This window comes from Girardinichthys multiradiatus, chromosome 13, assembly GCF_021462225.1.
Source record: "Girardinichthys multiradiatus isolate DD_20200921_A chromosome 13, DD_fGirMul_XY1, whole genome shotgun sequence".
Taxonomy (NCBI): Eukaryota; Metazoa; Chordata; class Actinopteri; order Cyprinodontiformes; family Goodeidae; genus Girardinichthys; species Girardinichthys multiradiatus.
Window position 1 is genome coordinate 35,127,208 of NC_061806.1, and position 134,758 is coordinate 35,261,965.

The window sequence follows — 134,758 nt, forward strand, 5'->3', positions numbered from 1 at the left end:
CAACCTCCTGCTGGGTAACATGTTAGGGTTGCTGTCTCTCATTGGAGAAGAATTTGCCTCTTTTTGCTTTATATTTCTTTTTTTTTTTTTATGACGTTGCTTTAAAGACTTGTTCAAATATTTTATGAAGTTCACCTAGATGATGCTGTGTTATTGTTTTTGGAGTAGCGTATGAGGAGGGAGATACGGAGGAGGTGCGGGAGGAGGCTCAGGAGAGTTGGAAGACAGAATGAACAAAGCTGTGTTGAATCGGTTTGACTGCAGAGATAAGACAAGTCGGTTTCCAGCGGCTCTCTGCTGTCCTGCCAGTTGCTTAGTAACTGGTGCTTTTGGCTGAAGTCTACAGACAAAATATCTGAATTAAAAAGGACCTAAAGAAACAAATGACCAACACAAACACATTTCTCCCAAAGCTACAGTGTATTCCGTTGGTTTTCCACAGAAAAGGATGTCAGCTGCAACCTCAAGTCTCACTGCTTTACTGGCATCAACAGGTGAGTCTGTGGAAGAGTCTCGATGTGTGAAACCCTAGAATGAAGCCCAAGCTATAAAATAAGATGCACATAATTTACATCCCCCTCGACATTTAATGACACCTCTGGTAAAGATGTGCACAGAAGACAGAAATAAAATTATAAAGACTTTTTTACGCCACATGATGCAACTTTTTTCCAACAGAGAGCTTTGTAGATTTTTTTAACTCCATTGTTCTTCTGCTCACTGTGTCTGGTGAAAGGAGGAACACACAGTGCCATCCATGATAATTGACAGCTTTAGTAAGGTTGTGTAAAAACATTTTTCTTCTTCTTGGTCATCCGACAGCCTTCTTTTGAAAATGTTTTAATTATTGACTGTATGAACAAGTTTAGACAAATGGCAATTGTCTTGCAGCCATATTATGGTATATTAAGATCAACAAGTCTGCCTCACTTGAATGGCAGGTTCTCTTGTCTTTAGTATTTTGCAGAATTTATGGATTACTAATTAAAATATAACTTCAAAAGCTAAAGTGAAGTAATTTACATTTAAAAAAATACTCAATTACATTTATCTTATCAGAACTGTTTGGGGTTTCAGTGGCAGATTTGGTTAAGAACAATCATTTCATAATTAGTTTTTTCCCACTAAATAAATATGTTCAAATTAGATAATAGATTTTTCATATTTTTCAGTGTGAAACTATGCTTTTGTAAAAACATATTAAACAATTTAAAAGCTTTCTACACATTTAAAGCAGCATTGGCAAATGGGCAATTTATTTTTTTATGTAATAGAGCTATTTTGTTTGCTATTTAATATTTAGATGTGCTTTAGGTTTTGGGTTTGGAATTTCTTGAAAATGTGGACTAACTTTAAGAAAAGCTGATCTTCTGCTGTGAATCAAACGAGAACCTCAAACTTTATTCTAGCCATTTATATTTAAACAAGTATGGAAAATTATCTTTGGAACTGACATAACCAAGACTGCATATGAATGGATAAACAACAGAGAGCATCAAATAGAAAAGATAGTTGATTAAGTATAAGCAAGTTTCATGTTCAGTTTTAAAGCTTGCAGGCTTGATCCAATGAACTGAAAATGAAGTAAATCAATATTGCATTTGTTCTCACCACAGTTTAGGTCTGGGAACGTTGTTATGTATAAAATTACAATCCCCATTGAGAATTTAGCAGTATAGATATCTCCAGAAATAACATGTACAATGGCGACTGTGGCTCAGTAGGATGAGTAGTCGTCTTGCAAAAAATAAAACAAAACCACATGGGCTAAGTCAAATCAAAACTGCATCATGTGACACCTAAAAAGCAAAAATCAGTTCCAGGACTTATTTGCTAGGTTAGTAAATCCATTGTTTGTGCTGAAAGAATCAAAAAAAGGATGAAATCTCCAAAAAACAAAACAAGACTGTATCTTTTAATCATTAGTGAACATCAAAATATTTATAAAAAGTGTCATTTCAAGAGGTAATTGTTAAGGCACTATGCTTTCTATACTGCAAATGTTTTATCGCCATGAAACCCCTGAAGTTGTCTTGCAGCGAACCTTCAGAGATTTCTGCTCTCTGTTCAATGTGTTGCCCTCTGATTGCTTTAACTATGTCAGTTATATGTATGTAAATAGCTCCAGTTTACAAACAAATATAAAATCTCAAGGTAGCTTACATGACTAAAAGGTCCAACTCATATCTAGTTAGGTAGAATCCAATTATTTTTAAAACCAGTTGAAATGACATCAGTTTATTTCAATCCAATCACATTGCATACAGAACCAATATTTTATTCAGTCTGATTCAACCCCAGTCATAACACAATACACATAAATTCAGTTGATCACTTAGTGCAAGGTGGTCTAAGGACGCTCAACCAGTTGCATCAAGTGGCTGCAGTTCCTCTCTGAGCAAGCATGAGAGAAATCACTACTTTTTAACAGGTAGAAACCCAGCACAACCAAAACAGGCTCAGTATAAGATGCCATCTGTTGCATCAAATGGAAATTGAGTAGCCATAATCTAGAAAAAAACAGAAGCATTTGGGGTTAGGTACTTTCTATGGGAGAGAAATACAAAGAGAGTACACAAAGTTAATTGGTGCAACAACTCAACCTGTGGCTCTGTCCTCAAAAAGACAAAGCTAAAAGCAGAAGCAGTATACCAGGTGTACTTTCCAAGGGTTAGAAGAAAACAAGGCTACATGGAGTCAAGGGCAGCAACTGATCAGTTAGTGCTCCATCTAGAAAGAAACACAGGTAAACATAGATGCACTTTGTCACAGGTGCTTTCCGTAGTAAAGAAAACAAAAAGTGAGAAATGTGTAGCAATAGCTCTGTTGATGGGTCTGTCCAGGAAAGAGATACAGCTAAACACAGAGGAATTAAACCAGGGGTACTTTCAGTAAGAAAAAGAGAAAGTGTACACAGTCAGTGGCAGCAATAGATCCATCAGTGACTGTGGCTTCATCCAGGAGAGACACAGCTAAACACAAAACCACTGTCCCAGGGGTGCTTTCTATAAGAAAGAAAAACAAATATAATACACATTCACAGCTTCATCAGTGGCTACATCTAAAAAGGAAACAGCCAAACACAGCGGTACTGGGCTAGGGGTACTTCCCACAAAACAAAAGAATAAAGGTAGCAAAAATTGTAAATGATCTCAATATCTCTGTCAGTGGCTCCATCTAGGAAAGAAACAGCTACAAAAAGGGGTAATCTCAATAGGAAAGAAAAACAAAGAGAGTACACATATTCAATGAAAGCAATAGCTCCATTAGTGGCTACATCTAGGAAGGAGTCACAGCTAAACACTGGGGCACTGGACTAGGGGTACTCCCCATAGACGAGAAGGATAAAGGGAGCAAAGATAGTAAATGGCAACAATATTTCTCTCAGTGTCTCCATCTAGGAAAGAGACACAGGAAAGCACAAAAGCACATGGGCCAGAGGTACATTCGAAAGAGAACAAAAACACAAAAATTAAACAGAATAATTCTTTGCAAAGAAATGACACATCTAAACATAGAGGCACTGGGCCAAGGTAACTGCCTAAGAAAAGACTACAACCATTGTCTCCGCCATTAACCTAAACTGCATTGATGCCAGAAATAGAAAGGAGATTGTGAAATTAGATTTTGAATTGCCCTTTAATTAGGAATGCACCATCAGTATCACAGACCAGTCTTTCCTTCAGTCTTATGTGGCTTTAAAGTATATTAGAATTCTAAAACACATTTGGAGGTACAGCAGAGCTGCAGTGATGTGTATCTGTTTCTCTCTTGCAGCGGGGCCCCCCTCAGGCGACCAGCACACCTTCTGCTGTAATGGGCCTCCTCATGGTTGGAGGTCTCCTGTCAAATCTCAGAAATAAAAGCCCCCCAGAGACGAGCAAAGGTTTGAAGTCGGAATAAAGAATCAGAAGGAAAAGGGAAACCTGCTATTCTCTGGGCTTTTTTCTTGCAAGGAGGTTTGAACTCTGGGAGGAGGCGCGGCTGATTTTCTGAATGGATGAAGACATCAGAGGGCAAAGCTAAACACAATGAACACATTTCTGTTTTATTTTCCAAAGAACTCAGTTCAACAATAATTTTGAATCTCTGCAGGACAGCTCAAAGCTCTAAAGAGGGGTCCTAAGTCTCAGATTGAAACCCACTCTTAGCTTTTCCTCCTAGCACATTGTGAGAAAGCCTGGAGCGATATTGCTCCCTCCTCCTCCACCTCCTCCACCTCCTCCTCAGCAGGACTAGATCTTGTCTATGCTTGGTTAATCTTTAGGTTTCTGAAGATCTCCAGAGGGGTCCCTTGCTGCAAAGAAGGTGACCGAACTTTTGTCTGAAGGGAAAAAAAAAACACTGCCATAAAGTTTAAATAATGATTTTCATATTTTAATTTCCTCTCAGAGGGAGAAGGAGACTATTTTCCACTCCTTATCAGAGCCTCTGCTGATTGAAATCAGTATGATTAGGTGGAACCGAGGATATGAAATCTTATCAACTGGAATTATGACTGGATTTTATTTTTTTATATTATTATTATTATTATTTAGATCTGGAGCTCCTTCCATCAATCCCAGACGGGGACCTCCAACAGATCAGAGATGGAACCTAAAACTATCTATTTATTCATTTATTCATCCATTTATTCATGTATCCACCCACCCTCCCATCAGGGTGTCTTCAGACTACAAGTGGTAACCATTAAACAGTTTCTTTTACACATTTTTCTATTTAATTACAGAAGAGATCATTGTCTCTTCACTCTCATTAGTTCAATGCCTCTAAATGCTCTTAATAGCTGTTTGTGATTCATAATATGAGGTTCATCAGTGCTAAATCAACTGCTGTGTTTAGGAAAGTATGTTTTGTATCTTTCATTTTTATTTGCTTTTAAGTTGTAATCTACAATGTTTTATATTATCTGCAAACATATTATACAAGTTTTGTCTCATTGGTCTTACACAAAACATCCCAGTGTAAATTCCCCAAACATGTCAATTTCTTTTAATGAGACATTCCCATTTAGAAATTACATGCAATCTTTCCACTCAAAGCTTCACTTTAACAAAACGTTTATGTTTTTGCATAAATGTTCCTAACAGCATGCACGTCTTCACTTTCATGGTGAGGAATGATCGACTGGGTGAAAACTTCCACATACCCCTTTTAAAATGTAAGTTTTTTGATGCGAAACATGAAACCAAGAAAAAACATTTTTAGAACTTTTTCCACCTTTAATCAGACGTAAAACCTGTAACTCAGTTGAAATGCAAACTGAAATCTATACTGAAATAATGTGGGCGAAAAAGTGTGCATATGCACTCACCATTCTTTTTTTTATTATAATTTTTTATAAAAAGCACTCACCATTTTTGAGTAGGAGACCATCAGCGGGGCACGTCTTGACTTGCCCATATTTTGGGATGTCCTAAAATTGTTTAACCAGTAATCTTCTGGTTAAGCCATGTTTTTGTTTGAAAGTATGCCTTGGGTTGTTGTTGTGCTTAAAGTTCTTCGTCATCCTTTGCTTCTAGCAGGTTTTATGTCTACACTGACTGGTATTTGCAACAGTTCATAACTCCCTTAAAGCCATTGTTCTTGCTAAAAAAAAAAAAAACAAAGAATGATGCTGCCACACAGTAGGTGTCCTTTCAGAAGTGTGCAGTGTATTTTCTGCACCAAAGATGCCTTTTAGGATTAAAACCATTAAAACCTTTCTTCATCAGACTACAACACATTTTTCCACATGCTTTGGGAGACTTCAAATGTGTGTTCGAAAAATGTATCTGGGCTTACATGTTGGAACCCAAAGTCCAGATATATGAAGAATAAGGAAGATAGTTGTCAGATGTACTGCATATAGCAACTAGTCAAGAGAAATTTCTGCTGCTCTTTTATTGTAGCTTTAGGCCTCCTGGCAGCCTCCCTGAACAGGTTTTTGTCACTTCTGGAGGAACGTCCAGTTCTTGGTATTGTCACAGTTGTGCCATATTTCTCCGCTATATGATGACTGTGGCCACTATGTTCAAATGCTTTGGAAATTGTTTTGCACTCTTCTTCTGACTGATACCTTTACAATAAGGTATCTCTGATACTTTGGAAGCTCTCTGGGGATCATGGCGCTTGCTCTGTTCTTCTAGAACAGCTGAACTTTATTTATGGTCAACCAGAGGCCCTTTAAATGATGACAGGTGTGTAATGATTTCAGTTTAACATGAGTTTAAGGTTAGTGGTTATTCTGAAGACAGGTAAAATAGCATTTTTCTTCTTCTATGTTTTATATTCCCCCTACAAAATTTGTGTTTGTTCTTCAGTTGGGTTATATAGGTTATATGTTACATTACAGGTGGAAAAGGTTAAGAAAAAGTAATTGTTTTTTTGACAAACCTTCTACTTTAAAGGGGTTTGTGGACTTTTTATATCCACTCTTTATGTACATCAACAACGTTTTGTTTTCCAAGTATGATAACACGCAACACTTCACATGCCAGTCTTGTAAACACACACATACTCTTGCAGAGGATATGCTGCCCTGCACAAACTCTAATGCTGACTGTCCAAGCGTTTCACTGCCAAACTAAACCCATTCCTCCCTTCCCCCCTCCATTCCTCCATTCTTATTGCCGATTTATACCTTTACTCACTTTATCTCTTCCCTCTCCCTTCACTTTCATTGGATTTTTTTAATCTCTGCTGGCTTTACCACCTTGACAGGTAAATACATTTGAGTTGCTAAAGCTCACAAAGGAGTAAAATGGTGATAAAGGAAGAAAATAATTCTTCAAGACGTCTCACTGTCTTATCTTTTTACTTCCTCTCGCGCCTGTCTCCCCTTGAAAGAGCTAAAACTCTCATTACTCCGCTGTCAGCTGCTGCAGAATTGAAAAAGTATGTATGGAGGCTTTTATTGAAGTTGGAGTAAGGTGTTTTAGGCCTGCGGACGGTTGTTTTTTGTTGCACTGCCGGGACATAAAGATTCATAGAGCTATACAGCGTGCTTAGGTTGGAACGGTAATATCATTGAAACAGTTTTTTCCTGAGTGTTTTAGTTTTGGTTAAATTTTAGCTTTTATTAGTTTATCTGAAACATCATAAGTAAATTACGTTTAAATTATTTGTTTGCCATACAACTTTATTTGCATTCATTAAAGGTTTACAGGTTTTCTTGCTGCCTTTATCTTATAATGCAAAATAAAAATGATTTTACACTAAATTACTGATAGCTGTGCTTGCCAGAAATTCACAGTGAAAAATACAGTGCCACTGTATTACATGGTATATTTGATTGTGTGAAATTCCACAGCTAAAAATTATTTTTGTTTATAGCAAATTATCACAAAAAAATCAGTTTATGGGAAATAACCTTAAATCACATAAAAAAAATTTAATCTAACTAAAGTTTTTCATTTAAAAATGACAAGTTAAATTTTGGATTCAAGATAAATATTTTTTTCAGGTACATTAATATGGAATAGATTTATTTAAACATAAAAATGTTGCCCTCCAATCTTCCATGTAATGAACACATCAATCAGTCACAAAATAACCACTCCTTAAAGTCCCCAAAGCTGGTGTCTGGATCTCATTGTAATAGAATAAACCTGTAAATAAAATGCACTACACTAAATTGGATTATTACAATTGCATCTAGAATTATTCAACCCCAACAAAAAATGTTGTTTAAAATTGTAAAACTCCTTATTCAAACCCCTTAACAGAGCACATATTTGCAAATCAGGTACACCCAATGAAACCAGTCAAGGGCGTCATTAGTTGTATTGGGTGTGTTTCAGATAAAACCTGCAATGCCTGGACTGTTCACGGTAAAGTTTTTTGCATGTTAGAAATGTGACTTTCCTGACCGATGGATCAGCTGTATGTCAGGAGGAAACACACACTAAAAAGAATAATTTGCCTAGAGTAAAGCAGGGCGATGGAAATTATGTGGCATGTAAGTGGCAAGATGGATTCAATTAAGCATCAGAAAATCCTGGAAAATAATATCATGCCATCTGCGAGGATGCTGAAGCTTGCATGTCACTGAACATTCAAACAGGACAATAATCCCAAACAAAGTCCACCAAGGCAGGAAAATACTAATGTGGCCATCATAGCTGTCGAACTTGAACTCTGTTGAAAATCTCTGGTAGGATTTGAAAAGGCTGCAGCACACAAAACCAAAAATGTTAAGGGAGTGGAGGTTTTGGCCATGAGGAGAGAGTTAAGATTCCTAAGGTATACTGGCAGAAGCTGCTTTCTGACTATGAATCACATTTGCAGCAGGACATAATAATAAAAGGGTGCTAACAATGGTTGTCACTAAGGGGTTGAATCATTTTTATACTGCAGTTCTCTTTAAAAGCACATTTATGTTTAATTTTGAGAAACCGCTTGCAATATTAGTTGTGCTGAGCTTTTTAATTTGTTCTTGTTGATTTTTCTTTATTGCAAACAGCTAATAGCTTTTATAATTTGCCAATAGTAGGTAATGGGGTTTGAATAAATTTAGGGGCAAACTAGATTATATTTTAATTAGTTTAGTGTATTTGATCTCCATAAACTGATTGACAATAAATTGACTGCTACGTGTGAAAACCTGCTTAAAGCAAAAGGAAAAACAGCAGTGGAGGGAGTAGATACGATCATTTCTACATACAATGCTGTACATTCAGCTAACATTTGCAATATGATATCATTAATTTATCTTTTAGAGCTACTGGGAATAAGTTATAACTCTGCAGCCCCACCAACATTTCAGGCAACATTTTATTTTATCATAATAAAAACATGAACACATTTGTTTTTGCATGTGATTATTGTAAGCATTTCACCTGCCCAAATTCTGCAGAAAATACGCATTTTTTACAACACACTGTTTTCTCTGGCCTGCAGCTCGAGGATATTGTTTGATGAGCCAAGGCTAGTGTACCTGTTTATGGAGACCTAATTTCTGTTCTTTTCTAAACAATCTGAACAGCATAGCGATGAAAAGAAATGTTTACAGTTGATAGAGAAACATTGTTCTCAGTCTAGCATGTTTCATGCAAATCTCTGAATGGAGGACTAAATAAATAAGCTTTGGTGAAGGATATGTTCTTTTAAAGCTTTAAACATACAATTAAAAAGACTTCATGAATTTAAGTAAAAGAAATAAATACAAGACGTTAGATGTAAATTGTACACTAATAGAAATTAATATAACCTGTTAATGTGATAAGGAAAGACATTTTGTACTCTATTTGAAGAAACAGATAGAAATCGTTTTTCAGTTCAATCTCCAGCTGTGCAACTTTCTGTCTTGAAGCCCTTTAATTCTGCCGTCTGCCTTTCAACCATCCCCACCTGACATTTCCTTCTTCACAATTGTTTTCTCCTCCCACAGCTTCATCCCCTCTCTCCCTTTGCATCATGTCTCTCCTTATCCTTCTCTTCCTCTTTGCCTTACACCAAGTCTGTTTACACAGGATTAAAAACTAAAGCAGTGCTCTTGCTGATGTTTTTTACCCTTTAAGGGAGTCGGGACAAATCTGTCTCTGCTGGGTGTTTGTTTATACCGTGTGTGTGTTTGTTCTAAACTTTGGTGATGGCCACGGCTTCATAGGTGAACTTCGCCCTCAGGCTGTTGGTTTACTCAAGCTTTCTTTACTTCCACAGTGTACCTGAAGGAAAAATCCAGCCAGAAACATGAGCAGAATAATTGGAGCGATTTGAAAAGAGGTTTAGTGGCTGGAGGTGTCAGAAGATCTGGGGGTTATAGATGCAACAAAGTACTACAAAGAAAAATAAACACCAAGTAGAAAACGGTTGATAAAAGATACACAAGTCAACCTCAGACAGATCCAAATCAATCTAAGAAATATCTTTTAATATTTCATAATACAAAGTCTTTATGTGAAAATACAAACTATAGAAAGATTATTAAAAAGTGAAATAGTTCAATATTTCCAGCATATTCTTGCTTCATCCCCAAACCAATCATCTACTAGTTGAGCTGCTTTTAAAATTGTTCCTAGTGTAGAAAACCTAAATATTTGTACAAATGTGTTTTTAAGAATTGGTCTGGAACTGGACTCACAAATTTAACTAACTGTAGGAGGGCAGTTATCTCAGGGGGCCCTGCAAAAACATTTTGCCGCCTAGTTATAATCAGCCAGACCTTGCACCATGTGATTTATCTGTATATGAGATTAGAACATTGCAATCTAGCTTTAAATATACTTTATTGTAGCATATGACTGATTGCTGAAGAAACCTAGATTATTATGGCTTTGAATTGCCAATGTTAAAACAATGTACCTATGGCATGAGACTTGCAGCTTAGAGACACTACACCACATATATTTGAAAGGGGAACAAAATCAACATAAATTATATGATTTGCTGCTGTGAAACCTGACAATCTTCAATAATCTTTATTTTATTTGACATTTTGAGTGTAAGTGTGCTCTCTAACCAGAAGACTACCACTTCCAAAGTAGAAGTACTCACTTGCATGCTAGACTATGCAAACACTCTGTCTGCACTGAAAATACACTTACCTTGGCATGTCGAATGCTTGAAATGGCTGACATGGCAGAGGAGTTTACCCTGTTTTCTCATTATGACACCAAATAATAATTTGATCATTTAAGGTTGATCACAGACTGTAGTACAGAGCACTGAACATATGCCTTGAGGCCATCAGCAGACTATTAGATGTAATGGAAAAGGGAAAAAAAAAAAAAAGATCTTAACATCATAGTGTAAATGTAACGAAAGGGAAGCAAATTCATGGCGCATGACACATGTCCAAAACTATGCCGCTTTTTATTGTCTATTAAACAAACCCCACTTGCAATGACTTGCAACACTCTAAGACAGGGATGTCAAAGTCAAATACACCGAGAGCCAAAAAAACAAATTTGCTACAAGCCAAGGGCCAGACTGGTTCAATGTTTATTAAAACATATTGAAATGATCGCACATAGCCTATTGAACCAAGACCTAACACAGAGTACATCATTTAATAATTAAATGAATAAAGCAATATTTTGTTATGGCTCTGTCAGTAACCTCAAGGGGAAACATTTTAAACAGGCAAACAGCAAAAAATGTAATTGGTTTGAAAAACAAAGTATGTTTCTTAAAATCAAGTTGAATACATAAATAAAAGTGTGTGCATTATAAACTTTATATTGCATTATATTCTTTCATTACAGCCACACTTTCTACACAGAAGACACACAGGTTTGCCTTTTGCCTCCGTGAACATGTACTCTGCCTCCCACCTGGCTTGAAACCCCCTGTTCTCAGCGTCCACCTTACGTTTAGCCATGTTAGAAGAGGGGGGTACCTGAAACCTTTTAACCAATTTAAATAACAAACTGAATCCAACGGCACTGTTTGTTAGTGTGGATTAATTGGAATGTATGACCCGACTTGAAATATGTATGATTTGATTGAATTAACTTTGTAAAGTGCCGTGAGACGACGTGTTGTGAACTGGCGTCATATAAATAAAACTAAATTGAATTGAATTAATGAAACTATCCAGTCTTATCATCTGCTCTATCTATGTGCACATTCGCATGACATGTCCAATGTGTGTTAAAGGCAGTAACCAACATTTTTCAACTGATGCAGTGTTGAAGCTCCTGATGTGTTAGACATTTTTTTACCATTGGTAACAAGATAGGATTCCTGAACAATGGAGCAAGTGGAGCAGCTGCTCCCCCATTTTACAACATAATTATGCACCCGTGGGAACAGATTAATAATTATATGCCTAAATGATTGCCTCAGGGCAAAAATCAATCAGCAGATTACATAGAGTCAAACAAGTCCTTACTTTTAATGCATCATTAAAGTTTTAAATGGATGCAAGACGTTTTGAATTTCCTTTAGCTCCATCAGTGCTGTGGCTAGCAGCACTTATAGTTTACAAGCTAATGGGTACCAGCGCTAATGCAAACTTACATAACCAGGAAAAATGTAAAAAATTATTTGTTTCGGCTTTCTTTCTGTGTCACTACAGCTAACAATATTTTTTAGCACTTTATTGAGGAAGAAGACATGGTGCTTGTTTATGTTTACAGTTTACTGCTACATCCTTCAGCCACCACTTCCTGCTGTAACAGCTTTGGCTGTCAGATTGAAATATAAATGCTGCTTTTAGGCTAGAAGAAAACAGCATTTTGCTTTTCAGAGGTCTGAAAAGTGGATTTTTCCTTAAAGTACCTCGTGTTGGAAGTAAAACTGTGAAGTCTCCTGTTTTAAATGCATTTTTGATGACTAAATAATGAAGTGTTCACTCTGGTCTTTCTATGTGTTATGGCTTTGAAAAGGTGTCACTTACAGTATACAAAAAACTTTAGCTCAATGTTTTCAGGGTTTTTTGTACCAATCACATATCCTGCTCTCTGCAGTGTTTCTCTATCTGGTGACGACTATAAAATTCTTGTTCAAGTTGCGACAAACAAATATCAGAAAACAGATCATTGATCATTTGTTTTAAAACAATACAGATTTCCATTTTTTGGTAACAAGATAAAGTTAGAGCAGCTGATTTATGCACATGTGAGAATTTATTTTCCACATATCAAAACATAAATACAGGTAATGTAATTGGTCAAAACACAGTTATGTTAAAAACAAGCAAATAATGTCAGAAGCTAAGGATAAATTTAAAAAAATACACAACTGTTTTGTTTATTTTTTTACTAAATTCTTTAAAGATTTAAGTAGAGGAGAAATGTTACCACTGGGAAAAAGCTTAAAAGAAATCAACAGTTTAAAATAAAAGTTTTTCTTATATATAAAACCAAAAATCAGGGCCCAGAAAAATGTACAATACTCAGTTTTTATGTTACAGTTCTGAGCTTGCAGAAGATAATCAGAATTCTTGTTTTTAATTGTTTCAGTGGTTCTGACTTATTTGCTCACATAACTGTGTTATGCAGTAATCTCTCAGCTGTTGTTTTAATCTGCTGTTTTATACAGTGCAGGTGATGTGCAGATTGTGTGTCAATGTGTGAACAGAGCTTCAGTACATTTTCCAAGTGGTTGCAAGTTGTCACGTCAAAACTGAGGAGTAGACCTCCCTGCCTTCTGTTTCTCTATGAGGCTGCACATTTGTTTTGTAAAGAAATAAAAGTTCCTGTTGGATCTTAATTGGTTGTCAGTGATTTTGTTCTTCTTAAACCTTCTATTTTCTTTCTTTTTACTTTTGTTTGAGCTTCACTTTTTTATTTCTGTTCCGATGGGGTCTGTACTATATTTCTCTTTTCTCAGATATCCCTGCATGTTGGCTTTAGTTGCACTTGATCAATTAGATGAGCCCCTGGCTGACTTAAAACGCTGTACAGGCCAAGATTCCTCACTTGAAAATTATTATGTTTAACTGTTCTACAATAAAATCCTAAAGCGCCTCTGTTAAATTGAGAAAACTTGCTATTAATGATTCAAGGAGTATTTTCTTCTCCCGGTATGTACAAATGGAGAGTTAATATTAGGCTGGCCTGTATTTACATAATCTGCATGTGTGAGTCATACATAAAGGCTGACAGATGGTTGATGGGTGGAGACAAATTACAACATGCTGCTCATGAAAAGGGGGATTTCAGTACTTTGCAAAACTGCCAGATTTAAGCGAAGCAGGTTAATCTGATTGGGTCCCTGGACCAGCAATGGGCTGCCAACAGGACAGGAGGAGGCAGGAAACTTTAATGGTTTAAAACAAGGAAATGAGGTTATATCAAATTTCCTTTGAAAAAGCTTCACCATCTCGCTGTCCTCTTTGACATGTCTTGAAGTAGTTTAAGTAATCAAGATACAGTCATTTGCATAGAGAATTAACAACAATGGTTAACAAAACACATCCATTTCCAGAATAATCAGATTGCCTGATTATAATGAGAAAATCTGATTGGAGACTATTCTCAAATGTTGGTAAATTTTACTCAGAATTTTGTTAAAGATTTAAAAAAAACATTTAAGGGTTAAAAGGGTTTTGTTTTATTCTTTAATTTTTAATCATCATAAATCATAATCTGATGTTTCCCTCCCACATTTAACTTTATCTGGCTTCACAACAGCAGCTTGATCCAAAGCACTATGTTCATCAATTTGAAAAACAAATATACTCCTCCCCACCCAACCATACTACCACCAGAGGCTTAAACTATTTATACAAGTTAGGATGGATCCATGTTTTTGTGTTGTTGTTGCTAATATCCGACCCTACCATCTGAATGTTACAGCATCAATTTTGTCTGTTTTGGTCTAATTGGTGATCTTGTGTGAATGGTAGCTTAAATTTCTGTAAGGTTTTCTGCTACTGTAGGCCATCTGATTCATGATTTGACATCTTGTGCATTCAGAGAAAGTATTCTTCATACATTTGTTGTAACAAGTGACTTGTTGAACCACTGTTGCTTTTCTATACTCTTGTTCCAGTCTAAATGACCTCCTCTGACATCAACAAGGCATTTTTGTCCATATAACTGCAGCTCACGGTACAATTTCTGTTTTTCAGAGCATTGTCTGAAAACCCAAGATGTTTGTGAATGACATTTTCAGCAGATAATTTAGATTATGAACTACTGAGACCAACTTGTCTTGCATCAACAGGTATCCTACATTAAAGACACTTAAATTCATATTCTTCCCCCTGCTAATGATTGCTTTGAACAAGACATCTTAGATGCCTAAACTCATTAAGTCACTGCCATGTGATTGCATGATTTGCTACCTGTGTTGACAAGCAAAATAACAATTAATAAATAGGCCATTGAGTGTATATACTCATTTAACAGATTCCCTCACAAATATATGTAGACTAAACAACTATGTACTGTTATAATTTGTGGTATTTTGTCTGAATAAAAAAACACTTTTGCTTTCTTGACATTGATTACATCTTGGTATTTTCACTCAACACATAAAGGGGTCTTTCGTTGTCTTGCCACTCCTAAATGCATGAAAAGATTGCATTAAATGTGGCCAAACTTCATTAGTATAGAGATACCTTATTAGATCTTACTTTGTGTGTAGTTTAAGATTTAGATGGAAGCACAAAATCTGGTTTGACACATTGCGCAATAGCTTAATCAGCCCTTTGAAGTGCAGTCTTGACTCTGCACTCCAGGGAGCTTAATATACATGAATATTTTAAAATACATGTTGGACCAAAATGATTAACAGCTCAGCAGGTATTAGCTAATAAAAAGGTTTAGATGTGGTTATTCCAATGTCCTCTATCCATTTAAGTCAATTCAAAGTGAGTGGTAAAACATGTTTTCTCTTTCAATGCTGATAATTAATAAAAACTTATACAAAAACACTTGTAACTTCAGTTTTAATCCAACGGTTCCTATGGCAACCTGTACTTAAAATAGAGATTTGATATGAGATATGATAACACCTATTATAACAACCATCAGCAAACTCACACTCAGGGAAAAGTGAGAAGAATTTAAAGTGTTTGTATCCAATTATGCTCTTGACCTTAGCAGGATTTTCTTGTTTTGTTTTAACTTTATGATTATCTGTAAGCTTTATATTGTTTTTGTTTGATCTATTTATTATCTTCACTGTTTTGTTCAGTATTTCTTCCTTTCTGCTCTGTTTTCACACCTGTCTAGTCATTTACTGCCCCAATATTTACATTTATCGCCTTTCAGTTGTTCCTTGTCAGATCCTAGTCCCTGCTTGCTTCCTTCTGGTCAAGTCTCTGCCATGTTATTTTAGACTTCCTGTTGGGCTCCAACCTTGGTTTTCTGTTACAAAAAGTTTGTTTTAACCTTCAGCTGCCTGTGTCAGAAATATCCTCTGTTTCACACCCCTTCATTACACATAGAAAGGGTTATGTTTTTCAGATGGTGTTCCCTTCCTGGTCAGAGCTACCTTTGGGTTTTTAATACTATTCTGAATCTGTTCAAATCTGAGAAACACAGACCAAGCAAACTTATAGTCAAAGATAAATAATCAAAAGAAGCATAAGAAAACTAGAGTAGCCATGAACTAAAGGCAACAGAAGAACAACAACAACCTATGACCTGGCAAACTAAATATAAATAAAGAACCCATAAAGAGACCCAGATTACAAAAGTAAACAAACCTAAAACCACACTGACAGAAACAACTGGAATTAAGCAGAGAACACGAGGACTAGAATAAATACAAACAAAGTGTAAACAATAACTAAAGCTGACCTAACAGGACTAGAACTATAGAAACTAAACATAAAGAACCATGCCAAAAGGGACTACAACTATAAAGGAACTAACATAGAGAAAGTAAGACTAATAAACTAGAAAAGTGCAAAGAGAACAAATACCTAACCATAAATAAACACAGAGATACTAAACGGGAAACTGAACTAGGAAATCCAAGAAAACCAGAGCACTACAATAATGAATAATAAAAATAATAATAATAACAATAACAACAACAACAACAACACAGAGAAAACCATACTAAGTCATAACTAAGAAAGCAACAATAACCAAATGAGCAATGAACGAGGAGAGTGACAACAAACACTTGGAGGAAATAAACAATCAGGAGTAAGAGGAAGTCACCAAAACAACCACAATTACCAAAATACTAAATATAAACATCTTAGATAAAAAGTAACTAAACACAAACAAAGCCTAAACCCTGACAGTGGGCAGTTCCAGTTCTAAAGGACCTGCATGTTCTCCTCTACAAGACCAGAAGCCTGACTATAAAGATTAGTGTCTCAAAAAGGTAGCCTCAATTTAACTATGGGTTTTTTATGTTCTTGTTTAATTATTTTGCAAGTAATGCTTAACCTCATTCAGGAATGTTTTAACTCCTTCTCCTCTTTCTTTAGGCCCCCTTAACACTGCACCATGATGATAAAAATCTGCAAGAGCTTTAAATGGTGTTTGCAGGATCTTGAAAAGGTATATTGAACTGTACCAAGAACACAGTACACTCCATATTATGGAGACTGCTTTGAAGCATCCACAAAACTTCCATATTGATATGTTGCTACATCATCAAAACTGATCTGTGCTGCCCTCCTAATGGCATCGAGCTCCCAGCTAGGGAGAAGTACACACACTTCCAAATTGTGCGTATGCTCAGGTAGCCGTGAGACAAAGAGAAACCAGGCTGCAGTTAAATTGAAAATGTATTTGTACTATTGTCACAGAAGGGCTGGAATTATTTAGTTAGGAAAAGAGAGGAAGATCAAACAGTGAAACCAAAGACTCATGCATAAAGTCAAAATAACTTTATTCTCATTCAGCCAAAAATCAATTCAGAAGTTTCAAGCCCAGGGTCCAAAGTGTAAGACGACATAAATAACATATACTACCAAGAAACACACAAGACAATATGTAGCATAAGAACTTACAGGATTTAAAGACTTAATGTGATCTGCTCTTAATGAAGAACACAGAAATTAGCTTTGTTTTCGTGACTACATCTAACTGCACTTGCAAAAATATTTGCACAGAGCATTGTGCAAAGGAAAAAATAATATGCAATTGTGGTGAATATGAAATGTAACAACACCATCTAATTCTACTATAAAACTATATATATATATATATACACACAGTATATATTTATTTATGAAAGGATCCTACGCCTCCACCATCATTTTCAGTCTTGCCATAGAGAAAAAACATCAGCATATTTAATTGTTTATATATATATATATATATATATATATATATATATATATATATATAACTCCAAACTTCTGTGAAATCAAACTGTCCACTTAGGAAGCAACACTGATTGACAATCAATTTCACATGATGTTGTGTAAATGGAATAGACAACAGGGGGAAATCTTTGGCGATTATCAAGACACTCAATAAAGGAGTGGTTCTGCAGGTGGGGACCACAGACCACTTCTCAGTACCGATGCTTTCTGGCTGATGTTTTGGTCACTTTTGAATGTTGGTGGTGCTTTCACACTCGTGGTAGCATGAGACGGACTCTACAATCCACACAAGTGGCTCAGGTAGTGCAGCTCATCCAGGATGGCACATCAATGTGAGCTGTGACAAGAAGGTTTGCTGTGTCTGTCAGCGTAGTGTCCAGAACCTGGAGGCGCTACCAGGAGACAGGCCAGTACACCAGGAGACGTGGAGGAGGCCGTAGGAGGGCAACAACCCAGCAGCAGGACCGCTGTCTCCGCCTTTGTGCAAGGAGGAACAGGAGGAGTACTGCCAGAGCCCTGTAAAATGACCTCCAGCAGGCCACAAATGTGCATGTGTCTGCACAAACGGTTAGAAACCGACATCATGAGGATGTTATGAGGACCCGACGTCCACAAATGGGGGGTTGTGCTCACAGCCCAACACCGTGCAGGACGCTTGGCATTTGCCAGAGAACACCAGGATTGGCAAATTTGCCACTGGCGCCCTGTGCTCTTCACAGATGAAAGCAGGTTCACACTGAGCACATGTGACAGACGTGACAGAATCTGGAGACACCGTGGAGAGCGATCTGCTGCCTGCAACATCCTTCAGCATGACCGGTTTGCCAGTGGGTCAGTAATGGTGTGGGGTGGCATTTTTTCCCTCCATGTGCTCGCCAGAGGTAGCCTGACTGTCATTAGGTACCGAGATGAGATCCTCAGACCCCTTGTGAGACCATATGCTGGTGCGGTTGGCCCTGGGTTCCTCCTAATGCAGGACAATGCTAGACCTCATGTGGCTGGAGTGTGTCAGCAGTTCCTGCAAGATGAAAACACTGAAGCTATGGACTGGCCCGCCCATTCCCCAGACCTGAATCTGATTGAGCACATCTGGGACATCATGTCTCGCTCCATCCACCAACGTCACGTTGCACCACAGACTGTCCAGGAGTTGATGGATGCTTTAGTCCAGGTCTGGGAGGAGATCCCTCATGAGACCATCCGCCGTCTCATCAGGAGCATGCCCAGGCATTGTAGGGAGGTCATACAGACACGTGGAGGCCACACACAATACTGAGCCTCATTTTGACTTGTTTTAAGGACATTACATCAAAGTTGGATCAGCCTGTAGTGTGTTTTTCTACTTTAATGTTGTGTGTGACTCCAAATCCAGGCCTCTATTGGTTAATAAATTTGATTTCCATTGATGATTTTTGTGTGATTTTGTTATCAGCACATTCATCTTTGTACAGAACAAAGTATTTAATGAGAATATTTCATTCATTCAGATCTAGGATGTGTTATTTGAGTGTTCTCTTTATTTTTTTTGAGCAATGTATATATACATACATATACAGGGATTGGACAATGAAACTGAAACACCTGTCATTTTAGTGTGGGAGGTTTCATGGCTAAATTGGACCAGCCTGGTAGCCGGTCTTCATTGATTGCACATTGCACCAGTAAGAGCAGAGTGTGAAGGTTCAATTAGCAGGGTAAGAGCACAGTTTTGCTCAAAATATTGAAATGCACACAACATTATGGGTGACATACCAGAGTTCAAAAGAGGACAAGTTGTTGGTGCACGTCTTGCTGGCGCATCTGTGACCAAGACAGCAAGTCTTTGTGATGTATCAAGAGCCACGGTATCCAGGGTAATGTCAGCATACCACCAAGAAGGACGAACCACATCCAACAGGATTAACTGTGGACGCAAGAGGAAGCTGTCTGAAAGGGATGTTTAGGTGCTAACCCGGATTGTATCCAAAAAACATAAAACCACGGCTGCCCAAATCACGGCAGAATTAAATGTGCACCTCAACTCTCCTGTTTCCACCAGAACTGTCCGTCGGGAGCTCCACAGGGTCAATATACACGGCCGGGCTGCTATAGCCAAACCTTTGGTCATTCACGCCAATGCCAAACGTCGGTTTCAATGGTGCAAGGAGCGCAAATCTTGGGTTGTGGACAATGTGAAACATGTATTGTTCTCTGATGAGTCCACCTTTACTGTTTTCCCCACATCCGGGAGAGTTACGGTGTGGAGAAGCCCCAAAGAAACGTACCACCCAGACTGTTGCATGCCCAGAGTGAAACATGGGGGTGGATCAGTGATGGTTTGGGCTGCCATATCATGGCATTCCCTTGGCCCAATACTTGTGATAGATGGGCGCGTCACTGCCAAGGACTACCGAACCATTCTTGAGGACCATGTGCATCCAATGGTTCAAACATTGTATCCTGAAGGTATGGCGTCAAATTCACGCCAAAACCCGATAAGAGCAATAAAGAAGATCACGAGCAGCTCATTTTAATTCCAGGAGGTCGTGGATTACGTTCCATGTGGCATTGGAAGTCCCACGCGCGCACAATCCAATGACCACGAGCGCTACTCTATGCTGTGAGCATAAAAGTCAACACAGGCGCGCCAGAGATGCTCCTTTCTGTGCTCTCGGTGTATCAATCTGCTCGCGCGTGGATTACTCCTGCGCGCTCGTGTGAAACATTTGGCTGTTTAGGAAAATACACATATCTTTTTCCAGACCAAGTAATATTGTGAATTGTGAATAAATACATGCATAATCCGATGCAACTATGAAACATGCATAATGTTCTATGATAAATTCACAAAGCCCTTACTCACCAAACTCCGATTTCCTGAAAAACGTTTTCATCTCAGCTGCATTAGCTGGTCACGGTTAGCAACAGGGGTCACGGGGCGGGGATAGCGGAAAAGTGGCCAATCATAGGAAGGTAAATGTCGTTTTTTTTCTAAACAGCCAAATGTTTCATATAAGCGCGCAGGAGTAATCCACGCGCGAGCAGATTGATACACCGAGAGCACAGAAAGGAGCATCTCTGGCGCGCCTGTGTTGACTTTTGTGCTCACAGCATAGAGTAGCGCTCGTGGTCATTGGATTGTGCGCGCGTGGGACTTCCAATGCCACATGGAACGTAATCCACGACCTCCTGGAATTAAAATGAGCTGCTCGTGTTCTTCTTTATTGCTCCTATCGGGTTTTGGCGTGAATTTGACACCATATGAAGGCAGTGCTGTGTATCAGGATGACAATGCACCAATACACACAGCAAGACTGGTGAAAGATTGGTTTGATGAACATGAAAGTGAAGTTGAACATCTCCCATGGCCTGAACAGTCACCAGATCTAAATATTATTGAGCCACTTTGGGGTGTTTTGGAGGAGCGAGTCAGGAAACGTTTTCCTCCACCAGTATCACGTAGTGACCTGGCCACTATCCTGCAAGAAGAATGGCTTAAAATCCCTCTGACCACTGTGCAGGACTTGTATATGTCATTCCCAAGACGAATTGACGCTGTATTGGCCGCAAAAGGAGGCACTAGACCATACTAATAAATTATTGAGGTCTAAAACCTGGTGTTTCAGTTTCATTGTCCAACCCCTGTATATATATATATACATATATATATATACATATATATATATATATGTATATATATATATGTATATATATATATATATATATATTATATATATATATATATATATATATATATATGTATGTATATATATATATATATATGGGGATTGTGAGAAAACACCCTTCTGCAGATGTGATGTCTGTGTCAATTTGTGTTAGGATAGCCATAAAGTAGCAGGGAGGAAAATCTTGAACTATGAGGAGTATGGGCATACTTGCCTCAACACTAAAGGGACATTTTAGCCCACGGTTTAGACACTCAAACTTTACAGGAAGTCCTTCAGACCGTAGGGCAGAAAAAATCCACTGTGAAGGGACCAATGTATTTTAAAACTCCTGTTGCAACAGAAACACATTGATGCCATTGAATCCAACACCTAGACTACATGATAAATTACAAAGGAAAAATTGGAAAATATGCTTTACCAGAAACCCACATATGTGCTGGAACTGATTCCTCCTGCTTTCCCTTGATTACGGTGAGCATGTGTCACTCTTACCTTATCTAATACCTCAACAAATGCCTGTGAAGCGACAAAGCTGCCCGAGGGCAACGCATTTTAATGAAGGAGATGAAACTCCAAGAAAACCTGAGCAGGTTACTGATCAGAACAGTGAAAAAAAGGAGAGAGCAGGTCAGCGAGTTTGAATATATTCAGTTATGACTGGATTTAATTTATAAAGGTAGAATCTCTGCTCAACATGCTCCACTGATGCTGATCATTCCTGTTATACTCTAGGTGAAATACGTGAATTTTATCCTTTGCCTCTGCCAAGTCATGAAGATAATGCCCTTTTTTTTTTTGTACAACATAGATCCCAAATTCTTGAGGTTTACAAAGAGAAACCTTAATATTGTTCCCCACTTATCATCAATCCCAAGTCCCAATCATTCTTTTTTAAAGGCTTTACTGGGTGAATGTATTTTTAAAAAGAATTTGCTTTAGAAACACAAAAACCACAGGCCTTGAATACTATTCTCGTGGAGAGGTCTTCTGAGATTATCCAGAATCTCTGGGCTCAGATCTCTGATTGATCAAGCAGTCACAGCAATTTAATTTCACCTTTCTGCTTCAGTCATTTCATGTTTATTGCAGTCTTTTTCTCCACCACCAGCATCTTTGACTGACTTTGACCTTCTCTACTCTTAGTGAAACTGAACTACCTCCATGTTTAATTATGTAGAAAATAGCATCTTTAAATGTCTAAAAGTAAAAGGCCCTCATTTACTGTTTGCAGCATGTCATCCTGACACTCAGCTCAGTTAAGATTTCACAGCGTGGGAGGATCAGAGAAGACGTTTGTCTTTTGCGCGTTTACAGTACACTGTGGATGTCCTATTTGTTGGTGAGGAGGCTGATCAATACAACATTTAGCTTTAAGTGATTGACCTGTTTAGTGTTGCACTATAGTTTTGGTATGGAGGCACTTCAGCCTATTCCCTCATGTATCACTGTGCCAAAGAAACAACTTTCAGTTGATTTTACTCACCATTTACCAATAAAATATGTGTCACTGGTATGCTATGGATAGCTTTAGGTGTATACTAATACAGTAAAGTGTTTCTGAATGTTAAATTGAAAACAGTGATGATTTACCTGGTTAAAACTAGTAAATTCTAATGTTATGTACAACAGTAATATAAATGATCTGATCCACTTCAAATTACATATTTGTGGCACATAAACTCTGATTGGTTGGTCTTTAGTTGTCATGACAACAATAATAATATGGTACCATTGTTTCACTTTGGGCAAAACACATTTGTTTGTTTTTGTCAGGTTCTGCCATTTTGGGTTCTGGTTTGTGTTTTTGTTCTGTGGGGTTTTGATAGTTTATTTTTCTTATTTATTCCTGAATTCTTGCATTCTTGTGTGTGCTTTATTTCAGCATTATTAGTTGTTTGGGTTTAGTTTAGTTATGCTGCTATAGGCTTAGGCTGCTGGAGGACATAATGACACTTTCTCTCTCCTAGATATAACAATAAACTGAGCTTTTACTGTGACTAACTCTATGTGCTCTCTTTCAGACTCTAAACTGGCTCAGAGTTTATCTGTTCTTTCTTTCTAGGTGAAAGGAGCTACATCCATTAACATTTACTTTTCCTTCCCATAGAAAGGACTCCTGGATCAGTGCTTCTTTGTTCTCTTTGTGTCTCTGCTCTGTTCTCTCAAACCCCCAGTCGGTCGTGGCAGATGGCCTCTCACACTGAGTCTTGTTCTCCCTGTTAAAAGTGAGTTTTTCCTCTCCACTGTCGCTACATGCATGCTCAGTATGAGCGATTGCTGCAAAGTCAACGCCAGTGACTGTCCACTGTCTCTACATGCTCATCCAGGAGGAGTGAATGCTACAAATCTCTGACTCGATGCAATCTAATGGGTTTCCTTAGATAGAAAAACTTTTTATCCAATTTGAATAAATAACTGAATATGACTGCACTGTTCAATTCTTAGGTTGTTATAGTTTTCTTAGATCTGTTTCCCTGGGTTTGTTATTTAATCCCTTCTCCCATGGTTTAGTTATGTAATCAGTTCCACCTGTTCTTCAGCCTCCCTGCATACCCGGTCCACACCTGTCTCTAATCCCTGCTGATTGCCTGCCTCTCATTCCTTTGTTCCACACTCACTTCCCTCAGTTTAAAAGTTCATTGTTTTCCCATTACCAGTTGCTGGTTTCTCCCGTTCACTACCCTCTTGTGTTCTGCAGGTATTATGTTTCTTGGAAGATTCGTGTAAGTTTTGGATAACTCTTGTAAGTTTTTTGAGAACTACTCATGTAAAGCTTTTTTTTTTTGAAAATCTTTGATTGAAGAAAGAAGCTTTTTCTCATCATGCTGCTGCCCAGTGCTTGTCTGCATTTTGGTCCTCTACAGCCACAGACCGTGACATTTTTCTGTACAACAAACACATTGGTGGTGTGTTGCTTTCAAACACGATGCCCCTATTATTTTTCAGATATAGATTTCAAGCATTACCACTTATTGAAAAACTACTTGTGGTTGAGGTCAAGTGATTTATATTGTCTCAACGCACTTTATGTTAACACTTCCAATGTGTTTTGACAGCGAAACGTTGTCACAAGCCATTTTCTCACCAAACTACGGGTGTCTACTCAAAGGGCTACGGTTTTCCACTTTTCTTTTGTTGTGATTCAGAAAAAATGCTAAGTGATAAGGCTATTTGATTCTTCAGATAAAGATCTTTCGGTGGCACAATTCAAACAAGTGTATAACCAAAAAAAAAAAAAACTCATCAACCTTGGTTGAAAATATCTCACTGATCACCACAAATAATATGTTTAGTTTTTTGTATTCCATTGTAATAACTGTTATATCTAATGTTATATATATACACATATGTCATTTGTGCTTCTACGGCCTACGTAGAAACCCGTCTTAGAAAGAAAATGGAGTTCAAGCTAAACCAGGCTGCCACAGATGTTTTGGACATATTGAAACAACTCAGAGGTGCCACATATTTTCTATGCACAACTGGAGTATAAAATTTTAATGGGAATTTGATGTAGTAGAAGAAATAAGACAGTGACACTAAAGCAAAATTGCAGTGCGGTGAAAAAGTATTTAACACAATACTGATTTGTTCTGCTTTTGCTTTTTTTTTGTCGCATTTACATTTTTCAGATCATCAAACTAATTTTAAAAATCAGACAAATATAATCTGAGTGAATACATAAATTAAATAATTTTATTTATTAAGAAAAGTAGCTATCCAAACCAACCTTACGTAACCTAATAACTGATTGTGTCGTCATCGACAGCAACAATTCCCATCAAGTGTTTGCTTGACCTTATCACTGTGAAGAAATGTCAGCCCACTCTTCTATCCATTGTTTCAAATAAGCCACATTGAACTTAAGTCCAATTTAAACTTGAATCACCGTTTAATTTATAGAATACACTAGTCTTACTTTATTTGGGTTGTTGTGTGGAGGTTTGTGGCAACAAATAAAGAAGAAACCTACAGCTACTGTACGTACTACAAAAGAAAGCAATCTGAAATTGCTACTGAAATTCTGGGTCCTTGAAAAATTTAAAACTGTGCAACTTATGTTCAAAGCAAGAAGTTGTCGACTTCCAGACACTATTCAAAAACTGAGATGGGGGTTATAATTTAGAAGTAGAGGGTGATTTAAAAAGACAATGCATCTGAACGACCAAAAAGAGTGTGTGTGATGTAGATCTATGGAATGCATTAAAGGCTGGACTGAAACAAAGTACAAATATGAACCAATTAAATAAAGCTGTATGAAGACAAACTGAGGGGAATAGTTTAAGGGAATAGCTTAAACCCCAGATCATCACACTAACACCACCATGTTTGACTGTGATATTTTTTTCTGATGTTCTTTGTTTTAGCCTAGATGTAACTGGACAAACAACTCCTAAAAAGGTTTCTCTCGTCAGTTCACAGAACATTTTCCCAGAAGTCTTGAAGATCATCACAATGTTTTATAGAATAAAATGAGATGTACCTTTGTGCTATTTTTGGTAAATAGATGTTTTTGGTATCTTTTTTCTTAAAAAAAAATCTCATCATTTGAAAACAGCCTTTCATTTAAACTCAGGTTATCTTAGTCTGATATTAAAATTAGGAGGAGAAGTACTTTAGGGGTGCTGTAGGCAGACACTGGAAAACTGGATTAAGCCTTTAAAACTCTGTCTTGGGGCAATCAAATATCTAGATTCCAGATCTAGTAGGACAAATCACTGCAACGTGATTTATCAGGAAAGAGAAGTAGGTCCAAATAAAATATTTAGTCAAACAGCCGATAGGGTGCAGACCTGTTTATGTTGTGAATACCCGTCAATCTCTAATAAACATACTCTAAACCTGCAGGTCTCATTGTGTAAGGATTTGTAAATCTTTGCAGACTGACAATCTTACAGCGGCTCAATTTCTTTAGTGTAAACAAAGTTTTTGTGTGATTCAAAGATGCACATAAACAATTAAACATTCATGATAAAATCCTGTACTAAACTACATTTTCTGTTATCTGTGGTTCATTGGATTTTCTGTCTTGTTTCTTTATTAATGTCTGTTTGTCTGGGAGTTCTTGCCTTGTAGGAAAGTGAGGCAATGAATGCATGATAGTAAAAAGCCGAGAGCAGCAACCAATCACCTTCAGCCTGTGGTCCAGAGGCACCACTTCCAGCTGAGAGAAAAAAAGTCTAACAAAATATGATGAAGTAATTTAACTCTAATACAGTCAATTTTATTCATCATCAGCACAGCAGAAAATAAACCCTGGGATTCCTGACATTTTTTCTATCTCTCATTAAGTCCATAACACCTTCTCGCTGATAATTCTAATTGCAATATAAAATACAACTGACACTAATCTTCCTGTAACAATGTTCACACTATTTATATTTTTATTTAGTACTTGCTGGAAGAAAATTGCTTATTTTATTTCTTTATGAAGCTTTTCTTTCACAACTTCTTTGTTATTCTACATGAGGATTTAAACCTTTAAAGCTTTCATAATAGATTAAAAGGGCTTTCTTGTTGTATTTTTCCATAGCTGTTGGTTTTCCTATACAGAAAAACCAACAGCTATGGAAAAATACAATGATATATATATTGTATATTCATGGTGGAATTGGGCAAGAAGCACTAACGAAACTAATACTAAATCTTTGTTTGCTGAAACATGTTCATTAAGTTTCAAGTGTTACAAATACAACATGGGACATTATGCTTCAGTCCTGTCTTCAGCTGGTTGCAGGGAGGTGTTCCCCAATGTTCCATATTCTTACTGCTTTAGCAAGCCTGATTTAAATTAATTGGTCATTAACAGGAATGTACTGTGGCAAGTGACAGGCAGAGGAGGTAATTATATATATGTTATCAGGTCTGTTGAAGCATAAAAACATCTAAAACAGCGGTGTCCAATTTCAGTCAGGGCCTGATTTCCTATATGTTTCAGGGGAGCTCCAATACATTGTTATGTTGCTGTAACACAGTAATTCCCTACAAAGAATTAGTCAAATAAAGTTAATCCCAAAATTATTCATGCCCCTGGCATGTTTTGGTTTGAAATTACTGCTATTCAACCAAGGAGTCTGTTTCTGATATCAAATGAGGAGCCAACAGAGGATGTTGGCATGGTGGAGGGGCTGAAGGGAACCAAGCAGAAGCCTGTAGTAACAGCAGCGAATGAATTGCAGAGTGCAGCGGATGTTTTTCAGCTTTAATAGACCGCCTAAATTGGTAAGTTATGCTTGATATGTTCTGACGAGTGTGAGAAAGATCCCGTGTAAGCAGCAACACAGCTCCAGTTGACTGAACTTGTCGTGGTGGCCACACGGCTATGTGTGTGTGTGTGTGTGTGTGTGTGTGTGTGTGTGTGTGTGTGTGTGTGTGTGCTTGGTTTTTAGCAGGTGCTGGAGTACTGGTGGAGGTGACAGGTGTTCCCTATCTTCACTGTTGAGCTTCAGTGTATTCAAGCAGCAGGCAGACAGCATCTCACCGCTCGAGTGTTAGCCCTCAGTGATCGAGACTACCTGGATACTACCCAGGCTGGATCGCTGCCTTGCATTGCTAAAGCATATTTTTGGAGTACCTTTGGAGACTCTTCGACTTCCTTATGCCCGTGACGTGTCTTCACCCAGTCCTGACAAGTATTCCGGTGAGGCGGGGAATTGCAGGGGTTTTTTATTACAATGTACACTAGTGTTTAACCGTTCTCCCCATTCCTTTCCCCATGACAACCCTAAAATCGCTTATATTATTGGTCTTTTGACAGGGAAGGCTTTACGTTGGGCTTTACGTCCCGCTTTCCTAACAGTTCACAGTTTGGTTGCACATTTTCTGAGTTTGAGAAGGAGTTTAGAGGAAATTGTTACTTTGATTTTGACCTGGCAGTTTCTTGCCGAAAGCGATGGACTTTAAAGCTACTGAATAGACCCCTTTTCAAATTTGCTATTGATTTTTGTATACTGGCAGCAGCGTCAGGCTGGGATAGTCGCGCTCTAAAATCTGCCTTTTTTCATGCCCTAGATGAGCCATTAATGGACGAACTGGTATTGGTTAACGAACTCGAACCTTTAGAAGAGTTTATTGCTTTAGCTATTTGACTGGATAGTCGACTAAGAGAGAGAAGGAGAACTTTGAAAGAACACTGTTATGTCAAACCCCAGGCAGAAACTGTGCCACTTGATAAACCCCGTCAGGTTGCCACTTTAGATGGTAAGAGCCTCCAACAAATCACCCATTGTACTAAGCCTTTGGGTCTGCTCCTCTCAAGTAATAACCGGGAGAAGATTACTTTCTTTGTGTTTCCTGTTACCACGCATGCCTTAGGGTTAGGTTTCCCCTGGGTGCATAAACATAATCCTCATATTAACTGGACTGAGTGCAGGATAGAGTCCTGGTCCACCAAGTGCAGCCCCTCTTGTCTAAAATCTGCAGTTGTTTTACCCCCAGTCTCTCCAGTCACTGAAGCAATCGATTTTTCTGACCTTTCCCGGGTTCCCAGGGAGTATTTAGACTTGAAAAAGGCATTTAATAAGACCAAGGCTCTGTCACTACCCCCCCACAGGCCTTATGACTGCTCCATAGATTTACTTCCCAGAGCTACGTTACCTTCAAGTAGGTTATACCCTGTTTCCAAGCTTGAGCAACAATCTTTGGAGAAATACATTAATGAGTCGCTCGCAGCAGGGTTAATCCGTCCCTCCTCTTCACCTTTAGGAGCTTGCTTCTTCTTCGTCAGTAAGAAGGATGGGTCACTACGACCCTGCATTGATTATAGGGGTTTAAACAATATCACAATTAAGAATAAGTATCCCCCACCATTACTTACCTCTGCTTTTGAACCCGTACGTGAAGCCACTGTATTCACTAAACTGGTTCTTAGAAATGCATATCATTTAGTCAGGATCCGCCAGGGGGATGAGTGGAAGACCGCTTTTAAGACCCCACTCGGACATTTTGAGTACCTGGTAATGCCCTTCGGACTCTGCAATGCTCCTGTTGTGTTCCAGGCACTTGTGAATGATGTACTAAGGGACTTTCTGAACATTTTTGTTTTCATTTATTTAGATTATATCCTGATCTATTCTCGCAACTTGGAGGAGCATCGACAACACGTCCGTCAGGTTTTACAGAGACTCTTAGAAAATTGCCTATTCGTGAAAGCAGAGAAGTGCGAGTTTCACAAGTCTTCTTTGCCCTTCCTGGGCTTCATCCTCGAGGATGGACAGATGCGTTCGGACCCTGAGAAAGTGAAGGCAGTTTTGGAGTGACCGGTTCCTGATTCCCGGAAACAGTTGCAGAGGTTCCTGGGCTTCGCCAACTTTTACCGACGTTTCATCAGAATCAGAATCAGAATCAGAAAAGCTTTATTGCCAAGTACGTTTTTGGACATACAAGGGATTTGTTTTGGCGTAGTCGGTGCAATACAATACAAATTAAACAGTATAAACATATCTACAATATAATATAAATATATGTGCACAGTTTTAAGTGAGTGAGAGTAAGTATAGAGCAGTATAAGATGCAAGAGCAATACAACAGTGCAGGTGATCATTGTGCAAATATGGCAGTGCAAGTAAAGCAGGAGTCCATGCTGAGCGTTAATGTAACGCATAGAGTTTCAGGTTACAGGTGTCCTGTCAGCAAAAACAGGGGGGGTGTGGGGGAAAGGAGAGTGTCAGGGTGGTTTCCGGGCTTTGTTAACCAGGCTGGTGGCAGATGGGAAAAAACTGTTTTTGTGGCGTGAGGTTTTGTTCCGGATGGACCGCAGCCTCCTGCCAGAGGGGAGAGTTTCAAAGAGTCTGTGACCGGGGTGGGAGGGATCAGCCAGAATCTTCCCTGCCCGCTTCAGGGTCCTGGAGGTGTACAGTTCCTGGAGCGACAGTAGACTGCAGCCAATCACCTTCTCAGCAGACCGAATTACACGTTGCAGCCTGCCCTTATCCTTGGCTGTAGCAGCGGCGTACCAGATGGTGATGGAGGAGGTGAGGATGGACTCGATGATGGCTGTGTAGAAGTGCACCATCATAGTCTTTGGCAGGTTGAATTTCTTCAGCTGCCGCAGGAAGAACATCCTCTGCTGGGCTTTCTTGATGAGGGAACTGATGTTTGGCTCCCACTTGAGATCCTGGGAGATGATGGTTCCCAGGAAGCAGAAAGATTCCACAGTGTCAATTGTGGAGTCACAGAGGGTGATGGGGGCAGGTGGGGCTGGGTTCTGCCTGAAGTCCACAACCATCTCCACTGTCTTTAGAGCGTTGAGCTCAAGGTTGTTCTGGCTGCACCAGTCCAACAGATGGTCCACCTCCCATCTATACGCGGACTCGTCACCATCAGAGATGAGTCCGATCAGGGTGGTGTCGTCCGCAAACTTCAGAAGCTTGACAGACTGGTGACTGGAGGTGCAGCTGTTGGTGTACAGGGAGAAGAGCAGAGGAGAGAGAACACAGCCTTGGGGGGAACCGGTGCTGATGGTCAGGGAGTCAGAGACGTGCTTCCCCAGCCTCACGCGCTGCTTCCTGTCAGACAGGAAGTCAGTGATCCACCTGCAGGTAGAGTCGGGCACACTCAGCTGGGAGAGCTTCTCCTTTAGCAGAACTGGGACGATGGTGTTGAAGGCAGAGCTGAAATCCACAAACAGGATCGTGGCATAGGTTCCTGTGGAGTCCAGGTGCCGGAGGGACCTGCAACTACAGCCAAACTGTGTCGGCTCTCGCCGCTCTAACTTCCACCAAGATCTGTTTTCGATGGACAAAAGCAGCTGACCAGGCATTCCACGCCCTCAAGGAGAGATTCGCCCAAGTACCCATTCTGGTCCACCCAGATCCTTCCAGACAGTTTGTGCTGGAGGTCGACGCTTCTGATACTGGGGTGGGGGCAGTGCTCTCGCAGCAGTCCAGTGATGACGGCAAGCTACATCCTTGTGGGTTCTTCTCACGCCATCTGGGTAGCTCTGAAAGAAATTATGATGTTGGGGACAGAGAGCTGCTAGCGATAAAACTAGCCTTAGAAGAGTGGAGGCATTGGTTAGAGGGAACTACACACCCTATTTTAGTCTGGACTGATCATAGAAATCTAGCATACTTGCAGTCTGCTAAAAGATTAAACCCTAGGCAGGCACGTTGGTCCCTTTTCTTTTCACGGTTTAACTTGTCCATTTCTTTCACACCTGGTGCTAAGAACATGAAGCCTGATGCCCTTTCTCGGCTGTATTCACCTGACGATTCAGAAAAGGAACCCGAACCCATTGTTCCTCCCCATTGGTATATAGGAGGGGTGTCCTGGGACATCGAGGACTTAGTAGCCCAGGCCCAGTGCACTGAGCAGGATCCTGGAACAGGTCCTGCCAATCTAACTTATGTTCTTACTGTTGTAAGGGCACGAGTAATCCAATGGTTCCATACCGCCAAGTTTTCTGCTTGGCGGTGAACTATAGCCTTAATCAGGAGGCATTTTTGGTGGCCTTCCTTGCCTTCCTTGTGAAGGACTGGGTACTGGCCTGCCCTGATTGTGCCAGAAACAAGTGCAGTAGTCAACCACCCTCCAGTTTGCTCCAACCCCTGTGTGTTCCTAAGCACCCCTGGTCACACATTACTCTGGACTTTGTATCTGGGTTGCCGTTGTCGTGCAGCATGACTGTTATTATGACTGTTATTGATAGTTTTTCTAAGGCTTGTCACCTGATCCCTTTAAGAAAATTTCCCTCGGCCTTCCAAACAGCTCAGTTATTGGTTAAGCACGTTTTCAGGTTGCACGGCATCCCACTAGTCACTCTGTCAGACGGTGGTCCTCAGTTTGTATCACAAGTTTGGAAGCAGTTTTGTTCCTCTCTTGGAGCTAAACTATCATTGATTTCTGGCCACCACCCTCAGCCTAACGGTCAGGTTGAGAGACTGAACCAACTACTCGAGTCCTCACTTAGATGTGTTACCTCAGCAAACCCGTTAGACTGGAGTGCAAATTTGCCTTGGGTTGAATATGCGATTAATTCCCAGGTTTCTTCTGCTACTGGTATCTACCCATTTGAAAGCATCTGTTGGTTACCAGCCCCCCTTGTTTGCAACGGATGAACGGGACATCGGCGTTACCTCCGTCCGATACCACATGCATCGGTGTAGAAGGGTGTGGAGATCTACCATAGCAGCACTTCATCGTACTGCTAACCGAAACCAGAGGGTTGCGGACCGTAGGAGGCGCCCCGGTCCAGCGTACAAACCTTGTCAGAGGGTTTGGTTGTCCTCCCGGGACATACCACTTAAGTCTATGTCTAAGAAACTATCCCCCCGTCTCATTGGCCCCTATGTAATCGAGTCCCTTGTTGGTCCCTCTGCTGTACATCTTCGTTTGCCTTCCTCTCTACGTGTCCATCCCACTTTTCATGTGTCCCAAGTTAAGCCTGTCCTAGTTCACAGTTCTTGCAGCTCGCAGGTTTCCCTTCATTTATACTCTTCTCAAAGTTCATCGTAAAAATCTTTATTGGTATTACAGCAATCAAACCCTTTTCATAATTGCTGACCAGCTTTTTTGCATGTTTCTAATGGTATTTCAGCGAACCAACTTACAAATCAGCCTGGCTGGGACACTCCATCTTTTCATCTATTGTCTATATCCAGTTATTCTTGCAGAGTTGCAAGGTGGGCTGGTGCATATGAAATATGGTACCGTCTCAGCTGCCTGCAGTCTGATTATGATTCAGGATGAATAGAGTCAAACTCTTACCTCTGTCATTTGCATCTTAAACGGATTTTTGGGGGGCATTGTTCTCTTCTCATGGTTGTGTTTCAAGCCAGGTTAGTTAGTTAAACTCTGACTCCTTCTAGTGTTTATTAACTGCTACTACAAGCACTGCACATAATCAAATTTAACATATGATCACATTTTCGTTCGTGTTCTTTTGTCACTCTGTAGCTGGAAAAGCCTAAGAATAAACGACTGCTAGGAATTGTTTTTAGGTGACAGAAATAAAAAGGACATTTAAATTATTTAAAAATTAGTACTATGGATTGTTTTAAACCTTTATGTGTGTGTGTGTGTGTGTGTGTGTGTGTGTGTGTGTGTGTGTGTGTGTGTGGTAATCATTAGCTGAACTGAAGTGTCTCTTTCTACTAGTATATATACTCAAGTCTTGTCTTTTCTGGATTGCTGGGTGCATTTTACATCTTAATTAATTTTTCCATTTTACAATTTACCTCATTTGGCCCTTTTCTACACTTTTTAGTTACTTTTTAAAAAGTAACTAGTAGGCTTTTTTTCTTTGTTTTCTCTTCAACTCATTTCAGATGCTTTGTGCTTCAGATCGATGTTTATAGGCCCACATGTTGGTACTGTTATTGTGACTCAGCAAATATTGTGAGCTGTTATATATGCAAGTTACAGTTCACTAAAAGCTCAAACAAACAAGCAGAGGATTTAATTTCCTTTTAATTATACTATTATTTGTACTATTACATTTACTATTATTATTATAGATACAAATTTCTCGTAAATTGCTCGGAAACAATATTTTTATATAGTTTATCCCACTGTGAGAAAATTGCCAAGGTGAAACACTTGAGTGAATAAGACAACTGGATAAAAAGGATGAAGGTATGAAATATTTTACTGTAGGTAAAAGTTTTCTCAGTTTAGCCAAATCAAATAAAGGGTCTCTGGACAATGTAGTAAGACTATACAAAGAATACTAGTCAAAAATTCCCCTGACTGTGCTCCAACCTTCGGAAATGGAAGTGTTATCATAATGGCAGGAAGGAGTATTACAAAGAATTGACAGCAGGGGCCCAATATTCATGCTGCAGGGAGTTTTGTTAAAAACAACTAATAAAATTCAATAACAGAATAATTAACTCACTATCTGAGGATAATTGAACAACTGACTCTAAGCAAAATGCTTAATTTTTGAGCTCATGAAGTGATGAAGGTTTAAAAACCTGTGGTTATGTCTTCTGTTAAGTTTAATCTCAGCAGCCTCTTTTATTAAACATTTTGGAATAAACCCACAAAGATGAGGAGCCTCTGAGCTGCTGCTCCTGACCTTTGATGAATCACAAATATAAGTTTTTACACATGTGCCAAGAGGTCTCTTTTGTAAATGGGAACTCGTGTCTCAATTAGACTACCAGTATAAATAAGGGTTTAATGATAAAAATAAACAAACAGGTGGAGCTTGCAGAAGTAAAGGTGGATGTGCGGGAGAACAGCAGGTCTGGTCTGGCTTTGACGTTAGCACTACACTTAAAATCTGTGTCTGTTATCACCCAGTAACTGTCCGTATGGATGTCGGTGCATGAACAAAAGCTCGTACAAACAAACTGGCATATCCTGATTTTATCTGGGACATACGTGAATTTTTTATTCAGTTTCCTAAATCACCAAAACATAATACACCAGAATTTTCTTGTGTCTGAACCTGTTAGGTGCCACCTCAAAACCATTTCCAAGCAATGCAACAGCCATACCCTGTAATTAATGTGTGGAGAAATCTCAAGAAGGGTTCAGTTTAAGACATAAGGCATTAAAGTTTTCTTATTGAGCCTGTCAAACATCTCTAACATGCAGGAACTGCCTAACATTCTGCTGAAAATCCTCTTTGTTGGTGTTCTCAGCTTTGTTTCTCAGGGAGGATCCAGATTGTTGCTGTGAAAAACTTAACTCTCAATGCAACAGTTTGGGATCAAATTCAATTCAATTCAAAGATACTTTATTGATCCCCGAGGGGAAATTAGAATTCCAGTACAACCCATCCAAACATACATCATGACACAAGACAAGGGGGGGACGGGTCACCGAGGCTTTGCTGCCCACTCACAGGCGCTGCCCTTGCTAGATGAGAAAAGAGGCCACATTAGGTAAGTAGAGGTAAAAAATCATATTTCACACTTTATCCTTAGCAGGATACAGTTTGAGATTGCAAAAAACCTCAGCACAAAGAAGCAACAAGTTTACAAAACAACATCATGCCGGGAACGGTGAAGGCGATGTTAGGGGGTGCATATGTTTATCTTGAGCATGTGTGTGTGTGCAAGTGAGTGTGTGCAAGTAAGTCCATGAAGCGCTGTCACAGAGGCCATTGTCCTTGATGGTACGTTGGAATGTTCATCAACCGGCCACAAAGTTCTGAGCAGGTCCACAGATGTCCACAGAGAAGGGAGGGGGCAGAGGGAGCAGAACGTCATGTTTACATAACTTCCAGGAGAGGTTGAAGAATGCCAGCCATCAAGGCCGTGCAGGGGAGCCAGATTCAGAAAAACAATAATTATTTGGGTTAGGTTGACTCTTAATTTTCCGTCAGTCTTGAGAGTCTCGCTGGTGCTTCTCAAAGGCGAATCCAAACAGCCAAATTCCTGGTCTTTCGCCAGATCCAAGCGAACAACTTTCTCCAAGATTTATCCCATTTCACCCCTGAATCCAGGAACCGCAACCTGCCTGCGATCCTAAGGATCACATCCAGTCTGCGATTCAGCTCACATAACATCTCAGTCTGAGTGCTGATCGCCCTGAAGATCCCATCATACATGCCAGGCAGCCTCACAATTGCCAGAACAGCTGCTGACGTTTTCCGAATTTCTCGACTCCAAAAAGCAGAAATCCTGATATCAAACATCCAATTATGTACATCATCATCATCATTTTTCTGCAGTCCAGAGTACTCTGATCCAGTGAGTCTAAAGACACCATGTGGGCTAGACCAAAACAGATGTTTTTAAACTGGAAAAAATGTAAAGACCATTCTCCACCAGCCTGCATATTAGGTGTTGTTTTGGATATTTGACTCCATTTTACTCCTGGTGTCTCTCAGAAGAAAGTGTTTTCCAAAACTGTGTTCTGACCTTTTGATCCCTGTAGGATAATACGTACACAGAGTGAAGTAATGTTTATCTGTCTGGACAAAACCTGAACAATTGCCTTTTTTAAATAAAATTTCATGTGAAATATTTACTCAATGATTCACATCTGTGGAGACAATAATAATAATAGCGTTTTTGCCCTAAATGTGACAAATGTTGCCAAATCCTACTAAATAATTAAAGTTTTGACACATCTTTTTCTCATCTTCCTTGTGCCAGTACAATTTTGCACTGTGACAGTCCATTGATGCACCTTTCAGAGTGAAGCTGAATAATGAATGAGACAAAGTCTCCTTTGAACATGCTCCTACAGTTTTATCTCTACAGAAATCTTTTTACCTCTAACCGAAGAAAATTTGCACACAATGTAAATCTATTAGTCAGCGTAATTGTACTTTTTCCCCTCAACAACTTCCAAATGCCCGGAAAACTCCAAGGTGCCACATAAAGTGTAGTATAAAACTAGGGCTGCAACCACTTATAACAGGGGTTCAAGCTTTGTTTGTAAGTCTGGCCTTTGGCACCTCTCTCTATGTGCCCAGCTAACCCAGCCCATCTCCTACTGGTTGTCTGTCAGTTGTACTCCAATAAAAGTTGCCAGATGCAGAAAAGGTTTCTGCACAAAAGTTTTTTTTTAAAACAGCACATTAGGGTTTGCACGTTCTTTAAAAATCTGCTCGTGAGATGTTAATTATCTTTGTTATTAGCACAAGCTGCACTGTGGCACAGTTCTAAGCATTGTTGCCTTCCAGAAGTGCTTTTAAATCTGCTTGTACTTTTTCATTTATAAGCCAATACTTTGACCAATCATTAGCATTTTGAAGATCTGGCTCAGAGCATTAGCCTGAATGTACTTTGTTTCATAAAAATCTATTTAGCCATTTTTGCAAGACAGACTTCTCCAGCATTGCACCACCTATCAGTGAAATTGTTTCATGCACAGTTCTAACTTGACATATGGGCTTCATCCAAGTATATCTTACAATGTGTGGGATGTTAGCAATGAACTATTTAGCAAGCAATAAAACATTTACTTGCATAAGGGTTGTCATACTCAAGCTTGAGAAATTGTTCCTTCAAACCTTTTTAAGCTTGTTGGAATCATAGATGTTGCATGCAAAGTCATTGTGAAAATGATAAAATTTTGATTATGATAATTAGCCATGTAGAAAAGCAAAATATTGCCAAAAATTGGTGAGACCTAGCCCATGTGAAGCACAGTCATCTAGGGATGATTGTGTCCATGCAACTTTTTAGTCTGTGTCACCAAGCATTTAGAAGTTAAAAGCCAAAATGTGCTATCTTTGATTACATGACAAACTATATTTGACCATGAGGCCATCTGTAAAGGAATATCTTCATTTTACAAAAAACATAGAGAGCTACAAAAAATAGAGTTTAACATAGAGAGTTAAGAAAAAACACTCTTTGAGTTGTCATTATGCTCCCTGTTTACTTTTTATGACACAGAGTACATAGATTTCTCACTAACATGCAGGAATCCCTTGGTTAAACTATACATAATTTAAGTCTGGGTTCCTGTACTTGATAAAATAGAAAGATTTCAGTATTTAAATATTAATTTTAGTTCTGCATTAATCTCACCACCTAAACTCACAACTAATGGACATGTGATAATCAGCAGCTTCTCTTGCCTTTGTTTTGCTCACAAACCCATTTGTTAAATTCAGACTCAACTTAGCAGCGGTTAAACATGAGGGTTAAACAAAGTTGTTGTGGAGTTTGACTTCTGATCCAGAAGCCTTTCTCTGTGCAGATTAGAACTCGATACAAAGGCCTCCGCTGCGCAACATGGAGTGCATGTTGTAAGTTTGGAAGTCCTTGGTTTCCAAAGTCAGTCAAACAAAAAAGCAAATGATTGACACAAAACCCACAAAATGTCACAAGGTCCAAACCTTTAATCACCAGAGATGATCAGTTTGTTGTTGTTTTTTTTTTTTTATTTTACTGAAAAAAAGGAAACGACGGCACAAAAAAACAGTTCTTACACAACAGCTGGAAAGTCCACGGACTTGTTACGCCATCAGGTTGTATAAAATTAAAGCAGCTCACTGGATAAGTGGCTTTAAATCTGTTAAAGCAGATGGAACGTTATTGACTGCGTCTTTCCTTCAGATTTCCTCTGAAGCTAATCCATCATTATGAACATGTGGCTCAGCACTCTGCTCTTTGCCTCGTTGCTTCTGACCAGCTCAGCTCTTACAACTGAAGAATGCCAGCCGCTGGTTTCACCCATCTCTCTGGCCGACCCGTCCGTGGTAAAGACCTTCTCTCATGTATTCAATTACGAATAATACAAATTTGTATTCTGGATTTACTCATTCAGCTCCTACTGCAATAACAATATCTGCCCTCATTGTCTTAGGTGTATACTTTTTACATTTCCATGGCTAAGTTTTGTATTTTTGTTAAATACAATAACAACATTTAGTGTGAAAAGGTTTTATGTTATGATTCTTATCACAGAGTGTCCTGGAAATCTGTTTGAAAACCAGAAATACAATGACTCTCAAAAATGTACACACCCCTGTTAAAGTGCTTGGTTTTTGTGATGTAAAAAAACAGACCATTATAAATGTTTTTAATGGTTTTTCAACCTTAAATATAATAGATATCCCGTATAACTCGACTGTAAAACAAACTAATTTGTTTAAAGACAGAAAACAAAATAAAGAAGGTGCAATAAGCTGGTTGCATAAGTGTGCACACACACACCATGAACTAAAACTCTGTTGAACCTCCTTTGATTCCATTTCATCGTAATTCTACTGTAGTTGGAGTCGTTTGGCTTGGCATCTCTAGAGTTCCCATTCTATCTAGCAAAGAAATCTCCAAATCCATCATATTTTGAGGACGTCTCTTGTCCACGACCTTCTTCTGAAGACTTTCCATACCCCTTTTCCAACACGTTTCGGAGCTCGTTCTAGTTCCCGTACGTGTGATGCGTATTTCTACCAACAAAAAGAGGTTCCAGGATGATTACTCTGGTTCAGCTCGGGAACCACGGAATACCTGAATTTCTACACAAACCGCAACGTCACTGCCGAAGCTGCAGACAATAGAAGCGACAAGTACAGAGGCGCACACAAAGAATGTGCCATATAAATACTATTTATGTTTGCAAAAACACACTAATCATGCATTGTATAACTATTGCTTAATTTTTTCTCTCAGATACTGCAATGCAAAGGAAAACATTGAACTTACCATTGTTCTTATCCTTCTCTTATTCCGTATTTAATGTTGATGCTTTTTTTTTTGGATTAGATGGAACATTGTGTACAGCTCAGCAACCTCCACTGTCTCACTATCACCATTTCCCCCTGCGTTGTGTAACGGCGACTGTTAATGACTCATGCTGTTCCCAAAACTGGTGGAAACACACATTGGTACTCAAAAAAACACCAAAGTCCGAAACACCCGGAACTGAACCGGTTCAAGAATGACAATTCCTTCGGTGGAAAAACGCTACCGGAGATTTTCTGTCAAATTTAGTTCTGGACTGTGGCTGGGTGTTTGGAAAGCTTTGTTTATCTCTCAGGAAGTCATTTTGTTGTGGATTTGAATAGATGGTTGGACTTACTGCGTGGCCAAAAAAACGAAATCCCTTTTCATCTACAGCTTTAAAGCCGAGAACTGAAGCTTTGGGCCAAAAATGAATATTATTTGGAACGATTCATAACTTCATCCACCTTCACAAAAAACTTCAGTTCTGTCTGGAGGAAAGCAACCCTTGAGCATGACGATGCCACTATCATATTTCGCTATAGCGTGTTCTTTTGGCATGAAATTTTGTTTTAGTGTCAAAAACTGCATTGATAAATATAGCCCATCTGTTCAAGTTTGGGCTATATCAAGTTTCATAGGAACATAACACATCCTCCCACAAGGTTTTGGAAGATTTTAGTCAGGCCTTGATGTTCTCTTTGAAATAAAATTATTCTGTCTTGTTTTTTCAATATTTTCTCCTTATGCCATAATGTGTACACATACCCTGCAATTGTTTTGGTCTAGACAAATGACAAATATAGCAGATTGTTATCTTAAGGAGAACACAACCAGCACTTCTTAGAGAAATCCTGCGGCTCCTTCAGCGTTGCTGTTGGCAACCTTCCAGACCAGTTTGAGTCTCATTTTTTCACCAGCTCTGAAAACATGTCCAATGTTTGTGATATCAAGGTTTTTCAATGTTTTCAAATGAGCAAATATCAGGAAAATCCAACAAGAACAGCTAAAGTCAATAACATTGGATGTAGCAACTGACTCAAAAGGTGCTAAATAAAATTATATATTTAAGGTTGTGCCTGTTGTGCAGTGTGGGATTGTTTGTGAAACAAAGGCAAATACACAATAGTGTGACCAGGGATTGACTTGTGTGTCTACTTTAAAATATAGGAAATGCAATGCATAAAATTTTAGAAATGTTTTTTTTAAGTTAGAAGGAAAGTGTGAAATGTTTTAGGCGTTGTAATCCTTATTTTTGCTAAATTCTTTGTAAAGTTCTTACAATCCAGTCAAGCAATGGCTGTCAGCTCCTCATGAAACATTTGTCCCAGCAGGATTTCAAGAAAGAAATTTTTTTTGAAATGCTTTTGATACAAAACCTTTATCCGACATTCTGAAACAAAAAATGTTCATGGTTATGCTTATTCAAATTATAGTTCCTTCACTTACTGTAAGCTAATCAGCAGACTTTTACCATCTTCAAACAATAAAACACGACAAATATTTAAGATAAAGTCAGTTATCTCCTTATATCTCCAATAATTTCTATGAACGCATGTTTAATGGATGGTCTGACAAGTAACCAACTTCCTCTTTGTTTGCAGATGTACGGAAAAATGAATTTACTTGCGGGTTACACGGATCATGACTTTTATAGACTCATGTTGAAGATAACCGAGAGCTCCTGGGTGAACAGTACAGCGTCGCCGGCAGGCAACGCTCATGTTGTTATGGAACAGGCAAGCAAGATGTAAGTTCACTGTACAAATACGCATCTACTACATAAAAAGAAAAGCATAACAAAGTTAGAGAAATAAATAATGTGATAAAAATACATAACAAGCAAATGAATAAAAATTGTATTCTATATTCTATATTCTATATTTATTTGCACCGATTTTTTGTGGAGACGAGGTTTTTTCCAGACTTCTGATGATTAATAAGTGGTTGAAAAAAACGTGCTACCACACCTGTGAACTTCATCGACAACTTTAATATTTTTTGGGATAAAAAGACAACTCTTCAAGCAAGATGGTTTCTGTTTGAACAAGCCAGACGCCAGACGTCTCGCATCTCTTCTATTCAGTAAATAATCCGCCAGCAGCTTCGACCTTCAACAGAGAACATGGAGTATCAACAACAATGAAAACTCTGCCTCCAACAGCTCCAGCAGAAACAATCAACCAGTTGGCTGAGAAAGAGAGGTCATCACAAAAGGTCTCCCCGTCGAAATCCACAGGAGAAGTGGACCCCCCCATTATACCCCCATCCCCCCAAACCCAGACCCAGACCGACACCCCCGGTAAACCCCCCCTCACCCCAGACCCAGACCGCACAGAACTCTCCCATCTCCCCACTGAGCCCGCTTTTTGCTTTACTGGATTCTGATAACATGAAAGGAGCTTTTAAAATCGGGACCCAAATGGCTCTGACATCTTCTCCATTCAACACCCCCCGTGGCCGAGGCCCTGCTACTAAACCAACATTTTCCAAATGCCGCAGACCTCCACCACCTCCTAATCTATCTCCTCCTAATCAGGACCTTCAAATCACTTCTCTGTGATACAGTCTGGGCCCCAGTGGTAACTATCAGAAATGAGCATGTCCAGGAAAAACCTGGGCCCCTAATAGGAGATAGTTGTAAAATCTCTGTGCTTATACGTGACAGAAAGAACAAAGCCAAAAGGATAAGAGACAGTAATAAACAATCAAAAAAAGCCATAAACTGTCAGGTACAACCAGACACAGAGTTAATATCAGCAATTAAGTCATATAAACTGGCTTTATTGAACCTTAGATCTGTCAGGAAAATCATTTTTAATTAATGACTTCATTATTGACCACGATCTTGATGTTATGTTTTTAACAGAAACATCGTTACATGAATTTAATGAAGCTCCCATTCTGATAGAGGCGATGCCTCCAAACTACAATATTCTTTGTGAGAGCAGACAGCAAAGAAAAGGTGGAGGGGTGGCCACTTTATTTAAAGATTTACTAAAGTGTAAAAAAGTATTTCTGGGCAAATTTGACTCTTTTGAATATTTGGCTCTCCAGGTAAAGAGCCCAGTCCGAACCATGTTCTTGAATATTTACAGGCCTCCTAAGTCCAAAACAAACTTTATCAGTGATTTTAATGAGCTTTTATCTGTGATATGTGTTGACTATGACTGTTTAATTATTGTGGGAGACTTCAAGATTCACATGGACAATCCTGAAGACAATAGATCTATGTGACACTCTTAGAAATGTTGGTTTGACTCAACATGTTAAACAGCAAACACACAAACAGGGACATATTTTGGACTTGATCATCACTAAGGGTCTAAACATTTCCAAGGTGTCTGTAACTGATGTTGCTCTATCTGACCACTTTTCTGTTATCTTTGAAAGCATCATCTGCAATGACTCAGTTTGCCAAAGAGACATGATAAGAAAACGCATCTTTAAGGACGGTGCTGCTGAAACATTTAACCAGATTTACTCTTCTACCTCCACTTTGCCCTGTAACACTGTAGATGAGCTGGTAGAAAACTTTCATTCTAAAATCTCGGATATCATTGATTCAATTGCTCCAATTAAAGTGAAAGTCGTTTTGGGAAGAAAATGTCTCCATGGAGAAGTGCTCCACCAGTCAGAAGGGAAAAAAAGGAGTGTTGAAAAGCTGAACGCAGGTGGAGAAAGACTGGACTCCAGATTCACTATATTATCTATAAAGAGAGAGTTTACAGATATAACCTACAACTGAAAAATGCAAGAGAATCTTTCTTTTCTGAGATCATCAGCAAAAACATTAACAATGCTCTTGCATTATTTGCCACGGTCGACAGGTTAACAAACGCTCCTGTAACTGTTGCATCTGAACTCCACTCTACCAGGGCCTGCAATGAATTTGCTAAATTCTTTACTGAAAAAACCCAAAAGATCAGAGAGGCAGTCAGAACATCCACATCAACTCCAGAACCAATGTTGTCTCCAACTAGAACTGATTTTGACAAAATTTCCCAATTTCACCAAATAAACTGCAAAATCTTAGAAGAAATCGTACAGCAACTGAGCTCTTCTTCCTGCTGTCTCGATCTTTTACCCACAGCTTTGCTTGAGAAAGCTTTTCCTGTAATAACATCTGATTTAACACAAATAATAAACACGTCCCTTTTGTCAGGTGTTTTCCCCCAGGCCCTAAAAACAGCAATTATCAAACCTCTATTGAAAAAGAGCAACTTGGACAAGCTGCTACTACAGAACTACAGGCCTATATCAAACCTCCCCTTCATCAGTAAGATAATTGAAAAAGCTGTGTTCCAACAGTTAAACAACTTCCTAACAATGACCAGCCGCTTTGATGTCTTCCAGTCAGGCTTCCTGCTCACCACAGTACAGAGACTGCTCTTGTCAAGGTGTTCAATGACATCCGTATAAATGCAGACTGTGGAAGAACCACAGTGCTGGTATTATTGGATCTTAGTGCAGCATTCGACACTGTTGATCACTCCATTTTATTAGAGCGCCTGGAAAATTGGGTCGGCCTTTCTGGTACAGCACTCAACTGGTTTAAATCCTACTTGAAGGACAGGGACATTTTTGTGTCAGTAGGTAACTTTACATCAGAGACCACAAAAATCACATTTGGCGTTCCCCAAGGGTCCATCTTAGGGCCCCTTCTATTCAATATCTACATGCTCCCCCTAACTCAGATTTTAATAAACAACAACGTAAGTTATCATAACTATGCAGACGACACACAGCTATACGTTACCATGTCACCAGGTGACTATGAACCCATTCAAGCGCTGGGTAAATGCTTAGAAGAAATCAATGCATGGATGGGCTTAAATTTTCTTCAGCTGAATCAAACCAAAACTGAAGTAATAATCTTTGGACCAAAGGAAGAGCGTTTAAAAGTTAGCACACAGCTTCAGTTAATACAGCTAGAAACCACCAGTCAGGCTCGAAACTTGGGTGTAGTGATGGACTCAGACCTGAACCTTCAGAGGCACATAAAGGTAGTAACAAGGTCGGCCTTCTATCACCTAAAGAACATCTCCAGGATTAAAGGATTAATGTCTCAGCAGGACCTTGAAAAACTAATTCATGCGTTCATCTTTAGTAGAATTGATTACTGCAACAGTGTCTTCACAGGTCTGCCTAAAAAGTCGATCAGACAGCTGCAGTTGATCCAGAACGCTGCTGCCCGCATCCTCACTAGAACTATGAAAGTGGAGCACATCACCCCGGTTCTAAAGTCCCTACACTGGCTCCCTGTAGCTCAGAGAATAGACTTTAAAATACTTCTGTTAGTCTATAAATCACTGAATGGCTTAGCACCAAAATACATTACAGACATGTTGTCAGTGTATCAACCACCCAGACCTCTCAGATCTTCTGGCTCAAATCTACTCTACATACCAAGAACCAGAACCAAACATGGAGAAGCAGCTTTTAGTTCTTATGTTCCACTAATCTGGAATAAACTGCCAGAAAACTGTAAAACGCCAAAACCCTAAGTTGCTTTAAATCAAGATTAAAAACTTATTTGTTTAGAGTGGCCTTTGACTGGGCCATCTAGGCATGATTAGTTGCATTTTCAGTCCAATTTTCCTTTCATTTTCTTGTCCATCATTCTATTCTCTTTATTTTATTTAACCTTTTTAAATTACCTCTGTAGTTTGATTTTATCATTTGATTTGTTTTTCTGTGTCTGTATCTGTGTTTATTTGCTTTGTGATTGTATTGTAATTGTATGTACAGCGCTTTGAGTGTCTCGTTGCTGAAAAGCGCTATATAAATAAACATACCTTACCTTACCTATAATAAAATTTGACTTTGCAGAGATCAGTCTAGTCTTATGGATCTTTAAAAGTAGTCCCAGTTTCACATGAACTCAAAAGCTTTTTAAACAACTTTCCAATGAACATTAGATGACTCTGAAAATTGCTTCTTAATGTTGTGAATTTACTTTTTTTCCCAATATTTTTGCCAGGAACGGAACCTGCATTAAATACGCACTTACCATGAAGATAGAGGGCGACACCATAAAAGCCTCACGTATGTTATCCTATCTGATCTGTTAAAAAGAGTCAAAAATCCTGCTGGAGAGGTTTTCCTGTAGCTGGTCAGTTGCAATTCAGTAGTTTCAAATTGAAGCACTCGAGGATGATTTCACATCTGTTTTTTTAAGAAAAATCTAATTGATCTAACTAACACCTTTTATTTATAATTTTCCATAATTTTTTATCCATATTTTTACTGATTTTCATTTTTAAATAATACATATTGATGATGTGGTCAGTCAGCTTTTTGGTTTGACTAATTTAGCATCCGTTGAGTAATTCTGATTCATTTGAGGTGTTTAAGAAATGTTCCAGTCTGTTATCTTATTCATGTTTTTCCATTTTTTTTGTGTTTATACCCAGAACTTAACATGACGTCTGAATTTCAAGTGCTCCCGAGCTGTGATGGCTGCTTGGTCTTCATGATAAACAACACTGCCAAAAACATCAAAAATCTCCTTCACGTCATGAAATTGAGCAACCTGGAATTGCCTGAGGAAATCAGTGCTCGCTCTCTGTACATTTTAGGTTAGAGGAAACCAGTCAATCACCTAAAATATCTTAATTTTCTTCCAAAGCATAATTTCCATTTTTGTTTTTCTGGTTTCCAGGCAAAGGCCAGACCCTGACGGAGTCAGATTTGGAGCATTTTAAGAAGCAGGCGAGCTGCCTCGGCTTCTCTGGAGAACTAGACTTCCTCTTCAATCCTGAGAAAGGTACGTAGCTTTGAGGTTTCTCTGCTCTATAGTTAAATCACAATGAACTGCTCATGTTGCTTCTGTCTCTTTCTGCAGATTTATGCAAAGAAGACGAAGGCATCAGGTTGCCTTTTTCTGAGTAGATGAGACGTTTGCAGGGATGCCCTCCACCTACAGCTAATTTGCAGAATGCCAAAAGTCAAAATGTGTCTTCCTAACACAACATGCACTTTTAAGAGAGAAAAATAGGTGAAACAAGGAAAATTAAACTGATCAATAAATTTGTAATCTTTGTGCTCGTGCAACTGTGTTACCCCCAATCCCCCTCCCCATAAAAGGAATAAAAAACACTTTAAGAAAGCATGTGTTCTTTTTTCAGATGCCTAAGAGTGCTTTTCCATTGGTGATTCTGCAAATAAAAGACTAAAAAGAAAAATTATTAGAATAATTTTAAATGGTACATAATTACAGAGATGTTTTTTGTGCTGCACCACATTTCGTAATATTTGTATTCCTTGAATATTTCTATTAACATCTAATTTATAAAAGCAGAAAATGCATGTATACAGTTCATACCAGATATTTATATACACTGTATAAAAAGACATAATCTTTTCTCTTACTATATGATATTCCCTTGTTTTGGGTCGATTAGGATAACGAGAATTATTTCTAATTGCTAAATGCCAGAATAATAAGAGAGAGAGAGTAGAGGTAAAACTGCCTATTGAAGAATGAATACACATCTTTTCTGCTCACCCCACATATTTTCTGTGATATTAAGATCAGGCTTTTGTAATGGTCTCTCCAAAACACAGAGTTTGTTGTCCTAAATTTACTTTGTGGCTTATTCTGCTTTTGCTGTGGCACATTGTTCATTTTGAAGAACTTTCTGGGTGACATCTTGTAATGTTGACATAATGTTCTTCCCTATTGATGTAATCTATTTTTGTGAAGGGCACCACTCCCTCCTGCATCAAAAACATCCACAGAAAACATGAAGCTGCCATCCAGGCACTTCATAGTCGAAATTGTGTTCTCAGGCTTGCAAGCTTCCTTTTTTTTCCTCCTTCAAATGTAACAATGATTATTACCAAACATTTACAATTAAGTTTCATCACACCACCAGACATGTCTCCAAAAACAAGGTCTTTGTACCTGATGGGACAAACTGGCTTTGACGTTCCTCCTCTCTGCGTGGCCTTCAGACCCATGTCAGTACAGGACTTGTTACAATCTTACCAGCTTCAGCCAGCATGTTCACATTGTCTTTTGCAGTTGTTCTGGGGCTGATATGCACATTTTGCAACAAAACGTGTTCCCTGGGACACTGAAATGTCTCCCTTTTGGAGAGTATGATGGCTGGACATTCCGATCGTGTTTATACTAGCATATAATTGTTTAACCAGATGAATGTGGCACCATCAGCCATCTGAAATTTGTTCCTAATGATGAACCAGACTGCGGGAGGTCAACAGTTCTCTTCCAGATGTTATTGAAGTGTGTTTGAGAGGTTGCCTTGAGATGCATCTACCGACGTGCCTCTAATTAACTCAAATGCAGTGAATTTAGCTGTGAGAAGCTCACAAAGCTATGAACTATGTAGTATCTGAAGAATGTGTATAAGTTGTCATTGTTTAGTTTAAATCATGTTTATGTCTGAAGTTCTACTATAGTTAAGATGATTCCTATGATTGCTTTTTTAGTGTGAAAAAGTGTTTGTGGAAGGTGAAGGAATGCGATCTGGAGTGGATCACTCTCTGGACATGACAAGCTTATACCATATTTGGGAATGACTACACTTTCAGGTTGATGTCTGTAAGAATTGGCTGAACCAATTCCCGCTTTTTGCTTGTAGGAATGTGAGTTGTAAATAAAAGGCTGGTGCAAGGACTTCTTCCTTTGTGAAAAGGAAGTCGCTGTTCAGCAGAGGACGGTCTCACCCTTGCAAGTCAAACTTACTTGGTTCACCTTGTGTCTTATTTTACACTTGTCTGTGTTTATCAGCTTTCTAACTCTAACAAAATCAAATGTCAAAGGTTTTTGGTTTCACCAAAATGAACTGTGTGGTTTTAGACAGCCTGTTCTTCTGTGTAGTATAATATTTTTACCACTTGATGTATGAGTGGCTCACAAATAATAATAATAATTTTTTACGTCTACACAGTTATATTCCCGCACTAAAAACATTGTAAAAGTTCCTTTGTGTCACAGAAAATGTAATTTTTCACAGTTTACTCACAGCTTTTGCCACAGTGGTCCGCCATGTCTTTTACCATGTCCGCCATAGCAAAAGAAGGACACATTTGTCGGCCGCATTTGACAGACCTTCCGCGCCGCGCGTGACATAATCGGCCCACAAGTATGGACTTGGAAGGATCCAGCCCCTGAATTGGGACACACCCTCGGTCTGCACAAGGATCCTCCTTCTTCCTGTTTATTGACCGATAGTAGAGGAGCTGGAGAAAAGAAGGCAGCGCTCCTCATTTGCATAATGAAGGAGAAATGCATACGGTAAGGGAAATAGAGAGACGAGGAAATGTAAAAAGAACAAAGGCATGTGTAAGGAAAAGGAAAAAGAAAATATATACATTTCTTAATGAAAACGCATGTCTAAGGAAAAGGAAAAGAAAAAATATACATTTCTTAATTAAAACGCTTGTCTAAGGAAAAGGAAAAGAAAATATATACATTCCTTGATGAAAACGCATTTCTAAGGAAAAGGAAAAACAAAATATATATATTTCTGCTTTTATTTTTAATTTTGTCAGGATCAGTCCTCCATAAAAGACCTCCAGAGTTATCCCTGGCACAGCTCCAGCTTGCTTTATCAGTTTGTTACATTGTTTTTATCCTTAAACTGATGCTGTTACAACAAAGCACTTTGCACTGTTTATCACAAAGATATTAAAGAATGTATTACCATGTATTCTTGAAGACATTTTGCTCTTTTTTTTCTTTAGAGTCACATTTTTAGTCCACCATTTTGTCCAAAATGGACATCAGTGCCTCTTGTCTTACAGTGGAAACTGCATTTGATTTCTAATCCTTTTAATGCCCAAAGCACTCCTGTTCACATCCTGTTAGAGCTTATTGCTGACATTTAATAAAACAAAGTGGTCGGGGGCCCTTTATTAGGGGCCATCCGGTCCCTGTACGAGCGGAGCAGGAGTTTGGTCCGCATTGCCGGCACTAAGTCAGACCTGTTCCCAGTGCATGTTGGACTCCGGCAGGGCTGCCCTTTGTCGCCGGTCCTGTTCATAACTTTTATGGACAGGATTTCTAGACGCAGCCAAGGGCCGGAGGGGGTCTGGTTTGGGGAGCAGTGGATTTCGTCTCTTCTTTTTGCAGATGACGTGGTCCTGCTGGCCCCCTCTAGCCAAGACCTACAGCATGCGCTGTGGCGGTTCGCAGCCGAGTGTGAAGCGGCTGGGATGAGGATCAGCTCCTCCAAGTCCGAGGCCATGGTACTCGACCGGAAAAGGGTGGCTTGTCCTCTTCAGGTTGGAGGGGAGTTCCTGCCTCAAGTGGAGGAGTTTAAGTATCTCAGGGTCTTGTTCACGAGTGAGGGAAGAATGGAGCGGGAGATCGACAGACGGATCGGTGCAGCTGCCACAGTAATGGGGGCGCTGTGCCGGTCCGTTGTGGTGAAGAGAGAGCTGAGCCGAAAAGCAAAGCTCTCAATTTACTGGTCGGTGTACGTTCCTACCCTCACCTATGGCCATGAACTTTGGGTCATGACCGAAAGAACGAGATCACGGATACAAGCGGCTGAAATGAGCTTCCTCCGTAGGGTGGCCGGGCTCTCCCTTAGAGATAGGGTGAGGAGCTCGCCCATCCGGGAGGAGCTCGGAGTAGAGCCGCTTCTCCTCCACATCGAGAGGAGCCAGTTGAGGTGGCTCGGGCATCTATACCGGATGCCTCCTGGACGCCTTCCTCGGGAGGTGTTCCAGGCACAACCCACCGGGAGGAGGCCCAGGGGACGGCCCAGGACACGCTGGAGAGACTATGTCTCTCGGCTGGCCTGGGAACGCCTTGGGCTCCCCCTGGAGGAGCTGGAGGAGGTGTCTGGAGAGAGGGACGTCTGGGCGTCTCTGCTGAGTCTGCTGCCCCCGCGACCCGGTCCTGGATAAGCGGAAGACTACGAACGAACGAACGAAGTGGTCCACCTGTTATTATATTCTCATACTCCTCAATCGATGCTTCTTTATCAAAAGAGTTAGGCACACAACCAGTGGAGTACAGTGCCTTGCTAAAGTATTCATAACTCTTGTACTTTTTTGCATCTTTGCACATTATAAACTGCAACATGTTTATTGGAGTTTTATATAATAAACCAACAGAGATTATGCATTATTGTTTTATCTTTTTACAAAAGAAAAACTGAAAAGTGTGGCCTGCATTTGAATTGACGTCAACTAAGTAGTAAACAAAGTCAATCTGGGTATTGTTCAATGTCAGTATAAATCTAGCCATTCTGTGAAGGCCAGAGAGGTTTGTTAGAGAACGTTCGTGAACAAACAGTATCGTGTTCCTGGAACAAAAAGAAACGCCTTCCACCCACTAAAACCTGGCTTGGTCCATGGTTAAAAATAGGCCTTAAGGTTATAGCTGGTTTATGCAAGATTTAAAGACTGTTTTGTCTCCAGTTGTAGACTTTTTCTGCATTCTGGTAGTTCTTCACTTCACTCTTAGACAGATGTAGGGGTGAAATGTTCAACACGGAGCTCTCTCCAGCCTTCCATTTGCCTGTTTCTCCATGAATGTTCTTTTAATTTGATTAAACATTTGATATAAGGCATTATTAGGGAATGTTCCAAATTTGTGAAAGAAACTAAATCCAAAGCCAGAGCTTCTGAAGTTTGATTTTGGTTCTCTTCTGGTTGGTCAACAGCAAACTGCTGGCCTCATGTTATATAATGATGTTAAGTGTATTTCTGAGTGTCCTTGGTTCAAAAACATTTCCATAACACAGAGAAGAATAAACAGGTTGACTCAAAGGGTAAATCTGAGATAAGCCACTGAATAAACACATATTATCTTTGGACTGCCCCCCAGGTTTAGCAGAGGCCCAGGATCATTATAAATCGACAAGGAGTTCACAGTGATTGTGTGTCTTTGTTGGGTCTCGGAGCACGATGAGTGTTGCAAAAGTATCACTGTTGCTGCTGCTGGCAGCAATCGGCTCCAGTGCAGCACCGTCTGCGGAAGAGTGCCAGGGTCTAGCCAAAAGGTTGCCCAGTAAAGATCTGCACAAGGTGAGTTTGGTTCTGGTCAGTGTGGTACCTTAGATCACTAGAATGAGACCAAATTGTTCAAATGTTTTCATTATGTCTGATTTAGTACTGCATCCACAAAGTTGTTACTGATCCAAAGTTTAAACAGCAACCTTTCACCAACCCTTCTGGATCAGAAGCTGATTAGTTACACATTGTACTGATTACATGACCTCCAGCTTTTACAGTGATTTACTCCATAAGCCATGTTATTTTGTTTTTATGATGGAGCAATTCTTAGTTTGCTTTAAGTTTATTTTTCAATCTATTGTGTGGTTAACTGTTGATCAAACATTCCCCCATATGGATTCTGTGTTTGCAGATTTATGGTGAATGGGTTCTGGTCTGGTCTGTCTCTGACCATGACAAAGGCCATGGCTTACTGGCAAACTTGAGCAGCTCCCACGTTGAGTTTCAACTCCTCTCTGACAACAAAACTATCGAGTACACTGAGAAGAACGCATTCTCGTAAGTTCTAACATTAGATAAAACCTAAACAATGGGCCAGACAGCAAATTTGCAATAAAAAACATAGAAAGAAATTGCCCTGCATAGATTCAAGAAGCCTTTTTTGAGAGCTCAGCATAATGTTGATGTTTTCCGACTGAGTTGTGTTTAACCTCATCTCCTGCACCATTTACTTTATTAACAACTAGCAATTTCTGCACTGCCTACTTCATCAACTTGACGATCCCCTCTGATGAGGCTGAACACCACACATTAAAATGTCATTCTATCAGTAAGTTGTACACAAATGTAAAGTCAAAACAGTTGGTAATGTATTTATTGGTAATGTTTTAGTAATTCAACCCCCATAATGAAAATGTATCAGTCATAAGATAAAAGAAGCACCATGTATCATCTGTATATTAATGACTGCACAGAGTCATTACGTTAGATTAGATTCAACTTTATTGTTGTTGCACATGTTGCAAGTACAAGGCATTGCATCCAATCAGACGCACTTAAGCAGTGATAATATTTTTTAGGCAAATATTTACCAAGCTGTTTACCAAGCATGAAATTAGAATGATTAGTTTGGGTACTGACTCAATGCAGGCTGATTTGAAGAAGATCGGTACCACATCATGGACCAAGGACTGGTTGAATAAGTCCGTCAGAACCCCTGCCAGCTCCCCAGCACGTGCTCTGAGCGCACATTCGGGATTGCAGCTTTTCGAGTGTTGATTATGCTCAGCACAAATATCAAATTTGAACTGTATGACCTCTGTTTTTTTTCCATAAGAACCTATTCTGCAGCATTTTGGATAAAATGTCAGATTTTGAGAAAAGAATTTTGGGCATTCATATAATATAAAATAATAGAGAATATATACGCAAGACACAAAAATACAGATAAAAAGTAGATTTTGTTGCATCAATATGCAAAATGATTTCCCTTATTTTGATATTGAAATGTACATATAAATATAGCTTAATATCATCAGCATAACAAGTTATCTTGAGTTTCTAATTGTATCACTTAATGGAAGAATAAATATTGAAAAATGATCCAAGCACTAAACTCTGTGGTACTCCATAACTTGAATGGTATTTGAGGATAATGTATCATGCACTTGTTATCTATGTCCATAAGAATTGTATAAGTGATTTTCACCAGTACTGTTTCTATGCTATGATGAACTCTAAAAACTGACAGGAACTCTTCATACAGTACATTGCAGTTTAAAGTAAAAGGTTTATTTACACACCCAGTCACAAAATACATATAGAGCATAATGGAAGTACCTATCAAAGGAGATTGGATTTAAAAGAAAGGTTAATGGTTTTGATAAAACTGTTATTTGCTCAGAAAGTTCACCAATGACACTATCCATGTAAATATATGTAAACATAATTATTTAAACTTTATTAATTTAAGTAGGACATTGATCATTTATCAACCCATCGGCAATTTGCCTTAATGTAGATATGTAGAGAATTAGCACAAGAGAATATTTCATCCTTAGTCCTATGAAAGGTACTAACACAAAACAAACATAAAATGTATCAAGCATGAAATATTTAAAACAGTTTTACATTAAAAATTTAACACAAAACAAACAGATCTCCTTCAACCACGGTTTTAGCTGTTTATAGAAAGAGCATTTGTACTCATTTTCTCACTAAAAGATCCATCATGCTTTGTGATATTTTGTACTTTGAATTAAAAACCATGTGTGTTATTATGTTTGGAGTGCAACAATATGTTTGTGCCATTGCTTGCATTAGTCTGGTGTGAGCCGTATGTGTGTTTTTTGTGTATTAGGAGTAGAGAAGGATGGAGTTGTTCAGGAGTACAATGACACTGGTGAGGTTGACTTCTATGAGAGCTGCTCCGACTGTCTCCTGATGACCTACAAAACTCCAGCATACAAATTCCTGCTTAGCTACAGTAATACACTCACTATTTATATTACTATAAATCATTAAAGTAATGATTTAGCTCTATATTTTGAGTGATTGAAATGTGTATCAAGCCCATTTGAAGTTTTGTTGAAGTGTGTGATCCTGTTTTGTTCATGAATCAGAGAAGGAGGGCTCACATCGGGATGTAGAGCAGCATAAAGTCGCCCATGATGACCATAAGAAACTGGCAGAATGTCTTGGATTCCCTCACGAAAAACCGTACATCTACGACGGAGTCGCAGGTCAGTTACTGTAAACAATAACACCAAGAGGCCGCCAGCATGACCTGTTCATTTCAATATTTCAATGCACCTTTTATTTCCTTCTACAGATTTCTGTCACAAGAAATCTGCTCCAGAAGCAAATCCTGAACAATCTTAAATGGAATGAAGAGGAAGGGTCAATGTCCATCATGAAAAAGACACCTAAGAACAAATAAAATATAATTCTGACCCTACTTAGCACAGCATCTTATTGTTTTACCCTTGTTACCTCAATCCAGTCACAAACAGGGGCTATGGGGAACAATTGTGAGACTTTTGAAAAATGTATAAATATTTAGTCCTAATAAACAAATATTTTGAAAAACAATAAAGTAGTGGCTTCTTTTTTGCGGTTATGGACATTTACATGCCTTTGGTTGCACCTTTCTTCTACTGGTCATTTTATTTAAAACTGTATCACTGACTATTTAAATTTGGGAGTTTTGAAAAGTACTAAAATAAAATAATTCAAATCAAATCAAAACCACAAAAGAAATTGATAGAAAACAGGAGGTTCATAGCTAAATGGCTGCTATAGAAGGAAATAGAAATACAGTTTGACTGGTACCAGCCTCATTTTGAAAACGCAAATAATAATAAAAATATTAACAAGGCATATTTGGACTCTGCATTGATGAGTCTTGTCCCATATACAGTGTCTTGCCTAAGGCTACAGAGGTACGTTGCGGGGCTGCAGATATCAGTGGGCTAAAACTGCCCCAACTCAACTACAAATAAACAATTTATTTATTGCTTCTTTCATAGCTTTCAAAACAAAATGATACACCAGTGTACAAACAAAACAACAACTTGTCCTGTGATTTTTAATTGTGTTAAATGTTTTATATGTATGGTGTGGATTTCCAACTTGACATAGCCTGTGGAAACAAATGTCCCTTTATGTGACAATAAAGGTATCTATCTATCTATCTATCTATCTATCTATCTATCTATCTATCTATCTATCTATCTATCTATCTATCTATCTATCTATCTATCTATCTATCTATCTATCTATCTATCTATCTATCTATCTATCTATCTATCTATCTATCTATCTATCTATCTATCTATCTATCTATCTATCTATCTATCTATCTATCTATCTATCTATCTATCTATCTATCTATCTATCTATCTATCTATCTATCTATCTATCTATCTATCTATCTATCTATCTATCTATCTATCTATCTATAAGTCTTATTCATTATTAACAGACCGAGTGTCCAGCAGTTAGTCTGCTGAATTCAGAGAGTCCAGTTAAGATGTGTGTTTTCCATCTCAGAGCAATGAGAGTAGCAAAGGGTGCTGATGCTGGTGGCAGCAATCGTCTTGATTACAGCGCCCTCTGGTGAGTGTAAGACTGAAATTAATTCATTATTTTTCTTAATTTCTTACTTCATTTGTCATTGCAAGATTTACACATTTCAGACTTCCACGTGTCTGTTCCTCCCAGAATGTTTTTAATTATTAAACTGACATATCTGTAAAGCATCATAAGGGGAGTCCAACATCAGAGCTCTTGAACATTAACCAGCAAAGCAAACCTAAAGACTTCATGTTAGATTATTTTACCTGATGACATACACTCCTTCCTTTGAATAAGAAAGACAGGTATAAACATGGTAAATCACAAACTGCATCTGAGATAAATAACTCACTGAACACAAATTATCTTTGTACTGACCCCAGCAGAGGCTCAGTCATCAGCTTCAAGGAAGCACCATCTGCAAATGAATGTCAGGCTTTGACCACAAGGCTGTCGAGGAATGATCTGCACTAATTACATTTAGGTCTAGTCAGTGTGTTATCTCAAATTATCATCAACACCCAAAGTTTATTATATATTTTCAGTATGTCTGATTTGGAGTTAAATCTAGAAGGTTATGTAAAAATCCAACATATACCAAACACTTTTTTACTGCTTTTACTTATTTACTGTATCTGTAACTTCAAGGTTTTTCATTCCTTGTTTGCAATTTATTGCTCAATTTCTTAATCTCTTGCTTAATCATGCACAGGTTTTATTTTATCTATCCACCATGACGCTTTGCATGAATTATGTTCACAAATTCCCGACCAGCATTTTGATATGTGAACAAAGGATTTCTCACAGGGAAAAATACAAATAAAAACATGCGGAAACCTCTACTTTGACACCTTCAATGGGATATTAAAATCATAGATGCATCTTAGTGTTTGCATCTTTAAACTCCAGGGTTAATTGTGGAGTACTACAGGGTTCAGTACTTGGGCCAATTCTCTTTACTATATATATGCTTCCAATAGGTCAAATTATTAGGCAGCATGGGACAAATTTTCACTGTTACGCTGATGATACTCAGCTTTACTTATCCACAAATCCTGATGAGCCCAACCAGTTAGATAGACTACAAGCATGTCTGGAAGATATAAAAACTTGGATGACGTTAAATTTTTTGCTTCTAAATTCAGACAAGACAGAAGTTGTCGTCTTTGGACCGGAGTCTTTAAAAAAGAAACTGCTTAGTCAATCACTTAACCTGGATGGCATTAAATTGACCTCTGATAATAAAGTACAAAACCTTGGTGTTATTTTTGACCAGGACATGTCATTTAAATCCCATATTAAACAGGTTTCTAGGATTTCCTTCTTTCACCTCCGGAACATTGCCAAAATTAGAAATATCCTATCTAGGAGTGACGCTGAAAAACTAGTCCATGCATTTGTTACTTCAAGGCTGGACTATTGTAATTCGTTACTATCAGGATGTCCACAAAATGCAGTTAAAAGCCGTCAGCTGATTCAAAATGCTGCAGCAAGAGTTCTGATGAAAATTAAAAAGAGAGATCATATTTCCCCTATTTTAGCTTCCCTTCATTGGCTCCCTGTTAAATCCAGATTAGAATTTAAAATTCTCCTCCTCACATATAAAGCCCTTAATGATCTAGCTCCATCATACATCAGAGATCTGATTGGTCCATATGTTCCTAACAGAGCACTTCGTTCTCAGACTGCAGGTTTACTGGTGGTTCCTAGAGTCTCTAGAAGTAGAATGGGAGGCAGATCCTTTAGTTATCAGGCTCCTCTCCTGTGGAACCAGCTCCCGGCTTTAGTCCGTGAGGCAGACACCCTGTCTACTTTTAAGGCTAGGCTTAAAACTTTCCTTTTTGATAAAGCTTATAGTTAGAGTGGCTTAGTTTATCGGGGAGGGAGCTTTCCTCCCTCCCTGTTGGTTGGAGTAAGGGGGAGTCAGGTTTAGCCTAAACCGGCTCAGTTATGGTTGAGGTGCAAACACACCCTCCATTTCTGCTACCTGTATGACCCCTTCTCTTTTCCAATGGTTATAATCAGTCTGACAGAGGGAGGTATCCCAATCATTGTGGTTTTTAGTATAACAATGACCATCAGTGGGACCCTTTGTGGGGTTCCTTGAGACGACATTGTTGTAAATAAGTGCCGTTTAAGTAAATAATCTGAACTGAAACTATCTGTGTAGTTATGCTGCTATAGGCTTAGGCTGCTGGAGGACATAACGACCACTTTCACCCTCTTCGCTACATTCTCACACTACTCTCCAATTTTGCATTATTTGCTGTTATTTCAGCTTTTAACTTTGTTCTCTCTTTTCTCTTCCTAGAAGCTACACCTGGCCTGACTCTGTGTCTACCTGTGACACCTTTCTGGAGAGGGGAATCATCCGAGCTTCTGCTGGCAACAACTTAATGCTCACCCTCTACCAATGATCCACATAGCCCTGTCTTTTAGTGTTTAACCCTTTCTCTCTCCTAGACATGGAAATTGACTGAGCTTTTACTGTGACTAACTCTATGTGCTTCATTCAGACTCTAACCTTGAAAACTGGCTCAGAGTTTATCTGTTCTTTCTTTCTAGGTGAAACAACTAAAGGAGCTACATCCATTAACATTTACTTTTCCTTCCCATAGAAAGTACTTCTGGATCAGTGCTTCTGTGTTCTCTTTGTGTCTCTGCTCTGTTCTCTCAAACACTGAGCCTGCTTCTGCTGGAGGTTTCTTCCTGTTAAAAGGGAGTTTTTCCTCTCCACTATCGCTACATGCATGCTCAGTATGAGGGATTGCTGCAAAGTCAACGCCAGTGACTGTCCACTGTCTCTACATGCTCATCCGGGAGGAGGGAATGCTGCAAGTCACTGACTGGATGCAATCTGCTGGGTTTCCTTAGATAGAAAAACTTTTTATCCAATTTGAATAAAAAGCTAACTCTGACTGCACTGTTCAATTGTCAGGATTAATTTGAATGTATGTACCTGACTGTTGTGAAGTGCCTTGAGACAACATGTGTTGTGAATAGGCGCTATATAAATAAACTGAATTGAATTGATTGGAAAGATGACATAAAAACATTCTCTCTATTTACATGTACCAAAATATTTAGCTGTTTCATTAGCAGATGTTGAGCTCCATCAAAGCCTAAACATCAGACGTCACTAGATTTGAGTCCTGATGTCATGCTTGAGAGATATCCTCCTGACCATGAGGGAAACTTTTTATCCCTTTACGGCAAACAAATTCTAAAAAACAAGTTTTAATTTTGATATTCATATGTCCTCTACCGTGGCATACATGAATGAACCATAAAGGTAAAGAGAAAATTGCAAAGCAAAATCTACAGTTGTAGTCCAATTAGATCCATTAATTATGGGCATAAATATAATAACTTTGAGTTCCAAATGATTAATTTCAATTAAAATTTTTTATTTATTAGTAATGTTCTCAAATTCAATCAGGATCAGAATTATTCATTTTGGCTACGTCATGTACTCACTGTCTTTTATCTCCATAAAACCAAGGCCTGTAGACTGGTTAGTGATGATGACTGACTGCAGCTGGTAGTTTCTCCTCCCTGGCCTGACGATGAATTATTTGATAGCTCACATTGCTAAAGTCTGGAAAAAGATCCAATCTGTCCTCCTCGGCCAACATGAAATTGGGTAGGCTGCTCAGGAGCAACCAAGACTCAAACCTGCCGTTAAGTGCTGTAACACAATTCTCACTGTCCACAGTGAAGCTAGTTTGACATCACCATGCACAAGAAACATGCACCTGCTATAAAATCAACACCTTCAAGCTCATTTGAAGGTTGCAGCTGCAAACATGCCAACTACCAAAGGTTTTATCGTTAGAATAAACAAATATTGAGCTGTTCGGTCATGATAATGAGAAGAATGTTTAAGGGAACCACAGTGAGGTTAAGAATGCTGTACCAACTGTCAAGCATGGTGTTGGTAGCATCATGCTAAAGTCCAGCCAGAATTATGCTCCAAGCTTGTTCAAGGCAACAAAATTAACATTTTACCCAATATTAGCAGGGCGCATTTACTGTATAAATTTAAGTATGTATGCACATTTTTTTTTTTATTGCATTGATCAAAGAAAACTATTTCAAAATTAGTGTAAATTTAGATTGAAGTTTACTTAAACTGATTTGCCACTATGTCTGACAGTAAACCCATTCATTCTTGTAATAACAAAGACAGAACAAAAATGGGGGGAAAGGTAATAATGTCCACAATTTAGAGTAATCGCAAATCATTTACTTGAAAAAACAGCACTGCTGTTCAGTAATATTTGCTATCCTACCAGAAGTTGCACCCAGAATAAACTCCAGTGCAACACCACCAAGAATGAGATGGATATTTGATGATACTTCCTGTTTCAAACATTTCCCAGAGAAGCATTGATTTCAACTTGTTTGCTGCTTCCTGCAGATTAACAGTGAATGGGTTCTGGTCTGGTCCATCTCTGAGCATGATGCTGGCCATGGCGTGTTGTCAAACATCTCCAGCTCCAGCTTCTTTTCAGGGATAATCTCAACCCCTGCACCATCTTTTCCGACAAAATGACAGTGACTGCTGATGATCCTGAAGACCAAAAAATAAAAAAGTGATTCAGTCAGTAAGTCACATGCAAATATACACCAAATAAAGGGATGCAAGTTACAGCAAATATTATAAATATTGAATACTGTAGTTTGAATACTGTGGTTTAAATACTGTAGTTTGAAACATCTATCATGATGTTTCAAACTAGAGATATTAATCACAAAAATAAACAACAAACAAATAAAACCAGGTGTAACAACCCTTTTGTAGGAAAAGCTTTTTTTCATTTAAAGAAATAAGTGAACTATCAGACCTCATCTATGCATTAAAAAACAAGGTCATGCCTGGTCAAAAAAGACATTGGCAGTGTAAAAATTATACATCTAATATTTTGTATTACCACTTAGTAAAGTGATTATTTTACAACTGAGAAGAAGGATTTTACATGCTGTTGAAGCCAGAGAATAAAGTTAAGATTAGATAACTGTGATCTCTCATTCTGACTCTCAGCAGGACTCTAACTGCAGGAGTGGAGAAGGCTGTAGATCTTCAGGAGTACGACACAGACGAAGCAGAGTTTTATGAGAGATGCTCCAACTGTCTCTTGACCTAAAAAACTTCAGCTACAGAAACACAGATCCTCACCCACTGGATTCACAATCAGACTTAAACAGTTTATGTGGTAAAAGTCAACTTATATGAGGAAGAAGACATTTAGGAATACCTAAAAGCACAAAACAAATAACATGTTTACATTTTTCCTGTTTTTTGGATGTTGTTTAATTAGGTATAATTTAATAACCTAAATCTGGTTTTCTAAACACAACTGTTACCAACTCCCAGTTTTAAATTTGAGGCAAATTTAACCTTTTCAGGCAAAAATGCCTTATTTTCAGACTGAACTGATTTTGCTGACTGAGAGAGATGGATAGCTAGAATGGTAAACTTGCAAGTGTTAAAGGTTTGAAAGGTGGATGAGTTAAAGTAACTGAGGTCAACCCAAGAAGAGCGTGCAGCCAGAAAGAGTGGAAAGGATGAAAAGGGTTTGTGTCAAGAATATTTCATATGGAGCTAAAGTGGAGGACGATGCACAGAGGGTTGGTGTGCGAGAGAAAGATGTTGGAGACATCCTCTATAGCAACCCTGGCTTTATTGCTTTAAATTTTAGTTAGCTAAACAGCTTGTGAGCTAAGTACGCTGAAAGACCAACATTGGTACTTTAGCATTGCTTTGGAAAAATATCTAGCCTAGCATTCCTCTTTTATTTTCACATTATAGATTTTTTTCATAAAAAATACCTTCTGAAGCAAAACCTGAGAATGTTGAGACAAAAAAATGTATACCAAAAAAAACACTGAAAAAAATGTCTGCAAAGAATTAATGAAAATAGCGAAAGTTAATTCTTTAATGTTTTATTTTATGTTTCTTGTGGTTTTTAAAGATTTGAGCTCAGATTATTTTCCTTTTTTGAAATGATTTCCTCTTTAGTTTTAAGAGGATTTAATCATATTTATCTTTTTCTGAAAGTTTATAAATCATTGAACTCACTTAAAACATTAAAAACACTCATGGACTCAGAACGACTGCAGAGACGGGTCTCCTTTTCACAGACGACACACAGCTATACATTACAATGTCATCAGGTGACTATGAACCTATTCAAGCACTTGGTAAATACTTAGAAGAAATTAATGTATAGATGTGCCAAAACGTTTTTCAACTGAATCAAAACAAAACTGAAGTAATAATATTTGGACTAAAGAAAGAACGTTTAAAAGTTAGCACACAGCTTCAGTTAATACATCTAGAAACCACCAGTCAGGCTCGAAACCTGGGTGTAGTGATGGACTCAGACCTGAACCTTCAGAGGCACATAAAGGTAGTAACAAGGTCGGCCTTCTATCACCTAAAGAACATCTCCAGGATTAAAGGACTAATGTCACAGCAGGACGTTGAAAAAATAATTTATGCGTTCATCTTTAGTAGAATTGATTACTGCAACGGTGTTTTCACAGGTCTGCATAAAAAGTGGATCAGACAGCTGCAGTTGATCCAAAACGCTGCTGCCCGCGTCCTCACTAGAACTAAGAAAGTGGAGCACATCAGCCCGGTTCTAAAGTTCACTGGCTCCCCGTATCCCAAAGAACAGACTTCAAAATAATGGAGAAGCAGCTTTTAGTTCTTGTACTCCACTAATCTGGAATAAAGTCCCAGAATACTAAAAGCGCTGAAACCTTAAATTGCTTTAAATTAAGATTAAAAACGTTTTTGTTTAGATCGGCCTTGTCAGGATCTGTGCTTTGTGTGTCTGTTGGTGCTTTTACTGTGCTCAGCCCCTAGATGGCGTGGAATCTGGAGGAGGTGACAGGTGTTCGCTATTCCCCTGATTATTCTGCAGAGGACTATTTAAGGAGGAAGCTGCCAGCAACTCACTGCCAGAAATTATAATTAGATTTTTCAAAAGCACTAAATTAATAAATAAAATTTGATTGTTGTAATAGTAAATAAGATTTAAAACCATGAAGAACCACACTCCATACCAGTCGGTGGCGGTAATGCACATCTTCAAGTTATTTGCCAACTGCCAAAAAACAACACAGAAGAAGAAGAACTCACTGCCAGGTGGTTGTCGGTGGTGAGACTACGTCGAAGAAGAACGGTTTTGGTGCGGCGCGGGAAAAACAAAAATAGAAATATATCGGATTCGGATAAAGGTGGATTTGGGCATAAACTGGTATGTGAATGGTTCGGTTGGAAATGGAGACAGGAAATGAGGAAGACATGGATTTTGAAGGGTGGACGCCAGCTGGGAGAGGAAGAGGGAAAGGACGTGGAAGAAATAAAATAGATGAAGGAAAGGGAATTGGTGATATCCAAGGTAGCAAGCGAGAATTGGAAGGAAGCAGTTCAGAAGAAGAAAGGATAGTTAGGAGGAAAGTTATGAGGGAGGAATTAAAAATAATATTGAAACTTAAGAACGAGGAAGAACAGGATAACATCAGCCCCATTGTGGTGTCAAGAGAGATAAAAAAGAAAATTGGAGATGTTGAAATGGTAAAGATTTTGAGAGATGGAAACTTATTGGTAGTTTGTATAAAAATGAAGAACAAAAGAACAAGGCTTTAAAGGTGGATAATATCTGCAAGAAAACGGTGTTGGAGAAAAAAATCATGGGAGAAAATAAAAACATTAGAGGGGTGATTTATGGGATCCCTCTAGATGAAGATCTTGATAAAATTAAGAGAAGTATTATTGGTGCAAAAGTGAATAACTTGAAGAGATTGTCAAAAACAATAAATGGAGAAAAAGTAGGAAGTATGTCAATCTTCATTGAATTTGATGAAAAAGAGTTGCCACAAAACATCAAAATAGGTTATCTTAGCTTTCAGGTTAGACCTTAGATCCCTCCACCACTTCATTGTTTCAAATGTCAAAGGTCACATAGCTGCAGTTTGTAAAGGGAAGCAGAGATGTCCTAAATGTGGTGAAGATAACAAGTTTGAAGAATGTAAAGAAGAAGTACAAGAAAAATGTTGTAACTGTGGAGGGCAACATAGAGTTACGTATGGAGGATGTGAAGTAAGGAAGAAGGCAAAAGAAATCATACAGATTAAAATGACTAAAAACATAGGCTATGCAGAAGCAGTTAAAAATGTGAAGGAACAGAAAACAAGAAAGATTGAACAAATAGCGAATCAAATTCCACAGCAAAGCAAAGTACAGTCAGAAGAAAATGTTACAATATCAGTAGAAAAACTAATATTATTCGTAGCATATGTTATCAACTGTACTGACCAAGCCAAGCATAAAACTGAGAAGATTAAAATAATAGTGAGAGGAGCTGAAAAGTTTTTGGGGTTTAAGGAGGGATCGTGGGAGAACATAAATAAAAAGTTGGAGGTAGATGGGAGACAAGGAACATCTGGTGAAAGTACATGTTAATATTACAATGGAATGCAAGAAGTTTAATCGCTAACGGACAAGAATTTAAAGGTTATATTGATAGTCTTGAAGAACAACCAGAAATTATTTGTGTTCAGGAAACATGGTTAAAAACAACATTGGATTTTGTGATAAAAGGATATGATGGTGTAAGAAGAGATCGACAGGAGAGAAGTGGAGGAGGATGTGGAATATTTATTAAGCAAGGGATACAATATCAGGTATTAGGGAAAGGGAAAGAACTTGAATATATAGTAATTGAGATATGGGAACAAGAAGGTAAATTTAAAATAATAAATTTTTATAATCCATGTAAAACATTGTCAATTGAAATAATGGAGGTGTTAAATGAATATTTGGAAGGGAAAGTAATTTGGTGTGGAGATTTTAATGCAAATAGTACATTGTGGGGTAATTGTAATGATAAAAATGGACAAGTTATAGAAGAATTAATGGAAATAAAAAATCTAGTATGTATTAATGATGGGAGGGGAACAAGAATCAATGTAAGAACAGGGATGGAATCAGTTATTGATTTAACAATGGTTTCAAATGGTTTAGCTGGTAGTTGTGAGTGGGGCATTGATAAAAAATCAACAATAGGTAGTGATCATTATCCCATTACAATAAGGGTAGGATTAACTTTAAATAATAGGAATATAGATGTCAATAAAAAACTAAATTTTAATAAGGCAGACTGGACTAAATTTAGATACTTGAGTCAAATAAACTTAGAGAAAGTAGATATGAGAATGGATATAAATGATGTAAATTTAAAAATTTGTAAGGTAATCATGGAAGCAGCAGATAATTCTATAAAGAAAGTAGGGTGTAAAAGTAATAAGAAAATGGTACCATGGTGGACAAATGAATGTAAAGAAGCAATAAAGTTGAGAAAAAAAGCATTTAAGGTACTAAAAGGAAATCCAATTTATAAGAATTTAATTGATTATAAAAGAAAGCAAGCAATAGTAAGGAGAACTATTAAAAAGGTAAAAAGAGAATATTGGAGAAATTTCTGTAGCACAATAGGGAAAGAAACAAAAATAGAAAAAATTTGGAAAATAATTAAAAGAATGAATGGCATAAAGAGAGAGTTTGAATATCCTATATTAAAAATAAATAATATAAACATAGTAAAAGATGAAGATAAAGTTGAAATATTGGCAAGAATATTTAGTAAAATTAACAGTTCAAATAATATTAGTGAAGAGGGAAGAAAAGGAAGAGAAAATACAAAACTTACATATAAAGATGTATTACAGAGTGTTGAAGAAACAAATAATTTGTTAAATGTTGAATTTACAAAAGCTGAATTAAATTATGCACTTAGGAAGACAAAAAATACAGCACCAGGTAAAGATCAAATTTGGTACAGAATGATAAGGCAACTTGGTGGAAAATCAAAAGATATAATATTACAATTATATAATAAAATATGGGAGGAGGGAAAATTACCACTGAGCCGGAAGGAATCAATTATAGTACCAATAGCTAAACCAGGAAAAGATAAATCAAATCCAGGAAATTATAGACCAATAGCCTTAACATCAAATCTATGTAAAATAATGGAAAAAATGATTAATAGTAGACTAGTATATTATTTAAATGGAAGGATTATTAATTAAATTACAAATACTGGGCATTAAAGGGAAAATATTTAAATGGATCAAAGACTTTTTAACAAATAGGAAAATACAAGTTAGAATTGGGGAAGTGATCTCAGGAAAATATATAGTAGAAAATGGAACTCCACAGGGGAGTATTATAAGTCCGTTATTGTTTTCAATTATGATAAATGGTGTATTTAAAGATATTGGAAAAGTAATGGGATGTTCACTTTTTGCAGATGATGGAGCTGTTTGGAAAAGAGGAAAAAATGTAGATTTAATTGTAAAGAAATTACAAGAGGTTATTATTGAAATAGAGAAATGGGCGTTACAATGGGGATTTAAGTTTTCAGTTGAAAAAACCAAAGTAATGATATTTAATCAGAACAAAATAAACAAGGAAATAAAATTTAAATTATATAACCAAGAATTAGAGCAAGTAAAGTATATAAAATTTTTAGGATTATGGTTTGATGAAAAACTAAAATGGAATATACATATTCAAAAAGTTGATAAATGTAAGAACATTTTAAATATTATGAGATGCTTGGCTGGCAGTGACTGGGGAGCAGATAGTCCAACGACATTCCTGTTAGGTTAATTGGTCACTCTAAATTGCCCTTAGGTGTATGAATGTGTGTGTGCATGGTTGTTTGTGTGTTGCCCTGCGATGGACTGGCGACCTGTCCAGGGTGTACCCTGCCTCTCGCCCATAGACTGCTGGAGATAGGCACCAGCTCCCCCGTGACCCACTATGGAATAAGCGGTAGAAAATGACTGACTGATAAGATCTAACATAGACTTTGGTTGTATAGTTTACGGTTCATCAGCTAAAACACATCTGGTTAAATTAGATATTATCCAACATCAGGCATTAAGATTATGTACTGGAGCATTTAAAACTACACCAACAGCAGCAATAGAAATAGAAATGGGAGAAATGCCATTAGAGTTAAGAAAAATAAAACTAGAAATAAATTATTGGTTAAATTTTCAAGGTAATAACTTGGATCATCCAATTTGGGAAATTTTAAATCCATGTTGGGAAAAAGAAAAGAAAGAAATGAAGAGTTTTGGATGGACAATTGAAAATAAAGTAAAATAATTTAAAATGATTGATTTAGAAATTAGTCAAACATCACTAATATCAATTATACCACCATGGATTCTACCAGAAGCAACAGTAGATATGTCAATAATGGAAAAGAAGCAAGATAAATCTTCCATAGTAGATAGTTATTCAGTACAGATACATTTAAATAATTATTATAGATATATTCAAATATATACAAATGCATCAAAAATAAATGGAAAAGTAGGAATAGCTTTTGTAGTACCAGAATTCAATCTAAAAATAGGAAAATGAATTACAGACGGCTTATCAGTATACACAGGAGAAATATTGGCTATATTATTAGCTTTACAATGGGTAGAAGACATAAAACCATTAAAAACAGTCATTTGCTCAGATTCAAGCTCTGCATTATTAAGTTTAAAATATAATCAATCAGATAGTAGGATGGACATTTTATTAGAAATATTTCATACATTATACAAAATACAAAAAATGGGCTCGATAGTTATATCTGTGTGGGTTCCAGCACATATAGGAGTAGAAGGAAACGAGAGGGCAGATAAAATAGCAAAGAGGATAATTCAAAATCCTATTAGTTTTATAGTTAAAACAAGTAAATATGAGGGAAAGAGTATTGTTCAAGGAAAGCTGATGGAAAAATGGCAAAAAAGGTGGGATGAAGGAAAAACAGGAAGATGGTTTTATAAAATTCAGAAGATAGTAGGAGAAAGAAGAAATGGAAGACGAAATAGAAAGGAGGAAAGAGTGATAACAAGGTTGAGATTTGGGCATACAGGACTTAATTATACACTTTTTAAAATTCAAAAGCATGATACTGGTAAATGTGATTACTGTGGAAAATATGAAACAATAGAACATGTTATATTAGAATGTCATAAATATGAAAGAGAAAGAAGATATATGAGAAGAGAGTTTGAAGGTATTAAGGAAAAGGTTAATTTATTAGATATTTTGAGGAAGAATTTAGGGAGTAAACATATACAAATAGTGATTCGTTTTTTAAAGAAAACAAAATTATTTCATAGAATTTGATTATAGTAGATAAAATTGTGAAAGTATGGAGGATATAGAAGGGTAGAATACAATGTAATGTGTAAGTATGTCTATTTGTATATATACATATAGGTAAGATATATTTATTTATTTAATTTGTAGAATTAAATATATATATATAAATAGATAGACCGACACGAACCACACTCCATACCAGTAAGTGGCGGTAATGCTACTAAAAGTTTGTTGCCAACCGCCAATAAAACCAACAAGAAGAAGAAGAACTCACTGCCAGAGTGTTGCCCTTAGTGGTACTACTCAGCCACGTTACCGTTGCCTTTGACCTTGCCTTGTACACCAAGTAACTTTGTCTTTATATCCTGCAGGTTTCCTGAACCTGATTTTGCCTTGCATTGAATCGTGCCTGGATAAACTGTCTTCTGGAAGGAAGCTATCCAGTTCCATGAACAAAGACTCAAGTCTCTCATGACTTTGTTGGATCACGCCAGCTGGCGGCCTCCTGATTCCTGCGTATCTCGGACCTCCATCTGCGAACCCTGTCCACCCTCCTTCCATCGCACCTCTTGGATTACAAACTCTCCTGGCTTACCATATCCACCAACTTCAGTCTCGCCGGCAAACAACCACTTGGTTTCTCCACTCACCCTCTGGCGGATCCCTCCACCATTCTTTGTAAGACAGATTTATTATTTTCATGAGTTCAGCCCCAGAGTTATCCTTGCTTACCTTCTTGTTTATTTCTACAGTTTGCATCCTGGTTCCAGTTCCCTGCATTATTCACCCAGTTGTAAATAAACACTTTACCAAACAATACCGTCTCCTGAATTGCTTTCTGCATGTGGGTCAAATCCTTTAAACTCAATATGACAGGCCTTTGACTGTGCTATCTAAATGCGTGGGTTCTCACCGGGTATTCCAGCTTCCTCCCACAGTCCAAAGACATGCCTGTTAGGTTAATTGGTCACTCTAAATTGCCCTTAGGTGTATGAATATGAGTGTGCATGGTTGTTTGTGTGTTGCCCTGCGATGGACTGGCGACTTGTCCAGGGTGTACCCCGCCTCTTGCCCGTAGACTGCTGGAGACAGGCACCAGCTCCCCTGTGACCCACTATGGAAGAAGAGGTAGAAAATGACTGACTGATCTTTTTAATTCATTTTTTTTATTCTCTTTAATTATTTAATTACCTTTATGCCACTGTAATATACTTTTCCTATTATGTCTCTTTTTTTTTTCATGTACAGTACTTTGAATAGCCTTTCTGCTGAAATGTGCTATATAAATAAATTTGCTTTGCCTTGCCTTATGGTTGGTTTTGCAGAATCCGTAGGATCACAATCATAACATTATCCAATTTTACATGCTGCCACCAAGAGGGCCTGAGTAGGAAAGAAGAAACTGATGGAAACTAATCCCCTAATAGCTGTTTGGGTGCAGGCAGTAGATCTGCTTCTGCTTCATCTCTGTTACCAGACACAAAACAAAACTCCTGTTTTGTGTCTACTCATGCTATGTTTACTCAAGAGAGCTCCAGTGATCACAGATCAAGCATATCTGCGACTGATCAATATTTGTAGAACACACTGCCAGCTCATCAGTTTACTAAGTTTATTTTTAAATAGATTAAACAGCCAAAATCCTTAACATTTATTAGGAAAAACTTTTTGAGCTTCTTTCTGTCCAGGATTTATAGAGCATATCAGCCTGGCTGGAATTTTTCTAAAGAAAACTCAGTGATTAGTTTTTGAATTTATATAGTTTTTTTTTTTTTACTTGAAGATAAAAAATTATCTTCACATTCCTAAGGATCACTTAGGAATGTGTGTAGATGGCAGGTGGCAACTCACACTGACCCTGTTCTGGTTCTGCTGGAGGTTTCTTCCTGTTAAAAGGGAGTTTTTCCTCTCCACTGTCGCTATCCCTCATACTGAGCATGAGGGATAGCTGCAAAGTCAATGCCAGCGACTGTCCACTGTCGCTACATGCTCATCCAGAAGGAGTAAATGTTGCAAGTCACTGACTCAATGCAATCTGCTGGGTTTCCTTAGATAGAAAACTTTTTTACCAATTTAAATAAACTGAATCTGACTGCACTGTTTGACAATTAGGATTCATTTGAATGTATGAACCTGATTTGAAATCTGTATGATTCGACTAAACTGACTTTGTAAAGTTCTTTGAGACGACATCTGTTGTGAATTTAAAAAGTACTCCACAGTTTGCCTATTTCAAATCAGAAGAGCCTGGTTTGAAATTCAATATGCACACAAATATCTTTGTGTATTTTGGAGTATAGTAAATTGCTAAGAATTTTTTTTATCAGACATGCATGTGTTTTTTTTTTTTTTTTAAAGCAGATTTGTTGTAAAATGGTGTATTTTCTGAAAAAAAAAAAAGTATCCTTGGAACCTCCATAAAACAGAGGGAGTCAAACCACCTGACTTTCAGATTAAAGAGTAGTATGTGTGACCGAAAGTCTGGAAGGAAGGCCATTATTGAAGGATTTGCAGACACATCTGTAACAGAAAATCAGCTCTGTGAGAATGATTACAGTTAAAAGAGGAAAGTAAAGGACAGGATAATGAGTCTTCGCTCCTTGGTATGATGGTAAATTAAGTCTCTCTTTTATTTTTTAACATTTTGTAAACTGAAGAAAGTGGCAAAGTTTAACTATGAAAGGCTGCTCAATCAGTGCGAGGATATTTTGTAAAATTGTAAACTAAAACGGGACAAAAAACTATGATATACCCAGAATGTAAAGTAACGTGAAATAAGAAGCTACTATAGAAAAAGGGCAGCTTACACTATTTTACTATTAACTTGTCAGTTCAAACCTTTACAGCATAGCAACAATAATGTTAATAGTGTCTTAATTTCAAGTCATTATGAAGGAGAACTGTTATAAATTACTATAAAAACCCTGAAAATGTTCCTGTACTTTAGAAGCACTTTATACCAAGCAAAGGGAGGACATCAAAAAGATATAACATTAATTACAGTTACCACACAACAGCCAAATGAAGAGATGTGAAAGTTGTTATTCAGCTTTTTGTATTGAAACGTTAGAGTAGTTTTAAGTTCAAGTCTGATAAATCCAATGAAACACTCCCTGAAGATACAATTCTGACTTGGAAAGTCACAGGTCCCCAGTCAATTCCCAGTTCAGATCAAATATGGCTGCCACATATATGCAACATTTTTCTTTCCTATTAAATCAATTACATAGGTGGTCCTGTACAGTCTATTTTCCTTTTGTGCGTAAATATATAGAATAAAGAAATATGTTGTAATTTTCCTCTATTTCTAATAGCAGCTTCACAACAATTACCAAATCCAACATATCAGAATAAATTGTGCCTTCCCTTTTCCCAGAAGTCAAGGTTAAGATTCAATTCATTTCAATTCAAAAATATTTTATTGATCCCAAAGGGAAATTAAATGTTGTTGTAGCTCATATTATGCAGGTTTCTTCAATAAGCCATTGTAGATGCTGATTGTTGTGGGCAGGAAGGATCTCCTGTAGCAATACAGGCCTCTGACTGAAGACAATCTGTTGTTGTAGGACAGTCTCATGAAGAGGATGCTGAGTTTTCCATAATGTTCTTCATTTTATGAAGAATCCCTCTTTCCACAATGATCTCCAGAGGTTCCAGAGGAGTCCCCAGAACAGAGCCAGCCTTCTATTATCAGCTTGTTGAGTTTTTTTAAGTCCCTGGTTCTGATGCTGCTTCACCAGCAGATGATGGCAGAAGAGAACACACTCTCCACAAGACATACAGAAGACATGCAGCATCTTGCTGCAAAGACCGAAGGACCTAAACTTTCTCAAGAAGTACAGTCTGCTCTGTCCCTTCTTGTAGATGGTTTTACAGTTTTGCGTCTCCACTAATGTGCCTATCTCCAGTGGTCTTTGGGCAAGAGCCGGGTTACACCATGGCCAGTTCACCAGTCCATCACAGGGCAACACAGGGGACAGACAACCTTGTTCACACACATTGATACCTAAGGAAAATTTGCACTGCATGCGTATGAAACCTCCATGCAGATATAATTCAGAACTCAGGATTCGTACCCAGGAACTTCTGGCACAATATAACTCATATAAAAAAAATGTTAAAGGATTTTTTTTTTAATCATATAAAAAAGTGCACGAAATATCTTACAATTTCTGATATTTTACCCAGCGGCATACATCTAGAAAGATAAATATGGAACTCCAAACTAAAGATACATCTGGTTTGAATAATTTTAGGAACCATGTTTTTCAGCAGGTGAAAACAAAACGCAGCATCAGTTGACAAATGGCCGCCTTTAGTCGCTGGAGAAGTTACAGTCGTTGCTGTTCTGAGCACAAACACTTATCTACGCTAAGTCCGTATTTTACCAACAAAACTTTTGGTCAGGCGAGCCAGACGGCCGTCACGGGCTGTGACGTGTCACTTATCCGTTGGTACGTTGGGATGGGCGGGGCTTGTCGGAGAGGAATGTAAACAGCTAGCATGCCTGTTCAACAGCTATCACCAACGCAGATCATTGAGACGCGGTCGATGCTTAAAAGGTAAGGCTTTTAAAATATCCTCCTCTTTTTAAAAGCGGCAGCAGAGATCAGAATCGTATTTTTACACTTTCCACACTATTAGTTTAGGTTTTGCCTTACTAATAGCTATGTTAGCTTAGTTAGCCCAGAGAGCTAGCTGCAGGTTTGCTAACGCAGGGAGTTGTGTCAAAAAGCTGCTTACTGATGATGAGGCATCAGCAGGACGGACGTTACAAGGCTGAAGCAGGTTCCTTTTGAGGTGAGGCTAGTTTGAAAACGCTGCTGTTAATCTAATGCTGTCAGAGTTTGAAACAAACTGTTTCAGAGGGACGTTTTGGCTGCTAAATGTGTTTTAATGAAGGTGACGCTGAGAAGCTGGGCTTTCTTATCTGACTAAGGAGCATTCTGGGAAACTTAAGCAGTCGTTTTGCTGACTAATGACTGTTGTCAGAGATGGATTTCAGTTTAGTTTAAAAAAAAAAAAAAACAACTCGGTTTCCTACATCAGATAATCCCATACGTTTACTTCCCTGTTTCATCTGCTATAAGCTTCTGAACTATAACAAGTCTCTAGTAATGCAATTCAAGGTGTGGCAAGATTGACAGCAGATATTTAGCAACATTTTCAAAAGAGTTGAACGCCATAACAAGTTCGTCCAAAAGAACTGTTAACTGGTGCCAACATCATGTAGGAGGGTTGAACTTTAAGACACCTGCAGAATTACAAAAGCTGACATTCTGGGGTAATTTATGCCCCTCATTTTTTATGGAAACCTGTGAAATGCTGAAACCAAAAAAAGCTTAAACCATTTTTATTTTAGATGTCTGACTAAAACCTCCAGCAAGCAATCGTTGATGAATGTTATGCGTTTTCAGCTAGAGCCGGCCCAGTGTTGTATGAGGCCCCGACCAGAACGTCACCGCAGGCCCACCTCCGGTTAAACCTGTCATGCAGCAATGACCTCCTGTTTATGTTGTGCTCGCAAACAACCACAGAATGAAAGTTAATGCTGGGTGAATCACCGGGTAAGAGGTGATGCAGAGTGCTGTGGGATGAGTTAAATATAGTGCAAAGTGTTTGCCAGCAGGGTGAGTTCATAGAGACACTATCAGAAAGATCATATTTTATTTCATTATTATAACAACAATGTGACAATAGTAAAGTACAAACTTGGGGTCCTGGAGCGTTGTTAGAAATGGTCCACACCGGTTTCTTCATCAGGAAACACTCACCAATCTGCTTAGAGTCATTGTGTGTTTCTTTTCCCAGCTCACACACGCAGGAGAAATGATCACATGAGCTTTATATTTTGACTGTGTTGACACAACTTTCAAAGTATGAAGGTTTTGTGCAACTGATGCATTAATCAACATTCCCTCAGGCACGCAGGTAACCTGGGTTGTTGTACAGTTTGCTTGTATATCGGGCCAGCTTATTTGATGAAATATGGACCTTTTGTGGGCTAGTAAGGAATGTGCTGATATATATATATCAGCACATTCTGAAGATATATATTTGACCAAAACCTAAACAATAACCGTCTTTGTTGACTACAAGGATGGAAAAGATAGATGACAGATTATGTTGTCTCTCTATATGTTATTACAGTACATTTGTTCGGTATGGTCATTAAAATGCTGTTTTTTGAGATGACGGCGGAGCCAGTAATCACCAGTTAAGCGACTCGAGCAGAAACTGCAGGTATAGAGTCATGATAATAAAATACTTCCTGGCAGCATCAACACTAGTCTGGTGTTCAGATAAATATGAGTTCTCAGGAAAGCGGTGAGGGTTTATTACTGGAAAGACTGATGACTTGAGAGGTCCGAATCCCGCAGAGCACAATTACTCAAAGTCAAAACAGAAATATAAATGAACAAAACAGAAATGACCACAAAGACTCTTATAGTGACCACAAAGAGGTCTTTGTTTTATTTGTCTTTTCAGGTCTGACTGGACGTCTGCTGAATGAAGATTCAGAAAACCCTCTGTTCCTTTGTAATCCTGTGTCGTAAACTGAGAGGACATACTTTATTTGGCCTTTCTGTTCTCAAGTTTACATTCTTCATCTCAAGATGAGTGCCTGAGCTGCGTCTCAAACTGAATGGATGAATATTTTAAAGATAAAAATGCTGTTGTTTTCTGAAGCCTTCAGCAGAGTTTGGGCACATTGACAGAGTTCTTGTGGGTTTCTGAAGCTCAGGCTGTCCTCACAACCAACAGAACCTCATCTAAAACTTAAATCGGGTACCTAACGCCTAACGATGTTTTGATCTCACGAAGGGCTATGTAAATTTATTTATTCTTTAAAACCTGTCCTTAGCATAAGGGAAGTGATAGCCTAGGTCTTTGTGCAGCTGGTGCATCTTGTTTCGTCAGCATCCGTCAGTTTTGCTGATCATGGCAGAATCCAGCTCGCAGCCAGCCGCTCCAACAAACCTGCTGATTGGACGCAGCAAAGAGGAGCCGAGCCTCTCCAAAGTAACTAATGTCACTATGACTACTGGTGGGTCAGACCAAGGGGCTAAAGTCCCAAACAGCAGCAGTAAAGCCGACAGACCTCTTCCCACCAGAGCACCAGAGGAGGATGAAGAGGCCACGCCCACGCCACCCGAGTCATCGCCAAGTCTGTCTGAAAACGAGACGCTGACCATCGCTACAACAGAGGATGAAACTCTGTCAGTTCAGCTCAGACACATTAAGGCTGAAAGTGGACCAGGCAGAGAAGGAGAGTCAGGTAAGAGGTCACCAAATCCAGGATTGGCTTGTTTTTCCTTAGCTGAAATAAAATGGTTTATCAGGAGTTAATATGTCGCTCGCTACTCATTAACACACTTCTCTGGACTTTTAGCCTTCATGCTGCATAACATACTCTTGTTGGTGGAAAGGGCTGTTATCATTACAAACTTGATGACATTTTATAAATGATTAATGGTTTGCTAACATTCAACAATATGCAATGATCAAATTCTTGAAAATAAAAGAATTAAAACCTTAATTTGTCTGTAGTAACTGAAATTAAAACGATGCATACAAACATTAATAAATTAAGACCTTTTTAAAGTTAGCATGAAATAAGTGGCTAAAACTATTATGCCATGATAGTGGGAAATCTGTTTGTGTCAAGCAGCCATTAAAAGTCTGTCTCTAACTGTAAGTGGAACATTGAAGTATACACGACTGGTTTGTTGTATTTTGTACAGCTGAGGTCCAGCTGGTTAACATTCAGAAAGCTGAGACAGAGCCGAGCAGAAAAAGACTTCAATGAGCCTTTGTTTTTACTGGATGCGAGCGGCTGCAGGCCAACAGAGAATCTCAGCAAAACAGGAACAAAAACTTCTATCTGCATAATATTTCAATTACTGTGCTACTTAAAATATGGTTAAATAACATTAGCTTCAAAGAAGCCAGGTGGAGGTACATTGTTGGTGTACATTGATGAGTATGTGATTCTACTTGTAAGACATACTTTTAATGTAACAAAAACACGAGGTGAAATATTACATGAAATTTCATTTGGATTCAAACAACAGATTTTTGACACTTTTGTGGCTCTTATAAATATTTTCTAAATGTAACTTCAGGTAAGAATAGATTATAAGTTGCTGTTGAATTTATGATGATTTTTTTTCCCTTTTGTTTCCTGTTTCTGTAGATTTTTGCCTGTTGCTACATTTGTGATGCAGCATTTAAATCACTAATACCTGGATTCTGTTAACATTTCTAACGTCATAATTATATGAAAAGATGTGATCAAGATCAAACTGTCTATTTCTAATCATATCATAAAAGTGTTAACCAGTCTGTGTGTCTTACTGGTATTTACGGGAAGATTTCAGCTTCAACAAGCAGTCAGAACATTTTATTTCTGTGTTAAATAATTGAGATTTATGGGGATGTCAGAATGAATCCTTTGATGAAATGGTGAAACTCCCTTCTTGATTCTTTCTGTAGCCTTTGTAATACTTAAAGCAGATGTAACCCGAAGAAGAATATCTCTCTTTCCGTTTTACAGCTCCGGACCTGGACCTGGAGGAGAGCTCCTCGGGGATGACAGCAGCAGACTCGGATGATCAGCGGGAATCCACCGACTCTGCGTCCTTCTCCATTCCCAGTCTGGAGCTTTCAGATGGAGTCACGACCACAGGAAACTCTCTGGACATCGAGGACGGCTTGTCATCAACCTACTCTGCTCCAGGTGTTGAGGGCAGCTCTCCGTCGGTCGAGGCTCCCGGTCTGAAAGCAGATGGGGCCCTGGAAGCAGCAGGTGAGGTTATCCCTCAGGGTTTAATTGTCATGGAGGCTGTTATAGGGACTGTGCAAAATGTATTTGTTTGCTTGCAAGTCTGCAGCTGTCTGACGCAAATCAGTTTTCTTTCAAGGTTCAGGCTATCTTTATCTGCGAGATGTGTGTTAATATTACAGAGAAAAGGCCTTATCAAAGTTGAAAAAAAAACTTTGAAGGTTCTTTCACGCATCAAAGGCACCACATAAAAAACTTTGTAATTTCTAATCTAGGTGTCAAAATGTTGATTAAAAATTATAAATCGATGGCAGAAACTTAAACTGGTGTGTTGTAAAGAGTTACAGAAAATAAGCTTGTTTTGTTGTTCTCGTCAACGTTTCGTAGATGTTTTACAGCCAATACTTGGTTTGTTCTTGTAATGTTCATGGATGACTGGACAGGGTTTCAGCTTGACGTTAGTTCAGGCTGTCTTGATACCTGAGTGTAACTGTAGTTATTAATCCTGACCATAGGAGGAGCTGTTGCTGCGGCTGCTGCTGCTGCAGCCCCTGGGGCCACGGAGTCCGGACCCTCCATGCCAGCATATTACCTGGTGAAATGGATCACATGGAAGGAGAAGAAGACCCCCATCATCACTCAGAGCGAGAACGGACCCTGCCCCCTGCTGGCCATTATGAACACACTCTTCCTGCGCTGGAAGGTAAATCAAATAATTATTTGACAATCAACAGTGCCAAGGTCCTAAACAATAAGAACTGGACATAGTTTGAACAAAAATGAAGTCAGTCGTGATACAATGTTATATTAGTAACACATTTTGTTCATAATAGTTAAGTCTGGTATAAATTTTGAACTAATAAGCTGTGTTGTTTGTTTCAGGTTCTCATTTTATGTGAACTTTTATTAATTGTAGAGTTCATTGTCTCAGTTTTTCTATGTGCCTCCAAACAGTGGTGGTTTTCTGGCATTTTATGAAGTGGACTGTTCCTAAAAGTCCTCTTTCTTTCTTAGAACAAACAATAAATATAAAAACAAGAAAAAATTCAGAGGATAAACTCTCAGCTTTTATCGGAAACTCCTAATTTTACCTGAATGGTCATCAATTTGATAGGTTTGCTACATATGAGCGGAGGTCCTGCATCAGAACCTACATAATAAATCTGGCTTAGGTGGTGGTTTAGTCATACCTTTGAAAGCATCGTTACTTTTCGGTTTGTTTTGTGTTTGTCTCTTTAGGCAAAGCTTCCTGCTCAGACTGAAGTGGTCACCACTGAGGAGCTGATGGCTCACCTGGGTGAGAACCTACTTCGCTCTCTGGTTTTATGTGAAATGTGCAGAGAAATAATACGGCGACTGTCTGCTTGGTTCCATGTTGATTGTTGTAGCTTATAAAATATGAGCTGTATGCTGCTGCTTAGACGTCTGGGTTTGAACTTAAGAAAAAAATGTAAGACTGGGGACAGACATGAGTTGTGACCCTGAAATTTCTGACCTGTGTGTGTGGGTGTGTGTGCGTTGTGTAGGGGAATGTGTTTTATCAGTCACTCCCAGAGAGAAGGCGAATGGCATGGAGCTCAACTTCCAACAGGTACAAACACACACATCAATACAAGCATCAAAAACAAGCAGAACATTTTTTTTGATCTGTTGATTCAAAAGAACTTTTCTTTTCATCTTAAACAGGTTAGCCCCAAAATGTTTCAAATTTGCAAACCTGTAAAATAAAGGGGAAAATTAGAGCAAAACCGTGACAACCGAGTAAACTGTTAAATTCTTTTTCATCATATAAGTACAGAACGCGGGGCGGCCCAGGTAGTACTCTGACTGCAGCGTAGATGGATTCAACGTCACTTCCTCTCCCTCAAACAGCCACGGCCGTTTTAGGGAAAGCAGAAGTTTACATTCATTCCCCTAGTATTTTGAGGAGGTCAAGCGTTTTGGGTATCTTTTCATAAGTTTCTCTGAACAGTTTTCTGGAGTTATGGCCCATTCCTCCTGACATACCGGACGTAACTGAGTCAGGATTGTGGGCCGCCTTACACAATTTCTGCTCACAAATGTCCTATGGTCTGTAGATCAGGACATTGCGATGGCGTCTGACCTTGGTGTCTTTAAGTCATTTTGTAGCTCATTCGACCGTATGATCAGGGTCATTGTCCATTTGGAAGACCCGTTTGTTTCAAAGCTTTAACTTCCCTGCCTGAGTTGTTTCTTCAGTATTTGCACACACTGTTCTTTCCTCCAGATGCCATTTATTTTGTGAAGTGCACCAGTCTCTCCTGCAGCATCCGTCCCCCCACCAGCATGATGCTGCCACCGCTGTACTGTTCAATATGGTCAAAATTAGAATTTTAGTTTCATCACACAACAGAACCTGTCCTTGGAGAAAAACAATTCTTCGCCCCTAAGTGCGTTTGAAATTGTAATCCAGCTTTTTTAGACTAATGGCTTCTTCCTCGTTGAGTGAACTTTCAGACCATCTACGGAACAGCATTGTTTTGATCCTTGTATTTATTTTCCAAGGTTTTTCTTGGTTTGAGACGCCCCTAATGTTGACCTGGAACAATAATTTCGATGAACTAATTGGCAGCTTTGTGTCTGCAGAACATGAGCGATGCCATGGCGGTGCTTCCAAAGCTGTCCACGGGCCTTGATGTTAATGTTCGCTTCACAGGAGTCACAGACTTCGAATACACACCGGAGTGCATCGTGTTTGACCTGCTGAACATCCCACTGTACCATGGCTGGCTGGTAGACCCACAGGTAACGCATTAACTGGTAGTCAACCGTAAGCTCACCTGGAAACATCAGTTTACATTTGCTGTGAATTATATTATTATATGACGTGTCAAAGCAAGAATAAAAGCAGAACCTGTTTCTGGATTCATTTGGTTAATGAACCGTACTCTGTTTGTCTGCTTTGTGTGTGTTTTAGAGTCCAGAGATGGTGGCTGCTGTGGGGAAACTGAGTTACAACCAGCTGGTGGAGAAAATCATTGACTGCAAGCACTCTGCAGACAGCAGCAGAGTCAGTGAAGGTAAAACCCCTACAAACATAAACCATCCAGTAAGCTCACACAGGCCTGAAGAGGCATGTTAGGACAGCAGCTGTAGGGCTTAATGTGATATGATCCAAGCAGAGACCCATTCACACATTCACTGAGTCCCAAACTGACAAAGATACAGAGCGAATGGCTTGGGGTAACTGGCTTGCTGTCATTTTTGCACTTGATCCAGATTTGCAAATAGTTTAAATATCTCTCTAATTGATAGTTCTGTGTGTTATGTACATTTGTGTTTGTGTGACTTGTAGGTCTAGTGGCGGAGCAGTTTCTGGAGTCTACAGCCACTCAGCTTTCATATCACGGTCTGTGTGAGCTCAACACGACGGCCAAAGAAGGGGAGATCTCCGTGTTCTTCAGGAACAACCACTTCAGTACGATGATCAAACACAAGGTGAGGAGGAAACACACACCCTGCTGTACCACCATGCAACACAAGGGGGAGACACACCTGAGGTATGTTAATGATCTAACAGCATATATCTTAAGTTTCTCTGTCCTCTTTCAGGATCACCTGTACCTTCTTGTGACAGATCAGGGCTTCCTGCAGGAAGAGAGCATGGTCTGGGAGTCTCTTCATAACGTTGAAGGAGACGGAAACTTCTGCAACTCCGACTTCAGATTGTGCCTTCCTCCTGAGAGATCTCCGGCCATCACCCACCTGCCGGCTAGCAGCCAGGAGCAGCAGAGGCAGATCGACCAGGTGCCGACTCCGGCTGACAGGATTTGCCAGTAATGCTTCACGGCTTATTTTTATTGGTTTATTTTGTTTCAGGACTACCTTGTAGCAGTTTCTTTGCAGCAGCAGCAGGAAGGTGCTCCTGGACCTCTTAGTGACTTGGAATTGGCCCGGCAGCTCCAGCAGGAGGAGTACCAGCAGCAGCAGCAATTCCAGCAGCCTCAGCAGCAGCAGCAGCCGGGATCAACGCAGACACCACGGCAGGTAACACAGCTGTGCTGGTCAGACACCACACAACATGGTGATGAATGTCATATTAATGTTCCTCACGGATGCCTTCAAACTCTTCTGTTGCCATGGTGAAAAGATGAAATAACAAACAGCTTGTATGCCCAAATATACACTGAGGGTCATTTTATTTTTTGGATACATGTGAGGATTATCAGCAGATTCTCAGCTGTCTGATGACAAAGGTTATTTTTTCGGGAACAAATGTGGGCCAAAACCAGAGAAATGTATTTGGATGAATTGTTTTAGTGCTTGAAATCTAAGCTTCCCAAAAGTAAAAGTAAATCTCAATATAATAACATGAAATAAATGCTTTTTAAATGAGCATTCTGGGGGTTTTTTAACTCCATTTTATAGACTAACTTCATAGTTGCTTCACTTTACAATCTGTGGCTCTGAGACAGGTTTGACAAAGAAGGACTCCACCTCACTCTCCATTAATATCTGCGGCTGTTGTGACCATGTTGTCTTTGTTGTCTCCAGGTCAGAGGTCAGGGATCGCAGCAAGCCAGAAGAAAAGAGAAGGACTCGGACTGCGTCGTCCTATAAACGCTTCCTGTTTAACGCCTGGGTCCTCTCGGGAGTCTGGCGTGTCCGTTAGCTCGATGCCAAACCCGGCTGCTTTCGTCCAGCAGGTCTGTGTCCCCCAGTCTGGAAAAACGTAAACACTGGAGTCTGTTGGAGCCCGCGGGTCCAGCTGGAGAACCGGCCTCTCTCCATGAAGGGCTTATCGCAGTAACCGAGGTCTTTACGTATAAACTCTCTAACTGCTGCTCTTATGGTCAGTTTTTAATGATTAATGAAAAAAGGAAACTTACTGATGCCAATATATAAAACCTTTAGTCAGATATTTATTTCAGATTGTATTAAATTGAGCTCCTCAAAATAAGTGAAGCAATATTTTTTTCAGCAAAGGAAGACACTTACAGAAGGCACTGTGGATTTTATTTTTATTTAAACACATTTTCTGACGTTTTCGAGGCCGGTGATTCATTTGTTTGTCAAAAACGTCTCCTGCTCATTAACACATCTTAGGATCATTAGCAAAGCTTTCATGATATAATGCGATGTGGCTCAGTGCCTTGCAAAAGTATTCAGTACTCCTTGAACTTTTTCACATTTTGTCATTTTAGAACCAGACATTTTATTGGGATTTTATGTGTTGGACCGAAAAAGTAAAAACAATAATCTGAAACGTGCATAAATGTTCATGTCGTAGAACTTCCTTTTGTTGCAATTGCAGCAGTTTTCTTTTGCCCACTCCTTTTTGCAAAATAGCTCACTCAGATTGGATGAGTTTTTAAGTATTGACCCACAGATTCTCATAGATGCACTTTGACTAGGCCATTCTAACACACTAATTGATCTGTACTCCTCCTGTGGGTGTATATGTAGGGTTGTGGTCAGGTGAATCCCTTGTGGCAGGGATTTTACCGCAGAAGAAAGCATGATGCTGCCACCACTATGTTTCTGTGTGGAAATGGTGCGACTAATAACTGCCCGGCTTAACAGTTTTCTAGCACCTGAGTTCTGGACCCCTGCAGCTCATCCAGAGTTACCATAAGCCATTGGCTTAATGCTGACCTCCCCTGGACTGCCAATTCAGTTGGACGGTCATTTCGGTGTAGGTTTGCAGTGGAGCCATTCTCTTTGTCCTTTTGGATGATTTATTTACTCATTAGGAGCCTTCTAAATGGCTGCACTGGATTTTATTTTGGGGTATCAGAGTACAAGAGGGGCGGAATACAAATGCACACAAAATATTTCAGATTCTTCTTTGCGAAAACGTTTTAAAGCCATGTATGATTGTCCTTATGCTTCACCGTTATGCACCACTCTGTGTTGGTCTGTCACATAAACTCTCCATTAAAACACATTAAAGCTTGTGGTTGTAACGTGATAAAATGTAAAAACATTCAAGGTTATAAATATTTTTTGCAAGACGCTAGATTTTAATAGCTTCCTCCACGGAAATAATTAATTTACTTCACGATGAAATTTCTGTTTTATAAATGTTAATATATACTTACCAAAGAAATTGTGAATGTTAGACCTCCTTATTATCTTTTATCTTAAGAATGTAAAATACCTCTGGTGTTCCAGTTCGCTCACCTTCAGGCCAATTCGTTTGGGAGTCGCTACGGCGTGTAAAATTTTCCCTGCAGATCTACGCAGCAGCGCCCCCTTCTGAGTTATCTGTATCATTGATTCCAAACGGCGCTCAGACTCTGAGGTGTGGTCAGAGCTGGAACATCAGACTCTTCTGAGTCTCTTTCATAGATGCCAGGACTGGATGATTTGTTTGATGCTGGCAGAAGGAAACTTGCAGTTTGCAGCAGCTCTGACTTTAAGAGATCAAGGTGAAATATTTGACACATTGCATCACTTCTAAGCTTACTACTCAGTTACGTCAGCTTTCCTTGCACAAAATGTATAAAAATGGGTCACTGGACTATTTTCAGATGTTTGCTCTAGACCCTATAGCTAGTCTAACTTAATACAACTTGACCCAAAACCTTATATGTCACCAAACAGGTGTTGTAAGGAAATACCTCAGTCTGTACAGCTGTGCTTAATTTTCCTGTTCGGTTCATAAAACATCAGAACCTGTGTTGAGCTGAAGGGGAAGGTCTTCATTTCTCTCATTGTATTCCATATAAACTACAGAAACTCTCAAATACTGACTTAATTGTCATAGATAACCAAGAAAAGCTGTAAAATCCACAAACCTAACGTTTTTCTGTTTGTTCTTTTGCCAAAATCCAGTTTCCTACAGTTCTGAATTCAGTTGGAAGATGTGGTGTTTTTTAACAGGAATGAATAGATGTCTTATAACAGCATGGACAGAAGATGATTTTATTTAAACTGGCAAATTTAGCATGAAGATACATTTTTGTCAGGTTTATTAATTGTCTCCTAACTTGTTATGAAGCATTTTATGCAAGTTAAACCCGGTCCAAACAAACCTTCAGATGTGTTGGATGTCAGATAAGCTCTGATTTCGTTCTCTGCAGTTACAAAACCTCTTCTGGGGAAAAACAATCCGTTAATCTCTTTTTAACGCAGAAAAACTTTTTACGAGAATGAGGTTCAACCAAAGCTGCTCAGACAGGATCACCTCTAAACTCTGGTTTCCTCAGCAGATACAGCCTTGGTTTAACCAGTCGGTTTCTCACCCACAGGCTCATCTCCATTTGTTTCAAAAAGTTAAAATGAAAACCCAGGATTCGATTTTTAACAGAATTGCTTATGGATGTGGATGTTTATTTATGCGTCAACACAGTGTTGCATTTTCTTTTTTCTTCACGTTCCTCTGAAGAAAGGACTGTACAAGTGTTTTTCCTTTTTCCACTTAGCCTAGGTAAGATGTTCTGATTCTGTGTCCAGTTCTGGAGTGGCTTAACACAAGGAAAGTGAGAGCTGTAGCCCATGTCCTGGAAACATCTGTGTGGTGCCTCTAGCTGTACTTCCTGCCACATGAATTTCCCACACAAATCTCAGTTATTTGTTGACGTTTTTTTCCTTCCACTCAACTTTCCATTATTATGCTTTGTTACAATGATGGTCCAAACATACTAGTTTGATATTAAAATTCTTTTTTTATTGATCTTGAGTAATGATCTTATCTTCTGAGTAACTGAATTTTGGGTTTCCGTCAGCTAAATGCTTAAAATATCTGTAAATAATATATCTATGTATAGGTTTTGCTTTTTGAATTGAATTACTGACATTTTTAGACCACTTTTGGATTCATTGGTGTCAGTAAACACAATTAGAACTGCTTGACAGGGATTGAAAATCTTCAGCACAAGTTCCATTTAAAGAGAACAAATTGCTAAGCAGCAAAGAGCATTAACCTGTCACTGTAGATCATATTTTAAAATGAATTTTATTAGTAGATTACACTTCAAATTCGAGCCTTTCTGTGTTTGGCGTCTGCAGCTGAAAATGTTGACATGAAATATGATGAAATGAGATGATTCTGTGGGTTCTGTTGACCCTGAGTCAGAGTTTAAATCTACTGTGGAAACAAGGTTAAAAAAGAATATTGATTAAACTTCGGCTGTATTCGCTAAATCTTAATTTATTTTCTTCTACCTTTTTAAAATTCTGTAATTCAAAGCCTCGGGTCCATTCCCTTTTGGGGTTTTTTAAGGCTTCACAGCTGGAAGCCATTAAACAAACCATTGGTGTTTTTTAACGGAAACAGTTTTCATAGTTTCAGTCTGAGTGAAATATTTAAGAGCACCAAGATCTGAGTGATATTTCCAAGCTGGGATATAAAACAGGTAGGAAAGTTCAGATGAAACGTTCTTAGCTCCTGTCTTTCTGTACTTTATTACCATTTCTTACAGAAACACCAAACAAGCACAAAATATCTTCTACTTCCCACTAACATGATTTAATGGAAGATTTAGGGAAAGAAAGATGAGGAAGGTGGGTTTCCTCGTTTTCCCGACGTTCTGAACATTTCCAGACTGAGACCCGGATGGCCAAAATCAAAGTGCCACGGATGTTGTGTCTGTGAGGTATTGGTGACTTCTGTGCTTTCTGGTTCTATTTATGTTCTTTCACTATTTTCTGTTAACTGTTTGACCGCTGCCACTCTGTTAATGATCTATTGAATTTGTCAAACTGTCAATAAAATCAGAATCTATGTTAAGTTCTCCGTTCCGTTTGTCTCTCTAATAAACATTTACTTGAAGAGTCTTCCTTTAACTTTGGGTGTCTGGAATCAATAGATGACATTAATTTTAAGTTTGGAGATAAATTACTGAACCTGAAAGTAATTTCTGGGTTATTTCGGTTTCTTGATCATGAGGGGCTGGTTCTGATCAGCAATCATTGGGCGAGAGGTGGGGCAGACCTTGGACGGGTCACCAGTCCATCGCAGAGAGACGGAACAGCATTCAGACACACACTCATACTAGCCAGGCCTTTGAAAAGGTCCAATTAGTGCATGCATTGAAAAAATAAACATATCCCACAAAATTCCCTGAGAAATGGGTAAGATCCTCTGTGGTACATGTTTTAATGCCAGTTAGGAATAAAATGGGAGTGTCTGGGGTGTTTTTAAGTCTCGACATGCACTAAAAATGACCCAAAGAAATCTAAGTACGGTAATGTTTTTGTTGACCTGTAGGTCACATTGTACCATAATATAGTAGTTTATTTTTTCTTTAAATGTGAACATTTACTGCATGATTAACATGCAACAGGTTGCAGTAAACGCTATTTTAAATGTAAAAGCATTTTAAATATAACACTTTAATTTCAGTGGATTGTTCCAGGACGATACAAGAACTGCTTAATGTCTCATAATATTTAGATTTCTTACAATTTACCAAAGACAAATCTGATGTTGGTTGCAGTAAATGTAACTATTACTCTTTCTTCTGTTTATGGAATTGATTAAGCCTAGTTTTACATCCCTCTGACGACGAAGAAGAGGGTAGAAATCAAACAGCCTTAATTTTTACACCATGCTAGATGGCCTCATTGCCCTCATCCTCATTTCTCCTGGCAGGTATTCTTGCTGCTCATCATCTTTATCACTGCCTAATTCTAATCAGACTTCATTATGCTCAACTGGAACAGATATCTAACCTCTTCTTCCTTAATGGGTTTAAAATGAGGCAGTGTTCATTCTTTAAATGAGGAACATACATAAACATTTTAAACGAAACCGTCCCAGTTTAAAGTGTAATGGTACACTGTGGTCTACAGAGTATCGTGAACTGCGCACATAGTTTCAAGCTGCCTTGGTGATACCATGATGGTACCTCAGTGTAATATTACAGTCTATTCTGTAATAAAATACCCTGAAAGGTTTGCATTCTGTTATGTAGTTTCGCGTTTTATCAAACTTCAGTCGAAATACACGGATAAGATTTGACTAAGATGTCTTTAATATATTTAGTGGCATGAGAGAAAGTTAGAAACAAGGAATCCTTTCAAACAAAACATTTAGAATAAATGCACTCCGAGAGTTTTTTTCACATTTAAAGTACTTTTGAGAGCTGATGAAAGGAACAAAGAAGGCAATGAAAGGTTTTTATTATCGGGGCGAGTTTCTGTACATTTTGAGTAATAAAACTCGCCCCGATATGTTCAGATATCTGATATAAAAGCACTTCTGAGGGCCAAAAACATTCGGCCCTCTAGTTGCATTGATAAATTTGTATGTACTGTACATATCAAGGCATCTTTTTTTCTTTAACATGAAAACATACATATTCACACAAAAAAAGATCACAAAGACCGTTAGCCATTTCAGTTGCTTATCTGGTAAACCTTAGTCACAGCTATGTATAAAGTAAGAGGCTTAAGGTTAGCAGAAGGTAACATGATGCTGCTTTCACAACAGATCTGTGCTTTTCCTTCAATAGTGGTTAAACCAACAACAACAAAAACATTCAGGAAAATTGGATTATTAGTTGCTCTTCAGCACCTTCAAACACTGGCTTTATTCCAGCGAGAGGATGTTAGTCCAAAGAATGAAACATTTGCTTTATATCATAGGCCAGATTATTTCTGGAATGATTTACAAATAGAACAAAAATATGGCTAGCAAAAGAAATAAAAAGGTATGTAGTGACCATACAAATTTACTTGTGTTAGAGCAAGCATCAACCATACATACATTTTTCCACCAAAACTAACATTTCTAACTTAATTTCTGCCTTTTTATTGTCAGAGTTACCAAACTAACAAGAATTTAGCCAATTAATTAATGTTTTAAAACCTTTATGGAGGAGGTTGATACATTAAAGTGGAAAATTAGCTACGTTTTGTCCCTCAAGCCTAATGTTCAACTGACTCCGTTCCTTAGCTTGCTAGCAATATAGCATTAGCCAAAGGTAAAAGGCTAACTTGACTAAAAAAAAACATTGTGATTAGTTGTTTATCAACCATAAGTTCTATTTACCATATATAAGTTGATGTTTTAGTGAAAACATGAGAAATGATTACTTATTTAATAAATTAACTTGGAAATAACTGAAGCAGGCAGTACTAATGTTAACTAGTTGATGCTAATTAGCTTTTTCTTAACAAGATCTTTTTAGTTTCATTAAATTCATCCAGATAATAAAACAGTCATGAGGTAATAACACTGAGCTGTTTCGTGACTTTATGATACAAGACGATAAATCTTCAGACCAGAGCAGGCAGCTAGCTAACATGGTAAACATGCTAACACCTTCTGGGCTACGTTCAGCTTGTTCACTCATACAGAATAAAATGTAGTTTTTCCAGTCAATTCACACCTTCGCCATTTTTCACCCTTGGAGTTTCAGCCTTCCCCAACTTTTTTTTAGGAAATGATGTCAAATAGGGGACAATATACAATGAAGTTGGGTTTACATTCCAGACTTGAGCATTTGTATGATTATTCTTCTTCGTAAATTCTCAAAATACACAACTATGGAGACAATTCAGCTGATACACAATGGTTAAGTACATGGAAACTGATTGCTTATGGGTAGAAAAATGGAGAAAGGGAGGGACAAAATGGCCAATATGGGTACAAACCAGCAAAGAGGTGAATTGACCTAAAGAGATTAACAAATAAATATGACTAAAATAAATCAGTGACTGAGCTTCAGCCTCTTTCATTTTACTCTAGCCATTTGCAAAAGCATAAGCCACATGTATAAATATATAATCTTCCTATGCCAACTATAAACAACCTTAACCATTAATTGACAGAGAGCCCTTTGCAATTCCGGATTTTTGGTTGTAACATGTAGTTTTTTCTTCACCCATCTTTTACTTTCAGCATATCTGATGTGACATGTTGGTGTTGAGTATTGATTGCTGGAATTTTTCACAACCACAATTTTAAAAGTAGTCCAATGCAGCTGAACAAGAAATATTCAAACTCAGCCCAAAATATGTTAGCAAGTCAACTGACATCCAATTTTCTTTGATATTGGTAAAGATATACAGGTCCTTCTCAAAATATTAGCATATTGTGATAAAGTTCATTATTTTCCATAATGTCATGATGAAAATTAAACATTCATATATTTTAGATTCATTGAACACTAACTGAAATATTTCAGGTCTTTTATTGTCTTAATATGGATGATTTTGGCATACAGCTCATGAAAACCCAAAATTCCTATCTCACAAAATTAGCATATTTCATCCGACCAATAAAAGAAAAGTGTTTTTAATACAAAAAACGTCAACCTTCAAATAATCATGTACAGTTATGCACTCAATACTTGGTCGGGAATCCTTTTGCAGAAATGACTGCTTCAATGCGGTGTGGCATGGAGGCAATCAGCCTGTGGCACTGCTGAGGTCTTATGGAGGCCCAGGATGCTTCGATAGCGGCCTTTAGCTCATCCAGAGTGTTGGGTCTTGAGTCTCTCAACGTTCTCTTCACAATATCCCACAGATTCTCTATGGGGTTCAGGTCAGGAGAGTTGGCAGGCCAATTGAGCACAGTGATACCATGGTCAGTAAACCATTTACCAGTGGTTTTGGCACTGTGAGCAGGTGCCAGGTCGTGCTGAAAAATGAAATCTTCATCTCCATAAAGCTTTTCAGCAGATGGAAGCATGAAGTGCTCCAAAATCTCCTGATAGCTAGTTGCATTGACCCTGCCCTTGATAAAACACAGTGGACCAACACCAGCAGCTGACACGGCACCCCAGACCATCACTGATTGTGGGTACTTGAGACACTGGACTTCTGGCATTTTGGCATTTCCTTCTCCCCAGTCTTCCTCCAGACTCTGGTCCCTTGATTTCCGAATGACATGCAGAATTTGCTTTCATCTGAAAAAAGCAGTCAGGTTGGCAGTCTTACCCATGATTGGGGTTTTGAGTGATGAACCAGGCTGGGAGTTTTAAAGGCCTCAGGAATCTTTTGCAGGTGTTTAGAGTTAACTCGTTGATTCAGATGATTAGGTTCATAGCTCGTTTAGAGACCCTTTTAATGATATGCTAATTTTGTGAGATAGGAATTTTGGGTTTTCATGAGCTGTATGCCAAAATCATCCGTATTAAGACAATAAAAGACCTGAAATATTTCAGTTACTGTGCAATGAATCTAAAATATATGAATGTTAAATTTTCATCATGACATTATGGAAAATAATGAACTTTATCACAATATGCTAATATTTTGAGAAGGACCTGTACATTCTAATTAGAAAAATAAATAACTATAACATATAAGGAAACTTTGTTGTTTTTCCATGTATAAATATGGTGTTAATACTTGTGTTCAGGACTCTGGAGTAAAGCCAGTGTAACATTAGAAAGCATCATGGATGGGTTTAAAATCCAAGCTTGAAGTTTCTACTCGTCAACACTGAAAAACAGACAATATCACAATATTTTCATGGACAGTTATTAAAGAAAAAAAGAAAAAAACATTTGTTCACATGTCCAGAAATCCCCTCATCATTTGTCTCATTAACAAAATGTCCTTTTGTAACCATTAAACTAAACTGTGGAGCAGATGCTCCGGATTGGCCAGCATCAGTTAGAGAAATGTGCTTCAACCAATCAGGAGGAAGAATGTTGAGTGTCAAAATTTACAAAATAAGCACACTTCTGTAACTGTAAAACAAGATATCCATTGACAGTGACGTATCAGAATGCACAGCCAGTTAGCGGCCTTTTGGTTGAAAGTAAAGAGAGCGTCCATGTTTCTTTTTTCAGTCAATGCTTTAGATTTTTGCTAATGTTAGCGTCGTTCCCATGTGCAAAACAAAAAACCCAAAAAAATCTGACAATTTTCCATCTGAAATATGATTCAGACCAACAACTAACAAACAATGAAAGTTTTTGCACCAGACAGTAATCACATCTACAAAGCTAGCAATGCATTGCGTTAATTATTAAAGGAATTATTCCTTAACCTAAAAACACATTATCAGCTTTATCCTGAAGCCAATACTGATTTTTTAACTCAAAATGAATTAAACATTTAGTTTGAACATCCCTTTGCTATTGATTTAGCCCCTTAAAGTCATAACAAAACCTTCTCCTCGTTAAAAAACTCCATTCCCACGTCAAGTGTCGCCCCCTGTTGGTCCTTCAATAAAATACAGTTTTAAAAATGTTTCTACGTTGGCTTCACTTTTCAGTTAGGTAGACCATGTCCATCTTTTCTGCACCGTCACCACCCGTTTTAGGTTTAAATACGATTCTTTATTTGCAATTAAATACTTTTTTTTTTTAAATATTTGGCATTGAAGAATGATAAACGATTCAGTTACTGGTTTAGAAGTCTCATATCTCTTATGTTAAGCTGGTGAAGACTTTCCCTTCACTGTTGCAGGAATCAGCAGCAGATTTTGCAGCTGTGATATCTGTCTGGTGAAATAAATACCATTGTGAGGAATCCAGCTGAGACAAAACTATTCCCACACACCAAGCAAAAGAAAACATATTAAAGTCTCTTTTCTATCTCTAAGCATTTTCCTCTGCTTATCCAGAGAACAGATGCAGAAATAACAACAACCCTCAGCCCAGGATGTGCTTTTGCCCATTAATGTTCCTGTTCTTTAAGAACAACCTCAAATACCGATTAATGTCCTCGGTCGTTTAGAAGATGCCACAAACGTTCTTGCTGGTGTTTGCTGCCCAGTCGGGTTGAACTAGTCTTGCAAGTGTTTTTTGGGTTTGAAGAGGTCAGACTGTCCACATGAATAAACCTCTAGAAATTTTTTTTGTTTTATTACTCTTGTGCAGTTAGAGTTATTAATTCATTCCAGAGGGTTTATCAGAGAACAGCTGGTTGATATAATTTCTTGCAGAATATTACAAACTGCACCACAAACGTTGGCTCTGTTGGACATTTCTGGGGCCTTTTTGACGGCTTCTGATCATTTAAGGCTAAAAAATTTATTTGAACCAAGTTGTTCTGTTTTCCAGCTAGGAAATCTGTTGATATTACTGATAGATGTGGTATGTTGTAAAGCACTTGATGCATTTCCAGATCAGAAGATTAGTCATTCAGATTGTGAACAAACAGATCAACCTTTCAGTCATAAATCTCACAAACTCGTCTGCGGATGAGTTTAGTAAATAACTGATTAATCATGTTGTCATTTAAGCAGTCAAAACTGGAGAAAATGACAGTCCTGTCATACTGCACTATGAAGATCGAGAAAGTTCCTGAAAATAAATGACTAAATCCTTCATAATGAAATGGTCATTTCTGTCTCCATTAAATTGTTTCACAGCAACAGCTTTAAAGCCCTAAACTGATCCAGAGAACAAAACCAGCAGCTTGTGGGTGCTGGTTCAGAGTAGAGCCCAGTAGAAGTGGTTTAGGTCCAAGATTATTCCAGCCATCTGGCAGCAGCAGCACAGTAAACGCATATCTGATACCCCCATCCCGTTTAGTGTTTGCGATCTGAAAATGATCCCGATTCTGCTTTTTCCCAGATCTGATCCATAAGATTCCAAAAGAATCACAAAATTCAAATCCAGTAAATCCAGTCGGTACCACATTATCTCCTGACGCTCAACCATCTCAAGAAGTCGTGTCACAGGTCACATGATCCCGTTGGTGACGTACTGGAAGGAGTCGTAGAGTTTTGTGGTAATGGAGCGCATGGATCCATCCACCAGCTGCTCCACCAGCAGCTGGAGCTGCTCCTCCGTCAGAGACATGTGGAAACGCTCCTTCAGGCCCCGGATGGTGCTGGAGCCGTGGAAACAGGGCAAGTGGGAACCTGGTGGGAAAACAACAAAGAACGGCTTTACGGTCAGTCACTAAGATTTTTATGCCTTTAAGCAATTTTTCAAAGCCCTGGCGATGATGTCACACCTGTGGTTGTATTTCCAGGCAACACATTGCTTCCTTGTGTGACATCATGGAAAAAAAAAAAATCAGCCAAGATATCAGGCAGAGGATTGTGGACATTCACAAGCCTGCTTAATCTTTGGGTACGATTTCCAGATCCAGAAGGTGAAACGTTCAAGTATAAAAGCCATGCGAATGTCTGGAGATCATACTGTTCAGAAAGGAGACAGGTTCTGTGTTCCCAGAGATGAACATGTATGGGTGCAAAATGTGAATATCAACCCCACAACAAAAGTAAAAGCCTGTTGCAAAGATGTGAAGTTGGTAAGCATTTCATTATCCACAGTGAAACAAGTCCTGCCCTCACATAGGCTGAAAGGCCGATCAGTGAGGAAGAAGCCGTAACTCCAAAAGCATCACAATTTACAAAAAGCACAAACCTTGCTTTGTGGAGAAATATCTTGTCATCAAATGAAACATAAAAGTGAAGTTTTTGGCCATAATGACCTTTCTTACATTTGGAGGAAAAGGGGAAAGTTTCCAGGCCTGAGAATACATTGTTAACTTGGAGGTACAGGGGTGGCATCCTGTTCTGGATGCTTCTGTGCACGTCTTAAAGTAGAGGACATCATGAGGAATAAAAATATTGAGGAAATGTTCTAAGAACATCTCCAGAAATCAGCAAGGAGGGTATACCGACCCTAATCATACAGGGGTTGAACAATTAAACTGAAACACCTGGTTTTAGACCACAATAATTTATTAGTATGGTGTAGGGCCTCCTTTTGTGGCCAATACAGCGTCAATTCATCCTGGGAATGACATAGACAAGTTCTGCACAGTGGTCAGACGGATTTTAAGCCATTCTTCTTGCAGGATAGTGGCCAGGTCACTACGTGATACTGGTGGAGGAAAACGTTTCCTGACTCGCTCCTCCAAAACATCCCAAAGTGGCTCAATAATATTTAGATCTGGTGACTGTGCAGGCCATGGGAGATGTTCAACTTCACTTTCATGTTCATCAAACCAATCTTTCACCAGTCTTGCTGTGTGTATTGGTGCATTGTCATCCTGATACACGGCACCGCCTTCAGGATACAATGTTTGAACCATTGGATGCACATGGTCCTCAAGAATGGTTCGATAGTCCTTGGCAGTGACGCGCCCATCTAGCACAAGTATTGGGCCAAGGGAATGCCATGATATGGCAGCCCAAACCATCACTGATCCACCCCCATGCTTCACTCTGGGCATGCAACAGTCTGGGTGGTATGCTTCTTTGGGGCTTCTCCACACCGTAACTCTCCCGGATGTGGGGAAAACAGTAAAGGTGGACTCATCAGAGAACAATACATGTTTCACATTGTCCACAGCCCAAGATTTGTGCTCCTTGCACCATTGAAACCGACGTTTGGCATTGGCATGAGTGACCAAAGGTTTGACTATAGCAGTCCGGCCGTGTATATTGACCCTGTGGAGCTCCCGACGGACAGTTCTGGTGGAAACAGGAGAGTTGAGGTGCACATTTAATTCTGCCGTGATTTGGGCAGCCGTGGTTTTATGTTTTTTGGATACAATCCAGGTTAGCACCTAAACATCCCTTTCAGACAGCTTCCTCTTGCGTCCACAGTTAATCCTGTTGGATGTGGTTCGTCCTTCTTGGTGGTATGCTGACATTACCCTGGATACCATGGTTCTTGATTCATCACAAAGACTTGCTGTCTTGGTCACAAATGCGCCAGCAAGACGTGCACCAACAATTTGTCCTCTTTTGAACTCTGGTATGTCACCCATAATGTTGTGTGCATTTCAATATTTTGAACAAAACTGTGCTCTTACCCTGCTAATTGAACCTTCACACTCTGCTCTTACTGGTGCAATGTGCAATCAATGAAGACTGGCTACCAGGCTGGTCCAATTTAGCCATGAAACCTCCCACACTAAAATGACAGGTGTTTCAGTTTCTTTGTCCAACCCCTGTACCATACAATATATTCACACGTTTCCTTAGCATTTGACAGAACTGCTTTCAAAACTGTACAACTTGGGTCAAACATTTGGGTATCCTTCCACAAGCTTATATATGTCAAAATAAATCATTAATATTTCTATTTATTAAAACGGCATTTAGAATGATCGCAGTATGTAGTTTATTCAATCCTTTTCATAGTCGTGTGTTGCAGCACACCATGGATTTATTGGATCTGTCCTGAAGGGTCACTGCCCTAGACCAGGATAATGGTCTACAGCTGAGGTGATTTTAAGCAATCAGATGTCAGGGTCTATTTAACGAACTGCATCAACAGTTTAAATTATTTCATGACTAACTGCAGAACAGGGAAGTTTCAAATAATTAGACCAATACTGAAAAATATTGGATCTTAACAGACAGTGTGCATAGCAATATATTAACCCCGTTTTCTCAAATTTATATATTTATTACAGTTTTATTATAACTATTACATGTATAAATATTTATCTACTTATTTATTGGATTGTATCGCTTTAGTATGTTTGTAATAGCTTTTGCTTTTAGGATTACCGTAATTATTTGCTGCTTAAATTCTCCAAACTAATGAAATAATTTAGATATAGGGCTGCATCTAATGATTATTTTTGCTAATCGATTCATTTGTTGACTGTTTTTTCGACATAGTCGGACAGCAAAATGTGTTTAATAGGAGATTTTTTACAGACTTTTACCCGGTGAAGCTAAAGCTAAGCCACTTGAGTTCTGGATAGAGGAGATTTACAGACAAAAAAGGTTTTTCATCTTAAATGCAATATGTACGTTTGTTTCTACAATTTTGGCCTAATAACTGCTCTGAGTGGGTTGGTCTTTCAGCAAGTGGCTTGTTTTAAATTCTGTATACTCCAGTTAACAATTTACAAAATTAGTTGATTATTTCAAATATTGATTAATCTCGATTAATCCAATTAATTGTTTCAGCTCTATTTATATGTTTCCTATAGCCCAGGTCACAAAATGTGTCCCACTGAGGTTTAAATAAGCAGTTATGCACTAAAAGAAGGCTATAAACGCAGCTGCTTCATAAACGTGGTTAATACTGCATGGTGCATGTTTTAGTTTTACCTTGCTGCATGATCTCGACTATCTGCATCACTTTCTCCATGTGCTTTCTAGCTGCAATCAGACCCTGCAGCATCAGCATCTTGTAGTAAATAAACATGTCTCCATCGAGGCCGCCCATCACCTGAAAACATGGAATAAAATGTGTCATCGTAGCTCAGTAAGTTCTGCTGTTCTTTTTTACCTTTTTGGAAACCGTTAAAATGCTTTTCCAAAAGGTTGATAATCGAAGTTAAAGCTTTCGGAATTAAGAATTCGGTTTCCCACATTTTGACTGAGTCGTACGACTAAGGCTTTTACTCACATCTACAAACTCTGAGGTGAGTTTGAACGCTGATGTCTCAAAGCCGAGGTTACGTGGAGAGCTGGAGAGAATGAAGCCGAAGTCGATGTGGATGATGTGGCCTTCAGAGTCCAACAGGATGTTCCCATTGTGTCTGCAGAGATCACAGAAGACCCGTTTCAGCTGCAGGAATGCTCCAGCTTCCCAGAACTGAAGGTAAGAACAGTACTCCAAAAACCCTGCTTATCCAAACTGAATCAGAACCAAGGCCCAGGCATAAAAAATAAAAAAAACAATCCTGACCTGTCCTTTATAAGCAAATGAAATGCTGACGTAGCAAACATCCCTAAAACATTTACTAAAACCAGCCGCCACAGAGACAGTTTCTTCCCCCAGGCTGTTTCTCTGATGAACATTTAATAGAATACAAAACAACAGCATACAGATGTTTTTTACCTTTTTTATTATATATGTGTATATTGTACATTGTAAATACAGGTCCTTCTCAAAATATTAGCATATTGTGATAAAGTTCATTATTTTCCATAATGTAATGATGAAAATTTAACATTCATATATTTTAGATTCATTGGACACTAACTGAAATATTTCAGGTCTTTTATTGTCTTAATACGGATTATTTTGGCATACAGCTCATGAAAACCCAAAATTCCTATCTCACAAAATTAGCATATTTCATCAGAAAAGTGTTTTTAATACAAAAAACGTCAACCTTCAAATAATCATGTACAGTTATGCACTCAATACTTGGTCGGGAATCCTTTTGCAGAAATGACTGCTTCAATGCGGCGTGGCATGGAGGCAATCAGCCTGTGGCACTGCTGAGGTCTTATGGAGGCCCAGGATGCTTTGATAGCGGCCTTTAGCTCATCCAGAGTGTTGGGTCTTGAGTCTCTCAACGTTCTCTTCACAATATCCCACAGATTCTCTATGGGGTTCAGGTCAGGAGAGTTGGCAGGCCAATTGAGCACAGTGATACCATGGTCAGTAAACCATTTACCAGTGGTTTTGGCACTGTGAGCAGGTGCCAGGTCGTGCTGAAAAATGAAATCTTCATCTCCATAAAGCTTTTCAGCAGATGGAAGCATGAAGTGCTCCAAAATCTCCTGATAGCTAGCTGCATTGACCCTGCCCTTGATAAAACACAGTGGACCAACACCAGCAGCTGACACAGCACCCCAGACCATCACTGACTGTGGGTACTTGACACTGGACTTCTGGCATTTTGGCATTTCCTTCTCCCCAGTCTTCCTCCAGACTCTGGCACCTTGATTTCCGAATGACATGCAGAATTTGCTTTCATCCGAAAAAAGTACTTTGGACCACTGAGCAACAGTCCAGTGCTGCTTCTCTGTAGCCCAGGTCAGGTGCTTCTGCCGCTGTTTCTGGTTCAAAAATGGCTTGACCTGGGGAATGCGGCACCTGTAGCCCATTTCCTGCACACGCCTGTGCACGGTGGCTCTGGATGTTTCTACTCCAGACTCAGTCCACTGCTTCCGCAGGTCCCCTAAGGTCTGGAATCGGCCCTTCTCCACAATCTTCCTCAGGGTCCGGTCACCTCTTCTCGTTGTGCAGCGTTTTCTGCCACACTTTTTCCTTCCCACAGACTTCCCACTGAGGTGCCTTGATACAGCACTCTGGGAACAGCCTATTTGTTCAGAAATTTCTTTCTGTGTCTTACCCTCTTGCTTGAGGGTGTCAATAGTGGCCTTCTGGACAGCAGTCAGGTCGGCAGTCTTACCCATGATTGGGGTTTTGAGTGATGAACCAAGCTGGGAGTTTTAAAGGCCTCAGGAATCTTTTGCAGGTGTTTAGAGTTAACTCGTTGATTCAGATGATTAGGTTCATAGCTCGTTTAGAGACCCTTTTAATGATATGCTAATTTTGTGAGATAGGAATTTTGGGTTTTCATGAGCTGTATGCCAAAATCATCCGTATTAAGACAATAAAAGACCTGAAATATTTCAGTTAGTGTGCAATGAATCTAAAATATATGAATGTTAAATTTTCATCATGACATTATGGAAAATAATTAACTTTATCACAATATGCTAATATTTTGAGAAGGACCTGTATATTGTACATTGTAAACTTGTATATTCTGTAATGCTAAAACAGAACAAAAGAGCAAAGTGTACCGGAGGCAAATTCCTTGTTTGTATGTACGAACTTGGCAATAAAGCTGATTCTGATTCTAAATCGCCAAAGCTGTAAAGTTATTTTATGCTTTTCTGTTAAGCTTTCCATCTCTTTGAGTTTAAATTGAACTTCTTTTAGGTTCATCTCACCTGTCCTTGACCTGCAGCAGGTAACAAATGAGGCTGTATCCAGCGCAGCTCTGAACAAAGTTCCTCTGAGCTGTGAGGAACGCTTCAGTGGTGAAGCTGCCGTGTTCCTGCAGGAAGTAGTCCAGCAGTGACAGCTGACTCTGTTTTCTCACCTGATTTAAACAGGAAGGAACGTGTTACACATTAAACTTGGATACTGTAGGGTTAAAGTCCAGCAAAACATTAAACATTTGGATGACAGATTCTGGGAATCTGTGCCCACCTGGTGCAGAGAGACGGCGTTGAGGACTGGCTCGATCATCCCGCTGTCTGAGGACATCACCAGGATCTTATAAGGCTTGATCCATAGAGGAACCCTCTCCTGCTGCCAGATTGACTGATCACACAGACAGATTCATCCTTTATATTTTAATCCCGTTTGTTTTGCTGAACTAAAACTATAAAAAACAAGCAGACTTAGGACATTTTTCTAGTGCTAGAGCTACAATCAGTCACATCAGTGTCGTAATCTCTGCCGATGCACAGTGCTTGTATAATTGCATAGCTTTTTATCAATGTATTCTATTGGGATCTTATGTGACAGTCCAGCACAAATGCATAACAGTGAAATGACAAATATGTTGTTTAATTTTCTCCTCTACCAGGAGTTCCTTGTATTTATCTCCATCTATGTTCCTATCAGTTCTGACCAATTTCAGGAAAAGCATAAACCACAGCTTGATGCTGCCACCGCCATGTTTATTATTTTGGCACTAGTGGCCTTTATTTTGGAAGTTGACCAACAGGAAATGGAGTCCAAATAGAGAGGAAAACATGCAGCAGGGGTCCACAGGCCGGGGCTCGAACCTGTGACGGCGGCATCGTACGTGGGTCGTTTCTACCACACACACACACACACTCTTGTTTTGCTATATGTAGTGAGGACCATGTGTTGACTTCCATTTATTTTCAGTCATTTCAACCCTTTCTATGCCCTAACCCTGACAATAACCCTAAACCTAACCATTACCAGTGCTTACCTAACCCTAACCTTAACCTAAAGTCAATTCATACCTTAGTCCTAAACCTAACCGTTAGCAAAACAGGTCGTGAGGACCAGCAAAATGTCCTCACTTTGGTACAAACGATCCTCAATTTGATGGTGAAATCGGGAAAATGGTTCTCAGTGTGATGCCAAGACAGGAACACACACAGAGTTGTGCGCTCCTTTTTGTTGGTCAGTCACATAAAATTCCAATAAAATACTTTGAAACCATCCAAGATACTTTGGCAGAATACTGCAGATAATGACTACAGGATGTGTTTAAGCTGTTTTCTGAGGTCTACATGAGGTCAGTCTTTCTGTACCTGGAGCTGTTTGAGGAACTGATAGGCCAGCAGCTCCTGTCTCAGATCGTCTCCACACTTCACGATGACCGATAGGAGCCTCCAGTTGGGTAAGTGACCGTAAGGAGAGCCTTCTCTAATCCGCCTGAACACAACCACAGAGTTACCACAGAGGCAGAAGAAGAAAGCAGGTCAGGGGTCATCTTTTGTTTGCCTTGAAGGACCAACCTGACTTTCTCCTCCCAGGGTTCTTTGAGGGCGACGGCTGACGGGTCCTCTGGGTCTCTCCTGAAGGTGGTGGGTGTCTGAGCGAGGTTCTCCGACAGACGGCGTCTAAAGTAAACGGAGGGACAGATTTCAGAGAAGAATGAGACAACTCGGTGTGCAACATCTGTCAACCAGTAGGAAAATGGAACCAAACAGAATCCTGTATTTTTTCCTGTAGAGTTTGTGTATTCCAATCAGTCTCTTCTACCTGATGTCTCCAGCAGCGATGAACACTGGCTCTTTGCTCTCCAGGCTTGTGATGCTGTCAACTGAAAACTGGCTGATGTTGTCACTGCTGCTGGTCTGAGCCTCCCCCTGGAAAAAGACAAACTTATTTAAAAGCCCCCCTAAAGGAACCAGGAGTTTATCTTCATGAGCCTACTGGAGGCAGGGGTTTATTCAAATAAACATTACCTCCACCTGCAGCTGTCCGATATCGTCTGTGGCCCAGGCCTCGTCATCGTTGTCGTAGTTCGGGACGGTGGAGAAACTTCCCGCTCTGTGTTCCGACGTCATGATGCTGCCGTTAGCCGGTGTGCCGCAGTCCAGGTTCTCTGCAGAGCGTGCCGAGCGGATCCGGGTCTCAGGGATTCGTGTGGGAACAGGAGACGTCTCAAAGCTGTTGCACTCCAGCACCTCAACGTAAATAATGTACGGAGCCTGAAGGAGGAAGCATAAATGAACAAATCAAATTAATAATGTTCATTTTAAATGCAAATCCCCGCAAAAGTTGTCATCCCCCTTGAACCTTCCCATCTTTTTGAAGATCAAAGTTTAAGTCTTGCAACAGATTCTTAACTGGATTTAGGCTTGGGCTTTGACTAGGCCATTCTAACATTTCAGTCAGTCACTCATTTTCTACCGCTTATTCCATAGTGGGTCACGGGGGAGCTGGTGCCTATCTCCAGCAGTCTATGGGCGGGAGGCGGGGTACACCCTGGACAGGTTGCCAGTTCATCATAGGGCAACACACAAACAACCACACACACACACACACTCATTCATACACCTAAGGGCAATGAATGTGCTTTTTTCTAAACCTGCAGCTTTATGTTTTGGGTTGTTGTTCTGCTGGAATGTGAACTTTCACCCAAGTCTCGAGTGTTTTGCAGCCTCTAACAGGTTTTCTTCCAATGTGAACTGGACTGTCCAGTATTTAGCCACGTCCTTTATCTACTCTGACCAGCTTCCTGCCCCTGCGATGTTCAGGTGTCGGTGCTTTGAGCTCTCTTTGTTGTGTGCTGCATAAAATTAGTTTGTGCCACCGTAGTTTTGAAGTATAAAAGATCATCCAACTACTAATGGTCCTGTCAACAGATTCTTTCACCTGAGCAGTAGATCTTTGCAGCTCCTCCAGAGTTTAGAGGGACGGCCATGTCTTTGTTGGTTTCTCTCCATTAAATTGTGCTCACTGAGATGTTGAAAGGTAACCTCAGACATCTTGTTACACTACATTTATTTAGGGACACCAGAGTAAAGTGCAGCACTCTGAAGTTTATGGTCAAACTTGACAAAATGTGAAGTAGGGGCCTTCATCTTCACCAAGGCAGTGTGTTTTCATTGTTTGCAGTGTTGAAGCACCAACCTTGTCCTTGGAGTTGAGCACCACAGCTTGGGTGTGGGGGACCCTGCAGACATGGTGTTGGTGCTCGGCGGTCGGCAACCAAACCCGAGCCGGCAGCTTGTGGTTGAGCAGAGACAGCTCTGAGATCAGGCGCTGGGTCTTCTGCTCTTTGGTTGGCAGCGTAGCCAAATGCTTCCCGATGCAGAACAGAGACTTAACAAACTCCCTCTGAGGACGGAGACGCTCCGGCTGCAAACAAGCACAAAGAACAACGACCATCACAAAGAGGAACCACAGGACATCATGAGGAAAAAAATAAATATGTGATGCATTTCTTTACATACATCTGATTTCTCTTTGCACAGCCCTGAAAGCCAAATAGCAATGAAACATTATTCTAAAACTGTATTCATCTTGAGTTTCGGTCAGAGTGGATTGTTGTTGATAGGTGACAAGAAATCTGTTGATAGTTTAATAAAAATATGGAACGTTTTCAATATTCTGCCATAGTTAAAACAAAGAGGCATAAAACTGAGTAATTTTAGGACATATTTACCATAATCTTTCCAATTAAGTCTTAAAGTCTGTTTATTTTTTTAAGACCAATCCAGATTGTGAGGGGAGAGACAGCACTGCAAGGGGAAATTAAAGGGAAATAAATAGCCATGACACATTGTTATGAAGAAATAATCACGCAAACACATCTCTGATCACTTTTTGTGCCATACAAATGCTAAAAATAAGAAAACATGCCTGAACCAAAAGAACAACTGATGAAGAGAAGGGGGAAAGAAAATGTTGTTTAAATGTCTATATGACTCGTTCTTTTCGGAAAAAATAAATCTTTCTGGTTTAGTCTCTTGCAATGGAGTAAGGCACTCTCGACCGGCTGGTGCATCTGCAGCCTCCTGCCGTAAGCTGTAACTCGTCCCGTCATCCATCCCTCCCTTCTCCCCGTCACCTCCTCCTATCCATCTCTACGGAAACCGCTCGTTTCGCAACGTGTCCAAACAGCTACCGCAGCGAGGGTTTTATTGCGCCGCAGCAGCAGCGTGTCATGTTCCCCTCTCTGAGCTTCTCTGACATTGTATTCCAGCCCACTTTCATCTCTTTGTGATGAAAAGAGACAAAGGAGGAAGTTTCAGATTGAATTTCCGCCTTTTATGTAAAAGACGAACAGAGAGGAACTGGGTTTCAGGTGACAAAACAGTTCCTGAATGCTTTAAAATGGAGATGGTTCCTATCAGCATTAAAACAACGTGTGTTTTTAACATAGAAAGCACACACATCAAATGGAAGCGCTTCTCCAGTTGAGAGCAATGTTTATATTGTATCTGATTATAAACAGATTGAACCAGGAATCCATCTGATGTCAGAAGGAAGGGCCTTCCTGAATCCTGACTGTAAACAAATGTTAATGTTTGAAGCAGCTTGGATTGTGTTGCATCAACACCCAGAAGGACACGTCTGTCTTTAGCGAAGGGTTCACTTTCACCACAATCACTCTCTACTATCTGGCAGCCGCTCCGTGGTTTTACTGCAGCTTAAACAAGCTGAACCTGAACGGAGGTGCTGACAGACGCAGTCCGTCAATTCATCCGCAGCTTTTCAGGACCAGCGGATGGAGCGTGCAGCCAGAGGCACAGCTGTAACGTCTAACAAAAATCTAAGCTGCTGATGTAGCAGCTAGCATTCCTGCCGTCTTAACTCAAGAGCCGGCCCCGAGCCGACCCGCCAAGCTTTGAGTCGGCACAACAAGCAGCTTATCAGGAACCAAATCTGCCTTTAAAACTTAGTAAAGACAAAATGTTTTTGCGGTGCTTAGATTTATACCTCTGTCGGTTTTTCTAAAATTCTATATTCTAATATCCTTTTCAAATATGCACCAGAATTTTCCTTTAGTTCTGCAAGGGAAGCGAGATCAAAATCAAACAAAGCAGTTTTTCCTTATTAGGAGTTCAAAAGTTCATCTGCAGAACACAGAAGCTTCATTTTCAGCTTCTTCTTTCGTCTGTCTCCGGATTTAGTTTTTCCAGAGCAGAATCTACTAATAAAAGTTTAGATTAAGTGAAAATGGCAAACAGGAGAACAGGGGTAAGTAAAAATTATTTTCTGATCATGACACAATCCTCCTGACTCTCGGCCAGTGGAGAGCCTCAGTCAGTCTGTGACCGAGCTGCCAGCCTGGAACGTGAAGGCCGAGTTTAGCACAAAAAACACACCTTACCTTTCAGTGTCTGTCGAACTGCAAACGCTGACTGGAAGCTAGTTTGGCTTCTCTCATCCGACTTGTTGCAGGTGATCAGCCACAGCAGCAGAAGCCTCAGCAACGACCACATCATGTTTATTTTGGTTCCAAGAGCGGAGAATAAAACTTTCAGTATTCGTTACAAAGCGGCTTCTAATTGCAGCGCCCCATGAAAGGCCGGACAAACAGTTCCCCGTTTTGGGTGGAGTTCTTGGGGACTTATTTTGGATTGATTTCGATCTGTCCGAATCTGATCAGGTTTGTTCCTGGTGGTTTTAGATTCTGCAGATTCACTCCACTTGCTACATGCAGAACATCTGGAATCCACTCTAACCATGTTCCCCGACATGGAAACTATCTCTAAAAACACATTCCTAATATTATGATAATCCAGGACACTTAGCAATATGAAATTTCTAGATCCATGCTCGGTTGTATCTGTATCAGGTATAGCAAAGTATCCTATTGGGAAAACAAAGAGGGGAAGGTATTTGATTGGCTCAGTCAGACTGAAGATCATCTGCAGCTTGGTCACCATGTGGCTCAACCGCCATGTCGGTAAAACATATTGAGGAGTTCCTGAAAGTTTTATTGAAAGTTTGGCTTCAATCAAACAAAGTTCGATTAAAAAGACTGCAGGTACAAATGAATCTGTCTCTCACCTCCTCATGGACTGCCTCCACCTTTGGGTTGCTCCCTGTTCGTCTGAGACCGGCGCCGGGGAGACCGCTTGCCAAGGTGGCATCCGACTTGGATCTCTGGTGGGTCTTCTTGGCTGGAGAAACAAACACCTCCCCCTGGTCGGGGCTGTCTGGGGTGGTGCCGGCAACAAAGGAAGGGGAGGTGCAGGCATCCACACAGCTGCTGTTGTGCCTGCGGTGCCGATGAGGAGGTGAGGACAGCGGGCTGTCGGAAACAGATCCTGAAACGGATCGAGGTTCTTCTGAGCGAGGCTTGAGGTCATCTGACAAGATGAGCTTTCTGAGTTTGGTGCCTCTGGAGTGGCGCTGCGTGGAGATGTGCATGTCGGAGGAGTAGGCGCCAAGAAGCCAGGCTGACAGCAGAGAGAAGGTGATGCTGGATCTGCAGCGATGGATCTGAGAAACACAGACATTTTAGCTTCTGAAACATTAACAGGAACTCCTGCAAGTATGGCTGAGGACTCACCAGGTAAGGTCTGATGGCGTCTCCCACCTCGGTGTCCATGTGCACGTACATGTTCAGGAGCTGCGGCAGGTAGAAGTCCACCTCACCGTCCGGGAAGCTGAAAAGGCGGTTCCCGATGTACGCCTGCACCCCCGGCTCCTTTGACTTGTACAGGTAAGAGATCGCCATGGAAACGTCAAAAAGCTTGGATTCAAACAGGCGCAGCAGCCACGACTGCTTGGAAGCCGGTGGCGAAGGAGCCTCTGACGGTGCTGCCGGAGGGATTTCCTTCTGGGTAGTAGGGGCATCCTTTTGTCCTTCGTCCTCATTCTCTTCCTCCTCTTTGATGGAGCTTGTGTCAGGGTTGTTGTGCCACTGTGGACTGCAGCACTCTGTCGTCTCCACATACTGTTGTTGCTGCTTGTTGTCGAGCAGCTTCACTTTAAGAAGCACTTCCTGACAAGCCTTGAGAGCCACTTCTGGATCAATTACTGGAGGAAAAACAGAAAATAGATGAAACACTGCAGACATTTAGAAGTCCGGACCTTTATCACATTTTGTTTTGGTGCACTAAAGTCGGACTCAGATGATCCCCACCACTGCTGAATCGTATTTCCCAGAGTTCCAAAAGTGACCCCTATCCTTTTCGCTACATTTTAAATGCATGTTGCAAATAATGGTTAAATCAAGAGGGGCCGTAGTTCAAATACTCCACAATGAAACAGGAAACAAAAGTAAAGTAAAAATGTTTTTTGACATTCAGTTTCAGGTTTTGTCACATTACAGTCACAAACGTCAATGTATTTTATTGGGATTGTATGTGACAAAAATAATGTAAATACCAACTGTGAGGTAGAGGAAATATGAAATATGGTTTTAACAATGTTATTACAAATAAAACCTAAAATGTGAGGCATGTATTTGTGTTCATCCCACCTTACTTTTATAAACCTAAATAAAATCCAGTACAACAAACTGCCTTTAAAAGCATCAGTCCTTGCTGTGTGTAATTAATCTCTGTTCTGGTAAAAGCCTCAGAGGTTTATTGGAGAACAGCCAGCATGATGAAGACCAAGGAGCACATGAGACAGGTCAGGGATGAAGCTGCGGAGACATTTAAAGCAGGGTTAAGTTCTAAAATATATATAAATCTCCCAAGCTTTGAATATTTCACTAAGCTCTGTTCAGTCCATCATCTGAAAATGAACACAGAGTATGACACAACTACAAACCTAGCAAGACACGGATGTCCACCTAAACTCACAGATCAGGCAAGGAGAGCATTAATCAGAGCCAAGAGCCCCATAGTAACTCTGGAGGAGCTGCTGAGATCCAAATCTAAAGTGGGAGAATCTGTTGACAGGACTTTTATTAGTTGTGATCTTCGCAAATGCTGAGAGAAAGCCATAAGAAGTCCTCTTTGCAGTTTCTCAAGCAGGAAACCCAGAAAATATGAGGACGAAGGGGTTCTGGGTCAAAAAAGCAAAATTAAACCATTTGGCCTTAATATATATATATGTATGTGGGGCACAAAAGCACTGCACATCACCTTGAACACACAATTCCAATGGTGACACATGGTGGTGGCAACATGGTGGAAACATGAGCCAGAAAGGCTGAATACATGCACAAGTCCCACATTTCTGATATATTTTCCCTCATTTCAGTTTTCCACTACTTTATGATGACCTGTTGCGTTAAAAATCCTCAAATGCATTCTAGTTTGTGGTTTTAACCTGAAATAACAGGAAAAAGTTTAAAAGAACTTAATACTTTTGTAAGGTTTAATCCTCATTGCAGCCCAAATTTTTAAGATAATTAAAGCTATAACAATTTGAACTGCATGAGCAATTAAAAATAAACAAAACATGTGAATGACGTAAAAGAAGCATTACTGGTGAAATTAATGGGAGTTTTTTTTTTCTTCGCAATGCATAATTCCAGCATTAATATTCAAAGTACAGCTGTGGGGCTAAGAGGTTGAGGCAGAGAGTTGAATGAGATTCACCCCAGGAGCTTCTTGTTTCAGAAACACTCAACAGAACGATTTGGCTCAGATGTATATCAAATATATGAGGCTTTATATTTATTGAAAAATAATCAACTAAGGAGCCCAGAATTAGACGCTGGTCCTGGGATAATGAGTTTCTGATCCGTTTTCAAATTAGATGAAAGCTTTATTCTCCTCTGTTCATTCAGAAATCCTCCCATGTCCTTGTTACCTTGGTCAACGCCTAAGTCCATCTCCATGGCGTCCTCTGAGATGACGTCCAGCAGGGGACTGGGACCTCGCTGGTCGCCGCCACTCGACATGCCGCTGCTGCCGATGCCTTCGCTGCTGCTGCCGAGGCTGCCGGTGCTGCCAATGCTCCCGCTGGGGCTGGAGCTGCGAGGGCTGGCGCTGGGAGAGGACGGCTGCTCGCTGAGGGAAGGCGGGGGCAGCTGGAGTTGAGGACGTGGATGATGGTGGTGGTGGTGATGATGATGACGGTGGTTGGGGCAATCTGAGGAGCTCTCAGAGCAGGAAGAGGAAGAAGAAGAGGAGGAGGAAGAGGCACTGGAGGGTGAGGAAGGACAAGAGAAAGTAGTGGGAGAAGAGGAGGAGGGTGGTGGAGGTGGCTGGGCAGAGTGAGCGGGGCTACTGTGGAGCGGTCGGAGACCAGGGGATAAGGAGACTTCGGTGTCGGCCATTTTGGGGTTAAAGGCCTAGAGAGAAAAAGAAAAAAAGTTTTAAATCATTACTTTACGTTTCTAAAATAATAAAAAGCTATAGTTACATAAAAGGACTCTTTGGAATAGAACAGAATACTCCTATTTGTCCCTCAATGGGGAAATTGTTAGAGGATAAAACTGTACAAAGTTTGCTTTTATATATTTGTCCAAAAAACAAACTAATTACAATAATATGGAAGCCTGTGCAGATAATGTCTGTGATAAGCAAACAACCTATTGGGTTTGTTGGGAACACTGGTTGTACAATCCAACAGCTGCTGGAAGAAACAACCCAGGATAAGGCTCCTTTGTGCTCTTTGGATGCAGCAGACCGTCACTGAAGGACATACCCAGTTCTGTAACAGTCTCATGCAATGATGCAATTTTTGCATGACACCACCTGCACTGGGTTGAGGGGGCATCCTTGGACAAAGCCGGCCTTCCTGATGAGCTTATCCAGACGTTTCCTCGAGGTTGTAGATAAGATGCTGCTCCAAGAAACAACACCACTGATGCATCACAGAGAAGGTCTTCAGGATCGCCCCCTTTTTGATAAATGCAATTACTGTTGGCTATTATATTGCAAGTATAATAAGCCCACATTTTACATGTCAATGGTATATTTAGCCTGTTTAATGGAGTCTCATAGCATTAGATGCCCCCACCTGGCACAGATGACTTGCAGAGTGTTGGAAGCACAGAAGGGAATTTATTCCAACAGATATCAGTGTATTTATATTATTGCCATTGGGCTGCACGGTGGCGCAGTTGGTAGCACTGTTGCCTTGCCGCAAGAAGGTCCTGGGTTCGATTCCCAACCAGGGGTCTTTCTGCATGGAGTTTGCATGTTCTCCCCGTGCAAGCGTGGGTTCTCACTGGGTACTCCGGCTTCCTCCCACAGTCCAAAGACATGCCTGTTAGGTTAATTGGTCTCTCTAAATTGCCCTTAGGTGTGTGAATATGTGTGTGCATGGTTGTTTGTGTGTTGCCCTGCGATGGGCTGGCGATCTGTCCAGGGTGTACCCCGCCTCTCGCCCATAGACTGCTGGAGATAGGCACCAGCTCCCCAGCGACCCACTATGGAAGAAGCGGTAGAAAATGACTGACTATATTATTGCCATCGCCCGATTAACTAAAATTAAGAAGCTCTAATAAAAAGAACATGAAGAAGAAGACGACTACATTTGAGGGATGTCTCAAACTGATCCTGGGTATAAGCTCAGGATCCAGATTGGTACCAGAGTCTCACAAACCCTAACCGATACCTGTTGTTGGTGCTGTCGCAGTTTTAAAAAGAAAAATCACGAACCATTTTCGTAACGGACCAGAAAACTGCCTCAGAGAGAAACTGTACTGGCTGCTGCCACTCACTTTGTCTGCGTCATGTGACCTTCTCAGAGCTCAGATATCCAGCTGTCTAATAGAACTGCAGTTAAAACACTTGTTAGGGTTTTTATATCTTTTGTTTATCACTCATCTAAGTGCTTTTCCCTCCTTACATGTTACAGGAAAGGAGATGGTCACAAGAATGAGTTATGCTTTTATTATTTTATTAGCAGCATCTGGGGGCTATTCACCAGGTCCCCACTTCCCACTTCCTCTGTTTATAATCAAGACAAATGAACCCTAACCTTTCTGACCCCACACACACACACACACCCACCCTGAATGATGTTTGAACTGTGTGTGACCAAGCATGCATAAATAATGAGAGAGGGGGCTAATACTTCATAGTCTGTAGTGCACAGCTACCCTTGCTGCAAGTAAAACTGACTCTGTCGTTCCTTAGCTCTGAGGTGATTAAATAATACCTATCGACACTAATCATTACAATAATAATGGAAAAACAAAAGTGGTAAGTTTAAATAACAGAACCATTTCTGTAAGTACACGATTAACTGGAATCTCGTTAAAATATGTCAGAAGAGAACAGAAAGGAGACGTGTAAACACACGTTCTGCTCTGCACGCAAACACGATAACTGAAAACTAGAGATGAACATATTCAGTCTGAGTTAACATTACAGAGAAATTATAAAGGTAACATGTTTCAACATAACTCCAGGACAAAATATCAACTTGCTGCAACAATAATGTAGAGCATGTATTACTAATAAAACATAGTCTTATTTTATTGTATAAATGCGGTATTGATTTGAATTAAGTATCAGTTTGTGACTCAGTATTGGTAAATGCCCGGTCATCTTAATTAAAAAAAAAAACCACTAAACTGTTTCTAAAAACAAAAATACCAAAAGGGTCATCATCTAAACTTTATGCACACATAATGAAAAATGCTCTCCACGACTGTCCATCACATTTCATCTAAAACGATCCCAACCAATGAAATGTCCTGAATGGCACACCAGAAAAATGTAAATTAAACCCTCATTAACGATTCGTTCTGTGCACAAGCTTAGGTATGCAGCTGTTTTTGTTTTTACAGAGGATTTTATTTTGAACATGATGTCTTTTGTTTCCCACGTCAGCTACCTGATTAGGTCTTCCAGCAGTGCAGCATTGCAAGGAGCCTCTGCCCCAGTAAGCAAAGAGAAATGTTACTCTATGAAATTTTAGCTCATGCTTTTTAGTTAGCTGTTCGTTTTACATATGGCAACATGATCTTTGAAGGAAGTGCAGTTTCAATGATTTGTGATGTGAAATGTGAGATTTTCCTGCTCAGCTGTGATGACAGGCACTGATATCTAAATAAAACGTATCTGCTCATGCAAAGAGTCCTGCGTACTCTAGTGATGTAGCCTTGTGCATGGCACATTGAGGAGGTGGGACAGGAAGTCCTCCCTGTTGTGTTGGTGGGCCGCCAGCATGACGCAGACCATGTGCATCACCAAGATCAGCATCATCAGCACCATCCCTGTGTGTCTGCAGACTGAGGAGGCGTCTTGTTCCTATTTAATCTTTTATCAGTCAGAGCTCCACGCTTTCTCACATTTCTTTTTATTCAGGGATCACAACACCTCCAATCAAACGTTTTCTTTGTCTGAAAAATTACATTTCCCCGGTTTTGAAGAAATGCTCCTTTATTTTGATTTTGCGCCTTTTTATATTATTTTTCTACAGATGCAGCTTCACTGAAGACACATTTTTATGTTACTCTGATCATTTTTGTTAAAAGAAAAACAACTGTTGAGGTAGGTGCTTATACAAAGATTTCATGGCAACCACACTGACCAGAATAAACTCCGTCTTAGAGACACTTGCTATTTTTAAAAAAAGGACATCTTCCTTGATCACTGAAAAATAAACTCGGTCATTTTAAGAGCAATCCTTAACCTCACACTGAGTGAATCTACAACTATCTAAACGCTGTACGTGTTATATTGAAAAGTTAATTAGTACAGGCCTCTTACATTATACAACTCCCTAAATAACAGTAAAGTCTGAGCTTTAATTCTGATTTCGTTGTTGACAGAAAGTCCCTGATTACACACAGCTGAGCATGAGATCACCCCACTGCGGAGATAGTGTTGAGTTAACACATTAGTGATGCTTTCCAGATGTGGAGGCTGTTGTCACGGTGACGTCATTTACACGAGGGAGTGTTGTGTTCGTATCTGAACTGACATTCAGATTCTGCAGCTAATTTCTACTGTTCTGGGAGCCACCACTGATACAATAGACGTGAGCAGTGTCTAAAGGTTCAGAGAAATCCCATTCCAAACTTTAATTTTTTGTCACAACTTTTACCTCAAACTAGCTGCACATTTTTAGATCATATTCACTGACGCCATGTTGTAGATTCATTTGTAGAAACAAAATAGTGTCTAAACTTGCATTGATTAAATTCTTCCTAAATCACTTCTGTGTGTCATGTAAAAGACAATCTGATGAGCTGTTGTGGTACTTTAGACAGAGAAGCAAGTGATGAAACAGTTCAGAGGTCAGGGATTCAAACTGCCAGTGAACGCAGCGTCCTCACAGAGTGATGGATGAGGGAGACGTGTGCAGTTCAGGGTAAAGTGTGGGCTTTATCTCAGCAGAGTAGCCTCAGACATTGAGGAGAACGTTGACACAACAATCCAGCTGTCAGTTTTATCGTTCAGAAAAATCCATGTTGGCCATGTTTTTTTTTATTTAGACCCACATAAAACAAACACATTCATAAACACAAACTCTACCTGTTGGCTGTGATAAGTTCGTGTTTGTTTCGCTCTTTCTCCCTCTCGTGTCTGTTTTTTTACTTTGTTACTGATTTTCATTTTGTCTTAATAAAAGCACTGTTTTCAAACCTTTGTATACACTAATCCCAGCACACTGGGAGGAGATTACGCTTCTGCAGAGAGAAGCACAGGCCGGCCGCTCCCCCTGTGCACTGCTGGTCAGCTTAAGACTTTAAGTGACATGTCTGATAAGCACACTCTTCCAGGGCCATTTATATCAGCTTGCTTTACTTCTGTTACTTTATAAACAGTAGAATGGCAAAATAGTATAGCAGTCTGCACAATAAGCATTTAGAAATTACAATGATTAGTTTTCTTTCGTGCAATGCTGTAAAAAAAGATTGCTTTTTAATATCTCTTATGATTTTTCCATATTTATCATTGAAGTCAGACAAAGCTTTGAGAAACTGAACCCTATTAGAGTGTGAAATTCACACTCTAATAGGGTTCTATTAGAGTCATTTCAAGTCACTGAAATTTCAATTGGAAAGAAAAAAATATATATATTTAACTCATCCCTACAAGCACACATTTTACCCAACACACATCATATCTGGTGCTTTTGTAGAAACTTTGGTTTACTTTCACATACTGTGTCTACTATTGCTGTAAGGTTGATGGTTCAGTCAAATCCCTTGACTCTGAAACGTCTTGCAAAGTCTGGATTAGAAAGGTATATTTTAAATCAACAAATCTTCCATTATAATCGAAGCAGAAATGTGAAAATCACCATGAATGATTATGGTTCGAAATGTTTTGATGCAACCTACAGTTTTCGAATAGGGACCATTTTATTTGGACCTTTACATCTTGTAACTTTGTTCATCTCCATGAGTGAAAATGAGGTGCTGCATTCTGCCTCTCAGACCTACGGTGATTAAAAAGGTGGGAAACAACATGGCAACCAAGGAGCCCTGCATTTCCTGTGGCTTTCCCTGATAGGAGAAGGTTAAAGATGGAGTTTCACAGCAAAACTCAGATATTCTTCAAAATAAGAGTCGTCTTTATAAGAAAGATCTAAATTCCTAGAGAGAATTAGCCAACAATGAGAATAGATACATTTATCTGTCAAAATAAATATACACTCTTTAACAATATTACGAGTTGATTTCACACTTCAAACAAGGTTAATGACAAAATAAAATAACCCATATTTCTTTTGACGTGAGGCAAAACTGTTATACAAATATTGCACTTTTATTTTGTTTGGGTTTTTTTAAATCATGGAGAACCTTCAGTAAATGTAAGACATACGTAGATGATTCTTTATAAAGCCACAGTGGGATATGTTATTTTGAGGTTTAAAGTGGAAACCCTTTGAAATGAAATGGTCTCTTATGGAGATACAGGAGGCTGCCAACAGGACAAGAGGAGGAGGAAAAGAAGAGCCGCTCCCTCCTGATGAAAACAAACTGGAGGAAGAGGGACGATAGCCGGGCTACACAAGGCCCACACACCCGTGGATTTAACAACGGGGCAGCCGAAAAACTCACACGGCTAACAACGTTTTAACGGAACTAGCATAAACAGATCCAGAGCAGAAAAACGAAAAATGAAACGTAGTGAAAATAGCGAGGAAAAGTGGTACTTACCCGGCCACTTAAGCGCATTCACATCGGATAAAAGCTCCGATACAAACAGTTATTGTCCAGTTTTAATCGTTTCTTCCCCAGTTCGGTCCCGGTTTTTCCCCCAGGTTGTGGTGCGGGTTTTTAGGTTCCGTCACGGTCCATCTGCTCCAGGATTCCGTGGCCTGGCAGCTCACGGCTCTCTGCTTTAAAGAAGCAGTGACGCAAGATGCGTAAAGACACCGCGGTATATAAAGCCTGCAACTTCCGGTGAGACTTACAAAATAAAGGTACATAAAAAACTCAGATGAAATCCAAAACACAATAAAACTAGAATAAAACGTATATTCCATTAATTACTGTATCTACATACCGGTATGTGACCGCGGTGAAGTTGAAGTTGGATATTGGATATTCAAGCTCCGCGGAGTTAGCGGCATCTAGCTCACGGTTGATCCGATTCAGGCACTCAGATTTCGGCTAGCTGCTCTCTGTTGCTCCCTCTTCTGACGCGCGGTGGTTCACTCAATAAGTTTCCGAACCGAACAATCTTGGGAAATAAAAATAAATAAATTCCTTGTCTTGTGACCAATTGAAACAAAAATAATGGTAAATCATGCTACTAGATTACATCAATGAGTGACACTAATTTTTATTCCATTTTAAACATTTTTGTATTTTTTAGGAATTTTGTTTGGTCAAAATGTAGCATTTTTTTCAATAGCTTCCAAGTCATGTGACCCACTGACACAAAATCTGTCTGAAATTGTTCTACTACACTAGATAGATGAGGCACACCCTTTTTTATTCCATTTTAAGTCTTTTCTGTATTTTTAGGAATTTTCTCGGGTCAAAAATTAGCATTTTTCTTTCTCCAGGTCATGGGACCCACGGACACAAAATGAATCATAAATCGTCCAAATAGACTGGAAGAAGGAGGCACACTCATTGTTTTCTGATTTAAATGCATTTCCTATTTTTTATAATTTTTTATATTAAAGATCACAATTTTTCTTCAATAGCTTGCAGGTTATGTGACCAATTGACACAAAATCTGTCTGAAATTGTTCTACTAGACTGGATAGACGAGGCACACTCATTTTTATCCCATTTTAAATCTTCTTACATTTTTTAGCTACATTTGAGCTTGCAGGTCGTGAACAATTGACACAAAACCAATCATAAATCATCCAAATAGACTGCAAGAAGAAGGCACAATTATTGTTTTGTGATTTAAATGCATTTTTCTATTTTTTTGTTATTTTAAATATAAAAATTCACCAGTTTTCTTCAAAAGCTTCCAGATCATGTGACCCACTGACACAAAGGCACACTCTTTTTTTTATCTGATTTTAATGCATTTTCTATTTTTTATACATTTCTTTCATCACAAATAAGGATTTTTTCAATAGCTTTTAGGTCACATGACCCAATGATACATAACTAATGTGAAATCATTCTACTACACTGAATAGATGAGACATACATCTTTTTAAAGAATTTTTGTAATCACAATTGATCATTTTGATTAAACATAGGATTATAATACATACTGTGATCAGCTGCAAGGTAATTCTCAAAGCTTACAAGCTATAGTCAAATGTAAAAGTTTCATTTTAGCAGATCAAACCTGCTTTTTTGAAACTGTCCAGCTTTACTGTGTAAGTCTTCAATGCATGAACCAGTTTCTTGGTATATCTGATTGTGACTTAACCTTACTTTGGAAAAAGAGGCGCACAGATGTTTTCCCTTCACAAATCAAGGGTCAAAGCGTTCGTCCATCATTCAGAACTGTGCTACAAACAATTCAATTCAATTAAGTTTTATTTATATAGCGCCAATTCACAACACATGTTGTCTCAAGGCACTTCACAACAGTCAGGTACATACATTCCAATTAATCCTAATCATTGAACAGTGCAGTCGGAGTTAGCTTTTTATTCAAATTGGATAAAAAGTTTTTCTATCTAACGAAACCCAGCAGATTGCATCCAGTCAGTGACTTGCAGCATTCCCTCCTCCCGGATGAGCATATAGAGACAGTGGACAGTCATTGGCGTTGACTTTTCAGCAATCCCTCATACTGAGCATGCATGTAGCGACAGTGGAGAGGAAAAGCTCCCTTTTAACAGGAAGAAACCTCCAGCAGAACCAGGCTCAGTGTGAGCAGCCATCTGCCACGACCAAGTGGGCGTTAGAGAGAACAGAGCAGAGACACAAAGAGAACAAAGAAGCACTGATCCAGGAGTCCTTTCTATGGGAAGGAAAAGTAAATGTTAATGAATGTAGCTCCTTTAGTCGTTTCACCTAGAAAGAAAGAACAGATAAACTCTGAGCCAGTTTTCAAGTTAGAGTCTGAAAGAGAGCACATATAATTAGTTACAGTAAAAGCTCAGTCAATCGCCATGTCTAGGAGAGAGAAAGGGTTAAACACTAAAAGACAGGGCTATGTGGATCATCGGTAGAGGGTGAGCATTAAGTTGTTGTCAGCAGAAGCTCGGACGTTGCCCCTCTCCAGAAAGGTGTCACAGGTAGACACAGAGTCAGGTCAGGTGTAGCTTCTAGGAAGAGAAAAGAGAGAACAAGGTTAAAAGCTGAAATAACAGCAAATAATGCAAAATTGGAGAGTAGTATGAGAATGTAGCGAAGAGGGTGAAAGTGGTCATTATGTCCTCCAGCAGCCTAAGCCTATAGCAGAATAACTACACAGATAGTTTCAGTTCAGATTATTTAGTTAAACGGCGCTTATTTACAACAATGTCGTCTCAAGGAACCCCACAAAGGGTCCCACTGATGGTCATTGTTATACTAAAAACCACAATGATTGGGATACTTCTCTCTGTCAGACTGATTATAACCATTGGAAAAGAGAAGGGGTCATACAGGTAGCAGAAATGGAGGATGTGTTTGCACCTCAACCATAACTGAGCCAGTTTAGGCTAAACCTGACTCCCCCTTACTCCATCCAACAGGGAGGGAGGAAGGCTCCCTCCCTGATAAACTAAGCCACTCTAACTATAAGCTTTATCAAAAAGGAAAGTTTTAAGCCTAGCCTTAAAAGTAGACAGGGTGTCTGCCTCACGGACTAAAGCCGGGAGCTGGTTCCACAGGAGAGGAGCCTGATAACTAAAGGATCTGCCTCCCATTCTACTTCTAGAGACTCTAGGAACCACCAGTAAACCTGCAGTCTGAGAACAAAGTGCTCTGTTAGGAACATATGGACCAATCAGATCTCTGATGTACGATGGAGCTAGATCATTAAGGGCTTTATATGTGAGGAGGAGAATTTAAAATTATTTTCTCAATTTAACAGGGAGCCAATGAAGGGAAGCTAAAATAGGAGAAATATGATCTCTCATTTTAATTTTCATCAGAACTCTTGCTGCAGCATTTTTAATCTGCTGAAGGCTTTTAACTGCATTTTGTGGACATCCTGATAGTAACGAATTACAATAGTCCAGCCTTGAAGTAACAAATGCATGGACTAGTTTTTCAGCGTCACTCCTAGATAGGATATTTCTAATTTTGACAATGTTCCGGAGGTGAAAGAAGGAAATCCTAGAAACCTGTTTAATATGGGATTTAAATGACAGGTACTGGTCAAAAATAACACCAAGGTTTTTTACTTTATTACCGGAAGTCAATTTAATGCCATCCAGGTTAAGTGATTGACTAAGCAGTTTCTTTTTTAAAGACTCCGGTCCAAAGACGACAACTTCTGTCTTGTCTGAATTTAGAAGCAAAATATTTAAAGTCATCCACGTTTTTATATCTTCAAGACATGCTTGTAGTCTATCTAACTGGTTGGGCTCATCAGGATTTATGGATAAGTAAAGCTGAGTATCATCAGCGTAACAGTGAAAATTTATCCCATGCTGCCTGATAATTTGACCTATTGGAAGCACATATATAGTAAAGAGAATTGGCCCAAGTACTGAACCCTGTGGTACTCCACAATTAACCCTGGAGTTTAAAGATGATTTATCATTTACATGAACAAACTGGAATCTGTCAGACAGATAAGATTTAAACCAGCCTAGCGCTGTTCCCCTGATCCCTACAGCATATTCCAGCCTTTTTAAGAGAATATTATGGTCGACTGTATCAAATGCAGCACTGAGATCTAAGAGGACAAGTACAGACACAAGTCCATTATCTGAGGCCATAAGAATATCATTAGTGACTTTCAGCAGAGCTGTTTCAGTGCTATGATGAGCTCTGAAGCCTGACTGAAACTATTCAAACAGGTCATTGCTGTGTAAATGTTCACACATTTGATTAGCAACTATTTTCTCAAGAATTTTAGATAAGAATGGAAAATTGGATATAGGTCTTTAATTTTTCAAGTCATCTCAATCAAGCTAAGGTTTCTTAAGAAAAGGTTTAATTACAGCTAACTCAAAAGCCTGTGGTACATATCCATTTACTAAAAATAGATTAATCATATCTAAAATGGGGCTGGTAATCAGAGGGAACACTTCCTTAAATAATTTGGTTGGGATTGGGTCTAACATACAAGTTGAAGGTTTAGATGAAGCTAATATTTCTGATAACTCAGGAAGCTTCACAGGATCAAAACAGTCCAAACACAGATCAGGTTCTACAGTTACTTCCAATGTTGTCTCACTTGCTGAGGATGAAGTAATCATTTTCGGGAGTATGTCAAAGATTTTCTTTTTAATAGAATCAATTTTAAGCTTCTGTCTGGTCCAAAGGTAAGTACAGGACAAACAAAGATAAATTTGAAAAGGAAGAGCGCTTCTGGGGATACATGCTTTTAACACATCAAGGAGGAATACATACCATGAAGCAGAAATAATCCAGAAGAGGAGACAAGAAGGAGGGGTCAAAATCAGCTCAGGGGACGTGTCCAGACAGACCGCCCCCATATAGACCCTCCTCCCCATGCAGCTCCCTCACTGGTGCACCCACACCGCCCCCTGCTGGATTATACCCCATATTGGAAGTAGAGAATGGAACAGTTGTAGTGCATTGGCTTGGACATTCCAGAAGGGGGGACTGGATCTGTCAGTGGAACCTCCGGATTATCTATGTCAGCGTCTGATGGCTCATTTCAGGATGCGGAAAAAGAAGCATTTCAGGACAGAGAGGTAAGAGAAAGACAAGAACAACAACAAAGAAGCCTGAGCAAAACAAATCCCTTTCGCTCACCCCCACAACAATCCTCCCAACCACCTTCTCTAATTTCAGAGGCTGGGGCACGGGGGCCACGTCCAGGCTCTGGCTTACAAGGAGCAGGGACTGATCCGGAGGGATCAGTGGGTTTACTGCTAAGTGGATCCTGGAGGCCAGATAGGGTTTTGTGTCCCAATCCTTTTCTCACACCCACACCTTGTTACACCTCTACCCCAGCTGTAGAGCTGCAGAAAAACAGGCACAGCATACCACAGGAAGATGGAGAAGACAGAGCAGATCTGCAGCAAAACCATCCTGAGGACGGATCCCCAATACGCAGTCAGACAGTTGTACAGTTAAGGGAACATTTAACCCGCAAAGCTGCAGCTAAACCAGAAGGCTTTAGTTATGCCCCAAAAGACAATTATCCCCTTTTACAGCAACAAGGCTCTGGAGCCCCCTGTAGGTATAAACCTTTCTCTCTAGGCAACATTACGGCTCTCTTTGACAAGTTGCCCCCCATAACTGAAGGAGCAGCAGTGTGGCTCCAGACTTTAGACACCCTGACGGCAGGCACCACGCTAGCATTGGGAGATTATAGAGCAGTGGCAGCACACATGTAGAGAGATTGAGACTGCTGCTTACACCTCAGGAGCCCCGGATTCTGACCTCTTCACCCAGCATGTCCACTGGCTAGGTGATGCATTGAGAACAGCATACCCTGTAACCAGGGGACGCACCATCCCTAAGTTTGAATGGGACCCTAAAATTAACCCCAGGGAATACCTGGACCAGTGTAAATCCATGTGGCAAACTCAGACAGGAACTAACCCAGCTAATGAGGGAGCACAACGAGACTGGTTCAGAGATGCTGTCCTTAAAGGACTGCCCCAACAGGTAAAAGCCAGAATGGACGACAATCCTGACATGCTTGGAGCGGACACTGGAACTTGGGATCGCCATCTGATCCATCACCTGTCCAAAATAAGAGAGGAACATAAGAAAGATGAGGAGGAACTTAAGACCCTGCAGGCACAATTGTTAAAGATGCAGTTAGCTGAAGCAAAGCAGAAAGCAGGAGAAAAGAAAAAAGACAGTAAAAACCCCAAAATAATGTATGAAGGTGCGGTGTCTCAGGTCCCCCAGACTCCTCCCTTTCCTGGCCATCAGGACACGATTGCACCGAGGTCTGCAACCTCTGGTCCTTATCATGCCCAACCAGGCCGGTTCAGGGGAAGGGGCAGGCCAAGGGGCCGTGGATTCCGTGGAGGACCACCAAGGCGATGGGGGTTGCTGACGTTTGCTACCACTGTGAGGAGCAGGGTCATTGGAGCCGAGACTGTCCGTACAACCTTGAGGCATATGGCCGTGGGTATGGACCCAGAGGAGGCCCAGGGCGACGCCCGTATCGAGGACGGGGTGGTCCACCACGTGGAGGTCAACAGCAGCAACCTTCACTTCAGCTGCCACCCTGGGATGAACCCAGCTTTGGACCAGAGCAATACTGAGGGCACCCACAGAACCCCCCGGACAGAGGGACTGAGGACCCCTTACTGTCCGTGACAGTGTATGGACAAACTCTTCCTTTTTTGGTGGACACTGGGACCACATGCTCAACTATTCAATGAGCCCCTCCTACCACCCTCTCCACAAGGACTACCACTGTCATGGGGTTTTCTGGGGCTAAACAGGTCCTACCTTGCACCAAACCCCTAAAAACAGAGATAAGGGGACAGACTTTGAACCACAGCTATTTGGTGTCAGCGGACAACCCTGTCAACTTATTGGGCAGAGACATGTTGATGAAAATGGGTGCCACCATTTTATGTGGACCTGATGGACTGTCTGTGCATCTGCCCAATGGAACTCAACTAGCCTATGGCAACAATTCCCGCCTCTCTCATGGATAGTATCTCATACAACCCCTGGCTGACCCTATGGCTGACATATATTGAGTCCTCCTGCATCCAGAAACCACAGCGGGCGGAGGCATCCTCTCGTCCTTCCTTCGGTGGAAATCCTGGATCTCGACCCTGGCGCCCTACGTCTCTCCCCCTGACCCGCCACATGTCACCCTCTTCTATGACAGGAATAACTGTGAGTGTTATCAGGAAAACTTTGCTGAGGAGCTGGAGGGGACTTCCTGGGAGATCGCCACCGCAGACATTTATGTAGCCCCTGAAGGTGTCATAGCCTCCGTGCAGCTGTCTACAGAACAGGAGAACTGGTTTAAAATGTGGTCTGATGGTGTACCCCATGTTTCACTAGCACTCCACCCTGCTCACGAAGCCCGCGAGCTGGGAGGAGTGTTAAAACGCTCCCTAGATCTCACTGACTGGCATTCTTTATCCACACCCAATCTATCTTATTCCCCCTCATGTAACACCTACCGCATTACTAACATGTCCACAGACGTTGGCACCTTGGAACATGTGCAACTTGAAAGACATCATGGGAGAGAAAAAACAGATCATCCAATGGCTGCAGCTGTAGTTCAGAGCATGCCATCTTCACTTTGGGCTGAGGGCCCCACGGATGTGGGACTCATTCAGTGCTCTCCCATCACTTTCCAGTTTAACACTGACCGATCCATTTGGAAATCCCAGTACCCTCACAAACCAGCAGCCGAAAGTGGAATTTCTGACACCATAGAAGGGCTGTGGAATGCTGGGTTGCTGGAACCAGCTGACGGCTCTTCTTGGAACACACCCATCTTACCAGTAGAAAAGAAGGGCACTGGGAAATGGAGAATGGCCCACGACTTGAGAGCTGTAAATGCAGCACTTTCCACTCCTACAGTTCCAGTGCCCAATCCTTATGTAGCTCTTACCAATCTAAACCCCGAACATGCATGGTTCACCTGCATCGATCTGGCCAACGTATTCTTTTGCCTGCCTCTAGCGGAAGAATGCAGAGACATCTTTGCCTTCACATACAAATCCTACAGATACCGGTACACACGTTTGCCGCAGGGTTTTGCTCTGTCACCCGGGATATTTAATCAGGTCCTTAAGGACTCCCTCCAAGATTGTCCCCTCCCACCAAACACCACATTGATCCAATACGTGGATGACATTCTTTTGGCAACACCCACTGTTTCTGAATGCTTGGAGGCCACGGATGTGGTACTCTCACACCTAGCAAAAGCTGGGTACAAGGTCAGCAAAGCCAAACTACAAATTTGCCGGAAACAGGTGGATTTCTTGGGCAGGGTAATCTCTCAGCCCGGGACAGGAATGTCCCCTTCACATCAATCTGCTGTCCTTTCTCATCCAAAACCGGTGCGGGTGAAGGACATGCTTTCCTTCTCGGGACTCACCTTATACAGCGGGTCATTTATTCCAGGATACACTGACCTAACTGCCCCACTCCGCGACTTAGTGAAGAAACAGGGCATGCGCCATTTGACAGCGCCTTTAGAATGGACAACAGAAGCAGAGGAAGCATTTATTGCTCTTAAAACTAGCCTTTCCCAAGCGGCTCACTTGGCACATCCAGACTACACATTGCCCTTTCACCTGGATGTTTCTGTAACAGCACACACCGCAAATGGAGTGCTGTTCCAGAAAAAAGGGGGAGTAAGAACAGTGCTAATGTATATTAGCGTGATGCTTGACAACATGGAACAAAGACACCATGAACGTACCAGACATGCAGCAGGGCTGTCAAAAATCATCCAAAAAACAGCCCACGTAGTGATGGGACATCCACTACACATTTTAACATCACATGGGGTAGTGGCATTTGTCAATTCCAAAACTTTCACACTCTCACCATTGAGACAACAGAGATTGAGTAAGGTGCTGGAGGCGCCAAATATCATCTACAGCCATGAAGGGATCAACATGGCAGACAGAATGACAGGAGAGCCCCATGTATGCGCCGAAAAAATTGAGGTAAGTGAGAAAATCAGACCAGACCTCTGTAGAGTATTTTAGTCTTGCAGTATGGCAGTCAGGAACAGACACATGGGGACCAATAAAAATTAATTTTCGAACACCGTCTGTGCACCAGGACAACACAATTACCGTCCCACTGACAGTCAGGCCAAAAAATAAACCCCAGGTGATGGAACTTGATTACTCCAAATTGAAACCTATGGAGGTAATCCAAATGGCCACAGGATATACCGAAGATAACCTTTGGCTTCAATGGATAACACGAACAGCAAAAGAACAAAGTAAAGCTGAGTGTGTGGCCTGTGCCTCGGCCCGACCACATCTTACCACAGATCCCGCCCCTCTGTATCCAGAGGACACGTGGGGTTACAATTATATGATACAACTAACCAGCTAACTGCACCACACTAGCCAGCATTTTTCCTCCCATTCCCAATAACACCTAAACAGGACCATTTACCCCTCAATAAGGGAATGGTACTTATACTTGTTTTAATTTTACTGCTCAGAACCCTAAAATCAATGTGGGACGGATCCCCTTAGATTGGTGTAATAGGACCGCTTCAGGCGGGGGCATTGGACGTTGGGCAAGATCAGGACTCTACTATTATTGCGGAGACCATAGACTGCTCACTAACATCCCGCAAGAGACAGTAGGATTGTGTGCCATGGTTAGGCTACAGGCACCACTGATCCTGATAGGACCTAATCTAACATCTGCCACGACCACTTATGATAAAACCAGAGCGTTAACACGTAGAAGAAGAAGGCACGTCATGAAAAGGAGCGCAGGAACCTTTGACCTAAGTCAAGGCTCCCCCACTTACATTGATGCCATATGAGTACCACGGGGAGTGCCAAATGAATATAAAATCGCGGATCAAATTTCAGCAGGTTTTGAAAATATCCCAATAATTGCAGCATTTTTTCCGGTGACCCCAAATAAGAATGTTGACCGCATCAACTACATCCATTACAATGTTTTACGTCCAGCTAACCTAACAAGGGATGCAGTAGAAGGCCTGTCTGAGCAATTGGCACCAACCTCCCTCATGGCTGTGCAAAACTGAATGGCATTAGATATGTTGTTAGCAGAAAAAGGGGGCGTCTGTTCGATGTTTGGGGATATGTGTTGCACTTTTATTCCCAACAACACTGCACCTGATAGTTCCGTCTCAAAAGCTCTAGAAGGGTTAAAAACACTTTCCGCGACCATGCATGAGCACTCAGGAATAGACAATCCGTTAGAAGACTGGATGACGGGCATGTTTGGACACTGGAAAGGGTTGATTACGTCATTGTTTATATCCATTGCTGTTTTTGTAGTTATTATGGTTACCTGTGGATGTTTCTGTGTACCATGTATTAGATCTTTGATTGTTCGCTTTATTACTAGAACCATTGAAGGGAAAACCGCACCTCCTCCTCCTTCCCATATGATGCCTTTGCTTGCGGTTGAAGCTAACGAGGAGGAGGACGAAGATTAACCCATAAAGACTAATTGACAGGGCGTCTGATATGTATTACTGTCTAGGGAACAGAAGGATGGTAGAATATTACATTGGCATATTTGGACAGACTATGGAATAAAGCACGGATGGACACCCTCCAGTTAGAGGGGTCAATACTCCCTGTCAAGACTTAGAAGGTTGTAAGCATCCTTGGGACTACAAAGGCCGGACAGGCAATAGTCCCTTGGCACATGGCATGGCATTGGAGGCAGGGTCAAAAAGCATGATGATAAACATTTTCTTCTGCTCCACAGGTTGTAATGATTGTTCAAATCTTTTATGAACAATCATAAAAGATTTGTGGTAGATCACTACTTGATAGATCAAGTAGTGGTGAAGTCTTAGGAGACTTCAAAAGGGGGAAATTGTGGAGATATATTATGTGTGTGCATCATTATTATTACTATGTTCATAACCAGTGTGGGAAGTAAAATGTGTAACATGTGTTAGTATAAGACATTGTGTATTGTGTGGCCTGCAGAAGTATTTCTCACAGGAGAGGTGAAGTGGAAAATTACTGAGAACTGCAGGAGTGTGAGAAATGAGAGATAGTACAACTGACTGAAGTACTCCCTGCTTATATCAGAAGATACGGGATGCAGCTGTTGGACAATACCTGTCTAAATATGGTCAGCCGGAAAAATGTGTACGTGACTGTGTAGAAAATATTGTAAACAAGGGCGCTGCCCATTTTCGTGTGTGTTTTAATAAAAGACATGAGCCCAGTGAGAGAAGCAGAAGAAGTCTTGGTGTATCCTACCTACATGAGCTCTTCCCCAGGTATTTGAATGACATACAGCTGTCTCCATGTGATTTATTCTAATGTGTTGTGAATTCCTCCAGGTTACAGTGAATAAACGAACGCGCAGAAGACCCCTTTAAAGGGGTACTTCAACATAACTCAGCGTGTTTCTGTTAAAACCCACGAAACAAACCTACTCAAGCATGGTGTCAGACTAGATTGAAAATTAAAGAACAGAGAACAGCAAGAGCAGCCCTTAACTAACATAGCCATAATGCTGAGGCCAGTTGAAAAGCACATGCAGAAAATTCATTTTACAGGGAAATAATTCCATATTTGACCCAGATTGTGTGCATTTTTGATTTTTTCATCTTTTGAGAGAAGTTAAATTCTCTCCTCAACTCTGTGAAAGGACTGCAGCTTTAAACTTGACACAGACATGCAGCTGCCTAAAAACAAAGACAACACTTCTGCAAACAACAGAAGCCTGTCTCTGCTGACAGCTCTGATAAAGATTGTAACTCTACCCTGCATGTGGCAAACTCAAACCCACGGGCCAAAACCAGCCCACCAGAAGTTTATGTGATTCTCTAGAAGTAGAACCTTAGATACGATAACCTTTTCTCTCTCAATAGGGGAAAGTAGGAAAACAGCAGAAGTCACTGTGCTGGTTCAAAGCAACAGGTCCCATTTCTCAAAAATCATAAATTGATGGACCTGATGATCATTGCCAAACTTCTATCTCAAAAAGGTTTCCAGAATTTTTCCAAAATCATATAAAGATATCAACAGTTCTACCTGAATTGAAAATACTGATAAAAATAAGAAAGCTCATAGGCCTGTCTTCAATTTTTCACAATTCTTTTACAAACAGGGTATTCCAACTTTTATGTGGCCATGTCTGTCCATTTTGTCAGTCTGTTTTTTGTGAAATGAATGTCTGTTTCATGTTATGTAAAAATTAGAATATATGTGGCAGGGTACATTTAATTTAAATTGTTTTCTGATATGAAACTAATTGGAATTTTGAGTTTTTAGGTCTGGAGAAGCAGTCCTGACCATGGACTGCCTGCTTGAAAGGTAAAAACATATTTAACACTCAGTGTTATTTATTAAATAAGGTATCACAATAATAATTAGAGACTACAAGAGCAGGTCTGATCCAACAGTACCATAATAATATTAGGTCAGTTCTTTATGATAACATGAAAGGAAGTGCCAGAAAGGGACAATCTCTCCCCTCAAAACATGATTTTAACAGATGGTTTGACTTTTTCCAGTCAGAATGATCAAATTAGACCCAAAATTAACACAAGATGAAATGCACCTTAACAGAATTACTGGACTGGACTAAATGGAGAAAACTTTAGCTAAATGAAACAAACTTTAGTTACTTGAAATAAATACAAAGTATAATTAAAAAGGAAACTGTGCAGTGTGTTTATAAAACTGGGTAAGACAAACTAAGATTATAAGACATAATGTGTCCTTCATTTTTGTGTTCATCAATTTCATTAAGCCTTCTAAATGGGTGAGGAGTGAGTTTTTTTTCCACAGGACTCAGTTACAGTTAAATGTAATTGAACAAGATTTTTTAAAAATGGTATCTATGGTTCAGATGTAATACTTACATTCACAATTAAATGAACACAATACTCGGATCCTTTCTGATGCCAACAGTACACAGAAAGAGACCAATCGAGGTATGGAAAGAGATTAAAATAAGCACTAGAACTAATGAAATTAGCACAAATTAGAAGAATGGGAACTAATACAAACTAGTGACCCCACTCTTAAATATAATAAGGACTTAGTGCATTAGAAAATATAGATAGATCTAAATAAGGCTAGATTAGAATAGAACTTTCAGAGCCGTTATAATCTTGCTGACTAATACCACAAAGATTGTTATGGAACCAGATGATTACAAGAGAGCAGCTTTATCAGGGCCAAACAGAAACATTTACAGGGAAGATCCAAAGTCCTTCGACCTGATTTTGACTTTATTTAACCCTATCATGACACATTATGTATGGAAAGAAATAAAAGGTATAATTGGCAGCACTGACACCTGATTATTTCAAGGGTAACCCCTTGAGATGTACCATCTCATTTTTGACAGGGTCCTTGCAGAACAGAAGATAAACAACAGTAAAATGTATCAAACAAATGTGAAAAAATCACACAGAAATACGCACAACATTATCAAGAATACACGCGCACACAAACACATAGTCACACAACCAAAATCACAACCACCAGCATAGCAACTGCATGACACACATCGCAAGACACAAAATAAGACAACATACACATAGAGTTCATGTTCATATCTCTGTGAGGATTAAGTCCAGAATAAATTAACCTTTATTCTTACTGAAAGCAAGAAAAAGATGTTTTAAAATAAAGTAAATATGAATAACAGTGATACAGTAAGTGAGGCAAAGTATTCCAAGCTGATGAAGCTTTAAACAGAAATGTAAAACGTCTGATTTTTCCTAATTCTTGGTGTAAAACACAAAAAGATAACTGATCAGTATTTCTCAGGCCATATTGTGAATTCAATTGGATTAAGTATTTCTAAATACGCAGTATTTCAAAGTTTGAGGGGATGAAGATTAGTTTCTGTGACATGGCCATAAATAACATCAGCGTGTTCTAGGACTGGCAGCACCAGTTGTGGAAAACTCTTTTACGAGCTGGAAGGAAAAAACATTCTCAGAAAGATAATGTGACAAATCTAAGGCAAAAGGCTTTCAAACAATTTTAAATTTAGGATTTTAACTTGACCAGTTAGATTCAGATTTGATCTGACTCCAAAGGATGATTTGTCAAAAACTTTACAACAATTAATTGCAGTGATTAAATTTGGAAAAACATTCAGTCATTTAAGACTTTCAGCAGGAGGAAAAATGCTGTTAACTTTATATAATTTAAACAGAATAAATCTACCATTTCCTTCTGACAAGATTAAAATTAATGCCATATATTAAAACTTGGTTTTCACCAAAAGTGGTAGTTGCATTAAATGATAGAGTTGATTTAATTGATGGTATTAAAAGCAATAAAATGCCAGGTGAATTGTACATACCGATTTATGTCAAGTCAAGTTTATTAATATAGCGCTTTCCAGCAACAAGGCACTCAGGACGCTGTGCATAAGGAGGGGGATTACAGTGATGCAAAATCAAATAACAGAGGTAAGAATAGAAGGATGGATAAGAAAATGAAAGGAAAATTGGACTGAAAACTAATAATGTTTAGATGGCACAGTTATTATTTATGCATAAATAGGTTCATTGTGGTCGGCAGAAGTACAAACTAATTTTCAACTTTCACTACTTGATGCTGCAAAAAGGGTGAATAGAGGCCAAGTATCCATAGTTTTTGTGTCAGACCACCAGGTGCTACAAAGGTAGGCTATACTTTCCTTTTTCTGAACGAAATGATTCTGTTTATAACTAAACTATTTACTTTTTATCTTTTCTTATTCCTTCATAAGCTGATACACAGCAAGACTCTAATGTTGTTTGTGTCCTCTTTGTATATAATAATAATGGAAATAACTGTACAAATATGATTATGTGTTGTGAAATGAAGATGGTGAAAGAAAGAAAAATGCTGATTTCACTACCCAAGTTTGTGATTTCTTGTTCGTGTTAATTTGTTGTACTGGGACGGTTGTATGATCAAACTGTTTATTTTCAGCCATTGCCGGTCACAATACTCATGATTTCTCTGGAAAGGTTGATGAAGAGTCGTCCCACTATATTGCCTGATGATAACCCTGAGCAATAACCCTAAACATATATTTTTCTCCTATGTGAAGAAGGCCTGAAAAGGTGGCTGAGACCAGCCTGACAAATGAAAAAACATGTGGTTGAGAAGGGTGTGACAGGAATGAATGAAGGTCAAGGTATGAATGATGAATGATGTGGGCCACATGAGTGAAAGGTTCATGCATCGAATGGTATGTTTTAGTTTCTTTGAGCTCATTTTTTGTTTTAGGTTTTGATTCATAGTTGTGTTCGGACAACTATTGAACGTTTTGGAGCACACCAAGTTTGTTTTTCATTTGGTTTTCTCTAATGTCAGTGTTCCCTATATGTGTTCAGATGCTCGCAAGTTGAAACACAGTCAAAGATAAACTGATATAAGAGGATGACACCCTTCAGGCTCTCATTCTTAGGGGCATAACTACAACCATGGACTCAGGGGGACTGAGAGTGCCAACCGCCTGTCAGATGCAAAAACTTAGGGCGGGCCCCTCAAATCAAGGATTTAAGAAAGAGGGGGCCGTGATCAGGCTCACTGGATTGACAGAGGATAACCCATAAGTGAAAAGGGGGGCCGCCGTCTGACCCGATATCCTTTACAGTGATTTCTGTGACTTAATGAATAATGTTGATATTAAAGGAATCAGAATATTTCATTTAATGGTATGAATGCTGTATCAGTTAAGTTAATGACAGATTGATTAAATGAAATTAGTTAAGCACACGTCATGAATGAAAGTATTAATAGGACCTCGCAGGTTATTTTTAGTTGTGTTCACCTCTCCATAGGTTGATTTTTAGGACGTGTTAGGTAATAAATGGAGGCTGCTTTAAAGTAAATGTTTTCTAATTGTGCTAAACCAGTACATTGTTTTTGATAATGATGAAATATTTTTTACTAAGATCCATTTGATTAAGCCACTATGTGGCTTGCTTTAATGATAATAATAGTAGTTGATAATTACCTACAATTAGGCGTAATCTGCCCGGTATGAACATAAGATTTTATATTCCATTTTAAGACTAACCTTTTCAGGTAGCTGAACCTGCCAAAAGACGCTTGGGGATGGATGTCGCTCAGGGGGCAGAGAAGATGGACGAAGACAATCAACACTTAGGGTCTACATTAACTGATTCACATGACGTTAGACAGAATTTTCTGCTGTGCTTCAGGCTGTTGTCCTTCTCTCTTTTCTCTAAATCATGCACATACAGGTTTGATGGGGTTAAACTTGTCTCCACTAGGTGTATCAACTGTTGCTTAGACACGACCAGGGGTCTACCAGAAAGATGGCGTTCCTCCTTGGGGGGGGGGGAGGAACCACGTGACGGCTGGAAGTAGATTCCCTGGTCATATACAGGTTTAACACACACATACAGGGTTGAATGATTGTTTTGGGGCGTGGGTATCCAGTTGCAGGTGGTCCACTACCCAGTGCCTAGGGGGTTAACTGATCCAAATTAGTCAGGTGCCTTTAAATGACACCTCATCAGGGCGGTTGTTAGGAATAACCTTAATTAATATGCTCATAGCTGTTTTTCCCATTTATACTATAGTGAAATAAAATATAAGTTCTAATGTTTCCCTTCTGTTACAATAGGATAAGAATGCTCATAAACATAGAGTACAAAGATAAATGGCCCAAGGATTGTCATAAATGACCTGAAGCTGGGGCACTGAGGTAGATAGTGGAGCAGCCGGTATAATTGGTTTGATTAGAAAGCTACAGCCCACTTAGATTAAGGATGGACACCCACTACTACACAATCTAACAGATAGACACCACAATGGTGACACATAGTCTACTGATAATCACTGAGGGAGAGCACATCCATTGCATTGGAGTGCCAGATATAAAAACTGTATGTGACCTTCTTTCGAGGCTCTTCGTCATGCTCTAACAGACGACGATGGTCCGAGACGAGAGCCTCAGTGCTGATCTCTGTTATCATTCCTCTGCCTTAACTTAGATTAAAAAGAGTTAAAAGTTACAAACTGGTTGAGAGTTGTTCATTTAATAGTCTTTAGATAGAGTGTGTAACCGTTTTCGGGGTTCCAAAGGACCGGTAGGGCTCCGAGACATCTGACCGCCAACCGGGGGCGGTAGAGTGAACAAAATGATTGAAAACCATGACCAAAAGAATGATGCAACATTACCATCCAATGTTATTTATGTTTGAGAACCAAGGATTATCTTGAAGAATCTGGAAGTGAAGTTAAGTTAGTCTTGGAACCAACTTAGGCAGTAATCAGCAAACGTTTAGACAACCATTCAAAATGCAAGATCAGACAAAATATTATTTTATTAAAATAATGTTTTAAAGAATGATCTGCTGAATAAAACCAACCTTTTGGATGACTAATTCTCAACGGTGTCTCATTAGCTGCCTTTATTTATTAAAATATTTAAAGAAATATTATTAAGGAAATGGTCAAATATTTAAGGAGGTATTTTGGAAAAGGACCAAATCTTTCTGAAGAAATGGGCCTAAGTATGCAAGCACGTGTCCTTACCTGTTAGCAGTGGAGGTAACAAAAGAAGCTGATAGCTTAGTACCAGAATCGAACACACACCTTTAAAATACCGTCAATAAAAGGGTTAAAATGCATAAACGCGGACGGCGCGTTATGGCCGATCTTCTGTGTTTAAAATCACCCTTTCAATCAAGTTTGTCTTAACTTTAAAACACACAAACACAGACCACTAAACTGAACATGTGTGCTGCAGATAGCCTGCTAGCACCAAGATAGTTGAGTTCAACACAAACAAAACCAAACTTCATAAAATTAAAAACGTTTAGATCATTTCATCCTAAATATCTCTCAATTACTCTGCCCAAACACCTAACCTCGTATGAACCATGCTGAGGAGTTGACGAAAGCTCTGTGAACAAAGGGTTAGCTTCCAGCTAACCTCCGGAGCAGTGGCTGGGCGGCCTGTTCTGTCTAGAGGGTGACACGGGAGTGGATTTTCTCTCCTGTCCCATCCCGCTCCCACAGAAAAATGTCTTGTCCCATCCCAATCCCAGGCCAGCATAACGAAAAAAATCCTGTCCCGTCCCACTCCTGGTAAATTGACTCCCACTCCTGTGCCACTCCCATTTTAGTTTTCTTCATTTAGTCTTTTGGCAATTTGTTTCTTTGAAGGACCAGTTAGGTCCCTGTTTTTAGTTGAAGTAAAGGCCAGTTAAAGTAAAAAGAATAATAATGAAGAAATAATAAAATATTAAACAAGGAAACAGACCATGTCTATCTTAGTTGTATTTTACTTATTTATTAAGTGACTGTTTCCTTTGAACAATGACATTACTTTTATGTTTCAAGTTGCTGAAACGAAAGAAAAATGCACCTAGTAAGAGAACTGTACTTGTTGAACAAAAGGACAAAAAGACAAAACCTTCATAATTTAGAAACTGTACCTCAATGGTTCACAGCCCTGGTCCTCAGGGACCTCTTCTCTGCAAGTTTTAGATGTGTGTCTGCTCCAGAACACCTGATTTAAATTCTGACATGACCTCCTATACAGGCATCAAGAATGGAGGGTCAAACTGGACAAAATTAATACAATAAAATCATCATTAAATAAATAAATGTTGTGAATGTCCCATAAGTGAAGTAAATGTAACTTGAAAGAAATGTAACATTAAATGTGCCATTAAATTAAAGGTACCATTTATTTATTTAATACCTCATTAGAAACAATAAATGTACCATTATATCATGAAATGGACTATTATGCAATTAAATGTGCCACTGAATAATTAAGTATAATTTTAAAGACGACATGACGTAATTAGTGGTACACTTAATATTTAATGTTGTATTAAATAAATTGTACATTTAATGGTACATTCAATTTTTTTCTATTTCACAACATATTTATTTAATATCTTCCCTTGATGAAGCTTTTCTACGGAGTCCGCGAGGGGACATGGGGGAATTGTTTTCTCTTTTGTGTTCCCACGCAATAGTCTTTGCGTTATTTCGCAATACTTTGTGGGATGATTTCCAAACCAGATAACTGCAAAAATGAAACAAACACTACACCCGTTTTGAGATTTATTGAGTTTTATTTTGAAATCAGCCTTAAATAAAATTATCTTCAAATCAGACTAAAAGACAGTTTTTATCCACGAGCTGTCAAACAAACTACTGAACTCTGGACCATAAAACTGCACGAAACCACATCTGTGACACTTTATTTCCTTATTACTGCTGCATGATGTGTACTTTTTTTTTGTACGCCATTAGTGCTTTTGTTTTTATCGTGATTTGAACGGTTCTTCTTATCCTAAGCATTTCATCACATTGTTTACTGCGTGTTAACCTGCATATGACAAATAAACCATATCAATGACATATCAGTGTTTGTTTTATGAGCAGTTTGTCAAATGTGCTGCTGCTCCAAAATGCCGAACGCAAAAGTAATAAATTTTCTCATGTCCCCTCACGGGCTTCCGTACCTTACCTCTTAAATCTTTAGTGCACATGCAGCAGTTTTGTTGGTCAGATGAGACTCGACACATGTTGGTACTTTTGGTTTGATGAATGAAGAGATGCAGGGTTGATTTAATCCAGAATCTGCCTTACAAGTGTCCCTTTAATCACTGGTGAACTTGATTACAACTAAACACGTTTTACAAGCAGCAGACTGCGTGTTAAAACCGCTACATTCAACTCTCCTGAAGTTCGGTCATATTTGAGACTTTCCTGTCAGCTCTATGAGTTTAATAGATAAGTCCTTATTTCTGACTTTACGCTACAAATCCAATTATACCACGTCCAGTTTTCCACCTGCGTTTGCTCCCTCCATCCTGAACGCAGGTGTAAAACATCGATCAGAAGCACTGTTGGCTTGTGGGTCCTGTAGTTCGTTTGACTCACATTATAGTTTAGGCTTCTTGGAAAAAAACTACACAATGGCGGCGTCGATTCAAGTTTTTTTTTCTTAAAGTTTATAACAAAGTCTCAGTTTTACATTTCCAAAGACAATTGATCCTAGTTTATTTTCCCTCCTATTGATTAGCTCCCGCTCCCGTCTGCTCCAGTTCATGTTTTATCCTGTACCGTCCCAATCACGGGATCTTTACTGATGCTGTCTTCCGTCCTGCGGGATTCCCGTGGGACTCCCGTGACCCGTGGGACTCCCGAAAAAATGTCAGCCTCTAGTTCTGTCCTCTGACCACACTGCACGTTACCACGATGATGTGGTCCTCCTTCCCATTGGGAACACAGTTTGTTTCTGCAGGCCTCAGAGAGAAAGTCAAGCTTTTATTTGGACAGTGACGTCACAGGAAGTCCGTAGTTACAGTTTGCTTGGCTGTGCCGGACGTAGGTTAAATGCACTTTATTTTGAAAGTTCCAGGAAAGTCTGTACTGGCCTTTCACGTTGTATCCATGGCTGTGGTCCCAACAAATGCATTTTAGTGGGGTTTTATGTGATGACCAAAACAAAGTTCAACGATAAAAACACTTTGTTTGCTGCTGTTAAACTATGCAAAACCTAAAAAGTGTGGCCTGCATGTGTGTTTAGCTCCCACCCAGTCAACACTTATAGAACCATTGGATTCTTTACAGCTGCAAATGTTTTGGCAATATGTTTCTTTCAGTCTGAGGATGTAATAATGTCTCAAACAAATCTTATGGATTGTCCACAAAAAGACTTGTCCTTTCTAAAACATGAATATGGTTTGATATAAACCCTGGATCACCAGTGTCCTGAAGGACCTGCTTAACAAGAAAAAAAGAGCCTTTAGAGAGGAAGACAGGGAATTATTGAGGAGTATACAGGAGCAACTTAAAGTAAGGATAAGACACAGCAAGGAGGTGTACAAGAAGAAGAACAATATCAGAGATGTGTGGTCAAGGATGAAAAAGATCACAGGCTTCAAGCAGAACTAAGATCGGACAGATGGAGGTCTGGACAGAACCAATGAACTAAACACATTCTTCAATAAGTTCAGTTCAGGAACAAGCTCAGCATCCTCCTCTCCTGCTCACAGCCAAACAGACATTCCACCCTCCTTTGAGCACAGCTGTCCAGTAACACCTCAAATGTTTTATCTTCCACCTCAGCCATGGACTCTTCTGCTTCTACATGTTTGCCTTCAACCAAATCAGAAGATGCTGATACTTCCTTTGCCTCCCACTTCCACCTGTGTGTCTCAAGAAGCCAGGTAACAAACAACTGGAAAGACTGAACCAGAATAAGGCTGCAGGTCCAGATCATGTCAGCCCTAGAGTCCTGAAGGGCTGTGCAGAGCAGCTCTGTGGGATTCTGCAGCACCTCTTCAACCTTAGCCTGGACCAGAAGAAGGTTCCGGTGTTGTGGAAGACTTCCTATCTTGTTCCAGTACCAAAGAAAACTCACCCATCAGTCCTCAATAACTGTAGACCTGTTGCCTTGACATCTCACATCATGAAGGTCCTAGAGAGACTCCTGTTGGCCCACCTGAGTAAGCAAACAATACACTATCAGGACCCCCTTCAGTTTGCTTATCGCTGTGGAGTTGAAGATGCCATCATACACCTGCTTCAACAAACCCACTGTCATCTGGGCAAAGCGAGCAGCACTGTGAGGATCATGTTCTTTGATTTCTCCAGTGCATTTAATACAATCCAACCTGATTTGCTTTGTCAGAAACTCCAGAAGACTCAGATGGAGGCCTCAACAATCTCCTGGATCAAAGACTACTTGACAAACAGACCACAGTTTGTGAGACTGAAGGGTTTTGAGTCTAACCAGGTAGTCAGCAGCACAGGAACACCACAGGGGACTGTACTCTCACCATTC

General features: G+C 39.5%; 4 protein-coding genes and 2 long non-coding RNA genes across 7 annotated transcripts; 5 read left to right on the plus strand and 1 right to left on the minus strand.

Annotated features, from left to right (window-relative positions):
* Nucleotides 1-38,237: 38,237 nt before the first annotated feature.
* Nucleotides 38,238-46,524, plus strand: LOC124878909. Its single transcript, XM_047383091.1, has 6 exons — nucleotides 38,238-38,446; nucleotides 41,018-41,163; nucleotides 45,397-45,461; nucleotides 45,830-45,994; nucleotides 46,078-46,182; nucleotides 46,261-46,524. The coding sequence occupies exons 1-6, from the start codon at nucleotides 38,330-38,332 to the stop codon at nucleotides 46,305-46,307; spliced, it is 645 nt and encodes a 214-aa protein (XP_047239047.1). The 5' UTR covers nucleotides 38,238-38,329; the 3' UTR covers nucleotides 46,308-46,524.
* Nucleotides 46,525-51,261: 4,737 nt separating this feature from the next.
* LOC124879542 (saxitoxin and tetrodotoxin-binding protein 1-like) lies at nucleotides 51,262-54,440 on the plus strand. Its single transcript, XM_047384165.1, has 6 exons — nucleotides 51,262-51,422; nucleotides 51,763-51,908; nucleotides 52,097-52,179; nucleotides 53,710-53,835; nucleotides 53,972-54,091; nucleotides 54,181-54,440. Exons 1-6 carry the CDS (start codon nucleotides 51,303-51,305, stop codon nucleotides 54,228-54,230), a joined length of 645 nt encoding a protein of 214 aa, XP_047240121.1. The 5' UTR covers nucleotides 51,262-51,302; the 3' UTR covers nucleotides 54,231-54,440.
* An 8,443-nt stretch (nucleotides 54,441-62,883) lies between these two features.
* LOC124879559 lies at nucleotides 62,884-68,425 on the plus strand. The gene is made up of 3 exons (XR_007041050.1): nucleotides 62,884-63,012; nucleotides 67,986-68,292; nucleotides 68,367-68,425. It is a non-coding gene; the product is annotated as an uncharacterized LOC124879559 (long non-coding RNA).
* Nucleotides 68,426-72,056: 3,631 nt separating this feature from the next.
* Nucleotides 72,057-85,094, plus strand: mindy1 (MINDY lysine 48 deubiquitinase 1). Its single transcript, XM_047383418.1, has 12 exons — nucleotides 72,057-72,176; nucleotides 74,104-74,893; nucleotides 76,172-76,423; nucleotides 76,915-77,102; nucleotides 77,639-77,696; nucleotides 77,926-77,990; nucleotides 79,007-79,165; nucleotides 79,338-79,440; nucleotides 79,716-79,858; nucleotides 79,973-80,167; nucleotides 80,240-80,407; nucleotides 80,915-85,094. The coding sequence occupies exons 2-12, from the start codon at nucleotides 74,557-74,559 to the stop codon at nucleotides 80,978-80,980; spliced, it is 1,734 nt and encodes a 577-aa protein (XP_047239374.1). The 5' UTR covers nucleotides 72,057-72,176; nucleotides 74,104-74,556; the 3' UTR covers nucleotides 80,981-85,094.
* A 5,055-nt stretch (nucleotides 85,095-90,149) lies between these two features.
* LOC124878682 (phosphatidylinositol 4-kinase beta-like) lies at nucleotides 90,150-113,094 on the minus strand. The gene is made up of 14 exons (XM_047382756.1): nucleotides 112,925-113,094; nucleotides 106,663-107,146; nucleotides 104,462-104,931; nucleotides 103,957-104,391; nucleotides 101,068-101,295; nucleotides 99,897-100,142; nucleotides 99,691-99,797; nucleotides 99,444-99,548; nucleotides 99,237-99,360; nucleotides 98,152-98,265; nucleotides 97,890-98,041; nucleotides 95,602-95,734; nucleotides 95,301-95,421; nucleotides 90,150-92,135 (listed from the first exon to the last, which is right to left on the minus strand). The coding sequence occupies exons 1-14, from the start codon at nucleotides 112,940-112,942 to the stop codon at nucleotides 91,954-91,956; spliced, it is 2,919 nt and encodes a 972-aa protein (XP_047238712.1). The 5' UTR covers nucleotides 112,943-113,094; the 3' UTR covers nucleotides 90,150-91,953.
* On the plus strand, nucleotides 92,032-97,984 carry LOC124878683. 2 transcript variants are annotated; one of them, XR_007040839.1, is made up of 4 exons: nucleotides 92,032-92,167; nucleotides 92,249-92,530; nucleotides 95,741-95,796; nucleotides 97,879-97,984. It is a non-coding gene; the product is annotated as an uncharacterized LOC124878683 (long non-coding RNA). The 2 variants fall into 2 exon arrangements; XR_007040838.1 differs by having other exon boundaries at nucleotides 92,144-92,530.
* Nucleotides 113,095-134,758: the final 21,664 nt, after the last annotated feature.

Coding starts and splice junctions, on each gene's coding strand:
- LOC124878909 (XM_047383091.1), top strand. CDS start 38,330: ATGAACATGTGGCTCAGCACTCTGCTCTTTGCCTCGTTGCTTCTGACC. Junction 41,164..45,396: donor ATGGAACAGGCAAGCAAGAT/GTAAGTTCACTG, acceptor TATTTTTGCCAG/GAACGGAACCTGCATTAAAT. Junction 45,995..46,077: donor TCGCTCTCTGTACATTTTAG/GTTAGAGGAAAC, acceptor TCTGGTTTCCAG/GCAAAGGCCAGACCCTGACG.
- LOC124879542 (XM_047384165.1), top strand. CDS start 51,303: ATGAGTGTTGCAAAAGTATCACTGTTGCTGCTGCTGGCAGCAATCGGC. Junction 51,423..51,762: donor CCAGTAAAGATCTGCACAAG/GTGAGTTTGGTT, acceptor CTGTGTTTGCAG/ATTTATGGTGAATGGGTTCT. Junction 54,092..54,180: donor CATCTACGACGGAGTCGCAG/GTCAGTTACTGT, acceptor TTCCTTCTACAG/ATTTCTGTCACAAGAAATCT.
- mindy1 (XM_047383418.1), top strand. CDS start 74,557: ATGGCAGAATCCAGCTCGCAGCCAGCCGCTCCAACAAACCTGCTGATT. Junction 74,894..76,171: donor AGGCAGAGAAGGAGAGTCAG/GTAAGAGGTCAC, acceptor TCCGTTTTACAG/CTCCGGACCTGGACCTGGAG. Junction 79,441..79,715: donor CAGCAGCAGAGTCAGTGAAG/GTAAAACCCCTA, acceptor TGTGACTTGTAG/GTCTAGTGGCGGAGCAGTTT.
- LOC124878682 (XM_047382756.1), bottom strand. Junction 101,296..103,956: donor TGGAGGCAGTCCATGAGGAG/GTGAGAGACAGA, acceptor GCTTGTTTGCAG/CCGGAGCGTCTCCGTCCTCA. Junction 99,549..99,690: donor ATCGCTGCTGGAGACATCAG/GTAGAAGAGACT, acceptor CGTTTACTTTAG/ACGCCGTCTGTCGGAGAACC.